This window comes from Callospermophilus lateralis, chromosome 11, assembly GCF_048772815.1.
Source record: "Callospermophilus lateralis isolate mCalLat2 chromosome 11, mCalLat2.hap1, whole genome shotgun sequence".
NCBI classification, from domain to species: domain Eukaryota; kingdom Metazoa; phylum Chordata; class Mammalia; order Rodentia; family Sciuridae; genus Callospermophilus; species Callospermophilus lateralis.
The window spans coordinates 57,560,283-57,704,461 of record NC_135315.1 but is presented as its reverse complement, the minus strand read 5'-3'; the positions used below and the strand labels follow the sequence as shown (position 1 = coordinate 57,704,461).

Here is a 144,179-nt window from a genome sequence, read left to right as displayed (position 1 = left end):
ATGATTACTCCAGGTACTCAAGCATCAAATTTCATTCAGGTCCTACTGTCCTTTAGCACAGTAGGTGTTACCTCACATGAGGCTTCTGCACAGTCTTCAGGCGAAATGGATTGGAGAGAAAGCATTATCCCTTAACAAAGAAGAATAGTCCCAGACATTTGAAAGTTCTCCGAGATGATCTATCCAGATCCAAAGTCTCAGTATCTGTTTCTTTCCCTATCAAATTCTTAACTCCAGTGTAGAAAACTTGCTGGCATAATTTGGCGTGAACATACCTTATATACAGAGATATGAAAAATTGTGCTGTGAATGGATAATTATGATCGTAACGCATTCCACTATTGTCATGTATGTAAGAAACAAAAATAAATTAAAAAAAAAAAGAAAACGTGCTGGGGCTGAGAGTTGAACCTTTTGAGAAGTTCTGCTATTCTTAGAAACAGATTGGAGCTTGGTCCTCAGAAAGATTAGTCCTCCATTCACAAAAGACATTCTCTTTAAATGATGCCAAACGGTCCTTTGTCTTTTATATTTTGCTTTGAATTGTTGATGATCAGCCTAAGCCTCTCATTTTCTTTCTTCAAAGCTTCCGTGTTGTTCAGTCCTAGCCACCCAATTCCACAGTCCTTCTAATTACCATTTCTCCTGCACTGCTCAACTGTTAAAGAGACTGGGCACAAGTAGAGACAGATCCTTCTACCGGTATCCCAACCAAGAGGTTGAGCAATGCTGCTCTAGCATTGCTGAGCAGCGACAGGAAGTCTGACCTCCCACCCAGTGTCTTGGCTTTCCAACAGTCTGGCTAAGAAAGTCAACACTCCCTATCTGTGGACTCTGCAGCCATGGTTCAACCAATCTCAAAAGAAAATAAAATTAAAAAGCATCTATACTGAACATGTACAGACCTTTTTTTGTCACCATTTCCTACACAATACTGCCTAAACAATATTTGCATAGCCTTTCCCTTGTGATAGTATTATAAGTAATCTAGAGATGATTTACTAAAGTGCACAGGAAGAGGTGCCTAGCTCAAATGCAAATACTTTGCCACTTCATATATGGGAATAGACCATCTATGGGTTTTTGTCTCCATGGGGTTCCTGGTACTCATCCCCTGAACATACAGATGGATGACTGTATGTGTCCTGTATCCCTCTGGGGGTGGATGGTGGTGGAGGTGGGGGAGGCTACACATTTTAGTCTTAGAGAAGTTTACATTCAATTTATGCACAAAGGTCTATTCAATTCTAGGTTAATGTTGTCCATAAAAAAAAAGGATACCCACAGTTTACCTAGTTGAAAAGAACCTTTAATATTGCTGAGTCAGAGGTACCCATATTTAGATCAATTCACAAATTCTAGGAGATATCTGTGCTGCTAGAAGAATTTGTCACCAAAGACAATCTGTATGGTAGCTTGTAGTCTTCCTTGAGCAATTTCTGGACAATGAGAAGGTATGGCTTTTCCTAAGTATGTATTCCATCTACACAAACTTATATATACAAATAAACACTACCCACACTTAATTACTCCTAACACGTTGATGTTTCTTATAGATCATTTTTTATAGAAGTTTAAATGGACTTTTTTAAATCTCAAAGAAGTAATATGTAATAACCTCTTTGTATTAGTAATATTTTATAATAGCCATAAAATTAGTTTTTGTCCATAAGTTATTTGGATGAATAATTTCAAAATGTCTACATCTATAATTTAATATTTTAATCATTCACTTTTAGTTTTATTTTACTCTGGGAGAGAAGGATGCACTGCTTATTTTATAGAATTTGAGAAGTGAGAAAGAGACCCAAAGATTCTAGTTGGAAAAAAAAAGTGTGTTCTATGAAAATTGAATATTAAAGCATATTGTTTATTCATAAAGGGCATCAATATTATCTTCTTGAATAAATCTTGGTTTTTCATTATATGCATTTGATTTTCTTGCTTGATCTGCCACAAACAGCAAAGCATCTTAATATCTCCAACTATTATCACGTGCCCATTTTTTAAAGGTCTTGTTAAATTGCCTCATTATTCAAATCATCTCATAAAAGTTTGCACTATTTGTCCAAAAAAGTTAATTCTTGCTGCTCTCAGTAATTTTGTCCTGAATTTGGTGTTTGATATTTGTGCGTACAACTCTCTTTTCCTTTGTTTGATTTTGACTAACATTTTACTTTTAACATTATGAAAATTTGTTTCAGCTATTGTCTTACAATTGGCTGTATTTGGGGGAACAACTTGAGATTCTTTGGCATCTAATAAAGGTGCTTAACATTGGCATTTATTAACACAAAAGGCTGATTTCATGTTCTAACATAGAGTTTTATGCTTTTTAAATACTGTTTTGTGCTGCTTCATGTATGACTCCTGTTTGCTCCGGGGCCATGTTTTCTTAGCTTTGACTTTCTTTGAAATCTATATTTTAATGTTTCAAAAGCTCTCTTTGGCTTCACATGGATTCTCAGGATCAAGATGGAAACCATCTCTTAAGTACACAATCCTCCACTTCTCTTCTCTCATTTCTCAGTCTTTGTTAATATTAGCTGACATTTTCAACTCAACTTCTTTTTTTTCATGAAATCATGAATTTTACATTATTGTTAAAGGGACAGATGTTTTGATTTTAGATTCATTTTTACAACCAGTTTTATATTTATCCTGGAGAGAGCTAGATAAATATGGGCCTTGACTACTTAGGTTTAGTGTCAAATTCATTCGTATTTAATGTAGCAACTTCCACATTTTTTAGATTATCATACTTTGGTATCCCCCAGGTAGTTGAAGACACTTTTCAAATAATTGTTTTCCATGGATCTTTTTTGAGTTCACGCTTCATAGAAATATCTTTTTATTGCCTCTGTTTGTTAGAGACAACTTGTATCTCAATCATTTTTGCTCAAAACTGTGTGCATTGCTGGGTTGTGTCATTAATGTTAATGAAGAGAAGTGCTTTGGTTAGCCATGTGGATGTGTTGGAAACTTAATCTTCCACACACTAATTTTAGGATATGGGTCCTAATAAAAGGTGATTAGGTTGTAAGGAATGGATTATCTTGTGAGTGGGTTGGTTCCCAGAGTGGGCTTCTTATAAAAGTGACTTTGACCTCCTCTTGTTTGTTTACTCTGATCTGCTCTTCTGCTTTCCTACTTTCTGTCATGAGATTACACAGTGAGAAAGCCAGCACCCTGACATTGGACTTCCCAGCACCTTGACATTGGACTTCTCAACTTTCAGAACCCAATCAGAGCTTTTCTGTTATGACAACACACAATGAATTAAGGCAAGAAATCAGAAGTTATCTTGCTGCACTTTCATACCTAAAACCTTTTATTTTTGCTACAGTGCTTTCAAAGTATATTAATTGTTTTTAATTTAAACATCATTTCACAACTAAATAACAGCATGGGAACCTAAAATCTGTAAGTGGAGATTTTTTTTTTTTTTAACTTTGGAGAATTGGGGACTGATGTATATTTTTCCTCTGGTAATTACTTATGCTTCATTTATTCCAGCCCTCTCTCCCCTTGATCTTCGCTCCTGCCCTTTCATATCTGTCATTGCCTTTCTCATCATTTCCTTTTGGACCTTCCCTCTGCATCCTGAAGCATGGATCCAATTTCTTTTGCAGCATCAATTACGTGTCTTCTCCATCACCCCCCACCCCACTCCTTTTTTTTTTTTTTTTACTTTCTGACAGTAATTTCTAACAGGTTTCATCCATAGCAGATCCATTTCAACATGGAATATCTTTTCCCTCTGTTTTCACTCAGGCTTCATGTAGGCTCTTACCCTTCAAATGCATGGTGCCAAGACTGGTTGTCCTCGCTACTTTATGCCCAATGTTTATAAAGTTTGAACCTCCAAACAGGTTTTAAAAAGACAAGAGGTAAGGCAGAGAGGAACAGCTGATGACAATTGCACTCCTAATATCTCAGTTGTCTCTCTGGTTCCATCCATGTGGCTGCTCAGGGCTTTGGTGTGCATGAGTGCTGGATGCTGATGACATATCTCCCGACCTTTGCAGGTCACTTCCTTGCCAGGTGACGCCTTTTCTCAATTGATCTCCACCTGCCTTATAATTCAACGATTCCCTCCAGAACCAAGTAGTACATGAGATTATCTGCTAGTCACAGGAAAGGTCACAATTTAAGCCCATCCACTGTGCCAACCCAGGTATACCCTGGGAACTTAGCACATATTAATTACATAAATTGATAGGCTTCATGGGGACATTTCCTTACATGCACATAATGGGCTTTAAGCATACAGCAGGGTCTGCTAGTCAGATGCCATTTTAGGTTGGGAGTGCGTCCCTGTTCTTCCCAGAAAAGTAAACAAACAAACCATCTCAGACTAGCTGTGGAAAAAACGTAGAAAGGGCGTAGAAGGCATCCCCCGTGAAATAAAACTGAGCATCCAAACTATTGTAAAGGCAAGTGGGAAGATGGTCTTTAGGCATAAATGGAACCAGGGACTCCAACATTGCTAGGATCCTTTTGCTCTTTGTGTGATGTATTTTCTCTCCCCTCTCTCTCTCTCTTCTGCCCCTCTCTCTCCATCATCTCCTTTCATTCAAAATCGGGGCCAATCATTTGCATCCAGGAAGCAAAGTTATTTAAGAAAATTTAATCTTCTATAGGAACCGTAGATGTGAAGTAAAGGAATGAAATGTTCTGAGAAAAAAATGAGGTTACATCCCTAAAAAGGTCATAGGGAGAAGTTAGACTGGCAAAAACCAATCTAGCAACCAATGATGAACCAACTGAATGAATTGACATATCATATCACCTCTCCTATATAATCAAAAAAACTTTTAATGGAATATATGTCTATGCCTTAAATATTATACAGCATTGGTCATAATAAAATCAACAGTCCCAAGTCCTACTTTTTCCCATAGCCCGGCCCCCAAAGATGATCACTTTGAGTTTTTCATGGAATTTTCAGATCTAATTTTCCTTATTACCAAATATTCTATTTAAAATTGTCATTTTTATTTGTATCATAATTTTAGGCATCTGACAATTTTTATCGAAAGCAAACATTCAATTCTCTTCTGCACTCACAATTATTGTCCTTCTACACATGTTAGTTAATTCCGTGCCTATGCTACACTGATAATGCAAGTATTATTCATAACTGAGCCCAAATAATGTATCATGAACAAATTTTCCTTCTTCTATAATATTTTCCTCCTGCAAGTTCACAAGTGCCTTATTTTTCTTCTTTTAAAAAAATATCATTCTTATTAATATTCCCAACTATGGAATAAAACGATTAAACCAGTTTTTTTTCCTGGTGGCCAAGCACTGGTGCAAGAGCAAGTTTAGAAGTCATAGGAACAGCATAATGCTGGAAGAAAAGCTTTTCCTGATTCCTCAGAACCGGCAATCATTTTTCGCTTTTGAGAATTCCCATTAACGGTACCCGTCTCTCATCACTGACATGTTTCTGCCTTAGTGTGCGTGCATGTGTGTTTTATCCTTTCCCCTAGACTCTGCTCTTGGAGGGCAGGCTCAGTGTCTGGTTCTTTGTTCTCAGGACTCATTCCAGTGTCCTGAAGAGAGGCTACTCTATAAACACAGCGAGGAATACAGAGATAAGTTCTGTTAGTCGCTCTAATACTTTTCATAGGTCTTCTGTATTCGTGGAATGGCATAATGATAATGATGGAGGGGATTGCATTGAGTGGACTTAATCTCTAGGCTGTGTTGAAAAGGTCATCGAAACGGAAGTGGGGGACTTTAATAACTTCTCCAGTAAGTGGCAGAACTGGGATTCAAAGCCAGTTCTCATTCTAACTCTTGTGCCCTTACCCACCACCCAATATCATCTTCCAGGCTCAATTCAAAAAAAAAAAAAAAAAACAACAGGTGGCAAGGAAGGTCTCAACCACATTGTTTCCTAAGGTCACCAGAATGGTTTCCATTTTTGTCATGGGAATGCCAATCTTCTTCCATGCCACCCTAAAGTCCATAATTTTAAAAAATAAATATTCTTAAATGCTAATGGGATTTCATTTTTCTTTAAAGGTCGTTAGCATTCCATCTGAAAAGCTTCTGAAAACAACCTTTTCCATCCCCGAGTCCAGGGTGAGCTCTATGCTTACCTCTGTTCCAAATTGTGTAAAATACCATCCAAGATTTGTAAAGGCATGAAAATATTTCTCTTGAATGGGGTATGACCTTGTTTGAACTTGTTTTCCATCTGAAAATCCCTGAAGACAAACACCTGCATTCTAGGTGACCTTAGGAAGTAAGCGTCCCAGAATTAAAAAAAAAAAAAAATGCCTATTAACTTTTGGTGATTGCAGTTGAGTCTACCAGTAGAGGGCACCTAACCCTCAGCAATAGTCTGAGAAACATCTCTCATGGGTTCAGGCACTTTATTACCTTGTACTCTTTCAGGCTGCCAATTAACAGAATGTGCACGATCATTTTCTCTTCAATTTGCAATTGTCTTGCGTTGTGGAAATGAGAGTGCCTTCCTGCCGGACTTAAAGATGGTGGTGGTTTTGGTGGGATAGGGGGAGCCATGTCTAAGAGGGGAAATTTAGGCTTTCCCTCCACACAGAAGATTGGCATGAATTCTATACAGGACACTGTTAAACCTGGCAGGGTGTTTACCCGGATGATCCATCACAATTTAGTGACCAGAATGAGGATTTCTCAGCTATTTGTGAATCTGTGTATGTGAGGATATCAAATACGTCTGATTTTCTTTAACACATACGTACAAACTTGCTCCAGGTGTAAAGGAATCATACAACTCCCAATTGTTATTAGGGACAAATTGTACTCAGATGAGAAAGATGGATGGTCAAGGAGGTAAAGGCCTCAGACAAGATCCCTCAGCTGTTAAGAGAAGCAGGGGTTCCAAAACCCAGCTGCTGACCCTCTCTTTTCAAGCCACCCATGTTACACATCTGACCAGGAAAATCAGCATAACCAGTGCCTGAGGGAATCCAGATCGTAACAAAAAATCCACTGGGCAATGAGATTAATTTATGAATTTTTTTCAGAGGCTTTAGTAACACTAAAATGCATAGATCTGGATTCAACCCAGAAACAGGGTGTAGATTGGTTCTAACTTCGGTAGCCCGTTTTGCCCTTGATTCTCATATGTGCCTTTGTCCCCTGTATTATTCCATTGTTCGTTACCATAACAAAATAACCAGAGGCAGACTAACTTTACAAAGAAAAGGGGGTTATTTAGTTCACTGTCTGGATGCTGGAAATCCAAACAGCATGGCACAGGCTTTTACAAGTGTCCTCTTCTTGCCCAGGCTGGGTGGCCTCATGGCAGATATCCATGGAAGGGGCCTGTATGAGGTCACATTGCAAAACTGGGAGGCAGAGAGGTCTGAAGTCACTTCCCAGGACATGCCCAATTGATGTAAGGATCTCCCACTGGGACTACCTTTTAAAGGTTTCACACCACCGCTGCAGCCCCCTGCCTGCTATGTCTACAAAACATGAACCCTCCAGGGACAAACCACACCCAAACCATAGCATCCTCTTCCTGAGCTAACATTTTCCACTCTTTGCTGCCCCAGGTCATGACTGGGAGCTTTGATTTTAAAAAGAAAATCCACACCCCTTCCTTATCATGTTTCTCACAATCCTGCATGCTCTGGCCCCTCCTGCTGACATCTGCTGCCACCTTTCTCTATCACTGTACCTGCAGAGTGCTGCTGGTATTTCACACTCATACCTATCACAGACTTTCCACCATCTATTCCCTTTGCAGACAATTCTCTTTCCTCTGGTCTTCAGGTGCCTCAATCTTTCTCCTCCAAATCTCAGCTCTCATCGGTGGATCTAAGTGGTCACCCAATTACATTTTACCCCATCAGCTTGTGTTAATTCTATGTATTACCCTTATAATCCACTGATTTTTTTGTTTTGTTTGTGGAATTTTTTTTTTTTTTTTTGGTACTGGGGATTGACAGGACCTCTAGCATGCTTGGCAAGCACTCTGTATCCTCAGTCCCTTTTAGTTTACTTTTTTTTTAATCCTTAAATTGCTGAGGATGTTCTTGAACTTCTGATCCTCCTGCCTCAGCTTCCTGAGTAGCTGGCATTACGGATGTGTGACACTGTCCCTGCAGGTACTTGTGATTTTTTGATTTTATATTTACTTTCATGTCTTCTCCTACCACCGCAACAGTATTATTTTATGGCAGTAAGGACTTCATCTTCCATATTCATTATTTCTATCCCCAACCCTTTGAACAGCCTCTGACTCCTAATAGACACTCAAGAAAAAAATGACAGGAAATTATCAGTCTGAGCTCTATATAGAAATCTTTCCTTAAATCCATCATGCAGCATCTAAGAGCCTCTTCTCTTTCAGAGGAAATTCAAGGTCTTCGTGGTCTTTGGAGGTTTCCTACCTTTAAGCAAGCTTCAGGTTGCACATTAGCGATGATCATAAGACCTGAGGACCATGAGCAGCACCAGCCCTTCTCCTCCACCTGGAGAGAGTCTGGTCTGGCTGCTTCATGAGCAAGAATCACCTGCTGTGGCTGACTCTCCCTCAGGACTCAATGACTCCCTCGCCAAGTTTGACACTGACATACACTTCTTTAAGGGACAGACTGACAAAAAGAGCATATACAAATTGTGGATGTGAGTTGATATATTGGACTTGGGAGATATTGGAATCTGGAAATTAATCTTAAAGGTTGAAAGAAGGCAATGTAGTGAATCAGTCTCATGAGACTGTGAACATTTGGGGCACCCAAGGCGTGTGAAGAAGTCTGCCCACTCATGGAAGTTGTTGAATCCTTTGGGAGAACAAGTTTCATAAATCCCCTCCCTGTCTCTTAAAACCTAATATCATTTCATTTGAAAGAATGAGCAGTTCTCTCTTTCTCTCTGCTTTGCATCTTAAACTTATGGGTACAATTGATGTGATGAGGAGCAGTTTGGGAGTGTGATGGTTTCAACGTAAGATGTCACCAATAACTTTTTTAAGTAAGATTACCACAAGAAAGTTTAGCAGCCAAATGATTGGGTTGTGAGAGGTTTGATCTAGTCAGTAAATGAATCCCCTGAAAGGGAGGAACTGAATGGTAACTTAAGGCAGGTGGAGTATGGCTAGAGGAGATAGGTCATTGAACTCATGCCTTTGGGGCATACATTTTGTCCCTGGCAAGTGGAGTCTCTCTCTCCTTCCAGGTTTCAATGTCCTGAGCCTCTTTCCTCTGCCACATCCTTCTGCCATGATATTCTGCTTCACCTTGAGCCCCAGGGAATGGAGTCAGCTATATATGAACTGTGACCTCAGAAACTATAAGCCTCCAAATACCATTCCTCCTTAAAATTGTTCTTGTCGGGTCTTTTGGTCACAATGATGAAAAAAAAAAAAAACGTCTAAAGCATAAATTGGTGCTGAGAAGGGGAATCTTTGCTGTGACTAACCTGGCTGTGTGGTTCAGAAGCTTTTAGAGCTCTTTGGAATTTGCGGAAGGAATTTTGCAAAGTTTAGAGACAAAAACCGGAAGAGCTTTCAATTTTTGTAAACGGAGCTTAATAGGCAATTCTGGTGGGAGCTCAGTGGACCAGAATGCTGATATAAGCATTGGACAGTCAAGACATGGCTCAAGAGGTTTCAGAGGAAAAGGAGGACACCATCAGTAAATAGACTAGGTGCCACTGTGTTACGTTTTGGCTTAGAAGTTGTCTGCATTTTGCCCATACCCTGAGACTTTCTGAGAAGCTGATTTTAAAAGTGATGGATTCCTTAATCCGATGGAAGAAATACCTGAGCAACATAATATTCAGGTGGTGGCAAGGATATTGCAGGTGTCTTTTAACCAGGTTTATTGTGATATACAGAACAAAAAGCAGAGCAGGAAGATTTGAAAAACTTGGACTTGAAAAGTGGGAGTAAAACTGAGGCCAAGGACTTGTTAAAGACATCAGTGTCACTAAAGAAAAGCTAAAGACTTTGCCCAGAGACAATAAGAAAGATGGCTTGAGAGCATCTTAAGAATTGGCAAGACCACATTCATCTCAGGCTCAAGGGAGTAAAAGTCCCTTTAAGAAGAGACCAGTGGGGGCACCCCATCTGCACAGGGAAGCCTAGAAAATGGTTTCACCATGATCTGTCACCCTGGCATTCATAGACTGATGCAACCACGGTCCCGGGAGGTTTGGCTACTGCTCCAGATGACAGCAGACCTTGGTAGCAACCACGTGGAGCTGAACAAGCCCTTTGGAGAGAACATCAGGATGCCACGTGCCTCCGATGCTGGATGTGGAACTACAGGACTTGTTTGCCCAGCTGGGCTTTCGGTCTTGCTTTGGTCCCATCTCTTCTTTCTATGCCCCTATTTCAATTTTTAAAATGGAAATATTAATTCTGTCCCTTTATATATTGGATACATGTAACTCGCTTTTGATTTCTACAGGCGCTCACATTGAGTTTACCTTGAGTCTCGTCGGAGAAGACTTAAACTTTTGGACAATCTTGGAACTGTTGAGAACATGGGGACATGTTGGCATGATCATGAGCTTTTGTGGGCCAGGGGTGGAATGTTATGGTTTAGATATTGAGTGTCCCCCAAAAGCTTATGTGTAAAACCATGCAAGAAAGTTGAGAAGAAATGATTGGGTTATAAAAGGTTTAACCCTAACCTTGATAGGGATTAACTGAGTGATAATTGAAGACAGGTGGGGTATGGCGGGAAGTAACTGAGGACATGACTTTGGGGTATGTATTTTGTCCCTGGTAAGCGGAGTCCCTTCCTCTGGTTCCATGTTTTCATGTCCTGAGCCTTTCTCCTCTGCCACATCCTTCCACCATAAGTCCCAGGGAGTGAAGTCAGCCGTCTGTGAACTGAGACCTCTGAAAATGTAAGCCCCCCCAATTAACATTTTCTTATTCAAATTGTTCTTATCAGCTCTTTTGGTCATAGTGATAAAAGCTGACTAAAACAGGGAGGGTCAGGTGGGAAGAAATTTGTGTTACCTAATTCTCCAGTCACCAAGATTACTGCCCACCTCTGTCCACTGCACGGTCAGGGGCAGAGAGAGCACTGGGGGGGGGGGGGGCTCTGAGTAAGGTGAGATGACATAAATGGATACTTCAAGTCCACCAATAATAATGGACACTGTGGACTGAATGCCTGTTTTGTTTGGGTTGTGTTTATTTTGGCCATGAGCTATTCTAAATATTTCCTGTAACTTTTTCTTCCTAATTCTTGTAACATCAGCACTATGAGGTATCAGTTTATGATTTTTTTTTTCAGTTAAGAAAAACCAAAGCTCAGAGAAGTTTAAGGTGCACGTTCATGGTCACTTAGATGGTAAAGCCACGATGCAAATGTGGACTTGGTGCACTTTAATGCTTTGGCCGCTTACACCACACTGCACTCTCATGAGCCAATAGAATGTCCCTCCTATAAGAACTGACTCCTTTGGGACTTTATGAAGCCAAATAATCTTCAAGGGCCACTATTCCTCTCACCATTACTTAATCAAAAATACTGAGTTATTCAGACTAAACTGTATGTGCTGGTTAAAATGTTGTCAATGCAGTCTTCATGGAGATAGGAGATACTACATTTAAAAAATTTTTCTAACTGGATCATCTATTAATCCAATTTATTATTTCTGTTTATTCATTCAGCAAATATTCGTTGTTGAGGCTGGGAGTTTAGACCCATGCTAGACACAGGCAATAGGGTAGTAGACAAGGTCAGCATCACAATATTGCTTAGTTCTCTTGGAGAACTTGCTGTTAAAATTAGAGGAAAAGAAATTACTTTATAATTCCTGTTGTCTGTGTTTCTTTCAACTTGCCAGAAAATGATATCATCCTTAGAAAAGTTTCTAAAAAATGACTTCTGTTCTCATTTCTGACATTGCTGACATCATCAGTCTGGCCCTTCCGTTCTTTGGTTGTTTTTGGTGTTAGTCACCAAATGCCGATTCATAGTAAGAGTCCACTGTAGGGCAGCGTCTAACAGGGAGGAGGCAAATGGATTACTTACCCTTCCCTGCAGTGCACCCTTTACCAAAGTCTGGGATGGTAAGTCTCCCCTCTTGATGCTATTTTTCTTGAAGCCCCATGGCTGAAAGGAGCCATTGGAATTTTTGAAGACCCAAGTAACAGAACAGAAAATATATGTAAAAAATAAAATAAATGGAAATTCATTAAATAAAGAACTGAATCTTTGAATTAAAAATCATTTTTATGAAAAAATGGGCATATGCAATCATCAGTGTACCTATTCAGGTCATGTTAATGAAACAATACTAAAGGAAGAAGATATCTAGAAAAAAAAATGTACCTAGGGAAAAAAAATATCATGTGTTCTATGTAGAAAGCAGAAAAATATGCAGGATTCAGGTTTCTCCAGAAATAGCATTCAACATTATAAGAAAATGATCAATGTCTACAAGTCTAAGAGAGAGAAGTATGATCCAACAATATTATACCCAGCTAAACTGTTTGAGAATAAAGGCAATAAAAAGTCATTCTCAATATGATAGAATATAGGAAGTATTATATATATAACTCTTCTTGGGGACCAAAACAAAACAAAACTTGCTTGATAAAATTCAACTTCTGGGACTCGGGATATAGCTCAGTGGTAGAGTGCTTGCTTTGCATGCACAAAGCCTTGAGTTCAATTCCCAGCACTGGAAAAAAAAAATAATAATAATGACCAATGATGTATAGAGAAGTTGAGCTTTACCCATGCCACTAAGGAGTTTCTATACTTAGAAAGTGGGATCTGTTGCTTGGATACAAGATCTTGTTGAGCTTTATAAAAATTGTGCTGTGTGTAGTGGGGAGAGCCCTGGATTCAGTTCTGGCTCTGCGACCCACTTGCCTATGTTCCAGAACAAGTTCCTTATAATCCGGACCTTAGTTTTCTGTATCTAAACAATCAGACCACTCTAGCTATATACTTTTCATATATCATGAAAGAAATGATCTCCAACATCTTCAAATGATGATGTCATTTCTCTGTCACCAAATTGGTCTTTAACCCACAACCCTGAATTGGTGTTCTTTTTCGGATATTTTTTATTGTCGCTCCACGTCAGGGATATTTGAGATGCTACACATTGGCACATTGAGTTTTCAGGTTAGTCAAGGTTTTTTGTAAAAGTCCAGGCTCATAGAGCTGAGGTCTCCTCTTGCTTGCAATGCCATCATTAATCATGGACTTGGCTGGGCAGCCACGCTGAGAGTTGGCTGCGCCCCATCCGTTGTATTGTTAGCAGAAGGTTTACCCTGCAAATTGTGATGCTGATTTTCTTCCTGGGTTTGCAGCACAGGCTTTATTTTCTGGCAAGATTTTAGAGAGGTCATCCAGAGAGAGAGAGAGCTTTGCAGCACGGTGGTTCTTTGCATTCACCTCTCCTCAGATGGGACACTTGTCAGTTTCCCTGTCTCTACACTGACAGAATAGACATCACCACCAAATCAACAGCAACAGGCTCCTAAGAGGAGGGAAGAGAGACACGGTGAGTGGCATAATGGCCTTTTCCAAGGGTGTCCATGACATCCTATGACTCTTTAGATCTCAGTGCTTAATGCATTGCCTACCTACATGCATGTGCCTCTCAACAGGCATCACTAACACCACATTCTTGGCCTATAGGAATACAACCAATGTTGGCTAAATAGCTGAACAAATTGCTGCAAGGAAAGGGAACTGTAGGGGGAGAGTTCAAGGTGAACAACATAGGTGATAGACGCCTTATGTATTCTTTGACAATGGTAATCACTTGTTGACTCAGCCTTCTGGTCATGCTTAGGTGCCTACAAAGGACATTCTCAAGAGCAGCCCCAGGGGGCCTTCTGTCTTATGCTTTCTTACTATCCTGTCCTACCTGGGCCCCACCAGCCAAAAGAATGAGTATAGCCATTCTCCATAGTCCTCCAGACTAGGAATCATTTTCGCTTGATTCTGGGTTCTTCTTTAGTCACATTATCATTTGGCATAACTACATCAGTTGCCCCAGCGGCAGCCTGACAGCACGGTTCCTTTTTCCATTGTTCATTTTGGGGTCAGTTCTGAAATTCAAATTTCTACGCACCCATTTAATGAGCACTTTTTATGTATGCAAGGTGAGATGCAATATGATGTAAAACCAGGAGGTGTTCAACCTCACCTCTGTCGTAGGCTCTTTTGTAGAGTTTAAAATTCCTCATAGTATAGACTTTGGGCTAATTTATTTAACCTCTGTTCTAGGTATTTTTGTTGATATATATATATATATATATATATATATATATATATATATATATACTTTTTTTTTTGCACTGTAGGTGTGACATCGGATAAGTCAGTAGGGATGCAAAAAGTATGTGAGTTTACTACTTAGTGTGATGATAACCAAAAACCACAGAAAATATAGCAAGTCGGTCCACCCCATCATATATCTGAACAAGAACAAGCAGAACCATTTATTTCCTTCTATACACAAAATTAAAATTATCTTCCTCATAATATTCCCTTTAGGACACATTATATTTCTCTTCTCTGAGTTCCCAAATCTTCCTGCAAAGTAGAATAAGCAGGACTCGTTGCTCTCATGATTCCTTATCTCATCTGCATGTGCGTATTCCTAACATCATAAAGAGGAGACCCTAACCACTCCCGCTCTCCCCCCCAAAAAATCCAGAATATTGCAGTCATGGTGGATCATTGTCAGAAAACTCAGGGTTAAGTACTTAACTTCAACTCTATTCTTGGGACATTTCACTTCTAAGATCATAATAATGGAAACATTTTTATTTTGCTTTCTCCAAGAGGTTTTATTGATAACTCATATTATCCTTCCTATATTGATCAATCATTCATTTTATCCCCACCACCATATTTTCCCTCCTGCAATACAACAGATTAGTCCCCTCTGTCATGTGTTTTCTTGAACTTTCATTGAGGTCAGCCTCTTTCTTTGACACTCCTTGAATTTCTCTAGTCCACCAGCAGACATGCTATGCTATTACCATATCCTGCGCGTGGATTACAGCCCTAGGTTTTCCGCTGATCTCTATTTCAACACATTCTTCAGATGCCAAACCGTTCCATACTCTACTCCTAAATTCAGCTTCCTGAAATCCTGATTTTTCAAACTCAGAGTCAACAGTCTAAATCTACCATAGCCTGACCTCATGATGGCCCCTGTCACAGTCTCCCTCCTCTCAGGTCCTACTTCCTGATCATCCCAATACTAATTTCTCCTTTCATTAATCCCATTCATTAAACATCAACAGGTTTTTTTTTTGTTTGTTTGTTTGTTTTATTTTACTCTTCGCTGTTCTGAAACGGTTTTCATGGATTCATTTTGTCTGTCCCCAAATTCTGGAAATCTATGAAACGAAATTTAGCCATTACATTCTTCAATATTTCATGTATCTGGGTTTTATTGCCCTGAGCCAGATCTAGGCAAATTCTTGTGGCTTTTTAAAAATTCAGAAAGGAGAGGCTTACAGGCGAATTCATTCCTTATTTTCATCTTTTGAGCTACTCTGCTGTAACTCTGATTTTTTTTTTTTTTTTTTTTGGAAGCACCCCCTCTCTACCTTTCAACTGCTTGAAGGATGACAGCTTTGCTGGTGACCTCAGCCACCCCCTCCCCTTCCCCTCTTATCTGATTTCCATCTTAGGCTGGGGCAGTCTCTTCTTGAATCCTTCTGTCTGTCTTCCTGACCTCTTCATGACTGAGCACTATAAGAGCAATACATACCAACAACAATTAATATTTATTTAGCTCTAACTATGTGCTCAGACTATGTGAAGCACTTTCTCTCATTTAATTCTCACACACACACACACACACAAAAAAAAAAAAAAAAAAAAAAAAACCCTCCGAGGTAGGTAAATGTTTTCTGGAAGGAAACCACAGAGGGCCTGTGCTACTTCCATGGAAACAAAGACTGTTTTCAAACACGGTTAAGAAACTGTTTCTATCTTAGGCTTTCTCAATGACCTGGATTGTCCATGTGTGGAGAGGGGGAAAAAAAAGTGAGAGAGACAGAGAGAGAGAGAGAGAGAGAGAGAGGAGAGAAAAAAAAATGCTACGGGAAACTCTTCTTTTAATGCATTGGTTAATTAATCAATTAATTTTGGGTTATGCACAGGCACTTTCTTCTCTGTAATTAGAAAAAAAAAAAAGCCGGGCTTTGTGCTTCCCGGGAATGTTCTGATACTGGAAGGTACAGGCCTTTGCTGCCGAAGTTTCTCTTTTCTCCCCAAGACCCGTCCTTAGGTATTTCAGTGTTGAATAAACAGGCCTGAGAGTTGTGTGCCCAGCTCAGGACACCCCGCTGAGTGCATGTCCTTAATACCAACAATGCCACACATTTATTCTAAACTGACCCCCCGACCCCCAAAAGTTTGTTCCCTCAACTGGGTCTCCTTGGCCCTTTCATTCGCCTGAATTCCCTACACAAAGCCCTTGTCACATCTACAATCCTCTTGAAACTAGACTGGGATGGGAAGAGAGGGGGAGTTGGAAAAGAAGTTGAAAATAGCCAAACCTTGATCCTCCACCTAAAAGAAAAGTGAGGACATTTGCATGTTAAACCATCTGCACACATTTCAGCTTCCTCTCATCCCCCCACTCCTCCCCATTTTAACGCATTCTTTTCTAAAATCCTGAGAATTGGGGCCCACATCCCCATCTGAAGGAGCTACAGGTCAGTGCCGATAAGAAACCCTACTGCGAAATAAAGCTCGTCTTTACATTCGTAATTATAGAAAGTTTTTTTTTTTTCTTTAAATTTATATTCTAAATGGAAGGCTCTGGCTTTTAGAGGGAAGAGAAAAAAAGAATACTGTTGGCTTTCAGGAGTGCATTTGATTTCATCCCTCCCTATCCCTCAGCCCCTCTCGGTTGTTTGTTTATCTTTGATCTGCAGAGGAGGCCTTATTTCAAGGAAGGATGACATCACTGGCTATGAAAAAATATTTTCTTTTATGCTTTTCCTCATCTTTTAATTATCCCATTCTTCTCTGCCACTCTCCCACCAGGAATGGAAATTGCCTAAGACTCTGAGATGGATTGACTTACTTCAATTTAAAAAAAAAAAAAAATGTCTATATTTCTTCTTTTTTTAAAATATTTATTTATTTATTTTTTTAGTTTTCGGAGGACACAACATCTTTGTCTGTATGTGGTGCTGAGGATGGAACCTGGGCCACACGCATGCCAGGTGAGCACGCTACCGCTTGAGCCACATCCCCAGCCCTATATTTCTTCTTATTTTTCTTCCTGTCGTTAGTTTTTCAAACCCAATGTGATAAGAATGTTCCCCCTGAGTATACAAAAAGCAGATAAGGAATTCTGAGGGTACATTTGTGTTTCCCTCATGTCTCAAGGAGGAGAAAAACCAGCTCAAGGAATGCTTATTAGCATTCATACTTGAGCCCTGGTAGGTTGATTGTAACCACCCATCACGTATTTAGCCCCCGTGGCCCTTCAACCCTGGGAATCTCCTCTGAAGATAATGTTAACAGCAGAGGTTAGGAAACTTCGCAGAGATTGAGAAATCATTCATGGAAGATATAAATCACAGATCGAAGACATCCTGACGGACAGAATTTGGTTGCTATTGCCTAATTAGGGGAAATTCACACGAGTTTGACAATTTTAAAGAGAGCAAGCCAGTGACAGTTAGTTCATTCACAATACTGTGTAGGTGTCCTGTTTACCTAGTTCCCAAATAATTTCATCTCCCCAGAATAAAATCTCACAGCCATTGAACAGTTATTCCCCTGTGCTGCCTCCACACTAAGATTCTGACAATCACCAAACTGATTTATACTGGTGACATAGAACACTCTGATGTAGAATTACCTATAGGAATATTTCTGGATGTATGGAATCATGCAATCCATGACCTGTTATATCTGGGTTCTTTCACATAGACATTGTTTTCAAGGTTCATCCACGTTGTAGAGATTTCAGTATTTCATTCCTTGACACAGTGGAGGAACATTATTTCCTGAGTAATGTATTACAACAAAAATTTATCTAGAATCTACATCGTATTACGTATTGTAAATAATGTGCTGTGACTTAAAGGGGATGTATTTAGGTTACAAGCAAGTATTCTGCCATTTTATGGAAGGCACTTGAACATCTTTCTCTTTTTATTAGTGAAGACAATCTTTCTGGGTCCCCAAGAGTGTTTACTTCAAGTCAAACTGGATCATAATTCACTCCTCAACATTCAAAGGCCTGAAATTCTATTTTGTGTGCCATTAGGATTTCTAATTTAGATATTTTTTTCATTTATGGATTTTCTTGTATCAGCTTGTGTTCAAGCTGAGCCTTTTTTAAAAAAATCTTTATTTCACATAATATGTTTGTTTTAAAAATGAGATGATTTCATTAGTTTAATTAAAATATTCAGAAAAGAAACATGGTTGTGGCAAACTGGGACTGGGCTGGGAGTGGGAAGTGACTGAAAAATGTGCCCAAAATATCTTGTAGGGATGAAGCAAATGTTCTAAAATTGTAAAACTCTGTTAATTAATTAATTAATTAATTAATTTTTGGGACTAGAGATTGAACATAGGGGGACTTAACCACTGAGCTACCTCCCTAACCCTTTTTATGTTTTACTTTGAGATAGGTTCTCACTATGTTGCATAGGGCCTTGCTAAATCACTGAGACTGGATTTGAACTTGGGATCCTCCTGCCTCAGCCTCCTGAGCCACCATGCCCAACAAAAGTCTGTACATTTCTAAAAATCTTTGCATTGTAAATTTAGGTAAATTATACCTCCAGCTGTTTTTTAAGGTGTTTAACTAGTTTGTTGCAGCAGATTTTTAAGCACCTTTTTTCTCTGGTTGGGAGTACTTGTTATGCTTCTTCTTTGAAGTAGTTTTCACTACCTTTGCTATATTGATAGAATTTATCTCACGTTGTTCCTTAGTGATCTTAGAATTTTACACCATGATTTTATTGTATTGACCTTAGTAACAATGTCTGTTTTCTCCTACATGCTATTATAAAGACAGAAAAGAGCTAATTACTTGATTTTGCATAAGATGAGATGTAGAATATTCTCACTCACTATCCCTAGGCTTCCTGGCTTAAGTGAATAATCTGGTAATTTACAGATCAAGAATATGTTTCAAATCATAAAATCAGCATCCCCTCACACCTAGACATGTATCATTTTGTAATCATATTTCACCCCATTTTGAAGAGTTAGTTTTTCACTGATTTTGAAGATTTTAATTATTATACTTCTTTTATACATGTTTTATATTTCCTAATTCCAATATATTTCTCAGTATTTTTAATTATTTGCTATTTAATTAGGTAAATACATACTGAGCATTTAATATGAGCCAATTATTTTAGTAGGCACTGAGGATGTAGTAATAGTGAGGATCCAAATCCATAGCATGATGATTATTGAATTTGGTTGGGTGGATAATGAAAGCTAGCATTATTATGGGGCAGAATTTCTAGGAAAAATAATAACTATGTAGTATAAGTTCTGAGTGTTAAAAATATTTTTTAATTGTGAGGTCACTATGCTGGGACAGAGACCATGCCTATGAGACCAAGCTGAATCCCAACATAAATAGCAAGATGAAACTAAAGAATTTACCAATCAGAGCCCACCAACTAACCCCTCTTTTTACTCTAAACAATTAAACAGACCTTCTTTGTCTTACTTATCCAGGAGCCCATGAAATCTCACCACCCATACAGCTGCCACTGAGCCTTTCCACTCTCTTCTATTCTGTGTTCCTTACTCAAATAAAAGTTTTTAAAGGTATTTTGTCTAAGGTTTTTATTTTAATGTGTGTTCTAAGTCTGAGACTTTTTCTTTGATTCTTGTACAGATTGTAGCTAGACTGTGCATAAAGTTTCCAAGCATACTTTCCTCCTCAAAACTCTGGAAATTATTCTACTTAGTGTTCCAGAAGAGAACTCCTAAGTCAAATCACTCTTCCCCTTCTAGGCAATCTATTTTTGTTTGGATAAGTTTTTGCTTTTTCCTCCTTTCCATCTGTTTTATCTTTGAAATTAGAAAAAAATGACTAAACAAGATGTGACTAACTATCTTATTACTTCTACATTAGAATTAATGAACCATCTGACATAAAAAACAAAGGTTTTTTTTTTTTTAAAGAGAGAGAATTTTTTAATATTTATTTTTTAGTTATCGGTGGACACAACATCTTTGTTTGTATGCAATGCCGAGGATCGAACCCGGGGCCGCACGCATGCCAGGCGAGCGCGCTACTGCTTGAACCACATCCCCAGCCCAACAAAATTTTTTTTAATTCTTTCTGTTATGGTCTCTTGGTTAAAAAAAAAAATCTTTCTCTCTCTCTCTCTCTCTATCTGTATACACACACACATACACACACATACTGTTATGGTCTCTATTTGATATATATACACATATATGATATATAATATATATAATATATAATATTCTATACAAAATATAATAATTATATGTGTAAAATATAATTATTATATTATATGTTTATAATATTTATATACTATATACTATTTATATACTATGTATTATATAATCATTACATAATCTTATATATTATATGTAATAATTATATATTGTATAATATACATATAATTAATGTAAGATAATTATATACATTATATATTACATGTTAATATATAATGTATATAATTATATATACATTATATATAGTATATATATCATATATTATTATATATATAATATATATATCATATATTATTATATCACATATATAATATATGATATATATTATACACAGATAATATATAATATACTATATAATTATTATATAATGTATAAGTATGTTATATATAATTGTTAATCATATGTAATAGATATTATATGTATGATGTACTTGTTACACAATTAATAAATATATGTATAATATACATATTATATGTGTAATAAATATCTTGTACCTGTTTTATTGTCATAACTAAACTATGCTGCAGTTACACAGACTTTAAAATTTCAGTGGCTAAAGTTTTATTTCTTGCTCAAGAGTCGCCTGGCATTTTTAGGAGATAGTTTGGATTTTCACACATTGCTTCAATTTTGTGGTTTTACTGTCTTAACATGTGACAATCAGAAGTGAAGTGAGAATCCATAAGACCCCCTGGTCCTCCAGGACTTCAGCATAGCACTTCTGCTCACTGTCTAGAGCTGGCCATGAGCCCCAATCTGGAAGAAGCATGGAATATTTGAAGAGCATCACATGAGTTTATTTCCATATCAAGATGACGAATCTTTGAGATGAAGCATTCTTTTGACAAATTATTAGAGATTATTTCAAGAGATCTGATCAGATGTTTTATATTTGTCTCTGATTCAGTAGCTTTCTTCTGTCTAGTGACTTCTCTGCTCAGATTTGGAGAGGGGAGACTATGCGTGTCCAATAATGCAGGTTGGGAATGGGTTCTATCGTACACCATATAGTATTTATTTGAGCATTTGTGGTCAGAATAAAGCAAAGAGTGAAGGATTCAGAAGGGCTTTTTTGTTTTCCTTAACTTGCCTAGAGCTACTGCAGTTTTCCAGGAGTGAGGATATAGCCCAAATATGGGATATGGCAGTTTCCAAGCTAACTCCAAAGGGAGATTTAATTCTCTGCAGGTATTTCACAGAAGTGCCCATGATCAATAAAAACATGTAAAAACTTTTCTATCTCATCATCATCAGGGTGGCTCTGTCTGTGTAACTGGCCATGTTGTCCAGCAGGGCAGTCTGAACTAAATAGCAGAAGGTAGTTGGCACATCAGAATGTATGGGTTACAGGGCCTGGCTTATGATCCGGGATGCTGTTTCCTACTGTCTGCCTGCCCCAGGGCCTTACCACTAGCCCCTGCTGTGGCCTTAGGAAATGCTCAGAAGGTCTTTCCTAATTTTTCTCCCTCATTTCCCAAGAGAGCATTTTCTTCTTGTGTGGTGAATTGCCATTTGGCCAAATCTTTCCTTGGCTGGGTTTTTGGTAATAATGGTAAAACTCTTTTGTAGTCTTTAATTATGATTTAAATTTTACTGATGATTATATTTCTGGATGACTTGTTATTTTTAATTTTGGGGGGATAAATTTTTCTTGATGATCAGAAAAATGAGAATAAAATACAAAATGGTGGATGCAAACAATCTAAACATTTCTAGAATGTATAACTTAGGAAGTGAATGTAGGTACAAAAGGGTGGGAGGTAAAGAAAAACCTACATGTTTTCTTTTATGACCTTTCATTGCTTAAATTTTATTAAACATTCACATATTACTTGTGAAACAGAAAATATGTTTATGTATATAAAAGTCTGTGTATAAATTACATATGAAATGTAAATGAATTTTATGTTTAGACTTGGATCTCATACCCAAGATAATTTATTATGCACATGCAAATATTCCAAAATATGAAAAAAAATTGAAATCCAGACATAGGAGAAATTTTTTTAATGAAAATCTCAAATTCCAATGGGATTATTCTCTGTGAGTGAGTGTATGGGTGTGTTTACTCTATACATATACAGATTGAAATTCCCTAATCCAAATATCTAAAACCTGAAATGCTCCAAAATTCAAACACAAACTTGATGCCACAAGTAGAAAATTCCACACCTGACCTGCATGGCAGCATATGGTCCCTTTTCAACATTTCATCAAATGTCTAGGTTGGGGAGGAAATAAAAATATGTGCTCAGTTACTATTTTTCCTAGAAATCTGTACCCTTTGGATTCACAGTTATGACTCTTTGGATTCACAGTTATCTTCTTACTCTTTTTAGTTGTAGAAGTTGATAGATTAGAAATTTCCAGGGTGCATGCTTTTATATCATTTGTGGCAGTTTTGTTCTCATAAGGAGTACCGAACCCTTGTTCTTTTAGTAATGAGTCCTCACCTCTTGTTAATTCAATTGTTTCAAAAATCAGTTCAGTGTTTATATCCTGTATATATATGGAAGCAGAGGAGTTAATGAAAAATAAACACATTCATTTAAGGCCAAAGGTGAAATTCAGTTCATGCAATTAAAGTACCCACGTACGACAGACATGCTATTTGCTGAGGAAATGTTTTGGTGAATCTTCTTTTACTTTTCTTTGGCCGTGAGTCTGACAGCAATCAGAGTTTGTCTTTCTCAAAAATGTGCCACAGATAAAAAGCATTTGTTCTCACACAGCAAAATCAGGGACAGTGCAGGTATTTATAATCAGAATGTAATCTTGCTCTTATGACAGTGACTTCAGGGAACTTTCTAAAGGGGCCACCCTCCCCTGAACTTGATGTCTTCATGTTACCCCCGTGTTAAGCCCACTGCCCGATGAGACCTGACTGGACTACTTTCTTCAGCTTATTTATGTGTCTAACGTTTCCATTCTCATCCTCAATGCATTTTAAATACAGCTCTGTCATGTTATTGGTCTTCAGGTAAAATGTCTGATCTGACCACCTAACCCATATTGGTCAGCAAGATCTCCATAGTTTTTGATGCAAAACTCAAGACATAAAAAGAGGAATTTTTTTTTAGAGCGTGGAATAATGACCCAGATTGTCACACTCTTGAAAACCTCTTTAGTCATCCATTTCATCCTTTGTTCACCCTTTGGAGTGCACAGACTTCTTTAACTAATATTGCTTCTCAATTGTACAAGTTGATAGATTAGCTCTCTATAATCTAGTCATTTTCTGTCAGCTCTTTGTCCTTCAAAGGCAAAAATGAGAAATGTATGGACTTAGGTAGACTGGGCTGATTTTAAAAATGAGTTCTTTGAAGCCATCAGGACCCCAATTCCTCCAGATTTTCTCACTTTGGATCTCTTGATCTTTTGTGGAAATTTAACCTTTCTGAGCTCTACCACAGACACCAGGTTAGTTCTTCTCTGGAATTCTTTCCTCTTTCTGCCCTCTCCCCTCCTGGCTCAGATTTTATAAGCCTCTCTTCTTCAGGTACTTCTTTCCCATCTTCTTGATGTTGCTCTTGACTCTTCTTTCTCCTCCAATATCTCTACGTATGCTTTGCCCTGGATCTAATCCAGAGTATGCATGATTCCTCAGCATCTTTATTTCCCATCTCTAGGATGACTCAGTATAAATGGATGTTTCAAATAACACAACGTTTCTCTGTTATTCACAGGAATATCAGCCTATGTTTCCCTTGATGATTGCTGGTATATAAATGGCAGAACACAGGGAGCAAGACCTTCCTTCTCTTTTCAGTTCATGAAAAACCAAACCATAGAAATATAATGAAAAAAATAGAGCAAAAGAGGAATATTTCAGTCGCCTATCATTGCATTATGTAAATGTGGCCCTCCATCTCTGTGTAGAGAGAAGTTTGACTTAGTATTCAGAAAATACCAATGACTATTTTTTTTTCAAATGAAATAGACTGTTTGGCTTTCTGTTGCTGTTAAAGGTCAATAATGAAGAAAAACCAACATCCTTGATTTAGACCAAGTCAAACAGTATCAATGCCTACTATGTGCAAAACACTGTATAGAGACCAAAAGCATATAAAAAGCTGTATAAAGTCAACTGCTTTTCTTTATGATATATTTTAAATATATATTTATAAGATATATTAAGTTTATATGTAATTAAATTTAATTTATGCATCAAATCTATGATTATGATGATATAATATTTGGAATATAAAGGATTAAATTTATTCTGAAATAACAGAATCAGCCCAAGAAAAATGTATGTAGTTCAATCTTTTTTAAAAGAAATAAACAAACAAAAATAGTTAACTTGAATTATTATTAAGATAAATACAGGGAAAAAATGAGGCCATGACCTCCAAAATTCAGCTCTTGAGGGCAGTGGGTGTCAGAACCACAAGTTAGATCATACGTGCATATGAAGTCTCCACATTGCATGAACTGACTTAGTTCTAAGATATTGTGCATTTGCTTCCCAGTTGGTAATAAGTAAAATGGATATGGTGAGGTTCACTTTTGGCTTGACTTTAGACAGAGTCCAAATTATGGGATGTCTGGTACTAGATGAGCTCATGATATTGATAGTGAAGTCAGAGAAAGAGATTTCAAGTTTTAAAGGTGGTGGGCATTAGCAAAGCTCACTCCTCTCTTAACTGCACCATGTCATAAGTAGATATAAAAACATGCAGCCAGTGCTGGGAAGTGTCAGCTGTTGAAGTCGTACATCAGGTAAGAGACAGGAACGTCTTGGGACAGACAGCACATCATCATCTTACTTAGAAAATCCCAGATGCCACAAAGCCAGACCAGCCTAGTATCTCTGGATCAAAGAGAGAATAGATATACATAACTATAATGTAGCAAATTCTGGGGGCAGAAAAGTATAGGTGGAAAAGTGAAGCTTCACGGCTTATACAGTCATAAAACAAATAAGAAAAAAAAATTGATTTTAGAGTGGCTTTTTATGGACAAGAAGAAGGTGCTTAAAAGTAATGAAAGGAAGGTTTATCAAATGAGAAAGTGAGGTAAGGGAGAGAAAAAGTTTGATAACAATAAGTTGTTTGTAAGTCAGGAGTATGAGGGAGCAGAAAAAGAATTCTGCTACACCCTGTCTCCAACCATCCAGGAATAAGTGAGAAAGAGGAGAGAAGAAGATGGAGAGAGAATGGACAGGGGCAGGGGAGGCCAACTCAGAGAGAAGATGACTTCTCTGAGGTCCTGCTGAGAATTTGAGGACAATTTAAATGCTTCATGCTAAGGGATGCTCACCCTAATTTGTGCTATGTGATACACAGGTTTTGGGAAAATACAAAAGGGTGATCCTGAATCAGATGACACAGTCAGACATACGTTTTGTGCTATAAACTTTTTCTCATTAAAAAAAACGAATCAGATTTCTTATCAAGAATCAATAGCATTAAGATATTTTGACAAAATTAAAAAAAAATCTTTTCCTGTGTAATATTAAGGAAAAATTTCTGCTATATCATTCTCCCCTATATAATGTTTGTTCATCAGTTTCACATCTGAAAGATTTACAACAAATTGATTCTCATCATAGCTGGAGGTGATACACATGATAAGGTTTTAAAACATTAACATTCAAAGAACTTTCCTTCTTAAAGACTTCTGAACCATGTAGTTTTATGAAATCTTGTATGTGTGTTTGTGTGTGTATGTGTGGTATCATCTCTCTAAATCCAAAGGTAAACGAAAAATAAACAAATTCGTAAATAAATAATAAAAGTAAAAAAGATTCCCTTCTTTTCTTTTATTGCATTTTAGAACTAAATTTCTTTTGTGATTTGGTCATGCAAGCTTCTTTACTCAGACAATGAGGCTTTTCTCTAAAGGAACAAAAACAATAAAAATAACTTTTAAAATGTTACATGCAAGACACAGAAAATGAGTTTTTTTTTTTTTTTTTTTTAAAGGAGAAAGGATCTGGGATACAGAGGACACAATTCCTCCCAGGGCCATTTGCATCATAAAATGTGATTCATCAGCCATTACATCTGCATGGTTCTCCAACTGATGGACATTGATTGCAATAACCCAGAGGACGTTGCTATTCACGGTGCGTAATGAGCAAGTCTCTGAGGCACACTGCCAGTCATGGGTCAGGCAGAGGGTTGGGACTGTTGAAAACTCAGACATCTAAACAACAACACCTTGCAAGGAAAAGGAAGCCCAAAACCAACCAAACAAAAAACACGCTCCTCTTTTTATATATATATATATATATATATATATATATATATATATATATATATATATATTTTTTTTTTTTTTTTTAGTTGTCAATGGATCTTTTATTTTACTTATTTATATGTGGTGCTGAGGATCGAACTCAGTGTCTCACACATGCCCGGCAAGTGCTCTACCACTGAGCCACAACTCCACCTCATTACATCTTCCTCTTTAATCCCACATTTATCTAAATTTAGGGAAAGCGATGATAGCCTTCCTCTCATTTCTCATGTGAAATGCATCATATGTATGCATTCATGTACTTCTTTTTTACCTAAGGAAAGAGAGAGGAAAAAGTAGAGTTTGAGCCAGAAAGACAGCCCTTGAAGAGTTAAGGGAATGGAGCTCAGTGTCTAGGAGACATTAAAACATAAATTCTCAAAATATTAACAGAAATGACTAGTTCATTCCAGACACTGGTTTGTCTGTATCCTCAATATTTGGGGGACCTCCAGACTCTTGAGATTACAGCAGAACTAGACTGAAGGTGCTCAAATTTTTGTTTGCCTGCACATCTATTCCAGGTTGGAATTTTGCAAACACGCTGACTTTGCAAAGGCTGTTGGTTATTTTTGTGGACTTCCATCAAAGTTTCACCACTTTAACCTTATTACAAAAAGTTGAATTGATAGCATGAGGCTGAAGGTCAAGAGGAAATGGTTCCCTGATGCCTTGCAGACAGACTCACTTCCATAAATTCATATTTCTACTCCTGGTCCTGGTGAACTACCTGAAGCAAAGAAAACTACAGTTTTCCAAAAACTTTAATTTCTTTGGGTGGAAAAATGTTCCATATATCTTTGCTAAAGTGAAAATCTGACATGAATAAAGTGAAGCTTCACTACTCGAAAAAATTAAAGGTTTACTGAATGTTAGAAAGGGAATCTGTAAACTTTTCAAGTCTTTGCAAACTCTCTTCAGAAGACTGATTTACAAATACATGCATTCAGGCTTACACACATTTACAAACAGAGTGAGATTGGGTTTGGTTGAATGCAACAACAGTCATCTTAGTTAAATGACAAGCCATTTCAAACAATAACTTGACTGATTTTGTATTTTGACTGATGAGTGGAAATTCTTAAATGCTTTAAGAAAAATAAGATGCTTTCTACTGCATTGCTGAAAGTTTTAGTGTTTCCATAGTCTTTTATTTCCCCCCTCAACATTTTTTTAAAGGTTCAATTGATTTTTTTCCCCTGCTTCCCACTTTTTGCATCTGTTCCTTAAAATATACATTATTTCCTTTTTCTAAAGTGCAAGGGTCTATTGCCTTTAAAATTTACCTATTTAGTCATTTACCCCCCAAGGCTGCTTCATGTAGAGAAAACAGCTCCAAATGCTCCTAGATTTGTTTTTGTGATTATGCAAAGGAAAACATAAAAGAGAAGAGAGTCCTTTGGGATATTTATTGATTTCAATAAGCCTTGCTGGAGGATGAGCTTCAAACAACAAGTTGTGCTCCGAAGGCAGAACTTTGTCGTGACTAGATGCTTTTGAACGTGTGACTTAATCCTGCCTCGCTGCATGGATGATTGATGTTTTTCCTCTGAAAGCTCTGGGGCCCCTGTGAAATTTCTAAGGTCCAAGGATAGGGAGACAATGATAACCTTGGCACCATTGATTTTGCTGTGAATTGGGTTCATGTTGCAATATGTGCCATGTCAAAGATGTGGACTCCAACAATACCCTTTACTCTTTCAGAAAAATGAACAAGATTCTTCACCCTGTAGGCAATGAAAGCTCAACCTGTGAACAGAGGAAACACTCCAGAGATGAATTTTATTCTTCGGTGTATGCCACCTATGTCTTTGGCATACAAATCAGAGCGCTAAGCTTCATCACTGGGAGGATATTTGGTCAGTATTTATTTTTGTAGAGAAATTATGTTAAAATTTCTGTATCAATTAAGGTGAAGGGAAAAATCCAAATGAAGCTTGTTTGAGCATGTAGAATTGATTGGGTTGGTAAAAAGTAAGCACAGAGATGCAGCGAGCTTCAGACAAGACTGGAAACAGGGCTCCAGTGGTTGTTGTAGGATAGCTTTTGTTGCTCTGATCTTTGTTGACTTTCTTCATCAGACAAGGTATCCCAAGGTGGTCACAAAATGACAACAAGCAGCTTTGGTTTAGACAATTCTAGTGGAAAGAAAATGTTCTTTTCCCATATTTTTCAGCAAGAGTTCCATAATTGATGGACACTGTTTGGGCCTGTGTCACCCTAGAAAAGAGAAAGGTGAGTAAAGGGGAGAATGTGTAAAGGTTTGTGATTCACTTGAATCTCATGGGCAAAATATTTCCCCCATAGACAGCCTACGGGAGGAAAAAAGTCCTTAAACAAATCTCTCATGGAAGGGAATTTTTGCACCATATCACAGTTTATTCTTGCTCAGTTTTTAATGAAATAATTAGAAAACATGAGTACACCTTAATCTGCTCATTTCTAAATAATAAAATTTGTCTACACCACATTTCCTGACAAGAGTATAACATAATTCAAAAGGAGTAAAATTGGTTGCATTTTAAATGTGTATAAATTTGTCTTTAAGCTTCAAATCACTTGAGGGGAAAACACACACATATCTCTCAAGTTAATTCTGGATAAAAGGGAGTCCAATTAAAAATTATGAGCTGCTCAGAAAATAATAGCCATGAACCCTACTTTACAAATGGACAGTGATACAACCAAAGATTTAGTCAGAGGAAAATTCATCGTCTTATAATTTTATTAACATATAGTGAATGAAGTAAATTTATTCGTTGTCAGAAATAGATGAAGTAAAAAAGAAAAGTGAAGGAAAATGGACTATAATGAAATAGAACAGAGAGTAAAAGAATTGATTAAGTTCAAGAAATTATTCTTAGCTGGGCGCAGTGGGTGCTCGCCCATAATCCCAGCAGTTTGGGAAGTTGAGACAGGAGAATTGTGAGTTCAAAGCAACTGTGAGGCACTAAGCAACTCAGTGAGACCCTGCCTCTAAATAAAATACAAAATAGGGCTGGGGATGTGGCTCAGTGGTTGAGATCAATCTTCTGAGTTCAATCACAGTTTACCGTACCCTCCCCAAAAGAAATTATTCTTTGAAAAATCATGAAAAAAAAAAGACAAATATTTGTTTTCTTTAACCAAAAATTATGATAAAAATATATATGTGAGAATGAGGTAAGAATGCAACACCTACTCTATATTACTATATAATACACTTATGTTATTACATATTGATATATAACACGATCATTATGTATTAATGCTTTCTGCATAAAAATATATGATATAAAGAAAATTGGTGTGTAGTGTCAAGTTTTGAAAAATCCAAGAATATTACTGTATAAAGTCAAAATCAAAATTTCATTTGAAATAGACATTTTACAGATGAATATCTGAACTTGAGTCAAAAAGTGAAAAACAGTGACGTCTTACTCGATTTCTTCTAAAGAAATGTCTCCAAATGAGAACCCTGTCCTAAATCAATTTATGGGTAAAACTTTATGCCTAAATAAGTTCCACACCACATATTTTTTTTTCATGTATATAGGAAGTTATTTGAGATTCTCGTCTTGCTAAAGATGAGAAACCTGAGAGAGATCCAACAAGAAAGAACAGAACATCCATATTGAGGAAATTATAATGATCCTCAAAAGGTACAATCAATATTGTATTCAAAAGAATATCATGTCAAGGCTAAGAAAGACTTATTCTACAGATGCAAAGATGTTTCACTATCTGGAAAACTATATGATTAATCATGTCAGCAGATAAATGGATGAGAAAAAATGATTTCATAAAAATTTTACAAGCATGTTTTTTTGTAAACTGTCCCATTAGTAAATAATCCCTGGATGCATCCTTCACCTAAGGAGGATATTTCCTTCAATACCTGCTGCTCCCCTTCTGGTGCTCATAAAGTCCAGATAAAATTTCTGGTTTTATCTTTTCAATATGTTAGTTGCCTGTATGCTCTGATCTGAGTATATTACCTTTAAATATACTCAGCTACATTTATAATGAAATATATATATATATATATATATATATATGTATATATGTATGATGTTGAAGATAGTAAAAGACCATACACAAACTTTTAATCTTTCATTATATTTCCAGATAAAACATATACTATGAAGAAAACTTTTTATAGCTACTTGTAAATTACTTATGAAGTAATTTCTGAGAGCTGATATAAGAGCTTTTCAAGGTAATTTTTATGAAAATGCCCTGCTTTCTATATATTTTTCTGTCTGTATGTCTCTCCCTCTCTCTCTCTCTCTCTCTCTCTCTTACACACACACACACACACACACACACACACACATACACAAATATATTAGTTCAAAACACAAGAGCTCAGAGAGAAAGTTCAGTGGAATACTAAGTTAGTTATATATCTATACTCTCCGAGTTTCAGATAGTAAGAAGTGAATTAAGGAGACTTTCTAAAACAATTTAGTCCTGAGTTCTGATGGAGTGAGTCATATGTGTGGGTAAATATGTGTGTATTTATATAGATATGATGAGTATAGCTGATATTTTATCCTTAGAAGGATATAACTATGTATCAGCCAGATTTCTTCTGATTGCAAGTAACAGGAGGTTCAACCCAAATTTGCAGCCACAGAATTCATTATCTAATGTAAACTGAAAAACTTAGAAATGAACAGGTATAACTGGACGGGTCTCTAAACTATATGATCAGACTGAGATTTTCCCCATATCTTTGCTCTACATTGTTGGAGTTATTCTTGGGCTCTACATGGTGTGGTCTCCATCAACTGTAGATGATATTACTTGACAGTACCAAGTATCTCTTTGCATGAGATAAAAAAAAATCCCTAAAATTGAGTTTCAGGTGGCCTTACTTCCTCTGTGTCCATTCTCTATGAAATTTCTGTGAGTATGGAAACATAGTAACTCAAGGATTGAAGTCAGATCTACACAAATGGTAAGAACTGAGGTAAGAAGGAATGGCTTCTGCAAAGCAAAACTACTAAAGACACTGGCAACAAAAACCCAGTTGTCCACTACAGATGCCAAACAACAACAATGACAAATATTGACTGTGATGACTTTGGTGGTGGAGAGATGGACCTGTGAATGGAAGGAAGGGTTGTTTTTCTTTCTGTGTCTCATTTATACTTTTCTCCCAATGTGCATACATTACTTTTTCAATAGGAAAAACAAATTTGAAGATATTCATGGAAAGTGAAAGAATGGTAGAATATACTACCATATACCACCAATGAACTCTAGATAGAGTAACAATCTAAACATAAGTCATCATTTAAAAATGTGCTGAAGAATATACAGGTAAACATTTATAAAATTCTATACTCAGGAAGAACTTCAGAGTGAACCACGAAGTTCATAACAGAAAAAAAAATGATTCTTTTCACATAATTTTATTGTAAAATAAAATACAAAGAATAACAAATATTTTTGATGAGTCATTATAATCACCACCTGAGTAAAGAAGTAGAACTCTGCACCCTGGCCCAAAGCCCCACTATGTGCCCCCTTCTAAATCTAGAGCCCTATTTTTTGGTCTGTAGGAATGTCTTCAAATTGACTTCTGGGTCTTTTTAAAGGAAATTAACAGTTTTTCATAGTATCTGCATTACTGGGTATGAAGATATTCCAGAGCTATCTTATTATTTCCTATGCTAGGAATACATAGTAAATAACAATATAGGCAAAGACAACAAAGAAATCTGATTTCTTTTAGTAGGAAAAAGTATTTCAATACCACTATCTGGATAATAGGGATGCTCTCTGTTACTACATTGACCATTGTTTCTCGATCTCTTCAATAGACAGAATTAGAAGATATGCATTCATATAATTTTGTATATACATCATTTTATGCATAATAAAATATCTTATGAGTTCATACTAAAATCTAAACTTCAAATTTGAGGGGATTATGATTATTTTAAAAAATCTCACTTGCATTGCATGGTACCTTCTTTTGCAAGAATCATGGTTCTTAAGGACACTGGGAATGACAGAAGTGGAATATCCCATTGTGAGAAATTTACTGCACTACACATTTCATAGACAGTAGACTCAGAGAACAATATAGTACACCTGTTAGTTATGAACTTTTAAAAATTAGCTTATTGCCTTGGTTATAATCTCTACCTTCTCCTCCAAGTTTTAAAATAATTAAATCTGGAAACAATAGAAATATTTCATAAATGTCTAAACATAATTTTCATTCTAAAATAATGTACAAATTGGTTATAGGTGGTGCTTTCTCTAATGAGACCTCGTTTATTCTCGGTCCCACTAGCAATTACATCTGCTCCTCCCCTCCCCCAGTCCTGGTGCTGATGTACTTGACATCCCTTTTGTCACTTTTACTCTTTTGATTTTGTAAGGTAGTTGGTGTATGTATCATTCATTGAAAACATCATCCAAAGATGCTATGAATTGTTAATTATAATTAAAATGCTTTAAAGAACTCAAGAGGAAAAGCCTATTTACTGAGATATCTACTCTTTATTTATTTTTTTGATGTTTAGAAATGTCCTTCTTTTCACCTTCTAGTACTCTTAGGGAACTATTTCTTTTGTTTATTTTCTCTATGTTCCTAGAAGCTTAAGGTTGTTTTTTTTTTTTTAAATTACATTCAAGTTTATCATTGTGACATAGATTTGCAACTTCTTTATTTGTAAATCTTTTCTGAGTTTTGGCATCTCATTTCTGCATATTTTTAATTCTATGCTTATTTAGGTTGTTCTTTCATGTTATTGTATAGTATACTTCATGTCTTTAATCTTGTTTTGAAATGTTCTGGTTTTGATATGTCCTAAGGCTTGTCTTTGGGTATGTTTTCATTGTCTGTAGGGATATTATTTGACTCTTTATTATCTTTCATCTTATAATAGATTTTTGTGGGAGGTTTTCTGTTCCCAGACATGATTTAGAAACTTGCATTGAACTAGTCCTCCACCATTAAACAACTACCAAATTATTACAAAATATATGAGGAAACTATTTCCAGGCAGTATAAAAGCTGAGGGCAATTTTCACCAAGAAAAGGGAAACCTACTAGAAACCCTATTATCACTTTGCACTTTTCCCTGTGTTAGGGGACAGACAGATGTGCGTGGTGGAAACACAAGGACAAGATAGTAGTTCTATAAACTGCGCCCAGTGTGCTGACCCCACATGCTTTCTTTTCTAAGAAGCAACTTACCTGCAGCCCTGTCCAGCCCAAGTGGACAGGTTATATCACATTTCTCAGCAAATGACCTGTTAAATGCAAGAGAAATGCAGTCCCAGGATAATGTCAATGGGAGGAACTCAGGAAACCTTTGTGACCAGATCTTGAAACTCTGAGGGAAAAGGATAATTCCCCCTAACCATAAAATCTATAAGAATGTATGCTTATGAATCCAATTAGAGCAGGTCAGCATGGACCAAGGTGACCTAGAGTTGCCATGGCAGTGGGTACCTGAAAGGGTGAGGCCATGTTGCTATTAGTCAAAAGTCAAGACATGGACCAGGGCAGGACTCTTTGGAAACTTCTCTGGGATCCCCAATAAAACTGAAGGGCAAGAGAGTCATATTGTCCCTCCCCTCTCTGAAAGGACCCACTTTCTCCCTTGAGTGTCCCCTTTCCCTTTATTTCATTCCATAAACTCATTCCTGTTACTCGGAGCAACAAGTCTGCAGTCTTTCTGACTTGGTCACAGGAATTGAGGTTTGAAGGGGGTATTCTTGTTGCCTCGGTTTATGAGAAGGCCCCAGCTCTGTAACACTCGGGGCAATTTCTAAGCACAGAGAGCTGGAATCTGAGCAGAACCTAGTAGTTTTTTACTGAGCTGAGGAGGAAGAAGTAAGAATCCAAAGAAGCTGACATATTTGGAATCTGTGCATCATCGCAAGAAAGAGGAAAGGGCTCTATAGAGAGGGAAAGCCCAAAGTCTGTGTAGAAGAATTTTCTGCAAGTCTGTGTTCAGGAACATGTGGCACATGGGAGGGTGAGTCCATCCAGGGCTAACGGAGAGCAGCTGACTGTGGGCTGAGCTAGAACAGACACTGGCAGTCATGAGGGAAGAAGATGGCCAAGGGACCCGAGAGCTGTCGCCTCAATAATTCATTAACATCTTGGCATCCAGCTGAATCACCATAAAAAGTGTGACTTCGGAGTAAAAGACATTCTTCGGATAAAACTTAATCTAGAGCCAACCTAATAAGCAAGCCCTAACAGAATCTGGTGGCTCATCCTGCCAAATTGGAGGTTGTTTGGGAGCCTATGAATGTACAGTGATCGGCTGAGGATTTACCTGTTAAGTGGGGCCAAAATGAATACTCTCTAGAGGGTACAAATAGGATCCACAATCTCTATTATATATTTTCAGTAGTTGTTTTGTACATAATGCCAATCATTTCATTAAAAATCAGATTCATACAAAAAGAAAAACAAGGGAATTTTTTCAAAGTAATAAAGAGAAGAACTGTCTTCGTTTTTTCTTATTTAAAGTATAGGAAATCCCAGCAGGGAGAAAAAAAAATGTAAAAAGAAACACATGGGAATTCTGTAACGGCTGCAAAGTATAAAGAAAAAATTACTGGATGTAGTTAATACCACATGACAGATGGTAAAATATACAGTAAATGCTAAGGCAGAGCAATAGAAATTATCCAATCTGGAAACCAGAGAGAAGAAACTAATGAAAAATGGGCAAGTCTCCGCAAAGGGAGCTTTGTATAATGGTTTCATTTAAATATGACTAGAGATTCTGATGAAGAGAGCTGAATCGTGCCAGAAAACAAAATTGAATAACATTGAAGGAAATATTTGAAGGTAAGGTGACTTAGAATTTATGAATTTGATCAAAACACCAATCTACAGATCCGAGAAATTTTGCAAAGTCCATGTGTGATAACTAGAAAAAGTATAACATCTAGAATGACTCCTGGTCAAACTGCTGAGAACCAAATTAAGAGAAACATCTTGAAAGTCATAGATGAGGAATGGAAGGGGTGACCACAGGAAAAATCATAGACTTCTCACTAAGAACAACAAAGACTAAGAGAAAATGATTTGTCATATTAAAAGAAAATCATTATTGACTTTGGATTATGTGTCCAGAAAAAACAGTGCCCTTCAAAAAAAAAGAGAGAGCAAAGAGGATGACCATATGGTTCAGCAGTCCAGCATATGATTAGCATGTAGGAGACCTGGGTTCAGTCCTTATTACCAAAATGGAGAGAGAGAAAGAGAGAGGTTAGGGGAGAGAGAGAAAGAGAGAGGTTAGGGGAGGGAGAGAAAGAGGAAAGAGGGGAGGGAGGGAGAGAGAGAGAAAGAAGAGGGGGAGAGAGAGAGAATAGAGAGAGAGAGAGAAAGGGTGCAAAAAGAAGGCTTTGTATATTAATACGTGAAACAAGTTATTGTAAGAGGACTTGCTCTATAAGAAATATTACACTTTATCTTTTGGGGTGAAGGGAAATTATACTGGATTAAAACTTAGCATTGAAAGTACTGGAAAATATACATAAGTATGAGAATATAAAATATCATGTTCCCTTTCATTTTCTTATATAACCAACTGATTATATTAAAAACTAATACATTCCACAAAAGATGAAGGATGAACAGATAGAATCATACTGTCATAAATATATATTTTATTTGTGAAGTAAGAATTAGAATCAAACTTTCACAAGTGGCTGGTGTGAACTGATGGGTAAAAAAGTTATAAAGCTGAAGGTGTGAAGTATCAGAAGTGTGAAGATACAATGTTCATCCTATGTAGACTCTTAAGATAACAGAGCCTGGCTAAAAGATAACAATGGGGTGTATCCAAGAAAGTGATGAGGGAAGAGGAATTAACCAAAAGGAGGCAAGGAAAAAACAAACAAAAAAGTATAAACAGAAAGTACAAATGCAAAATGAGTAGCAAGACTTAACTCCAGCAACATCCATTGCTACCTTAAATATCAATGTATTAAGTGCTCATAATTATACTGCAGATATTGATTACATGGATGAAGAAGGGAGATCACACAGGAATATGTCAACAAAAGGCAAATTTCAAATATAGAAAAGGGATTAAATTGAAAGGAAAAGACAGGTAGAAGACATGCTATGGAATCTTAAAGCTGGTAGAGCCACTTTTACATTAGACTTTGGGCCAGAGAGAGAGAGAGAGAGAGAGAGAGAGAGGAAAATTACATAACAATAAAAGGAGAAATTCATTAGGTGGTCTTAACATATAAGTAGCTAATAATAAGGGGAAAATCCAGGAAGCAAAAAAGTGACATAACTGAAAGGAAAACAATCATATCCATAGTCAGAGATTTTAATATCCTTTTCTCAGTAACTGATAGCACAAGTAATAAGAACTGTTGACATTTGAGAACACACATGGAATATCCACCAATTATGCCATATCTCTCAATAAATATCAAGATATTACAATATTTTAGATTATATTATCTGATTCTAATTGAATTAAATTAGAAATCAATAATAAAATATTTCAAACATCTTCAATATTGGGAATTGAATGTGTCTTCTAAATAACTCATGGGTTATAATAGTAGGAAAAAAAACTAGGAAACACTTTTTACTGAATGATAATCAGAATGCAGCATATCAAAATTTGTGGCATGAAATTAAGCAATGCTAAACAGGAAATATGTAGCTTTAAATTTCTACATTAGAAAATTTTAAAAAGCTTGGCTGATCCAAGATGTTGGAATAGATGTTGGAATGTTCTGGCTGCTGTGTGGAATTAAACCAAGAAAATAGTCAGGTGGGTCTCTGCAAGGTCTCACCTAGACCGAGTACAATATCTCAGAGCATAGGACAGGACCTCTAGACAGCAGATTTGCACAGAAACCATCAGAGCTGCTACCACCTGCGCAGAAATCAGAGCCTCTGTGTTCCAGTGAGACTCTGGACTCCGGGCCCAAAGCCCATAGAGCTAGCGCACATGGTTCTCAAGTGCATACCAGAGTCACCTAATCAGCTGCGCTCTGCTCCCAAGCAGGCCACACGGCTGCAATCTAGCCACAGCACAAGGCCATCCCAGCTCCCCTCACCTCACTGGACACCCCAGCGCTGGAAGCAGACGGACACCATCTTGGAAAACCTCTCTGGCCATATTTGGTGGGCATGGCTATCAGCATGGACCTCTGTTTGAACAGGTACCTGGTTTCCAACTTCCTCCCTCTCCCTTCTCCCCCACCTGCAATTAATCTGCACAGTGACTACCCAGTGCAAAAACCACTCTCAGCTGAATGGGAGTGCAGTGCGACCAGGGCAGCACCCACCTGGCATGAGCCTGAGGGTGAGAGGTCCCCAGTTGGAACCTGATAAGCAAAGGATGGGAGGGGTCTAATGGCGAAAGAGCAAAAAACCTGAAGCAAATCAGAGACCAGGATTGGGAAGCTCCAGGCAGGAGAAGGAGAGAATACCAGGGGGCTCAAGTCCTCTCACCCTGGTTAAGACAACTCCACCTACTGGAAGAGAAGAGAAGCAGAAAGAAAATGGAATTCTAAGAGTTTCTTTTCTTTTTTGTTGTTGTTTTTTGTTTTGGCTTTCTTATCTTTATTCTTCCTCCTCTACCCTTCTATCCCCAGGCCCTCACAACCCCAACATATATAAAACTAAGAACTTTACATGAAATAAAAGTATAAGAACTGAGTCACATGAATAATATAATATAGAGGAATTGCATAAGGCCCCCCATTTTTCATTATTCTCTTTTTTTCTTTCTTCTTTCTCTTTTTTCTTTCCCTTTTTTTCTTTTTTCTTTTTCTTGTACCCTCCAAATTTTACTATTTTAACATCCTGTAATTTTCTAAATACATATGTGTGTCTGTTTTTATGTACTCTACTGTCCTCCCATGTACTTGTCTACTCTAATTACCTCCTGTCTATTCCCCTACTACTAACCCTCTTCATTAGAGTTTTCCTTCAAATTTTCTAAGTTATATTAACCCCATACCCTCACATCTTCCCCCCTTAGCATATCATCCAGTGCTCAACCCCTAATTCACTGTCTGCCACCAGAAACTCTACACCTTTTATGAAACTACTGATTGTATTTTAAATAATAATTGAATCCAACATTTCTGGACATTGAGACTAATTATAAATGTTTTAATAACAACAATTTGTTCATAGGTGATGTATTGTTGATATTAGGATGTATTAACATTGTTTTTCCCCACAATGGAGGGATCTTGGAACCATACAAGAGCACTACAAATCTATAGGATAAAAAACAATAACACACCAGTCACATATAGCTGGAAAAAAGAAATGCAAGCAACATGAAAAGATAGGGAAGAAAGTACCACAAACAATTCAAGACAACACATCATTAGAAGAATTAACAGCTATAGCAGAAAAAAGTACAGATAAAGATTTCAGAATATACATGAATAAAATGTTTTGGGATCTCAAAGAAAACATTATACAACAAATATAGGCAGCAAAAAATCACTGTGACAATGAGTACTTAAACAAATCCAAGAAGCCAAAGATAAACTCAACAGGGAGATAGAGGTTTTATATATATATAAAATATATATATCAATCAGAAATCCTTGAAATTAAAGAAATAATAAACCAAATTAAAAACTCAAATGAGAGCATCACCAATACAGTAGACCACTTAGAAGATATGACATCAGACAATGAAGATAAATTATATTATCTTGAAAAGAACAAAGACAGAACAGTGAAAATTATAAGAAATCACAAGCAGAACATCCAAGAAATATGGGATAGCATAAAAGACCAAATGTAAGAGTTGTTGGGATAGGGGAAGGCATAGAGGTCCAAACCAAAGGAATGAGTAATCTATCCAATGAAATAATATCAGAAAACTTTTCAGACATGAAAAATGAAACAGAAATCCATATCAAAGAAGCCTACAGGACACCGAATGTGCAAAATTACAACAGACCCACACCAAGACACATTATAATGAAAATGTCCAACATACAGAATAAGGAGAGAATTTTAAAAGCCACAAGAGAAAGGAATCAGATTATATATAAGGGAAAACCAATTAGAATAACTGCAGATTTTTCAACTCAGACCCTGAAAGTTAGAAGATTATGGAACAAAATATTTCAAGCTTTGAGATGGGTGCCAACCAAGAACCTTGTATCCAGAAAAATTAAGCTTCAAATTTGAAGATGGAATAAAAACCTTCCATGATAAACAAAAGTTAAAAGAATTTATAGCTAGAAAAGTGGCACTACAAAACATCGTTGGCAAAATATTTTATGAAGAAGAAACAAAAAACAAGAATGAAAATCAGCAGAGGGAGGTAGAGCCCTAAAGGAAAAACTAATCAAAGAGGAAAACTAAGTCAAGTTAAATAACAAAAATAAACAAATATGGCTGGAAAACAAACATGTCTCAATAGAAAATTTTAAAAAGCTTAAAATCAAAATTTCTCTCAGATGAAAAAACTATACTTCAAGACAACAAAAGAAATAAAATAAAGCTAAAAATTGTTTTATTAATATATTGATAATATTTATAAATTTTTAGCAACAATAGTTCATGAAAAAAAATTGGAGTAATAGAAAGACAACTTTTTGGAACAAAATAAAGTCCAAAAATAAACCTTCACTTATATAGTCAAGCACCTTGATGCATGCTGCAATATAATTCTTTTCTTTAGTCATTGACATGAAAAAGAGCTTATTCTTGGATTTTTTAAACAACTTTATTCAGATATAATGCACATAATACAAAAACCATTCATTTGACATATACAAATCAATGTTTTCGTTGTGTTGTCAATTTTTTTTAATTATGGGAAATTATATCATAAATTCTGTCATTTTAATCATTCCTAAGTATAAAATTTAGTGGCGTTTATTACATCCATTGTTATGTTGTCATGGCCACTGTCTAGCCCAAAACTTCATGGTTCAAAAGAGTAACTCTGTAAACGTTATGCAATAACATGTCACTTCCTCTTCTCGCCCTTGAGAAACTCTAGTTTCCATCTCTATGAGTTTCCCAGTTCTTGCAGTTTCACATAAATGGAACCATACAGTTTTGTCCTTTTATGTTTGGCTTATTTCATTTAGCATATTTTAAAAGTTCATCCAGTTTGCAACGTGTTTCAGAACTTAATTTCCTTTTATGACTGGATGAGATTCAATTGTGTGCATAGACTGTATTTGGTCTATCCATTCATGTTTACTAAGGGTTGTTTCCACCTTTTAGCTATTAGGAACAATGCTGCAGTGAACATTGGTGTACAGGTATTCATTGCAAGTCTCTGTTTTCAAGAGAATTCAAATGATTTAGATATATACCTAGGAATGAGATTGCTAGGTCAGATGGCATTTTCTATTTAGGTTTTTGAAGAACTGCAAAAACCTAAAAAAAAGTGAGACTATTTGCACTATTTTCAACAGTGATTGGACCATTTCATATTCCTAGCAGCACGATATGAGTGTTTCAATTTCTTCACATGCTCTCCAACTCCTGGTATCATCTGACTTTTTGATTATGAGCAAGAAATTCTGAATTGTTATGGTTTTGATTTGCACTTCCCTGTTGAATAATAATGTTGAATACCTCTTCATGTCTTCATATGCCAATTATGTATCTTCCTGGGAGAAATTTCTATCCCAATAGGTTACCCGGTTTTAATTGGATTATTAAATCTTTTCATTTTTTAGTTCTCTGTGCCCTTTATATGTTCTAGATACAAAATACACATGATTTGAAAATGTTATTTCCCATGCTACTGATGGTCTTTTTGTAGACAGGGAATGTACAACTGTTTGATGTACAACTGTTCTTGACTTTGAAGAGGTCCATTTGGTACATTTTTTCACTTGTTGGTTGTGCCATTGGTGTTATGTCTAAGAATTAATAGCCCAATCCAGGTTTGAAGGTTTTACTTCTATGCTTTCACTGAGCAACCGTACAGCTTTAGCTCTTATACGTAAGTCATTGTCTCATTTTGAGTTAAATTCTGCAGATAGTACAGAGGTAAGGTCTGATTTCTTTTTCTTTTTCTTTCTTTCTTGTTTTTTTTTTGTTTTGCATATAGAAGTTAAATTGCTTCAGCACCATCTGTTAAATATAATACTCTTTTTTCATTGATACAAGGACCACCTGGTACCCTGTCAAAAATCACTTGACCATCAATGTGTGTACTTATCTGGACTCTTCAATTCTATTCTGTTTGTCTCTATATCTGATCTTAATCTGGTAATGCACTGTTTTGACCAATGTAGCTTTCCAGCAAGTTTTGATGTTAGAGAGTGTGAAGACTTCAGTTTCTTTCTTTTTCAAGAACGCTTGAGCTATAGAGGGCCCCTTTTAATTGCATATGGAATTGAGGATTGCTTTCGTTTCTGAAAAAAAAAATCTATTGAAATTTTGATAGTGATTGCATTTAATCTCTAATTGCTAGGGGTAGTTTTGACATCTTAAGAATGCTGTTTTCCTATCTGTGAATGTGGATGATTTTTCCATTTATTTATGTTTTCTTTAATTTCTTTCTACAGTTTTTAGGTCTCAATTGGCAAGTCTTTTACTTCCTCTGATAAATTTATTCTCAGACATTTTATTCTGTGTTATTCATTTTTGTCTTTTACGTGATATTAAAACAAGTGAACATTAATTTAGAAAAGAATGGCTCTAGTTCGCACCATGCAAAATTACTTGAATTGGACCTCAATGTAAAGGCCAAAATGATATGAAGCAAAGATAGAAGAAAATCTTTGCAAACTTGGGATAGAAAAGTATTCCCTAGAATACAGAATATTGATCATAAAAGAGAACACTTTTGTTCTTTAAATGACACACCCAAGAGAATGAAAAGGCAAGCATATTCTCAGAGAAAATATTCACCATTCATATATCTGCAACGGCTTTTGATCTAGAATTTATAGAGAAGTCATACGACTCAATAATGGGAAGGACAAAACTTTAAAAATGGTCATCGTTGGTGATGTCAAGGAAAATGGAAGAGCAAGAAAACTTGAAAATCATCTCACTGATAAAAGTAGTGAGAAAGTAGGAAAAATGGGCAGAATCAAATCCTTCAGAATTCTGGAAATTACTCAAAGGTTCACAGCAATCCAGAGCATGGTTCTTCAAGAAAAACAGCTTTTGTTAAGATCAATGAACTTTGTGTCATTTTTAACTCATTCTGGTCTCATTTTACCCTCTCTGGCTCCACATTAGGTCCACTAGGCTAAAAATGATGCTCCACAATTATGGCCCCCAGAAGGAGGAACTTTTTCTAAGTCCCAGTGCTTTTATTTGACCTGCCCAATAGTTCTCTGGAAGACTCTGTTCAAAAGGTTTATCTTTTTTTGCCTTAACCTCAAGGTCACCTAATGTGAATAGGCTTTTCCCATGGGCCATTTGTCAAAATCAATCAGAGGTAATTTTTTGACATCAGACCTTCCTAAAGAGATAGACAGCATTTGGGAAGCAAACAATAAACTAATCAAAATCTTAAGAAAGATAATCTGGTCAATAAGAAATTCATAGATGTTTTGAAAAGCTCCAACATTTTCCTGGTAATCTGAAAGTCCACATGTTTGTGTAAGATTGTGTGTAAACCCATGCATGGCAGTGTGCACACTCAGGAAAGAAAGGGCCCTAAATCCTTACCTCTGACTGATCTTGAGGCTCTGCACCAGCAGAAAGTGAAGGCTAAGTAGAGCTCCCCATTGCCCAGTGTGGTGTTAAAGGCACATCTCAACACATATACAGAGTTTCTTAGCAAAGCCAGGGAGATTTACTAGTACTAGTCATTTAAGAATGTGTCAAGCTAATCATTTCCTGACTGCTGAGAAACAAGCACAGATTTAAATGGCTACACACAACAAAGAACACCCACTTCACACATGGTCCCAGAATGGTCACTGAACAAACAACAAACAGCATGAAACCCAAGCTCTGGGGAAGGTGTAGATAATGGTTTAGAGAGTCTTCACATTATGTTATTGAAAATGTTGATTTTTAAGCAAACAAATTCTGAGACCTACAAAGAAAGAAGAAAAAGATCAGTCTCTCCACTTCATTATAATTAAGGCATAAATTCTACTTGTCCAAAAGGAGAAAGAAGCAATGTCTCTGAAAAATGGTGGAACATTTCTTTGTTTAAGAAACTGGAATTGCCTACACCACAAAGATATAAACAGCAATTCTATATTTGCACCAATTTACTGAAGAAGAGATACTATAAAAATATAGTGTTATCAAATCCTCCAGATCCACAGGTTTAATATTCTCAGCTATGTGTAAACATTCCTGGATCCGACCAACTGTTGATGGAAAATATTTTTAAAAAACTTGATTTTGTCCTAAACTTGTATAAACTTTTTTTCTCATCATTATTCCCCAAATAATGAAGAATAATAACTTTTACATAACTTTATATTGTATTAGTTACTACATATTATCTAGAGTCAATCTAAAATATACGGGAGGATGTGCATAGGTTGCATGCAAATATTGTGCCATTTCAAATACCACATGGACTTGATTCTACATGATTCTGGTATTTTGGATGGAAAACCAATCCCCTCCCCATTATTAAGGGATAACTGTAAAATAAAAATTGTTAGTTTTAGAATACTAATGCATCAACAGAATAATCTTATTTAAGTTACATTATTCTGTTTTCTTTTTTCCTCTTTAATCCAGAAGTGATGTTCTGGTAATAGTAATTCATAGACTCTAAATGTGATGTCCCATTTTTATCTGGATTGTTTTATGCTCACGCTTTTCCAGTGGCAGTATAGCAACACACCCTTTATGTCATTTTTCTATTATCCAGAAGGTCCTCATAGAGACCAAGAAAGTGACCCTTAGAGCTACTCACTCATAAAAGAAAAGTTGAAGGCAAGAAGCTCGGTTTGGTTTTTGACATTTAACAGTGAGGACTACGTATTTGAGGCTCAAGGATGAGATTCATGCTGTTCATACACAGTTCTGTTTGCACACTATGGTTTAAGCCCTTGACTCACATTTACTGCTACAAATGACCTAGCCATGTTATGGAAGACTTAGGACTTATTTCTCACTTAGAAAACCAACATCTCCTAATAGTAACGTGCTACTTGCTTCATCTTTTCCTGAAGACACAACTGATTTCAGAGTACAAGATTATGGAGAGAAAAGAATCCATAGGTTCTCCAGCTGGGCAACTTGAACCCGAAGTATCATATTTGCCTGCCCAGTTCTCTAAACTGACAGAACTACAAAGAGTATACTTTCTTCCATTAAAATTCCCCAGACCTTTAAAAGATTCAGCCAACTATTTAACTAGCCTGTTGTAAAATCTGATGTTAAAACCACCACCAAAAAGTTTGGATTACACAAGTTTCCATAAAAGCATTTTTCTCACCAAACATTCATTTTATTAGACTTTTTATTGGAGGACTGAAATAGTCAGATCTCAGGTCTTGCCTGCCATTTGGCCAGAAGAGCTAGCGACCGAGGTCAAGGTTTATGCTGACAATTGAACGTACTTGTTTGTTAAATAGCACTTCTCTCCAAGTTTACTTTAGGGTGATGTGTCTCTTAAAACTGTAGGTTAATATTTGATTGAGGGATGATTGATGAGAACATATTATTGCACCAAAATGCATCCTGTGGGTAGAATGAGGAAGTGAATCTCAGTGACAGGAAGGTACACCTGGGTCAGAATGTGGCTGGGGAGGGGCTGTGCACAGGTGTAAATCCGGGGAGGAAATCCATCTGTAGTTCTGGGTAAGAAGGTACATTTGCTTCAGCTCCCATCCTCAAAGAAGTACAGCAGTTCAGGATCAAACCAGAGTGCAGGTATGTGCCAGCACCTGCTGCATGCAGTCACATGCGTTTTCCTGTTTGTGGCTTAGTTTACAGTTTGCTCCCATCTAGTGGCGCTGGTTGGCATGTTGATGTTTATTGTCAAGCTGACAAAGAGGAAAACATCTTCCAATCAAATTTTTTCATAAAATCTCATGATGACTAGACTCTGAAAGAGGTTAAGTATCCAAAATGTGCTTGGACAAAACTAAAAACATAAAATTCTGCGTGTGGTGTATGTTAAATGGGATTTTTAAGAATCACCAATAAGGACTTTGGTTTCAATGTATGGATATTTTTCTTCTCTAAATGATCCTTTAAGTATTCTTTCTTTTTTCTTTTTTCACTTGGGTTTTACCAATAGAAAGTTTTGTTTCTGAGATGAAATACAGGCAATTAGTCTTTTAAGGTAGATAAGTATACATTTATAAAGAAGAACCTTAAAAATTTCTGGAAAGTTAAAGACAAAATGAAAAACTGAAATCTTTTACTATCTGCTGATATTCTTTAAAAACAATGGACTTTTGAAAAATAATAATTTAAATCAACAAGATATCATAATACCTGGTCAATGAGTAAAAGACTGATGGAAGAAAATAATCAGGAAGATATCTATAAATGTAAGGAAATAGTTCTTATGCCCGAGATTTATCTTTATATAAGCTAAAGCAATAAGGACAAAGTAAAATTCCAAGTGTCTAGATTAACTGAAAGTTACCTGATTTGTTTTATTGCCACAATTCCAGATGCCCAGATCTTTTAACTGTGAAGGATAGACTGGGCTTTTTGTATGCTGTGATGTGACCGACATTTACTTTCTTTCAATAGATACTGGAGAGTTAGGAATGCTTCTTGATCTCAGGGACACGGAATGGAGAGTGAACTAAACGCCTTCATGAAGCTGAGACTATGGTGGCAGAGATGGTGCTGATGGAGAGTGATCACAGAAATAAATAAGAGCTTGCCACTGGAATGAATGATCTGAAAAGGCAGAACAAGGTGTTGGGGGATCTAACTCTTAAGCCAGGAGCGGGGAACAGTTTCACTTACAGACACCTCAGGGTAGAGGGAAACAGCTGGGGAAAGGTTCAGGGGAGGTGGGTGAAGAGGTCCAAGCAGAAGGACCCTATGCACACACTGGGATTGCAGATGGAAAATGCTACACTCCACAACCCAAAGAGGACCCTGAGGCTAGACTGTCAAGACAGGGTGTAAGAAAGCCTGGATTGAAACAAGACAAGAAAGGTGAATTCAGTCTGATGAGGCTTTGTGAGCCACATGAGAATTTTCTGTCTTCATCCAAAAACCTAGGAAAGACTTTAACATGTTTAGAGAGGTTTCATGGGGAAAAAAAATTCCAGTTATAAATTTAATTTTAAATTTTCCCCAATTCAAAGCATCATGATACTTAACCCTAAACTATTAAGTCTACTCTAAGTTTTATGAATACCAGTTGGTAAGATAGCAAAGGGAAAACGATCTTAAAGTATATTGCATAAGCTATGAGTCATTCTTCTCTGAAATGGACAAATCATTACAATTTATATTTCATAGGATTCTTATTTGGAATTATCCCAATCTCTGTTAGCACATTCGGTCATGAATTTCAGTAATAGTTGACGAATCGGTATAGAATCTTGTAATTGGAGGGGAATTATATTATATCTGTTTCTTAGATTATCAAGAGCCTGGACCAAAATTTATACAAATTTGGTTAAGAAGAAAGGAGGGGGAGGGGAGAGAGAGAGAAGGGGGGGGAGAGAGACAGAGAGAGAGAGAGAGAGAGAGAGAGAGATAGATAGATATGCAGGAGGGAGAGAGGGAGGGAGGGTAAATATTTTAGGCAAGTCAGGTAAATCCTCATTGTGTCAACAATTCATGAAAAAGAGAATTGAGGTACAGGTTTTCTACTAAAGCCTGATAGAATCGAGAATACAGAAGAAGGAGGCAGGAGAGAGAAGGAGACAAGGAAATATAACAGATGCAAGAATTGTGTTGAGGAAGGCAATTTGGCATATGCTGTTGACTTGCATAAAATAGAAATAACATTGATTAAATTCTGAGAGAGTTTTACTGCTAAAGAAGACTGTAACTTCCAACGAGCTTAGGACCCCAGTGACCTGTGATTTGGAAATGGCTCCCAAGGAGGGCACTTGTTCGGATGCCTGATTAGAAGTGGCCAGAGTGGGAAAATAAATAGGGAGAACTTCCCAGAAGAAGAGAGTGGCTCCGAGGGATCTAAGGTTCTAAACCAGTGGAGAGATCAGGACTAAATTCAGAAACTCTCACTGCAGGGGAGACGTCTCCTCCATGTCTACCTGGGGGATTTCAGAATTGTTATAGACGGGGTGGGGATAACTCTTGGTCTTCCATTCTCCCTGTTTCCTATTTTTGTATTGAATGTGTGGAGACTTATTAGCCTTTCTACTTCACAGGGCACTGGAGCACGAGAAATTGCCTCTGGTCCTAATGGAGAGATGGTGCACGTCACTCACAGATCCCAGACACTAAGCTGTATGCAATGAACTTTGTTTCCTGGGAAGAGAATTTGTGGGCTGTGTTCTTCTTGTGAAAGCATATTTGATGGGATGAAGAAAAGATTAATAATAGGTTTTAGGGTGGTCCACCAAATATTTCTGGTTTTTCTTCCAGATATAGAGTAGTCTGCTCTTCCCTGCCTCCTTAAAGTTGAGTTTATGGGACTTCCTTTAGCCAATAAGACACAAGGAGATGTAATATGATTTTTATTGGGTAAACATCCAGATGTAGAATTGCTGGGTCAAATGGAAACCATGCTTAGTGGTTTAAAGAACTACTAGAAGTTTTGACAAAGCAGCTGCACCAATTGTCTGTTTCTACCAGTGAGATCTGTAAGGGCTTCAGTTTCTTCATATCTTCACCAACACTTGTTATTATCTTTTTATTGTAGTCATGCGAGTAGGTATAATGTAGAGTTTTTCTTTTGCATTTTTCCTGATGACTCTTGATACTGAGCATCTTTTTGTGTGCTTAGGGATTGCTTTTATATCTATTTTGAAGAAACGTGTATTCAGAATTTTTTTCTATTTTTTAATTGGGTTGTCTTTTGAGTTATAGGACTTACTTATATATGGTAGACAAAAGTTTCTTATCATATATATGAATTACAAATGTTTATCCCACGTGTGGGTTGTTTTTTTAGTTTCTACATGGAGTCCTTTGAAACACAAAAGTTCTTAATTTTGATTATATCCTTTTTATTTTTTTCTTTTGTTGCTTATGCTTTTGCTTCTAGCCTAAAACATAGAGCTTAATCCAAAGATATGAAGATTAACACCTATTTTTTATGCATTATAATTTCATCCTCTATGTATAGGTGCATTTTTTGATATGGTGTGAGGTAAGGGTCAGATTTTATACTTTTGTGGATATCTGCTTGTCCAAGCAGCATAGATTAAAGAGATTCTCCTTTCCCTATTGAATTGCCTTGAAACCCTTGTCAAATATCAATTGACCATAAATATAAGTGTTAGTTTCCGGACTCTCAATTTTATACCATTGATCTCTATCTTTAATATTGGCACCATACTGTTCTGAGTACTATATGGTTCTAGTAAGTGTTGAAGTTGGGAATGTGAGCAGCCCAACTTCACTGATTTTAAAAGACCCCTCAGCTGTTCTGGATCTTTTGAATTTCCCAGTGAATTTTAGAACCAAACTGTTAATTTCTAACAAGTAAGCCAACTGAGATTTTGATAGGTCATGTATTTTATCTGTAGGTAAGTTTGAGAAGTATTGCTCTCTGGACAATATTAAGTGTTCTAATCTATGAACATAGAAATCTATTTTTTTTATTTAAGTCTTCTTCAATGTTTTTCAACAACTTTTATGGTTCATCAGCATGCTTTTTTACTTCTTTTATTAAATTCATTCTGCATATTTTTATGCTTTCTGATACTGTGACAAACTGAATTATTTTCTAATTTCATTTTCAATTACTGTATAGAAACATTATTGGTTTTTATTTCATCTTATATCCTGCAACCTTGCTTTAGTTCATTTTCTTTTTAATTATAGCAAGTTTTCTCTTCTTTTTTTTAAGTTTCTCTGTCTAAGATCATTTCATCTGCAAATCAATAGCTTTACTTCCTCATTTTCAATCTGATGGCCTCTATGTCATTTTCTTGCCTAATTGCTTTGGCTAATGTATCCAATGCAATGCTGAATAGAAGTGGTGAAAATGGACAGTCTTGTGTGTTTCTGATTGTAGGAGACAGCCCTCCATCTTTTGCTATTAAATGTGATGCTTGCTATAGGTTTCTCATATAGTCTCATCATTAATTTGAAGAAGTTCCCTTGTATTCAGTTTACTGTTTTTTTTTTAAATCACTAGGAAGCACTGTGTCAAGTACTTTTATTGTGTCTATTGAGATATGAAGTTTTAACTTAATATTTGTCTTGATAAACCCAGTTTGAAGATTTGCTGAAATGACATGACCACTTGAGTCTAGAGTTATGCATCTTACTGTTAGGGTAAAAATTTGAGCCTGCATTAAACAAAATACAACAAACAAATTTGCTTATATCACAGTGTGAAAAAATAACCACAAAACATTTGGAAACTCCGTAATGTTTTAAAAGAATAGTACATCGTGTCTAGGAATGCTGAAAATTGACTAGTAGTATTTTTTACTTTTATAAGCAGAGGAAATTCTGACAACTTACAATCATCTGTTGATGATAAAAAGACATGCAGAAAAATTTTTCATTTATAATAATTAAGCACATTGCAGTGTCTAAAGCATTCCTACTGGTCTCTGCCCACAAATATTAGTAACATTTCTAAGATTGACACAGAAAATATAAAATAGACATTTTACTTAGCAATAGAGACATTCCAAAAAAAAAAAAAAAGAAGAAGGGTGTTTATTATTTTCCCTATTATAGCCATCATTCAGTATTGTGAAAATATAAACAAATGTAAATCCATCTGAAAACAGAAACTTGTAGATATCAGAAAAGGAGACAAATTTTTTTTTTTTTTTGGATGCTTTGTCTACTCAGGAAATCCAAACACTAACTGGGAAAGTAGTAAAGTAAGATTTCAGAGAATTTGCCTATTACAAAACAGAATGTCAATCCTTCCCCGACACACTTGCCGCATGTACAGGGAGAAAAACAATACAGGAAAGTGCATTTCTAAGAGAATACACAATGTAAACTAATATTCTTGGAAAGACAGGGGCATGAGAAGAGGTACTAATAACTATCCAAAATCATCACAGGTGAGTAGCACATCACAAAACCCCCATCAGCATTAGCACTAAAGACACAACATTCTGAGACCTTCCTCAAACTTTGAGGAATTCTCCATAGAACAGAGAGTAGGTGAAACCAGATATAATGCATGTATAAAAGCTATGTAATAATTCTTCCTGTGAGAAAGAAGCACAGTACCTAGGGAAATAAGTAGAGGTACTCCTGACACAAGGCCACGGATGCCTTCTAATTTGGAGGTGCTAGTCCTGGTAGGAAGTGGAGGAATAGGGATAACTGTCTAGAGACCACCTTCCTGAGGCAGATTAATACATTCAGAGACACCTGCTCCACAGACCTGAGAGCAAAGGTTGCCAGGCAGCCCTGTCAACTTCAGGACACTCCCCAAGTGACCAAGTGCTTCCTTGAACATTTGCCACGTCCTCCAGATAGGGTCTTTGGCCCTCAACAGACACAACCCATAAGAAGAAAGCCTTCATATGACAACATTAAAGCGGTGAGGACAACAATCATAACAATTCAAAACAACTCAAAGTGACATATTAAATATATTCAAAATGCAAATAAATGGGGAGCCAATGTCATTATTATGCAAAGGCCCTTGAAAATGAATTACAAGGTCACCCAGGAGAAATATCTAAGCAGTAAACTGTAAACCCATCTAACCCAGACACAAAAGGGCCTACCAATACGAGAAAAGACGCTCCCTATCAGTGTAATGAAAGATATTTAAATGTAAACACTGAGAATTTATTTAGTTGATCATTTGGTGGATATTTTGAATATTTTAATACAGTAAAGAGGGCCATACTCAGGAGTGAGATTGGTCAAATTATATTGTTATATTATATGCATGTATGAATATATAACAACAAATCCCATCATTGTATACAATTAAAATGCCCCAATTTAAAAAAAAATGGGAAAAGAGAGTGCACACATGCTTTGGTTGGGTAAAAACTGGAATAATTTATCTGAAGGGCAATTTGACAAATATCTCAAAAGCCTTTAACATGTCCTTCCCCCCACCCAGTAATTCCACTTCAGGAAATTTAACCATAAGGACATAACCATAGATTTAGTGATTGGAACATTCATTGCAGTATAGTGTGGTTTAAACGGCAAAATTTTGGGAATCTCTTGACATTCCTGATGATATGAACTGCTTGAAAAGGTTATAGAGCTTCCAAATAAATATGGAAGGTGTTCAAAGGTGAATGCTGGGTGTTCAAAGAATAGCTCCAGAGTAAGTTTAAAATCCATCTTAAAACATTTTTTTTTATATGTCCACGTGTCCACTGGCACACATATGAAAAACCAGAAGTTTTCTCTTGGTGACGTATTTTCATTTTCTGGGTGTTTGTTTTTCAGAGCCAAAGAAAACATCTGTAAAGAGATAAAAATGAACTTAGTGCTAGTTAGGAAAACGTGGGCCAGGTGGAAGGGAAACCAGATGTTTTCTTGGGACGTATCATGAGGACACTTCTTGCAGGTCTTGATCAAAGGCAGTGTCAGAGTCCAGTCCACGTTGAGGAAGCAATTTGTTTGGTTTGCACTTCATAAAATGTGTCAAGAGAAGGGCTTATTCTCTTTCTGAGTGGCCCTTCAAGCTGAAATCCAAAATAGGAAAGGCAGCCTATTGGCTAATGCTCTGCTTGCTCAAACTCTCAGAGACCTTGAATCTGCTGCTTTTGACTCTGGTGCCTGTTGTTTGAACAGCAAACAAATCAACCTTTAACAATGCATCTCACTAAACAAAAAACAAGGAGGTGGCAGCTCTTCCTGTGAAGAGGTTTCTTGAGTGATGGCTCTTCAAGGCAGCCAAGGACATCCATAAAGAACAGGGGTGAGAAGGCAGAGGAGGAAGAATTTAAGAATTTCAGGCAGACAGTGGGAATAAAATGTGGAAGACAGTCATCCCCTGATATCCACAGGGTGTCCAGAGCCCCTCATGGATATCAAACTCTGCAGGTATTCAACTCCCTTATTTGCATATAACCTGAGTACATCCTCCTGTGTACTTTAAATTATCTTTAGATTACTTATAATACCAAATACGATGTAAATGCCATGTAAAAAATTGTAATTCTGCAATGTTTAGGGAATAATGACAAAAAAAAAAAAAAGAGTCTGTACATGTTTACTATAGAAGCAGTTTCCCCTCTTCTGAATATTTGAAATCCACACTTTTTTGAATTCCCAAATGAACAGTCTATGGATACAGGGGATCGACCATATAGGGTCTTGCAGCAGATTTCACTGTTGATGCCAGCCCTAATGGATTTTTTTTTTTATTAACAAAATTACAGAAGTTCTATAAATAGATAGCTAGATGCCCTGGCAAGGTTGGTAACAGATCTAACCAGGGAAAAGGTACATAATAAATGGCACAAGTCCCTAAAGCCATTAAAATTCCTTGGGTTTGAAACCATGGGACATTTCACTTGTGTTACTTGAAAGACAATAGTAGAGTGAGGGGAGAAAAGAGGCAGAATTCTCCTTTCCTGGTGTTCTGATGTAGAAACTGAGGTTCAATTTTTTAAAGAGTTTGCTTAAGATCCCATGGAGCTTCTAAGGGTCAGAACTAAGTTTTCTAAATCCCAGAATAGGGCTGTTTACACCTATCACTTTGAATCGACCCATTTACAGTGAAAAAGAAGGAGCTTTGAAAGTTAGAAGAAATGTCTTGAAGGGAAGGAGTAGAGATAAAGCCAAGAGAAAGAAGTGTGTGTAGGCTGTGCACGGTTGGCTTGGTTGGCTTGACGTGGCTTCTCTCTGCTGTCTTGCTTTTCTCGACTACATATGTTAATCAACCTGTTTCATGCCACAAACTGGACAGAAGCTGTCAAGCTTTGTGCCTACGAGTCTGTCTGGAAGATGGAGGGACATTCAAAAATGATCTCAAAACATTACATTTCAATAATGTGAAATGAGAGCTCTTTCATGTGACCACTGACTGAAACCCTCTTCCTTATCCAGAGGCTTATTTGAGATGCTAAATGTCTCTTTGCTCGATACGAATTGAAAACCACTAGTGACTAGAAACATTTCTATTGAAAGAGATTTTCGCCTCGTGTTATAAACGAGAAAGGATCTTAGATGTAGAGTGTAGTTAAAGTAATGCCCCAGTGAGATTTATTGTTGAATGAGAACTCATAAATGGCTATATGACAGCTTCCAAATGTGGTTTCCACAAACAGAGATTCCTAGCAATCTCTCATGGATGTTACTATCACATAAAACGATTCTCACGCCGGGTTCTGGCATGCAGTCTACAGTAACAGTTACAATCATTTCTTCACATTGTGGGCAATAAATTCTTATTCCAGAAAAACTTAGAATATGTGGGGTTGAAAGGAAATGAACCTAGACATTATAATCTAATATAGACCTTTCTTATTTATACATATATACACCAATACATGAAACTACAGAGTTCTTTAAATTCTACTTTGAGATTAACATGTAGTTTAAAAAACAAAATTGCTGGGAATATTAGTACATGCCTATAATCCCAGTAATTCAGGAGGCTGAGGCAGGAGGATCACAAGTTCAAAGTCAGCCTCAGCAACTTAGCTAGGCTCTAAGAAACTTAGTGAGACCCTGACTCAAAATAAAAACTAAAAAGGGCTGGGCATGTGTCTCAGTGGTTAAGTGCCCATGGGTTCAATCACTGGTACAAATAATATACATCTCCTCCTTATTAAATCACTATGACTACAAATTTTCTATTGTACACACGTACCCTAATTTATCCATTGTTCTAAATTTATTAGCATAAATTCAGCACTGATGCTTTTGAGTCAAAATTTGCAAATATATAAAGGCTTTTTAAATACATGTTGCCAATTATCCTTCAAAAAGATATATTTCACATTCTCAATAGAAGTGTATATGAGAGTTTTGTTTACTCAAACCTTACTCTTAAGTGCACCTTTCAAATTTTCACCAGTCTTTATGGTCAAGGTGATATCCTTCATAGTCAAATTTTCATTTCTCTGATCACTGGCAAATGTCCTATTTATATCCTTTATATTATTAGAAGTTGAGGATCCCTTGTGCAAAATACTTAGGATCAGAAGTGTTTTAAATTTCGGATTTTGTTTCAGATTTTGAAATATTTGCATATACATAACAAAACATCCTGGGGATGGAACCCAAGTCTAAATACAAAATTCATTTATGTTTCATATATACCCTTTATACATAGAGCCTAAAGGTAATTTTATATAGTGTTTTTAATGATTTTTGTTCATGAAACAATGTTTAATGCTGTGGAATTTTCCATTTGTAGCACCAACCATGTTAACACTCAAAATGTTTCAGGTTCTGGAGCATCTCAGATTGCTAATTTTTTGTAGTGCTGTGACCTCTTTCTATATTAGTGAGTGAGTTCATCATATAAGCAATGTTTAATCCTTGTCACGTGCAGCCAATGCTATTTCCACGTCTGACATTTATGTGTTACTTATTTTTACCTTTTGTCATCACTCAGTTCTCTCCTCATGACTCTCAGTTCTTGTTTCAGAGAGGTCATCATGACTTCTTGGACTTTGAAACCTATAATACATCTTCATGGAAAGAATGTTGCTCAAAGACTGCCGGATGCTGCTTCATTTCCTTTCTGTGGTATTAATTTCTCTTTTCCTCATCTTTGTACACACTGTCATCTAAACTCTATCAACCAGCTAGGATTGAGTGACTTGTGTCTGGCCTTGTGACCTTCCTCTCCTCCACTTGTCCAATGATCGAATCTGATTTTCAAAGCTACTGGCATGAGGGGAGGTTGTGGTGCTTAGCTCCAAAGCCAGTTTCCAGTTTTTAATAATATCGAGTGTGTCTCTGTGTCTTCAAGAGGTCTCTGAGTCTGTTTTCGATTTTTATAACAAAATATCGGGGCTGAGTGATGTAACAAGAAAAAAACGGGTTTATATAACTCCAAATTTCGGAGGCTGAAAGTTCAAGATCAAGTGAACTCTGGTGAGGGCCCTGATGGCAGATGGTTTCACTGTGGGATCACAGGGTGAGGCCAGAAGCCAGAGAATGGGAGGGACAATTCGTACTCTTTTATAACAACCCTTTCTTGTGAGAATGGATTTGGATCCTATGAGAACTACACTAATCTCTTCTGAGGGCAGCACCCAATGATCTAATGATCAAACTTTCAACATATGAAACTTTGAGGCACACGCTCAAACTATATCCAAGCTACATCAGGAAGATATAGTGTTTTTTTTTTTTTTCCTCTCAACACTGGGTCCTCTTGTTCTCTGATCAGATACAGACCAATTGTCAGCAGCATCCTCACCCAAATTATTTCCCACATCTTTCCCTAGTTGACTGCAAGCTCTTCTTTTCTTAGGAGGCACTGGGAAACATCCATATTTTAAAATATTGAGTTGCAATATTTTAAAATATTTATATTTAGTTTCAGATGGACACAATGACTTTATTTTACTTGTTTATTTATTAATAATGTGGTGCCAAGGATCGAACCCAGTGCCTCACACATGCTAGGCAAGGGCTCTACCACTGAGCCACAACCCCAACCCAGAAACCGCCATTTTGATTTCCCTACTTTCTTCATAAATACTTCATGAGAATTCTCAAACTCTGTCTGAATGTAGAGATGCGTAAAGAAGAGGGGATAGAAGCAGCAGGTCAAGAGGAAAGAAGAAAGAGAGGCAGACACCATTATATCTTGATAGCCCTAGGGAGCAGCACCAGGAGACTGAGGAGAGTAGCCCCTCCCTCCACAGGGGGCAATATCACTCACCACCTAGTCCCTGATTCAAAGCACCTTCTATCATCTTCCATGGAGCAAAGTTCAACCACGTGCGGAAGACTGAGTAGGAATTTTCTCAGTCTGCATTTATCTGTCTTTAATTGACACCAATTGTCCAAAGCGCCAGACATCCTCGGTGGAGAATTCCATGTTGTTCTTAGGTATTTTTCGAGAAAAAGAAGAGTTGAAGTTCAACAACTGCTAACACGTATTTTAGATTCATAAATGGGCCCTGGAAGTTGTCTCTCTTTTTGTGAGGAATCACTTTGGTGGAAGATTTCCGCTGTGCACAGTAGTGACTAGAGCATGTCCCTTGCTGGCCACATGGAAGGCAGATACGGCAGAGGAAATAAGTGGCATTTGTGCCACATCCTTTAAGAGGATTGGCATGTAAGAGAAATCGTATCACACATTGCCATGAATAATTGCTTTTGACACTGTGTTGGGGGAGGAGGGTGATCCCGTGTAATAAATAACATGCTTTAAAAGGCACCTTCCAACTCATTAATTGAGGAGGAATGAACCAAACATCTAAGCATGTACCTTTATTGCTGCATAACAAATTACCCCAGAACTTAAGGACTTAAAAGAACAATAAATACTTAGTATTACAGTTTCCGTGGATTATGAGTTCAGGAACAGCTTGATTTGGTACTTACCGCTTGGGGTCTCTCTGCAGATTGCAGATGTCAGCCGGGGCTACAGACTGAATGCTAGAGTACCCTTTCCCAAGGAAACCTCACTTCACACAACTGGAAAAATGGAAAGAGATCTAGAAAGGAATTTCCAAGGTCCTCTGCACTTGGACTTTTCCATGGGGTTGCTTGAGTATCTGTGATCCAAGGGAACAATGCAGAATTTCAATGCCCCTTAGATCTATTCTCATCATCTTTTTTTGTGCTCTTTTGGTCACAGGGGAGTTACCCTGCTTCAATGTAGGAGGAGATTACACAAGAAAAATGAATACCAGGTGGTAAAAATCATTGGGGGCCATCTTAGAGGTTGGCTACCAAAATGTGGCTGATCCTCTATATTATTTGTCTTCATTCTCAGCCAACTATATGATAGCATTTGGGGAAAAAAAATAAGCTCAGAAACTTGTTAAGTGAGAGCCATAGGATTTAAACTCAGAACCCTGATACCAAAGTCCATGCTGTGCCCACTGCATTGTGAGCTTTGGGGCAGGCGGCTATCCTGTTCGCATCAACTTCCAGGGTATTGAGGCAGTCATCACCCCAATATAGTGCAGTTTTAGAGTATAACAAATGTCTGAGTGGGGGGATTACTACCAAGGCTAGTTTAGTTCCTCCTGTGGCCTGAGCTCACCTGGGATGTAGAAATGGGACCTTCTGATCATACTGGCTCTGGAATGAGTTGCATGTGGGATGCTCGGGAAAGGTCAGCAGGGAATAAGTGTGTTGTATCAAAATCCAGGGCAGTTCATTTGGTCACTGGTCACTTAAGGAAACACAGGGCCTGTGGTTATGGAAGTACGGGTGGAATCTCTTATCTGAAATGCTTACAACCAGAAGTGCTTCCGATTGGGGGCTTTTTTTTTTTTTTTTAAATTCTGGAATTTTTGCATATATGGAGTGAGATATCTTGAGGAGGGGACCCATTATCTAAACATAAACTCGCTTATGCTTCAGAGATACCTTATATCCATACCCAGAAGACAATCGTATACACTCTTCTTAGTGTGCCTGTGTTTGGACAGAGGCCCATCACGTGGGGGTCAGGTATGGAATTTTCCATTGGTGGCTTCAAGCAATTTCAGATTTCAGAGCATTCCACATTTTTGATTTTCTGATGAGGGCTACTCAGCCTGTAGAGGGGGATGAATGGCAATAACAACAGAGATCATGTCAATAACATGGCAAGTGAGAGCACAGTGAAACTAGGGCACGGATATCCCTATATCTGGGTATGTCCACTGGCCTGAATGACAGGGACTGTGCCTCCAAGGGCTCTTGTCACCCAAAGCTGGTGGCATAAAACTCACCCCTAACCTCTCTCTCACATCAGCGCTCTTCTGAAATCTGACTGATTCTGGAGAGCGCTCAACTCCTCTCCTCTGATGTTTCTCATTTGGAGAGCCGTGTGAATTTTAATTGTGACTTGTTTGATAATTATCTGCTTGGGAAAAAACAGCGTAAGCCTCTAGAAAGTTTCCGGGGGGAACCTCCCTACCCAGAGCTGTTTAACTGGTCAGGACATTGATTTTTTTTCTGGGGTAACCATGAAGTTGAGACTCTATTACCTGCTTTAACTTTTAGAGAAAAATTTTCTTCAAATGGGAACAGATTGAGAGGGCAAATGGTAAACCTGCTACCCTAGAGCTCTTCTTCCCCATTAACCAAGGCCAAAAGGCAGGCCTAAAAATCCCTTTTAAAGAGCTGCCAATGACAACTTCATTTTAATGGACAACAAGTCCTTACGGGCACATGCTTGATTTCATTTTTTTTTTTTTTTCCGTCTGAATTTCTGATGTAAAAGAACCCAGCACAACTTTTAACTTGGCCAACGCTCTGAAAAAAAAAAACCAGGCTGCTGGATTCTGAAGTGTACCATCAGTGGAATGTGTTCTTTTCCTCTTTGTTCTCTAAATCTACTTTTTATTTGCCTGCATAAAGGAAAGAGAGTCTCTTTAATGTTGTGTGGATAAAAGCCACAAGAAAGAGATAAAGTATGGAACAAGTTCTGGGCGCTTCAGGGTAGACAGAGCAAGGAGGTTTTGGATGGCTCTTTTCACCAAAGAAAGGCGCTTTGCTAGTTTAGACAATTACAGACAAGACAACTGTGGTTTCATTTGCATTAATTGAGGGCGATCGCATTGTGTAGAAGGAGATTTTGGCAAGGACAGATTAAGAATGATGTATAGCTATTACCCACAGTCAAACAGATGATGATTACGTTGATTGGAAAACAAATCGCTTAAATGTCATTTTGAAACTTTTTTTTTTTTCTCTCGGCCAGAGAAATTTACCAGAATCCTCAAACATGGCTTCAAGAATCTTTGCCTATCTTCATGCTTTCTCCAAATTATTTATCAAAGCCTAAGAATGCAGTGCTCTCTGCATGATGGGTTATTGTTAATACACACATTCCTCCCTGGCCCCTGCTCTGGTGTTGGTAGCAAGTGGATATTCCCGCTCCATCCATCCTCCCTTGTTGGATGATACTCATTCCATTTGTTGCTTTTAAGACCAGCAGAAGGCATAACTCATCGCTCTTGTGAAGTTTAGGAATGTGTTCTTTTCTTTTTTCTTTTTTTCTTTCCTTTTTCTGTCACATTATATCCACAGTAAGCCCAGATGAGAATTTTATTAGGGTGGAAAAATCCCTCCCTTTACTTCAAGTTCAAGTAGAGTGAGGTCATTTTCCACAGGGAGGAATCAATGAGTCTTTATATATATATATATATATATATATTTTTTTTTTTTCAGCTATCTTGTTTTGCCACTGATCTTTCAACATCTACCCATTGCTCTAGATGGGCAAATAGAGACTTGTGAGCCATGCATAGCAAGGCAACCCAAGGGGAAGTTCTTGGTAATAAAATCCAGCAGAATTTTCTAACACCTTATTAATGAGCTGCAAGCCTGAGGCTAAATGGAAACCAAGCCCCACTAACTTTTACCTTTCATTTGAATTTAGGAGAAGCTATTTTGACATTTGTATTGCCCCAGAGAGATCTCATGCCCCTGAGCTGAGCTTTAAAGTATGATTGGACATGCTCCATTGAGTCTAAAGGTTTGGGCAGCGTGTATCCAAAATGCAGAGCATTTGACACATTTCTCTGAAAATCACCTTAGCAAACTCCAGTACCTTTTCCTGCTTTCTCTCCAGCTTTATTCATATGATCAATTAAGAAGGCCATGCTGAAGGACTAAGATCTCAAACAAAAGTCAAGGGGGAGGCCCCCAAGAACTGCCAAGACGTTCCCACATTTCCATATTTCCAGATTTGGGGTTCTGTGCTCAGAGCATGAACTCCCTCCAATGTTCTGCTCCCATCCCGACGCCTTTTTAAACAGCGAGATTTGTTGCTGGATAAGTCTAAATGACCATCGCATCCTAACAAAGCCATCCTATTTAGACGTGGGCAGATGAGATAGAAAATGGGTGGTTCAGGCAGATTTCATGAGGTCTAATAAATCTTCAGTAAATTAAAGCTCATCCCCCACCCCTCCCCGGGTCGACTCTTTGTCTTGCTAATACACATTAGGCCCCGCCTGGCTTCCCACTTTCAGGCCCTTCAGAGGTGAGGCCTGGACAAAGCTGCAGATGTGGAAGCCCAAGAGACCTTTGCCCCAAATGTTGCCCATTAACATCAGCGTGGCCCACGGAAGAATTTAACTATGGTTCTCTGGCCTCAAAAGAACTCCCAAAGAGCAACTGAAAGCAACAAGAGGAGAGAGGTGGGGAAGAAATGGAGGAGGCCACTATCTCTGTTTCAAAACTGTACGTTCTCTGTTCATGGGTTTAAAAAATTCAGACCAACAGAGAAAAGGACCTGGCCTTTAAAAAAAGCCAGATAGGTATTTCACAATCAGAGTACAAAATGGTATAAAGTGAAAAGTTGATTATCTACTCTTCAAACACTCTGATGAAGGATGGTAGAAAGAAAATCTAGACCCTATGAAATGAATCTCTATGACTATCTAAACATGTGGATATCAGAATGTTCATGGGGCATTTGTAAATTGGTAACAGAAAATAATGTTGACTTGTTTCTACAGATTCCCTTGCAGCAGATACCTGCCTCAATAAAATGGTGTTACATTTTATATATATATTATAGTGACTTCAGTGACAGAGTGACAGTTACAAGGGTCTTCTTCAATACGGCAGTAAGCAGAGCTGACCCTGAAGTTCGACTCCTTGGGTCAGAAGCTCAGGCCTACCATTTTCTCTGTGTGTGAATTTGGGCAAAGTGCTTAAGTTCTCTAAGTCTTAAAAAAAAAAAAAAATCCACAAAAATGACAATATCTTCCTTGTAGACATGTGAGTATAAAACGGTGCCTGTAAAGTGCCAGATGCAAGGCCTTCCAGAAAGCTCAATAAATGTGAATAGCTAGTCTGCTGTGTCCTGGGTTTAGGAAAGGCTCCTGGCAGGAATGTGCCTGCCATAACTGATAACAGAGGAGATGATGCACCTGAAAAAATCATATAATTTGGGAGTAGATAATTATGTGTCAAAGAAACATCTGATGATTCATCAAATGCCAGGAGATCCGAAGAGAGATAGAGTCCTATGAGTAGGGGATGATTTAGAAAACCTTTCTTAAGAGGGGCAAGAACAAGAATGGGTTACCTGATGGTTAAGATGTGGCCAGGCAAGATGGGGGTGGGAGAGTGGTGGGGAATGGGGGACGGAATGCAAAGAACTTGGCTGAGAACAAGAATGGCTTATTCTGGGGTTCAGAGAAGAAGAGTCCGAATGGAGACTTAGGAAATGAAGTAGGCACTTATGCCTCATATTCCTGCTCTTCCATTTTTGTATCCAGTCCATTTCAAGCCACTCTAGAGACCACAATTCATGTCAGGAAAGTTGCCTGTGCTCATGAAATATGGCTCCTGAAGACTCCCCACCCTTTGACAATTCTCAGAGACTTAGCCCCATCTAGTGTCATGGCTGTGCAATCCAGAGGGAGGATTTGAGGCACCAGCAATTAGGGCCTATGGTGACAATCTGTTTCACAGATTCACAACAACTAATTGAGCATCTGCTAGAGCCAAGCAGCACGTTTAATCTAATACAGATGCCACAGAGTCCTGCTCTCACAGAAACTGGGTGTGTTTTCTTACTAACTTCAGAATCGCCTGGGTACTAAAGATTTTGATCTGGTGATTTTGATTATCCAATAGTTTTTTTTCTGTACCTACCTCTTCACCTGCAAATTAAACTTCTTGATCCTCAGATGGCTTCCAAAAATGCCAGAAACACACACACACACACACACATTATGGCCAGATGAATTCTTAACTCTGAAGGGGATTACACTTCAATTCCCTGAGCGAACTCATCTTCATCCTTGGCTGTTTCTTCTCTGTCAACTCCCACCACATCATTTCCTACCAGGTATTTCCTCTGGGTCCTCTGTGACTTTACCACCCACTTTTTTCTTTATCTTTTCACAGAATATTTTCTCAAACTTCCCTACCTGGCCATAGCTCAGGAGGGCACTTCAGCATCATTTCATCAAATCTTGCATAGTTCAGCATATTTCATGCGTTTTCTTGTTCCTCTGTTCTTCCTTTACATCCAACCAAGATACTCCCGGGGGATGGCAGAGTCTGACAAACCTTGGCAGGGCAGCAATGAGGAGCTGAGTCCTCGTTGGCAGAGAGATTCATTGAGGAAATGGATAGGCAAGGGATTAAAGTGAATCTAACCCAAATCATTAATGCATTTCTTGGTGTGTCCTGCTTTCTGCAGTGTGTGTTTTATAACTTTGTCATGCCCTCACACCTTTGACTTCCACACAGTCCTGGTTTGAATGTGTCCTCAAAGGTTTATGTGTAAGAAACTTAATCCCGGCTGGGCTTGTGGCTCAGTGGTAGAGTGCTTGCCTCACATGTGTGAGTCACTGGGTTCAATTCTCAGCACCGCATATAAATAAATGAATAAAATACAGGTCCATCAACACTAAAAAAAAAAAAAAAAAAAAAAAAAAAAAAAAAAAAAAGAAACTTAATCCCCAATGCAATAGCCTTGAGGGGTGGCAAGATCACAAGAGCCCTGCTAAAAATGGACTGAAACATCCCCAACAAGCAAACAAACAAACACCAACTCCGTCACCAGAACTGCGACCTTCCTGCCTTTGTATGTCTTCTCTCCTAGTTGCACTGTATTTTCTTCTCCAAATTAAGGTCAACTCTACCCAGACTGTTTTCACAGTGACCTTGCAATCACCTTGGGTAAGACCAACAGTGCTTCCCTGTGACTGAATCAGAGATCTCCATCTCTGCCCTCTTAATTGACTCCTTCTAGAATCTTCTCTTCCATTTGCTTTTGTTCTCTGTTTATCTGGTATCTATTTCCCAATGGCTCATCATCTTCTACTCAATCCTTAGAAATTGGGGACTTGCCATTCTTCTTGCTCTATGCTCTCCTTGGGAAAGTTTATCAGTCTTTGCATTTTAATATTCTTTCTATAAAAATATGGCTACTATTAATAATAAAGCTAATAAGATGCACCAGTGTCTCTGCACGTATTAATTTATCAGTGGAATCCTATGCCAGTGCTCTCTCCATTACATTAAAAAAGAAACAGGGACTGGAGCTATAGTCCGTGGTAGAATGTGTACTTAGTATGTGCACAGCTCTGGGTTCAATACCCAGTACCCTAAACAAAATGAAAATAAAGGGAACAGGAACAGAAGGGTAAAGCAATTGGCCCAAGGCTGCACAATAAGTTTCAGAGCTAGGATTCAAACCCAGACTATGTGACTCCAAAATATTATCCTTTAATGATGGTGTAATATTGCTAGGAATTCCCAAGTCATATCTCAAGCCCTCGTTCATATCTCCAATCCAGACCTCTCTTGTGACCTTCATAATCCCACAATAAGTTGCTAATGTGCCATCTGCTTCCCGGGACCATCTCTGTCCCAACCTACTGGGAACTGAACTCTGACTTCATCCTCTTCCAAACCTGCTTTGGCCTCAAATTCCCCATCTTGGATGATAACCCCCCACTCCTTCCATCTGATCAAGTCTGGATTCATTGATAGTATCTTCTATCATCATTTATCAAGTGAACAGCCTAGAAATACATATGTGCATAAAGGGGAGCTTCTCTTCAAACAATGCAAATCAATTGCCACACCCCCTCTCAAGCTCTCCCAATAGCTCCACAATTATTTAATGATCATGTCCACAGTTATTTCCATGACCACTTCCGCTCCCCATGATTTTGCTTCTGTTCTCTCTCTAGCCTCATCTTCTAGACACCTCGACCTTCGTTCCTTCTCCCAGGTACTTTATCTACCTTAAGTCTTTCTATGGGTAATTTTTCTACCAGATACCTCGTCCTCCCGTCATCCCACTTCACATCCCTCTTCTCAATGTTGTTCCCAGATTAAACTTCTCATTTGGTTTCTTGTGCCTTCGATTTTTCCTTCATGCCTCTTTTCATAATTCTAAAATCATGCATTCACATAATCATGGTTGATATTTGTCTTTGCCACTAGACTAAATGCCATGGAAGAGCAAGGATTGGAGCTCTTAATGACTCCCACATCTTGAACTTCACATGGTACCTGAAATTCAGTTGAAAGTCAGTCACTATTTGTTGAATGAATAAATCAAGGACTGGTACCATGCACCAGTACTGAAGACGTAAGCAAAGTCTAAATCAATGGTTCTCCAACTGGGGGTCTCTGGGCCAATTTATGCTGCTGTTCTGAGTGCAGGTAGGCAATAGTTTCATCCCTAAAATGGAAATAATTTCTACCAGAGAGGGTTATTGAAAGAATTAGAGCAATACATACGGAAAAAAAGCCCAGTGCCCTGTAAACAATTGGTACTCAATAAATATTAGTATCCTTTGTCAGTCTCTATTGCTCCCCAGAGACTACTTAAAAGGCAGTATAATAAAAAGACTGTTTCAGAAGCTATTATTTATGCTGACACACTTAGAAGCAGGAGGTGGAATTAAAGACCTTCCCTGAACCAAAATGGATACCAGAGTCATTTAGGACTCCTCCACCCAGCTTCTTTGTTAAGAACAAACAAACTTTCTTTGTTCTCTTTTCAACCGAATCTTAAGCTTAAAAGTAACCTAGGACATCTAAGTTAGCATTAAACCTTGGTAAGCAGATAATGGTTCCCAGAAACTGTCAGTATTTCTATAAGAGGAAAAGATCAAAAACTAAGGATTTTCTCCACTAAAGCTCTCATGCATGGTCTCTTCTTATGTTGCATCCTGTTGGGTTGTTAGGAGACAGCCTAGCATCTGTTTCTTCAAGATAAACCTCAGATAGCGGGATTGAGAGTGAGTTTTTCTCCCGCCTCTGTCAGTGTTGTCGGGCTCCAGTTTCCAGATTTATGAGGAGGAAATACTGATATCTAATAGCTTTAGGAAATGTTGGTTAGAAACATGACCTCCTGGACCTCCTCTGGGCAGGGCTGGCCTTTGGTTCTCAACCAATTCAAGATTCAGCCCAGAGAAATCAATTCAAATCTCAGTGACAAAAATCGCCCTCGGGGTCTTTCATCTTTGTTGTTGGTGCTAATGGCTAATAAGGGGTGCAGAATCCTTAACCTGACTCTGTCATTTTTATGGCAAAGGGCAAATGGAACACCCTGGAGTTTTAAAGCCTATCCACTCCAGTGATCATTTGCTGCTTTCTAGTCTCACGCTTTAGTGTCCCTTCATTCCCACATCTCTGCTGATCTCGTTTCTCATCGGATCCTTTGGTGCTCAATTCTCCTTCACACAAGGAAGGATCGCCGTCTGCTCATCCTGGTGAACATCATTCAGTGATAGTGAGTGAAGGATGCAGGTAGCATCTGGTATCTCCACTGCGACTGTGAGTTAGTGCAAACGAGATATTCAAACGATGGGGCTTAGATCTGTATGCCAATCCCAGGGGGCAGAAGTGACTTCTAGACTGCTCCTTGCAGAGAGGAGCCTGGACCAGATGTGAGGTTTTATCCATTACTGCTGTTCATCAGGGTTCTTCCTCATAAGGATCAAAATGGGCAATTATTCTTGTAACGGGAATAAAAATATGCAGATTCTAACATTAAGGGAGGTGTCACATAGAAATCCGAAAGGAGCTTTGACCATTTACTTTATTCCACAAATATTTGCACATGTGCTGTGTGCTAGACACATTTCTCTTTAGATACTTTTAGTATCTCATGATACTTTGGTGAGTGGAACAAAATCCTTTTTCTGCAGGTAGCTTGCAGATGAATGGGAGCATTTTTTTGCCAGTGGATGAGGGTGTATGTAGAGCAGAAATAAGACAATGAAAATGAAATACGTTACTTAAATAATTTCTTACATGGTGACAAATACCTATGGTAGAGGGAGAAAATTAGAACTAGATTCTGGGAATCAGGAGTTGAGCATTAGAGTTTTAATTAGGGTTAGGCTGTAGAGACATTCTAGAGAATACCTAAGGGGGATACAGCTACTCATACAAAGTTTCCAATCAGAAGAAACACACAGATCAAAGTAAGAATTTCACTTAAAAGGCAACTGAAGGATTATAGTTGTGGCTCAGTGGTAGAGAGCTTGCCTAGCACATGCGAGGCACTGGGTTCAATCCTCAGCACCACATAAAGATAAATAAAATGAAGGTATGTGTACATCTACTACTATAATTTTTTTTTAAAAAAAGGCAACTGAGTGGCACACACCTATAATCCCAGTGGCTCGGGAGGCTTAGACAGGAGGATCGCGAGTTCAAAGCCAGCCTCAGCAAAAAGCAAGGTGCTAAGCAACTCAGTGAGACCCTGTCTCTAAATAAAATACAAAATAGGGCTGGGGATATGGCTCAGTGGTGGTTGAGTCCTTGGGTTCAATCCCTGATACCTGCCCACCCCCCTCAAAAAAAAGCAACTGAGCTATATTAAGATCCCACAACTTTTCCATCTCCATCACCTTCATGGTGATGCCAAGGAACCATGCATTAAGAGAAAGACACATGAGGCCTTAACTAATCCTTCTAATAGGCCCCCACTCTTGTTAGCAGTTGTTTTAAGAGTTCATAGACTACCACCACGGCCTTTTACTGTTTTCCACATGCCAGGGATATAGAGATCTCGTTCAATCACACAACTCCAGGGTGGTAGTTCAGGTGCTATGTGCACATTACAGATGGTACGTTAGTCAACTTCTCGTCGCTGTTCCCAAAACATCTGGCAAGAACAACTTAGAGAAGGAAGGGTTTACTTTGGCTTTCGGAGTTTCGGAGGTCTCATTCCGTGTTTAGCTGACGACTCCATTGCTCTGGACCTGAGGTGGGGTAGAACATGATGGAGGAGGAAAGAAATTTGGATCATGCCAGCTGGGAATCAGAGTCAGGGAGAGAGGGGGCGAGGGACAGATATAGTCCCCACTGACCTACTTCCTCTAGCTGCACCCCACCTGCCTACAGTCACCATCTACTAGTCCATTCACATTACTGATCCATCATGTGGATTAATCCACTGATGAGGTCACAGCCTCTCATCACTGCCTAAAAGTCACATCTCTGCTCCTTGCTGCACTAGGGAATCCTGCTTTCAATGCATGAACTTTTTGGGGGAGGGGGGCATTTTTAGATCCAAACCATATTGATGGTAAGGTCAAGACTCAAAAAGTAGAAATCACCTATACCCAAAGAGACATTGCTCTATTTTCAAACCCTATAATGTTTTCTTCCCTAATAAACTTCTTTCTTTAAAAAAAAATTATAAATATAGGTACATGTTATATTATTATTACGGTAACTATTATGAGTTTATAGTCTAAAGAATAGGGGAAAGTATAAAATTCCTCTCTTCTAATTCCCAGGCCATTTCTCCAAATCAAAGTAATTGTTAGCTATTTGTTGTATATATTTCTGGAAAATTAGACATGCCAATTAACCCATGAATTTCCCTTCACAACATTTATATCATTTAAGGTATAACAAAAGGAAACAAAATTCAGAGCTTAATGACTTCCTTCACCTTTGTTTTAGGTTATAAAACTTGGCATTTTCTGAACTGGAGGCATCGTGTTGGTGGCAGGGATATTAAGTCTTGGTCGTGTTTGGGTTTTTTTTTCGCCATTCCCATGTTGTGTTGGGGTCTTGAGAGTCTTTTGCTGTCTAGAATATTGGAGGCAGGTGATCCTCCCATCTTCAATCCGTGATGGTCTCCCTGATGTGGTCACGGTCCAGGTGTGGTCACGGTCCAGGTGTGGTCACCGTCAGGTGTCCATGTTTTCTTGAAGATGAGAAAAACCATCAAGGATCAGTTAGACTCAAAGGTAGTGTCTGGGGTACTTGTCAGCCAGTCTCATCAGAGAAAGGACCTTGTTGGAGGAGAAGCTTTGAATCCTATTCATGGAAACTGCAAAATCTCACTCCCATGGCCCTTCTGTCTCTGGAGTGTTCTGTGGCCTCTGAATTTCTAGGATACCTCTCTGCTTCCAACTCCAAGCAGTGGGCTCCATTTGCCCCTACTTGGCCATCTACATGGGTCTCCTCCACCACCTTGATACTCACATGGATTTTTGAAGTCTTTTGAGAAGAATATATAGAAGCATCAACCTTTAAAGATAAAAAAATCATTTAGTTCTTTTTCCTTAATGACTTATATACATGCATAAATATACGTTAAAATTTTATGAATGAGTTCATTCTATATAAGAATCTTGTACCTTATTTGGTCTCACTCAAAATCATGAGTTCTTTTTATATCCATTCATGCATAACAATCCCATTATTTCTGAGAGATGCATCCCATCTTATTAATCACTTCCATGTTGACAGACAGGGTTGTTTCTCATTTGGTGATCAATTACTATCAATGCTGCAGGGATCAATCCTGTGTATATAATTTGGTGTGCTTTAGAGAACATATCCATATAGTTAAGACTCAGGAATAGAATTGCTGAGTCATTTTCAGGGCATGTTTAAAATATGGGTAGATAACAGTAATTGATTTCTGATTTATGTTTCCAACAAAACTGTGTATTTTTTATTCCACACCCTTTCATAATCTAACATTTATTTAGTGCATCCTATGTGTCGGCTTCTTTTCCAAGTATTTTTGGGTATTGTCTCATTGTATCTTCTTTATAACTTTGTGAGTTAGGTGCAATTATTTTTGTTTTATGGAAGAGGAAACAAGGATTTACCTGAGGTCACACAGTTGGTACGTACAATGAAGACTTGAGCACAGATGGTCTTATTTAAGAGGCTTTGTTATTTGTCTAATATTTACCATGGGAATAGATATCATTGGTTCAAGTTGATTGCTCTAAATATCTAAATATTTACTAACCTGATAGGTAAAAGCTGTCATTGCATGGTGGACATTTATTTATTTATGAAAGGCAGTTCATGTACTCATGTGCTACTGATATTTATTTCCATAAGTTGCTCATTCATGTCATTGCTTTGTTTCTCTTTTGAGTGATTTTTAATAGGTCTGTATGAGTTTTGATGTCACAAAAATTAGCCACTCATCACATCATCAAAAGCATATATATATATATATATATATATATATATATATATATACACTTGAAAAAATATTGCTATGAATTACACATGAATTTTAAATCATGTGGTTAAAATTATAAATTTTGGTTTGTAGGATTTCTATAATGCCTTAAAGGCTCTGCCATAACAAGATACATAAATAGTTTTCTTGAGTTATTGTCTAGAATAATTGTGGTATTTTCTCAACATATACCTTTCCAATAAATTTGGTGTAATAGATAAAGTGGTGCTCTATTTTTAAAAAAAATATTTATTTTTTAGTTTTAGGTGGACACAATATCTTTATTTTATTTTTATGTGGTGCTGAGGATCAAACCCAGCACCCCACACATGCCAGGTGAGCGTGCTACCGCTTGAGCCACATCCCTAGCCATTGCTCAGTTTTTATTCAAGAGCAATCTACTTAAACCAAAGATATCTATTCCCATGGTAAATTCATATTTATATATTTTTAATATCATTGCTAAGTTTTGCAACCATTACCACTAATTCCAAAACCCTAGATATGTTAAAGCTAATTTTGAACTCTACTCAATCAAACGTACCTGTGTCTATTGGTGCCATAGTGCCAAACTCTTAACCATTAGAATTTAGAATGCATTTAATAGATAATTCAATTAATTTACACTTATACTTCTTCCTTTTTGGAAGATAGGGAAGAATGGATTATCCTGCAAAACCTTAGTTATTGCTGGGATATAAGTAAGCCAAATATTTTTACTTCAGTTAAAAACTGAGATTTTTGAAGGTGCTTACTTAGTTCACTGTTTTGAATCCACACCTGTTAACACCAGCTGATTCAGATTCTAATTGAAGATCTGTGTCTCTGATGCTCTTTTATCCAATGAAAAGCATGCTTCTTCTTCTATAATTGGTATAGATAGTTGGACTTGTGTTTTCCTGTCCCCTGTGCATATATTTAACAAGCTAACTGTGTGTATTTTCTCTGTGCATTAAAGCCAGACCCTCCCTATGTGTCTTCTTTTCTGTTGTGAACATTATGTTGATCTATCCACCTCTCTCTTATGTGCCAAATATCCAATTTTTGCTGAGCACCGTATGGCAGGAGGTAGAAAGACAAACAAGACCTTGCTCCTAATTGGGGTCCAGAAAGTGTTTGATATAAGGGGGGACTTCTTTTACCAAAAAAAAAAAAAAAAAAAGTAGTCTGGGTGTCCAACTTTTGACCAGTTCAACAGTTCATTTCTGACTTCAGCCATCCATTTCTGGATATAAAGGATTTCTCCATTAATTGAGGCTCTATTAGCAGTTTCTTCTTTCTTTCCACCTTCATTCTATACCCTGTATTGAATGCAAGGATTATGACATCTACACAATTTAAATAGTTGGCCTCTGCAGGCCCGCATCTGTCTGCGTGTCAGAAGGGGCCTCACCCTGAGTGTGGGTTGGAACTGCCGATTTTAGATGTCACGTTCCTAGAGAACAAGCGAGGCACTGTTCCGCTCTTTGCTGGGACCTCAGGACAGCCCTGCACAGGTGGGTGCTGGCTCCCCGATGATAAAGTAGTAATGAGCACCTAATTATGGATAATTGCATAATGAAGGCCGCTCTTGCCTCTGCCAGTTCCCAGTCGCAGCTGGTACCTGAATGACTTCTGCTTGTGGCAACAGGTTACTTTCTTCTTCAATCATCTGAGGGGGAAAAGGCAGCAGGCCAGCTCTCCAGCACGGATTAAATTATCCTCAACAAGTCAGTGCCGGATTCCTGTTTCTCCAGGGCAGGATGGGAAACCTAACTAGTCATTCTCCTAATTATCCAGGGAGATTAGCTTGTGCACCCGGGCTATGAACTAATAATAATGTCTTCCATTCGGAGAGGGCCTTAAAAATATTTAGGCTATGCGTCCACACCCTCCTGAATTTCTGTAATGAGTTGCCCATGTGCTGATCTGTAATTGCAGCCCCAGTGAGCGGTGGGGGCTGTATCACATACAGTGTTCCCCAAATTGGCCTGCTTGTAACAATTGCCTTGTGCGCTAACTAAAAATCTGCATTTCCCAGCAGTCCTCCTTGGGTCCTATTGAATACAAATCTACCAGGGTATTTAAGTGGACCTCGTTTCTCTTCCCAGGGCTGCCACTCTGGCCTAGGAAAGTTTCAATTTTGGTGGACCTTAGCTTTCTCACCTGTAAGATGAGATGGGAATCTTCAAAACACACAGAGGTGGCTACGTGATACTTTGCCCCACTAAATAAGAAGTGTTACTTGACTAATTTCTTCAACCCATACCTTATTCATATGCTGCCTGTAGCAGATTGTGTTTTCTAAAATTACGACTGCCCCAAATCTCTCCCATTCTACAGGTTTTTTTTTCCTTTTTGTTTTTGTTGTTATTTGTTTTTGTTTTGCTTTGTTTTGCTTACCATGTGACCTGATAGTCCTCCCATTGAATGATAATGTCTATACTCTCTCCCCATGAATCTGGGTGCTCTTGTTATGACAGTGGCGTTGACCCAATTCGGCTTCTGAAGCTAGGTCCTAAGATGTGATCCAGCTTCCTCCTGGTCCTCAAGGAATGCTGACACTTGGAAACCAGCTTCCATGCAGTGAGGAATCCCAAGCATCCTGTGAATGGGAAAGGGCACCCATCTCACAGTCCTGACTGAGCCCTGGTTTTCTGGCTACGCTAGTGGACCATCTTCAAAGTGAATTTTCTAGCTGCCCTGCCATCAAGCTGCCTCACCTGACAACACAAGTAGACCACACTAGCTCGATCCACTTAGCCCATCTCAAACTGAAGTTTTGTGAGCAAAATAAATGACTATTGTTTCAAGCATGAAAATTTGGGATGGTTTGCTACTCTACAATGGACGACTGATAGACTACATGACAGGGGAATTAGGGTGTGTATTTAACCAATAAAAAAATAAGATGGGTGAATAGTAATGAGGCAGATTATGGGTGATTCTTATGACAGAGTTGGATGTGATCCAGTTGGCAGTGTTACCAGGAAGAGATAGACCAGATGGAGGAGGTTAGGGAGGGCATTAGGCAAAGGTCATGGTTAAGAGGCCACATGAATTCCAGCATCATTGTGAGTTGATGAAGAGCAGAATTAGGCCCATGATGGTGGTAGAAAAGGGAGATGAGACAGTCTAGGGGTTAAAACAAAGCCAACAAGACACATTTTCTGACTAAAAGTGAGCTATGAGGTTGAGATTAACACTGCAGAATCTTTGAGCTCAGCTTCTTGTACAGATCCTGGAACTCTTGACAGAAATGGGGGAAAAAATGGAAAACTGGCATAGGAAAATTTTTTTATTACTCACAGGTTGAGCCAAGTTCAAGTCAACTTGCATTTGCTAAGTGTTTCTGTAATGAAAGACATCTGACACAGAACAAATGTCAGGCATCTGTAGATGTTGGAAGGAGAAAATGTTAAGGTCAGAGCATTGTTTGGGGCAGGCAGGATCCAGGGGCTTTTTTTGTGTGTGTATGTGTGTGTGTATGTGAATTTACTATGGTCTAGGATTTGGTTACCTACTTTGTAGTTTCAGAAACTTGTTTCTGTAGTCTACTGGGTCTGAGGGAAATACACATCAATCAAACTCAGAAGACTGAGTTATAAAACCAGTGTTCTTAATGCAATCATTTATAATAAGAGATGTCACCTGCCTGGAACATGCCTCTCAGTATGACCAGCACATTCCTTCCTTATAGGCAAACCTATACAGGAAGCCAACTCAACTATTCACAAATCTTGTTGGGAATCAAATCAAAAGGAGAAGCCGTTAGAGTGACTGTTAATAAACAAACTAAGAATGGCTGATGCAGATGTTTCCAAAGATGAAAGTCCACTGGGCATGGAATAGGCCACATCCAACCAACCACCCAGTGTCTCCTCCCCACCCCACCCCCTTCGACTGTTCTGAAGGCCTTGAAGACTCTTTTCCCTCTGTCTACACTGAGGAACTACCAGGCATCCCTTGCAGAGTGATACATCTTACTTTAGACAGCTGGGTTCCAGTACAATGCTTGGGGGCCGTTCTTCTCCTACCTAGCATTTCTCTTCCTGCATTGTCTCTCAACTTCACAATACATACAAACTGAGACACATCTGATTTTCAGGTTCTTGTTGGTATAGTACTCTATAATTGTTTGGAGCATATTCAAGTAGCTCCATCTTAAAGACATCTGGACTAGAAAGATTGGGTGAGAGGGAAATGCAGGGGGTGATTGAAAGCGTCCAAGGAAACTCTACAGAGGTGAGTAAAAACCTAGAGACATTAGGAACTTTTAAGGTTTGAGAATGCATAAGGAACAGAAATACCAGGGTAATGGGCATGATGTGATAACAGAAATCCAAGGGGTGAGAAAAATCTCCATGAAACCAAGAATGGTGTGGGTTCTCCATGCAGCCACAAGAAAGATCCGACTATACTGTTTAAATTTCTCTAACTTCATTGAGGAGCTACACATATTTCTCACAAAGCAACTTGGTTTTCTTTAGACAGGTACAATGCAGTGCCTGGGGCCAACAGATTCACGTGTGCTTCGTCCTAGTCTCTGAACTATGGCAATACCAGCGGAACAGGTACCAGTTTCAACAACCAGGTCTGTGTGCTTTTCCACGTGGCTCCTCATAAAAAGCTCTTTTGAAGTAACAGGTTAGAATGTCAATTATAATTAGAGGTACATTTAAAGGCTTTTCTAGGGGGCAAGTGAAACACTTCACTATAATTTAGGTGTTTTGCATTTATCACCGTTTAATCTCACCTCTGTGTTCAGGCCTAGAGTTGATCTGAATGCTTCTCTTTCTGAATCCCCCTGAATCTGTATTTTGAAGCCCACTGGGTTAGAATAAAGATTTGGAAAAAAAAAAAAAAAAAACTTCTAATAAAGCTCATCTCAGCAGTTTTCTCTTAATGTCTAGAAGCTTATCTCAGCCTCAATCATTTATTACTTTAAGACTGTATAAGAGATTTTTCATTCCTTGTATTTTGGCATCTTGCTGTAATGCAACATGTCTTTTAATAATCAGAAGTTTTCCTGACAATTTTATTATGCCAAAACAACCTCCTTTCTCCTCTTCACATAGATCTTCTTTACTCAGTAATTTCATGATTTGACATGAAGGTAGCAATCTCCTTAAGAACCTACTTAAAAACTTACTTCTGATAAAAACTAGGTTTGTACCAGAATAAATAGGAGGAAGTGGGTCTTTTGGAACCCATACAAAAATTTCTATTTAAACACTAATTTAAGATACATTATTTTTAAATGACATGACTAAGCATCAGGGACATCTATAATTTGAAGAAGGATCCCAGTTTTACCCCAGAGTATGTGACAGTCTTTAATAAGCAGTATCAGTTAGTGGTCAAAAAAAAGACTAGAGAGAGAGAGTTTTGAAAGAAAATATTTTTTTAAAAAAATCCTGCCTTAGAAGAGACAGTCTTTCTAAATTATCTTTAGATAATGGTCTGTTGCCACTTCGACTGAATTTCTTCCTCCCTGTTTTAGTGCATTTAAGCTACTATAACAAAATGCTGGTTGGCTTATAAGCAGCAGAAAATTATTTCTCACAGTTCTGAAGCTGCAAGTCATGAGTTAGAGTTGCATGATGGTGAAGGTCATTTTCTGGGTTGTAATTCACTCACTTCTCACTGTGTCTTTACACAGTGAAAGGGACTCTATCCCGTCTCTTTTTAAATTAATTAATTAAAATTGAGAATACTGGTATATGTTTGTAGTGTGCAGCACAATGTTTGGAAATACGTATACATTGTAAAATGGCTACATCAAGCTGATTTAGGTAAATGCATTATCTCACATACTTATCATGTTCTGTGATAAGAACATTGAAGTTGGATATGGTGGCCATGCATGCCTGTAATTCCAAGCGGCTCAGGAAGCTGAGACGGGAGGATCTCGAGTTCAAACCCAGCTCCAGCAAAAGGGAGGCACTAAACAACTCAGTGAGACCCTATCTCTAAATAAAATACAAAATATATAATAGGGCTGGGATGTGGATCAGTGGTTGAGTGCACCTGAGTTCAATTGCTAATACTCCAAAAATATTAAAAATCTACACTTGTAGCAATTTTTTAAAACACAGCATATTGTTATTAACTACAGTCACCTTGTCATACAATAGGTCTCTTGAACCTATGCTTCTGAGAACTGTGTATTCCTTCACTCACATCTTCTCAACATCTGGCATCTTTTGTAATAGGGCACCAACCTCATTTGTGAGAGTTTTACCCTTCTGACCTGGTCACCTCCCAGAGGCCCCAACTTCTAATACTCACATTGAGTGTTAGGATTTCAATGTATGCATTTGGGGGTGGGAGACAAATATTCTGACTGTATTAACCTTAGCAAGCACTCCCTAATTTGAAATAATCTAGTTTGAAAATATCCAATAATGAAGCAAAGTGCAATCTTCAAGCCCTGATTTAGATAATGAATTCAACATTCTTTCATTTAGTGACCAATAATAAAAAGTAGAATTCATTGCTGGTAACAAGAAATAGCTTGGGATAGAGAGCAGAGAAGAAGGTGGTAAAGACCTGAATCCCATGAGAAAAAAAAAAATTGACCATGCTCTCTCTAAGTATTTTATTTCAGAATTTTAAGCACTATTATCCCAGGTGTCATGTGATCATCAGGTCCTTTGCTAACAGGAAAGGACCTTATCTGTAGAGACGTAAAAAATTTAGCCAAAAATAATAAATTGTTTTGAAAAATTTTTTTAAATATTATTTTAAAAAGCCAAACTTTTGAAAAACACTGAGTCTGTGAAACATTTGAGAAGATACAAGAAATTATCCAACTCAAGGGATTTGCTGTTCATACTCAAAGTTTCTTCTCTTCTTTTAAAATTGTTTTTAAAAACAATGTTTCATTTCATGTTTTGGCATGCCATGAAACGCAGATATTTCCTAGTTTTACACATATTCATTTTAGGGCTAAGGGTAACTGCATGGATGGTCAGAAAAAGGAGTGCCCAAAGAGTCCTGGTTCCTGGGGTAAAATCTATCTTCCATCCATCTATCTGTCTGTCTGTCTACCTATCTATCTATCTATCTATCTATCTATCTTCCTACTGTGATAGTAGTATGCCTGGTAATTTTACATGGTCACGAGATTCCCACAAACATCCATGAGATAGGGACTGTTTACCAAGGGACAACCAGGCATCTTTTATTCTGGATTTCTGGAAAAATCCATTGTGGCTGTCCCCTCCCTTCATTCCCCAGTCCCTGAACCTCATGAGACTCTCTTCCACATGGCTAGGCTCACTCTGGCTCACATTGTCCAGCACATTCTTCCTGCTCTTAGCAGACAATGACTTAGAAAAGAAAGTGGCAGACCTCCTGGCAACTAGATGCCCAGCAAATCATGCCCCTTCCCATTGATCCCTATTTTTCCTTCACCACCCCCCTCCCAAATCTGTCTTCTCCCTGGGGCTCCTCCATGTGTTCTGGGTTCTGACTCTTCCTCCAGAGGTCTTAGAGAAGGTTTCTCCTCATTCTGCCCACAATCCCATGCAAATACAGTCTCTTGCATACAGAGGTTTCTATTGAACACAAAGGTGACCAGTGGTCAGCTGGGCTGGGATCAGCACAGCCCTATAGCTTTCCATCTTCTTAGAGCAGAGCCAAGTCTGTGAACAGGCTCCAAGACCCAAAGAATGGAGACTTGTTGTTAAGGGGATGCACCTTTCCTCTGAACTCACTTAGCCAGCCTACAGTGAGTGCCTGCTCACAAAATGTCTTCAGCCACTGGAAAAAAAAGGCAGACGTGTTCAAAGAGGAGAAACTATTCAAAGAGGTTCCATCAGCAGCTGTTTTATAGCAGCTTGCCTGCATGGCAGGTACAAATGATTGCATTCAGAACAAGATCTGAAGCCAGACGTTATAACTGTTTCAATCACTAATTATTAACTCAAGGTACAAGAAGTTGCGTCACCCACTGTCCTTGTGAAAATGGCCTGAGTGGCTGGGCACACTTGGAAACTCCAAAGCAACAATCATCTGCCCCTGCACAGGGCTTAGGCATGGTCTGTCATAGGAGGTGAAGTGCTGGGTGGTAAAACCTATTGCAGTGCCTTTTAGGCATCCCATTAACATATCATGAAGTATGTATAGTCCCAGGAATGAGACAGAACAGACACAGCAAAGGGCTTCTTGCTTTATGACAAGAGGTGCCTGGCAGGACAACCCAGTAGCAGGAGACATATATTGCTACATCACTGAACAATGCCTCAGGCTCCAGGCTCCATAGGAATCCCAATATTGATGATGGAGTGGGCACGATGGGTCCCAGAGTATGATAGTTCAATTGTCCCAATTGTCACCCAAAGAACAAACAAAATTCAGAATCCTTTTTGGTATAGTCTGAATGTCTGTATGTTAAACAAATGGTAAGGCTGACTTTGCTATTTTATCATTTTCCACGGGGATCATTCCATTCTACAGATGTAGAAACTAAGTGAGGTGAAATGATAAAATAGCAAAGTCAGCATTAAGACCCCAAAGGGAGAATGAATATCAAAGGCACCCAAGAATACCAAGTACCTACTAGTTCACATCCCTGTGGAAAGACCTCTGGTGTGAAAAGTCCGTGCTAGATTTTTGGAGATAACCTCTTAACTGTTAGTAGAGGATTTCCCACCTACACCATTCATCTCTTGAATGGGTCATCATCTCAGTTAGGGGTTGGCTCCAATCTAAAATTACTTGGAAGATTTGTTTAAAATACAGATATCCAGACTACTACAAAAAGGATTCTGAATTTTGTTTGTTTGTTTGTTTATAGCGGGGTATTTTCAAGTATTCCAAGAGATTTTAAAAATTCCACCAGGATCTAGGTGCTCCTTAAATGGATGGGGCCACTCCCAGGAGTTGAATATTACCTGCACTCTTGGTCCCATCAACCTGTGGACTGTCCCTTTCACCAGAAATCAGAACTAAGGAGAAGGAGTGTCCTTAAAGAGATTCTGGGAAATTTGTAAAGGAAGTGAATAATTTCCACTTGTCCTTGAATGAGACTGTGGAACTGGGGAGAGTCTGTGAAGTGAGGAAGAGAGGAAGACCTTTGAATTAGAACAGGCAGGAAGCAGAAGGGAAGGAAGACTTGGATTTGGAGGACATGTGGCTTTGTGGACATTGTTCTCCTTTGACACTGCCTCCGGTGGCTTCATAACTGATGAGGTGGAATTTTTAAATTATTACAGTCTTCTCTATTAATAATTCTAGTAGTGGGGCAAAACATTCACTCACTGGAACACGTTTTGAGGGGATCATGTGAGCATCCTCTCTCAGGCATGTAATGAGCACCTATTGCTCTTGGAGATGTGTATTGAAAGATCTGGTAACTTCCCGACAAATTCCCTTCCTCAGATCTCACTGATCTACTGGACTGATTGCCTCAGTTCAGAAGTACAGATGCATTTATTTGCATAGGAGCTATATTTTCTATTGTGGCTTTAACAGAGTTAGTAACAAAGCAACACAGATTTTCTTACTCTGGAGGTCAAAAGTCTAAAATGGGTTATCAGATCAGAGGATCCTTCTGGCTTTCCTTTCTCGGCTTCTAAAGGTTGCCCATATTCCTTGGTTCATGGCCGTATTAACTCAACCTCCACTTCCTTCTTTACTCCTTCTCTGCTGGGCCTGCCTACTTTCCTCTCTATGAGGACACTTATGATTACAATACAGGACAACCTCTCCATCTTGAGGTCTTTAATTGATTTATATCTTCAAAATCCCTTTTGCCATATTGTGTAACATAATCACAGCTTTTGGGGCTCAGGACATGGACATCTTTGGAAGCCATTATTCTGCCTGTCCAGGGAGGAAATGGATCCAGATAACGAACTTTGGAGATTCAGTGATATCAGAATTGTGCTCATGGATTGTGGTGGTCCAAAATAATCCCATGGGAATCATACCCAAGGACCCCATAGATCACTATTTGATGGAAAAAGAGGTATCTGCAAGGGGGCCTTAGCAGTATATGTTAGGCAAGGGTAGATCAGGAGCCTGCAATCCCCAAAACACCAGCGTAAGATCCTGCTTTGGGAATAACATTCTGGGCTCTAAGCAGAAACAAAAAGAGCTACTTAGATGAGCCTCACTTGGGGATTTATTATTGATCTGCAGCAGCAAGAGCAGTGGGCCTGTCTGCCTCTGTAGCTCTCCGGGGGCAACCACCAAATCTGCACCAGTGGAGAATGGTCAGTGGGGAGGAAGAAGGACTTACCTAGTGGGGACAGGAGACTTCCTTCTCATGGTGCTAATGAAAGCATGCGGTTATGTGCAGAAAGAAAAAAAGTGAACATATTTGCATCCTGAAGTGGTGATGGATGTAATATTAGTGCAGTGAAAAAAATCCATTAAATGGAGGCAAATCCAAGGTGAGAGGGTGCAAATGTCAATGTGCTACTCCTCCCAGTTCAATTTGTACACAAATACCTGGTCTACTGGTCTACTGGACTGATTGCCTCAGTTCAGAAGTACAGATGCAAGAAGTAGACTCTGATCAGTAGGTTTGGAGTGGGGCCTTAGATTCTGCCTGTTTTTTCTTTCTTTCTTTCTTTCCTTCCTTCCTTCTTCTTCAGATTGTGTTCAGTAGATGTTTATTGAATAAAGCAATTATTGCTTATTCTTCTCCCCAATTATCCAGAACAATGCTTTGCCCGTGATAAGGACTCAATAAATATTTGCTGAGTATACTGACTATGAAAGGTGAGAAGAGATGGGCCCTGTCAGATGGATGTCAAGGATAATTGGAATTCTACCTGGCCAAGGGAGAGAGTGGTTAAAGAAGATGTAAACTGCATGTGGTTTACAAGTAAATAAACTCAGATGTCAACAAATCAAACAAGCAGACAGTGCTGGCACCAGAATAAACAAGGCCAAGACATGCCCATAAAGGCCCGTAAATAAAACTGACTTTTAAGAGATAACCAAACAAGAGTTTATATTAGACCTTTTATACCTTTTCCCAACCAATTCCATTTGAGACGGACCAATAGAGGCATTGTAAGAGAATATGACGGTCTTCCTTGATGTTCAGATATCTAGTTTCCAACAATCTATTATGGACCTGTTATCCATGAATCAATAGAAGCCAGTTCACATTTAGGGATGAGTTTCCACACGTCCAAAGTTGAATTTCCTTTTGTTTGTCCTAAAATGCTTACTTTCAAACTCAAAGGAACTTCCATTGTTCCATGTAGTTTTGGATAATTCCTTTCTCTTTTCAGACTAGAGTCAAAATAGTCATACAGTATTCATACTGCAGAACCGTTCACTCACCCTTTAGCCTTTCTTTGGTCCTTTTTCCACTCTCAGATTTTTCTTGAAGTGCAGTAAGCAGAACTGTACTGGGTATGCCAGCTGCAGTTTGGTCTATTATTGTCGGAATGGCTTTTGCTATGGCTGTAGACTTCCAGTCAAGTCTTCTGCTCCTAGGGCTATAAGATCTATACTCGTAATCAAAGACCAATTTCTTAATCTCCTCTTTTCCCAACTTCAGCTTCTAGAAGATCTGTGTCTGTCATCATCATAGCATCCACATTCCCCGCTTTAGGCTTTCATTTGATTTGGTATCTTTCAATCCCCCTGTGCAAACTGTTATTTCGATTTGACATCCTCAAATCCATTTTCTGACCAAATTATGTCAAGCATCTTCAGCATCACCAACATCCTCAAACTGAACATAAGCAAATCCTCTTGGGTGTCAAGTGTAGAAATCCAGTGGAACATACCCATCGACTATAGGACCCTAAGGACCAAATTCACGCCGTAAATCTTCAGAGCCGGTGTGGTAGGCTGTGTTCCCAACAACAGAGACATGTTGGGGGATGCTCAAGTAGCAGAACGTGAGTCTTCACCAGGGTCTCCAACGGTGGCTTCTCAGAGATTCTGCATGTCTAATTAGCTTTCAGGGGATGCTCAGGCTGTAGACTCTGAACTGCACTTTAAGCAGCCGGGATTTTGAGCAGAGCAGGCTTTGTGAACCTGTGGCCTGCACATTAACTCAGAGCTCCATGCTGAAAAAGGGTCTCTGTTTGGTTTCATGCTCTGTGGTTGCTATTTCAAAATTTCAAGTAACTTTTGAGCAAAGACCCCTCACCTTTTCATTTTGTATTGGGCTCTGCAAGCTGTACCTGATCCTGGCTTAGTGTCAGAGCTGGGTTCAAGTCTTGGTTCTGCCCCCCACAAATAGGATGTGCTAGAGAAAAGGTCCTTAGTTCCCATGTACCTCATTTCCTTTGATCATAAATACGGCAAATTGTTCCTGCGGAAGTCTACATGAGATGACAAGCAGCCACTGATATCACCCCAGCAGATTCTGTCCTCATTTCCAGCAATTACTACCGACTGCTAATTTGTGCCAATACTACACTATTATCATTACTATTTTTTTCTACTTAATTCTTAATAATAATTTCCTCTTTAATCTCATTTAATTGGTATTAAAGCCTTGCGGTTACTTTTGTTTTAACGATGGTCTGGCGCCATTGGACTCTTAACGGACATGGGAGGGACTTTTCAAAGAGAAACTATGTGTACCCTGAGGCCCAGCCATTTCCTTAGAACAGTATTCATCCTCTGTTCTTTCTAGATGTGTGTCTCAAATCTGTGCCAGACTGGCCACACCATCAGATGTCATAAATTTCCCTTGAAATATGCTGCCTGCAGATTGAGCCTTCTCTGGCTAGGTAAATACAGAAGGTCCCAGAGTCTAAGCGAGAGGGTATAAGTCAGAACCTAGAAACTCCAAATGAATGAATAAATAAAATTGGGTGTGATAAATTATTTTTTCTTTTACAAAACAAAAATGAACACGAAATAAAGCATACATCAGATGTGGTGGGGCACACCTGTAATTGCAGAGACTCATGAAATTGGGACAGGAAGATCACAAGTAAGGCCAGACTTATCAACTTAGGAAGACTTGGTCTCAAAGTAAAATAAATAATTGAGTATATAAATACAGCTTAAGAAGAGTGAAGTCAAAAGTGCAAAGAACTTTTGTCAACAATATGCTGAGGAACCATGCATGGATTAACTTGATGTCTGGCTATAATTTCACCTAATTCTTTTTTGATTCTGATGTTTTTGGAGCGATTCTCCTGTGGAAAAGCACCCATTCTTCTCAAGTGCTGCCCTCCGTGTAGTGAATAGGATGGCCTCTAGTGATTCTGTCATCTCAATCGCTTTCATAAAGAACAGCAAATCTGGAGGGAAGCAGAGTTGTTCACAATCTTGGCTGTATCTTGGAATCCCTTGGGGGCACTTATGAAATATACCCCTGACTGGAGTATACCTAAAGATTTTCATTGATTGGGAAAGATTCGATATTATCCCTCTTTAGAATCTTCTCTGCTGGGTACAAAGTACAGCCAAGTTTTTAACTAACAAAAGTATAATAACCTGAGCCAATATGTAATCTTCAGAGCCTGGTTACAAAGTTGCTTCGGTTCAAATCCCCAGATAGTCCTTTACTGCCTGTGTGACTGTCAGTTTACTTAACTTCTCTGTGCTACAGAGTTTCTTCCTTATTTAAAAGGGGAGAAAAAGATTGCCACCTTCATAGGGCAATTGAGAGAATTAAATGAGTTTTTATCTTTAAAACACCTCAGACAACGTCTGGCACATAGTAAGCACTGGTAAGCTTTTGATGGTTAAATATGCTTTACACACAGTAAAACATAATATGTGATTTATAAGGAAGACATACAATTATCTTAAGATATTTTGCTAATTATTTAGATTAAATGATTTAAGCAATTTGTGCAGTTTAGCTTATTTTCTGATTCTAATTTTAATGACTTTCTTTGAGCTAGTTTTCCTCCTCTCTCTGATTCCCAAATTGCCTGTATGGGGGGGGAGGGGAGACAGAGAGAGAGAGAGAGAGAGAGAGAGAGAGAGAGAGAGAGAGAATGAGAAATGTCAAATGTTCTTTGAACCTCCTGGCAGATTTTATTGCTAACAAGTCCGTCCAATTAGAGCTAATTAGCAAATGTATATTTTTCTTTTGCACAGTAGTGTATAGAAGAGCTCCTCTTCATTAGCAAGGCTTAAGTTGCAAAGTACTGAGATCCTTGCAGACAAACCCATAGCAGTGGGAGCCACAGGATGATGCAGTTGGAATGTAGTTCCTGCATCTGGATGGGGCTCTGGGGGGAGCCTGTAAACACTGGGATCAAGTTAGTTAACTTCAGAGCAGCAGTTCTCAAAGTGTGGTCTCTGGACTAGCAGCATCAGCATTCCCTAGGAATTTGTTAGTAATGCATACATGGGGCCCCGCCCCAGGCCTACTGAATCAGAAAGTTTTGAGGTAGGGCTCAGAATTCTGTTTGACAAACTACACTCTAGAATATTTTCTTCAAATCTAAAAGTAATCACTTCTGTTTTTCAAGTAAGCTTTTAAAAATTGTGGCATAAACCAGAACTATTTTAACTTCAATTAAAAATATCAGTTGATGATTCATTTGACATATTTTGGAAATTTCTATTTACTTTATCATCAAGGCTTCTTTAAAATCTGCCAATAGAACTTAATTATAATTAATGTACATTATTATAATTTTATCATATCCTAAGTCTTCCTTCCTAATGATAAAATCCTGTTTTATTTACTTCTCTTTCCCCACTTTTAGCTGTTTTTATTAATTTTGAGTGATTTATGAGTCATCAACATAATTTTGCTATGTTTTGTTGATTTGTTTCATTTATGTTCCAGGTAAGAGATTTTTTTAAATATTCTTTAGTTGTTGATGGACCTTTATTTTATTTATTTATATGTAGTGTCGAGAATTGAACCCAGTGCCTCATTCAAGCTAGGCAAGCGCTCTACCACCGAGCCACAACCCCCGCCCCCTCCCCAAGAGATTTTAAATAGCCTATAAATAACCTTTTACCAATTTGATTGACACTTAGAAATCATTAATAGCTTAAAAAACACCAGAACAGTGTGAGACGGATTGGTCTATTATGAGCTATGCAATGATACATATTTTATGATTTTTACCCAATATTAAGAAGAATTTAAATAAGTAGTCATGAGACAATACAATTATGCAAAATAGGTTAGTAATAAAAATATTGAATCTTACACAATGAGTTTTCCATTATAATATTGTTTTTCCTTTTTTAGCAAAAACAACATAAAATACATCTTTTTTAAAGGACAAATCTCAGAATAAATGTCCAGAAGTAATAACTGTACTTTTTATAATTCCAGTCCTGACTGAAATGTTTTGCTGTTAAGTTTGTTTCCTTTTAAAGAAAATTAAAGAGTATTATATGATTAATGGATGTTTATACATCGATATCTTAATGACTTTTGAGATTTAAATAAAAATAATCCATCTTTAAAAACTTCATCATGATTTTACATGATTGACATAAGTTGCAATTTTTGACTTTTATGGTTTCCAGCAATGAATTTCTTTATAATGCCTCAATATATGCATATAGACAGGCCTAGACATTTTAATATATAGGATATCTTCCACATATCATGAAACTGACCTCTCTGGAGTTCTGGGAAGAATTATATGCCCAGAAATTTAGTTTGATTGTTTCCAAAGGATTCTGTGACTTTTGGCAAATTCATTCATTCCTTCAGTTGGTGGTCTTCTGTGATGGATGTAACCACTTTCTGTTTCTATAATGTTTGATAGTTTTCTAAGCGCTTTCAGATAGATCCACTGAACAATCTCAAGAGACTAGCAGGGCAGGTATTACTCTTCCTTCTTGCCATTTGAAAAGACTGAGATGGAAAAATTGGATCTTTTCTTTGGAGCTGGGACTGTAACAGGAGCATCTGGTGCAGAAAAGATTTTCTCTTTCCCACAACTCTGGCTGTACCATGACATTCCCTCCAAATCAGAAGCAGCTCCCTAATGCTTCAGGAAACATAATTTCATAGGACAGAAGGCAGCAAATCCACTGCAAAAGTTTTCCATTAATTGAGAGGCAAGAGTGAGAAATAGAAGCATTTTTTTTTTTTTGGAAGTAGTTACAAACTTCTGTTTTCAATCTCTATTTTTTTATAACCTCTCCTTCCCATCTAAGAACATTAATCAAATGATCTTTGACTCACTGATAAATAATATTAAAGAAAACAGAATCTTCTCAACTTGGTTAGAGGTCCCAGATATGAGAACATTTTTTCATGTGAGAGGAGAAGAGAATTCTAGACAAACAGAAACACAGAAAATCAGTCAAGGTGTTAGGTAGGAGTTCAGGGATGGCAAGATGGCAGAGGCAGGATATAAGAAAGATGTAACTGGAGGACAAGACAGAGAGAGCAATCATCACGTCACCGTTTATGAAAAGTCCTATAACCGTAGCAACTCCCACCCCAGATTCAGTATTCTAAAAACGACCAATTTTGTTAAAGTGGGTAAGTATTCTAATTAGTTTTTTTTTTTTTTTTTTAAGAAACCAATGGGGGAACATTGGACAATATTCTAATCAGGTATCATAAGGTAACCCATAGGAGCAAATGGGTAAAGTCTTCAATCTGGTCCATACAGGAAAGAGAATGCCTCATGGCTCACACTAATTTCCAGACTCTGGGGCCTTAAGCTTCTCTTTCTCGCTTGGCCCAGGTGCTCTACCTTATGGAATGCTATTTCCACCTTTATCTTCAATAAATCTGTACTTTGTCTTTTACTTGTGTGTTTACTTGCTCGATTCTTTGCTCCGGACCTGGATCTCAACTGGACACCCTGATGACAACAGAGGTAGGGATTGGAATGGAAGATGGGAGGTCCTGGGGACTGCAAGTTCTGTCTTATACCCAGAGTCTGTAGACTCTGAGAACAAATTGATAAAATCATAGACTTAGAATGGAACTTCATACAGACTGAGTGGAGGAAGTATCTTGATTAAGAGTCCAAGTTTTGCCAGGTGCAATGGCAAATGCCTGTAATCCCAGTAACTTGCAAATTCAAGGCCAGCCTGGGCAACTTAGTGAGACATGCTGTCTAAAAATTAAAATAAATAAATAAATAAGAACAAAATAAAAATGGCTGAAGTTTTTGTTCAGTGGTAGAGCTCCCCTGGATTCAATCCCTAGTGCCATACATATACACATACAAAAGAGCTCAACTTTGGGGGGCAGACTACCTGGGTATGAAATCTGTCTGAAGCACATCCTTGCTTGCATCTTACTTAAGTTACTCTCTTTGGACCTCTAGGTCTTCATCTTTAATGTGGGCATAAGAACCAGGGATGCTATGGAATCAATATTCACCCGTTCCTGAAGATCAACCATGTTCCTGAAGATCAACCATGTCCTATCTGGACACTCAATGCTATAACACTGTCAGCTTGAAACGGGCCATAGGGTGAGTATTTTCACGAGGGAAGTTAGCAAAAACCGCAGAGCAGGGCTGTTTTTCTCTTTACATATTTCTACACATTCACTTACGGAAATCTGAAATTCTGCATTGAGAATAACTATTTCTCCACGTTTGTTGATAGCATAAATTAAAATGACTAGTGTCACTATGTCATTGACTGGAACATAAGAGGAGGAGTTAAATCAATGGTGCCACACATACACACACACATTAAAAAAAAAAGCCCAACTTTTGGGGGCAGACTGCCTGGGTATGAAATCTGGCTCTAGCACATCATTGCTTGCATCTTACTAAATCAATGGAAGATGCTGATTTTAATAGTAGAAGTAGTCACAGCCATAGTCCCATAGTCTTTTATATATATATATACAATTTTGGGGGATTGAACTCAGGGCCCTGAAATGCTAGACAATTGCTCTATCACTGAGTTATACCCCAGCCCTCTTTCTCTTTACTCAGACTTTAGAGTCAGGTTCTAACTTCACTTCTGTGGACTTCTGGCCAGTTTACTTACCCTTCTTTACCTGGACTTCAACTTTTTACAGAGGGATGTGCAGTGACAATTCCCTGTTCTTCTTTGCTCCCTGCAGAATCCACTTAGCCTCCCTGGATATTCCGACATTTTTTCCTATGGCAATTTCAATAAGAACATCCATGAGCACACACACAAAACTTCCAAACAAAACCATCCTATAATTTTACTTGGGCCTATTTGGATCTGACATCATAACTTCTAGTTCTTAGCTCTTGAGCCCATGGTTCACATTAAGGCAGACCTCATCTGACAGCTGGGAGCTCCCCTCCACTCCCAGGGCCCCCCTAGAGTCATTTTCTGGACTTTTGTTCTCATTTCTGTTCAAGTGACTTCTGTTTCAAAGTAACTGAGGTAAACCAGAAGTCGAAAAGAGGAGAAATTCTCTTTCCCTTCAAATTAAGTAAAGGAAAACCATAGACTCTAAAATTAAAAAAAAAAAAAAAACTTGGCCAAATTATAAACTACAAAGACCTGTATATGTTCCCCAAATATCCAGAAGTCAAAGAGAATTTCCAGGCATGTCGGAGTTGGAAGGGACCTTCAATGTGATCTCATATAATACTATCCTTTAGCAGATGAGGAAAGGGATGCCTGAGACCCTTTAAGTCACCTGCCCAAGGGCACACAGCTGGCTGGAGTCTCCAGTAGAAGCCAGGCTTGGGTGTTTTTCCATTGCACTACAGTGTGGAGGATGCTAATCCATTTTTCAAACCCCAGGGTATCAGCATCAAAGCAAATCCAATCTGACCTCAGGGGTTATCTTTTGTAAACATCTACTAATTGGTTTTGCCAGCCCGAGACCTTTATGGTCTTTCTGTCTAATTTCCCTTGTTCAGTGCATTTCTTCCTCTATAAAAATATCCATCTTTCCTCCCTGTCACATAGATGCACTCTCAGGACACTTCCTTTCGGCTCCTCCCTCCACAGAGGACATAAAGCTGTCAGCTCCACCGGTGACAAGAGCCAGGCACACAGCTAGTCTTTTGTCTCTTCCAAAGAGGAACTTCTGTGGGTGTGCCACAGGATGGCTCTCACTGGAAGTTCAGAACCCACAGCAGGGACATGGTGCTGACTCTGTTGGTCTTATAGGGGTGGGATCCTTCTCAGAATGGACCGCAACTCCCTCTGCTGCTTATTCTTATATCTAGGTCTGTGTTCCAGAAGGCAATTGGTGACAAATTCTCAGGCCCTTCCAACAATTTTTGAAATAAGCCGGAACAGTAATTTGCCATTCTGGGACGACTTTATGACTGTATAAAACTGTTCACCTCCCAAGAAATTAACACTGGGCTAAGATGGCCTCCTATTAGTGTGAGTGGATTCCCCTTCCTTTGGGTGAATGAAAATTATTATATTTTTTAAATTAAAGCAATGTGGTGTTGACGTGTACACCATAATAGAAAACAGCATTTGAATAACCAAGTGCTATTGCAAAATATTCAAAACCAATCAATAGTTGTCCAACTTGAGCAAGTTTCAGATTCACATGGAGCCCTTAGTAAAACTCAGATTTGCTGGGTTTCAACCCCTAGAATGTCTGATTAGCAGGTCTGGGTTAGAATCCAAGAATCTAACTGCATGAGTTCCCAGAAATGTTGATGCTATTGGTCTGGGGACCACACTTGGAGAACCACTGTTCTAAAACTTAGGGGCCAGTTTTCCTCATGGCACTAATTTGCCTTCCCAGGTATTGAATCTATGTATTTGGTCTCCTTTGTCCATGAGCTTCCATGATTGAGCTAATTGGTCCATACAGAGGACATAAAGCACAGCTGCACCTAATTTCTGGGCAGGCAATGTGCTTCTGAATTTGGACAGGGCTGAGGGTGGGAGTGAATTCTAGAGAGCACTTTTCAGCTCAGCCTTGGCCTGAGGATAGGCAGCATGGTCTGCAGGGGTCAGACTCATGGGTCAGAGAAGGGCCTTCATCTGTGAAGATTCCACAGCAAGAGCCATGTTTTACTGTGGATCGTTTAGTTTCTACTTGAAGGCGTGTTCCCCAAGGAAGAAAACGCTGGCTCTGAACTCGCCAGGGAATCTGAGCTACCAGATATCACAGCATAGAAGAACAAAAATCAGTGCTACTTAAATGATGGGCAACGTATTATAGTGGAAAGTTTGTGGTTTTTCAAAATCCAAAGACCAGAGTTTCTCTATTAGTTCCACAGCTCACCATCCATATGACTCAAAGGAATCAATTTATGTCTTTTCAGTCTCATTGTGGAAAAAAGGCAAAACTTATAATCCAACAACAGGGTGGATGAAAAGGTCAGCAATTATATATATACAAATGTCACACCAAAGGTGAGGATCTGGTATGGACTTCCGGAGGTCAGTTTGCAAGCTAAGATAAAGGGCAGGAAGGCAAGTAATCATAGGTGTGCAGCCTTAATCCAGTCTCAGCATTTCTGCTCTATTTGGGGCCTTGGGGGCACTGCTTAGCCAGGGGACTATAATTGTGCTCTACATAAAAACAGGACTGATAAAATATATACGAGGGGATTTACTAGATTAGCTCACACAATCTCTGAGGCTGAAAAATTCAACAGTGGCCGGCTGTAATCTGATAGAGTGGTTCAGTCCAAGAAGTTGGGAGCCTCAGGAGTCTGTAGCCTGAGGTTTGCAGCCCTTAGTCCAAGGTTGAAGGCCTGGGAGCCCCGGGAGGGTCACTGGTACAAGTTCTAGAGTCAAAATGTCAAAGAATTTAGAGTCTGATGTTCAAGATGGCAAAAGAAGGAACAGAGAGAGGTAAGGGTTTGGGGGGAGAGATTGATTCTCCTTCCTTTTTCCTTTCTGTTTCATTCAGGTTCCTAGACAACTGGATGGTACCTGACCATCCAAGTGGCTCTTCCCCATGCCATTATTTTTTTCTGGAAACATCCTCACAGACACATTCATAATGAATGATTTCATATAACATAATCCAATCCAGCCCAAATTAATCATGATAGGGACTTACATAATATGTGGATTGCCAAGTGGATGACGAGAAAGATCATATATCATACACCTTGAAACATCCTTATAATTCAACGACAAGCACATACTCTTGAGAAAGATAAATCAACAAAAAACACACACGCACACCCCTCAAGACAAAACAAAAATCTCCAAACCTACTGCTGTTAATTTTCACAAATTACCCCATCATTCCTTCTTCAATAAGTTAATAATTATGAATGATCATCCGTTGGTTCTCTTTTTATGATAAATGGGTCAGGTCCACAACTTTGTCGACATAACTTTTCATCATCTCTCAGGCAACTCAGTCCTTGTAAATTTCTTACACTGGAAATTTGTAAACATTCAATAAATAGTAATTTTTAAATTTTTATTTTGAGAATATATATTTTTAAAAAAACAGACCATGACTATTATCCTTCTCTCTTCTCTAGGGGGCTTCTCTTAAAACAATTCATACCTAGTATACTAACTTTGCCTTCTCAAACTGGTACAAATAGTCCTATCTAAAAGTGTTGTGGTATTGGACACATTGAAAGAATAACTGTCAGAAGCCACAGGACTAAAAGACGTAGCAGAAAATGATCCAGATGAATTCATGATTGCTTTTTCTATTTCTATGAGGAATGCCATTGGGATTTTGATCGGAATTGCATTAAATCTGCTTTTGGTAGTATGGTCATTTTGATAATATTAATTCGGCCGATCCAAGAGCAAGGTAGATCTTTCCATCTTCTAAAGTCTTCTTTGATTTCTTTCTTTAGGGTTCTGTAGTTTTCATTGTATGGATTTTTCACCTCTTTCATTGATTCCCAAGTATCTTATTTTTTTGAGGTTATTGTAAATAGTTTTCCTCATTTCCTTTTCAGAGGATTTGTCACTGATATACAGAAATGCCTTTGATTTATGGGTGTTGATTTTATATCCTGCTACTTTGCATATCCCTACTAGTTCTAGAAGTTTTCTGGTGGAGCTTTTTGGGTCTTCTAGGTATAGAATCATATCATCAGCAAATAGTGCTAATTTAAGTTTTTCTTTTTCTATACATATCCCTTTAATTTCTTTCGTCTGCCTAGTTGCTCTGGCCAGTGTTTCAAGAGCCATGTTGAATAGAAGTGGTGAAAGAGGGCATCCCTACCTTGTTCCAGTTTTTAGAGGGAATGCCTTTAATTTTTCTCTATTTAGAATGATGTTGGCCTGATTTTTAGCATAGATAGCCTTTATGATGTTGAGATATGTTCCCGTTATCCCTAGTTTTTCTAGTGTTTTGAACATGTAAAGGTGCTGTATTTAGTCAAATGCCTTTTCTCCATTTATTGAAATGATCCATTACTGAAACTGTTGAAAATGAAAAGGAAAAAAGCAAACCTTAAAGGGAGCTGGAGTGGAACAGAATTATACACAGAAAAATAAAGATAAACTTAACAGTAGACTTCTCATCAGGACGTATGACAACAAGAGGCTGATGGAACACCATCTTTACTGAAAAACAGCAACAAAATCAACCAACCTTTAAAAATAAAGATGAAATAGAGATTCATTTTTTTTTCTTTTTGACACTCAAATGCTAACAAACCATGTTATACTGCAAAGACCATTAAAGAAAGTACTTTAGGCAAAAAGGAGCATCATGGATGGAAATTTGAATCTATTTAAATAAGAGTGTTGAAGTCCTATTGTCCTATTGTCACAGGAGTGTGAGGAGCTGAAGCTCCAAACCTCAGTTCTTGTGTCCTGATAGAAGAAAGTTTAAGGTCAGGCACAAAATGTCAAGCAAGAGAATTTCATTATGAGTGTAAGTAAAGTAAGGATCAAGCAAAGACCACTCTCAAGAGAAAAAGAGAGGATCATCTCTGAGCAAAGAATGTCAAACAAAATGATGCCACTTCCTGATTTATTAATATCTGATGTTTACCAGGAGATCTCAGTGACACTTTCTGCTGTCTTTATCAATCAGATGTTTAACTCCTTCTTCATGTCTGTCAGGGGAGTTTTGACCCTAGTCGGTCCTCCCCAGAACATTCATGATGACCATCTTATTCCAGAGGGGCTTCATTACAAATCAATCCTATGTTAATGCAAGTGCTGGCTTCAGTGACCTGGCAGACTTCATCTTAGTGTGCACCTGGGCTAGTAATGAAATATCCCTTTCAAAATACATTTAGAAATCCTAGGGCCATTATTCTGAACTTCACCGTGACCTCAGCAGACCCTGTCAGGAGTTAGCACCATTGATCTTTCTTTCTTGATATATTTCTTAATTAGTCACCTTTGTTTCCACATGTTTGTTCTCAGGGTTAGTATACCTGTTATTCTACAGTTATTTGATGGCTCATTAAAGGCAATTCAAAGAAACCCTGTGACCTTGCCGTGTTATTGGTTCACATTTCACTTCTCATTGCTAACTACTACCTACCCCTATGGTTTGAATGTCCCCTCTGAAACTCAGGGTGAAATTTCATTGACATTTGGACAGTATGAAGAAGTGGGATCTTTAAGAAGTGATTAGGGGCTGGGGATGAGGCTCAAGAGGTAGCGCGCTCTCCTAGCATGCGCAGGGGGGCTGGGTTTGATCCTCAGCACCACATAAAAATAAAATAAAGATGTTGTGTCCACAGCAAACTGACAAATAAACATTAAAAAATTCTCTCTCTCTCTCTCTCTCTAAAAAAAAAAAAAATGATTAGTCTTCAGGGCTCAGTCCCCAGGAATGGATTAATGCCTTTATCTCTGAAGTGGGTTCCTCAAGAAAGGATGAGTTTGACCTGATCTCCTCTTTGCACCACATGTGATAGGTCACATTACAAAGACCCACAGCTTTTGACTCCCCCAACCTCCAGAACTCTCAGCCAAATAAACCTCTAGTGTTTGTAATTTACTTAGACTGTGGAATTCTTTCAAAGCAGGTAATTATGAGTCATTTATTCTTATATTTGATCGTTCTCAAAGATAATTAATGTGAAATGACCAAAAAAAATGAAGTCCATAAAGTGCAAATGAGGCAAAAATTGAAAAGAGCCAAAAGATAAGCAGTCTTCAATGTATTCACAACCTTAAAGATGCACTTATGAATAATTCAGGAACCAAGAAGTCTTAAGAAAATTAAAATTAGGGAATACATTTAGACTTGAATATACTTAAGCTTGAGGAATACCGATAAAATGATACTTGACAGGGAAGTGAACAGGTTGATGCATAGAAAATATTACTGGAAGTTTGTGAGCAGAGGATATAGCTCAAATTCCCAAGTAAAACAAAAACACAAAAAGAAAGACTAAACTCATAGACTAGAAGCACAATAATAAACATAGTATAAATTATGGAAATATAAAATAACAAAAACCGAAAAGGATCAATTAAAACAAACCAAAAATAAACAACAACAAAAAAATAAACTCATTTCTGGAAAAAATGTTTTGGAAGAGTGAATGTGTACTGTTTCCTTGTAATATATACTGAAGTCAGGGAATGTGACACTTCCAACTTTGTTTTTCTCAACATCAGTTGGGTTATTAGGGGCCCTTTATGGTTCCATATGAATTTTAGGATTATTTTTTCCATTTCTATAAAAAACATCTTTGGAATTTTGAAAGGAATTACACTGGATCTGGGTATGTCTTTGGGTAGTATGGTCATTTTTACAGTATTAATTTTTCCAGTCTATGAACAAAAAATGTTTTTTCATTTGTTATGTTTCATTTAACTTATTTAGTGCTTATTGCTTTTTGATGAAAAAGTTTGTACCTCCTTGGGTAAGTTCCTAAGCATTTTGATGTTATTTATAAGTAGAATTGTTTTTCTTAATTTCCCTTTCAGTTGTGGTTGGTACTTAGAATGCAATTAATTTTGGTATCTGTCTTTTACATCCTTCAACTTTACTGAATTCATAAGTCATTTCTTACATTTTTTTAATGGAATCCTTAGGGTTTTCTACATATAAGATCATGTTGTCTATAAAGGAATAATTTTATTTCTTTAAGTTTATTATTATTATTATTACCTAATTATCTTTTTCTTGCCTAATTGTTCTAGCTAGAAATTACAGTATTAAATGGAATAGAAGTGATATCACAACCTTGTTGTAGATCTTAGATCTTCAAGTTTTCCACTACGGAGCCTGATGTTGGCTGTGGTGCTTTCCTATATGGCTTATATTATGTTAATTTGCTTTTTTTTCTATTTATTTATTTTTATTATAAAAGAAAGTTGGATTTTTGTCCAATGCTTTTCTGCCTCTATTGAGGCAATTATGTGAGGTTGATCCTGATTCATTTGATGCAATATATTATACATGTTGATGTATACATACTGAAATGCCCTTGCATCCCAACAGTATAAAGTTTTCTGTAAAAATGAAAAATAGAACCACCATAGAATTTATCAATAACACTTCAACATATAATATATATATATATATATATGTATATTTATATATATACACATATGTATATAATATACATATGTGTATATTGAAATTAGGATCTTGAGATATTTGTACTCCCATTCTTTAGGGGGAATCATTATTCACTAATAGTTTACAATAGAGAACTATTTCAAATACTGTCTGAACTGTTTCAAATATAGATGTTGTTATGGTTTTAAATTGGGGCGTGGCTTTGGGGTGTATATTTGTATCTGGCAAGTGGAGACCTCTCTCTCTCTCTCTGCTTGCTGATCATCATGTGAGCTGCTTCCCTCTGCCACACTCTTCCACCATGAGGTTTTGCCTCATGTCGAGCCCTGAGGAATGGAGCCGGCCTTCCATCGACTAAGACCTCTGAAACCGTGAGCCTTCCTATAAACTGTTCCTCCTCCATAGTAGTTCTGGTCAGGTCCCTTTGTCACAGAAGCAAAAAAAAAGATGACTAAAACAGAGTATTGAAAGGAATATAATACCTAGAGAGTATTATATAGATTTAGAGAATGTGAACATTTTATCATTTTGCTTCGGATCTCTTTTAAAATAAATAGAATAAAGATAAACATTAAATCCCTACTGAGCTCCCTCCATCCCTCCCCACCACACACCTTGAGATTGTCACCCTTCCAGTTGATGGACATTAGTTTCCTACCTAATGAACCCCGCTTCAGAGGCTCATATCCTGATTCCTGCTCGTGTTCCTGTATATATGTAATATATCATATATGCACAATTTCCATGCATATGCTGCTAACTTACAAGGTAAAAGAGACTTGATCCTTGGTAAACAGATATGGTCAAATTAAAGAATCTTGAGTTGAGGAAATATTTTGGATTATTCAGAGGGACTCACTGTATTTACAGAGGTCCTTATAAAGGAAAGAAGGCAGCAAGGGAATCCGAGTGAGAAGAGGATGTGTGGGGATGGAAATCAGAGGTAGGAACACTGCGGCTGCAAGTCAAGGTGTGTGGATAGCCTCTAGAAGCTAGAACATGCAAGGGAATGGGTTCTACTCTAGAAACTCCAGAAGGAACCCAGGGCTCATAACCCATTCTAGACATCTGACTTCTAGAACTGTAAGAGGATAAGTCTGCTTTGCTTTAAGCCATCAAATAGAGTCATTAAAATGGCTTTTTATCAGTGGTTAAAAGATGAATAGCTTCCAATAATGTTGAAGTATATGCTAGCCATATAGAAAAAATAAATCTAAATCATCACCTCATTCTTTAAACCAAATTCAGATGTATTAAAAATTAAGGTGATTTAAAAAAAAAAAAAAACTATAGCCACAGAAGAAAAAAAAAATGAGAAATTTAAAAATAACCCTGATGCCACAAAGACTTTTTTGTAACCCAAAAGAGGCCCATTAGCTGATAACATAAATAAAAAAGATTTGTGAAGTTGTATACATAGTAAACAATGTTCACAAATGAAAAGTTTCCACAGGCAAAGTAATAAGGCAATCAACTCTTAAAACAAACAAATGAACAAACAAACAAACAAAAAACTATTGTAGCAAATTATCCTAATTTTTAAAGAATTTTTAAGAAACAATGAAAAATTGTCAACCTTTCAAAAATAGAACATATGAACAAACATTCACAAAGAAATTAAGAGTGATAAACAGACGAAAGACAGTGGACATCACTCTTAATTAGATATACTTTTAAGATTCATCTTTGAACATGAAAAACTAGTTTGCCCGAAAGATATTAGCAAACATTGAGAATGCTTCCGGATACAGGGTTATATGAGCTGGTGTAAAGGAGAGGCCATTCTCTCACAGGGATGGTAAATTGTAAGTAGTTTGGAGACCCATTTGTCAGTATACACAAATGGAAAATGGGCATACTTGTTGACCTAGTAATTCTTCATCTCACAATTTAGCCTGTTAGGTTGTTCACCGTTATGTAGCTCATCATAGTAAAATATGGATCCAAAATATGAGTCTCATATGAGTTCACTGTTAGGGCACAAGGCAAATAAGTAGTTATACTTGTATCTGGCCATGCAAGAAAAGGAGATTGATATTTATGAAGTGATATTTTTAAATCTACAAAGGTAGTAATCAAGGTAGTATACAACATATACAACATCCTTCCATTTGTAAAAAGTAGAAAGACAGAAAAGATTATCAAAAGCACTAACATATATCCACATAGTAAATGGATAATAATATATGTAGGGTTGTCACTGGATAATTATTCATAGTTGTTCTATTATGTGGTGAAAACATTTTGGAGAGTTGGCCACAGTGGTCACTTGTGAGGAAAGGGACTAAAAAAGTCTATACACAAGAGAGATTTGCTTTTTTCTGCATACACTTTGATACATTTTGTGCTGTGATTTTTTTTTCTAAATGCAATATTGATTTTTAATTAAAAGCCGTTAATCAAAGAAACCCATTTGGAATAATGAGTCATTGAGAATTTTTTTAATTGGAAATGAGTCTGAAACCTCCCAAAGGCAGATATTATCTGTTATTAAAGCATTTTTTATATGTCTTCTGTCTAGGAACTACAACTGCTCCTGTTAATGCATAGAAATTAGCATATGCAACTCTATTCTTCTAACAAACAAGGTATACACACACACACACACACACACACACACACACACACACCACACACTTTCCAAAAAGAGACTGCACATGAATATTTAAAAAAACATCACTTAGATGTTTATCTTTTTTTGGCAGATGAATGAATGAATTTCATTTGGTTTTTGCATTTTTATTTTTTTATATTTTGACAATTAACTTGTATTACCTTCATAAAGAAAAAAATGGAGGTTTTAAATGACCAGAATTATGAATGCTTATGAATATATATATATATATATATATATATATGCATAAGTATACATATAAAATGGGCAATGTTATATTAGAAAAACATACTAATATGAAAGAAAATGCACCAAAATATTAACACTGCAAAACTCTTTCTATTGAAGATTTTTTACTTCATTTTGCTATATTTAAGGTTTTATGTGAGGAGAATTATTGTAGTTTAAGAGGCAAAATTATTTTTAATGCTAGACATAAAATATCTTCAGAACCTTTGTATCGTTGTAGGCTTCCTATGATTAAAGCAAATGAAAACTTTTCTTTTTGGGAGAATATTTTTTTTTTCCAGAAAGGACAAGAAAAATACATTGTGCAATTAAATAGCTGTTTAAAATTCCTAATTGGAAAGCGGCCATTAGAAATAGAATCTGGAAGGTAACTCTACTTTCTACTTTGGAGCACCTTTCTACTTTGAACGGGGGGGAGGTAAGCAAAACTAGAGTTTTCTGCACCTTGCCTTCATATTGGTTGCAAATAAATACATGATTTGGTATACACTCAAAGGAGAGAGCAAAGTTCCAGCTATTCCTAAGCCTTCTTGATTCTCACTGAAAGTGATCTCAAAGAAAGGTTTGCAAGGGGCCCCTTCTTCAGCAGAGGTAAGGAATAAATGAGAGAGAGAGAGAGAGAGAGAGAGAGAGAGAACTATAGTTCAACAAAGCACACCCAATGAAAGAATGAAAGACGATGTCAATTTATACTTCATGTTTTCATTCCTTAACCTTTGTTTTGCATATTTACAAATGAACACAATGATTAAAGTACTTCAGAGGAGACTTTCTGGAAGGTGCCTGTTAATACAGCACCACTGCAGGTTTTTTTCATAACCACATTAACATTTGTCGATTTCCCCAATTGACTCACTTGGCCACCATGGAGTACGGCATTCTAATGAGAACAGACAAGAAGGGATGAAGCACAGACAAAGAGGAGGTTCTAGAAGTATTTTAAATGCTATGAAGAGATAAGAATTAGATTGAAATGCTTCAGGGGGAAATGGAAAATAATGATACCATTTTGTGGTAAGTATATTTTTTATTATGCAATATGGGAAAGAAAGAACAAAGACTGAGTGTAATCAACACATATAGATCCAACTCCCAAAATTAAGGAGTGTCAACATTTTGTCACATATTTCATGTTATTACTTTTAAGAAACAAATGTTACAAATACAATTGAAGCCCTCATTGTACTTCTCTTCTATACCATCCCTTCTCCACCTGATATAACCATTCTCATTTGTTACTATGTATGTAAATATCCATAAACAATATACACAGTTGTGTGTGAATTTTCAGTACCTATAAAAGTGTCATCTTGTATCCATTTTCCCACAAATTGCTTTCTTCATCCCACATTATGTTTATGGGATTTAATTATGTCCCTATATGAATGTTTAGTTCATTCATTTCAGTAGCTTTAAAGCATGCTGTCTGTATGACACAATCTATCAAGTCTTCCATTGGTGTGTATTTAGGTCTTTTTTGCTTTTCTGTTTAACAAGCAACACTGTCTGGATGTTCTTGTACACATCGCCACTTGTGCTTGCACTAGAGGTTTTTAGTTAGTGAAACTAGGGGTTAGGCAGTATCAGTCTTAATAGACAGTGCCAAATTATTCTTCAAATAGTTTTACAAACTTATGAAGCACTTCCATCAGCAAGGAATAAGGTTTTTCAACTTTCCCATGTCCTTGTCAATGTAAAATTTCAAACTTTTAACATTGCTCTTCTATTGGTAGTGAGTGTCCAATCTGTAAATATTTTTGTTCACATTAAATTTCTTTTGTCTATTATCATAGGGAAATAGTTAATGTAAATGTCATTCGATTTATAAAAATGTTTCTTTCTGTTGTTTTATTTTCTCTCAGTTAATAAATATTGCCCTATCTTAATTCATAATGATACTTTTATATTTCTTTCTAAATGATTTATAGTTTAGAATTTTTTTTACATTCTATTCACCTATTCAATTGGAACTAAACTTTGTTCATGGTATGAAGTAGGGAACTAATTTCATTTTCCACTTACGAAAGACTTTTTAAAAAATTTTTGATGCACTGCCAATTGAATAGTGAAACATTTCTTTATCAATTTGTTAGACTCACCTGTTAGCTCTACCACATTTTCATATGTACATTGGTTTATTTCTATCTCACTATTTTATCTATTCCTAGATTATTACCATAATTTTATTAATATGGTATAATAATTAGTCTTGCTATATGGAAGGACACATTATATCTCCCACATCTTCTAAATGATTTGCTGGTTCATCCTCTTTATTCTTCTTTGTGAATCTTAATATCAGCTTCTTAAATTCATTGAAAGACTACATTTGAAACTTGACTTAAACTGTGTTCAAATCATGGATTAATTTGGAAACCTAATCACCACCACCCACCATGCACCTAAAAATGTACATCCATCTCGATTCATTTATTTAACAATTATTACTGAGTGTTTGCAGTAGACAGGCAACGGTCTGGGCATTAGCTCTACAGAAGCAAAAAAAAAAAAAATTAAAAGGGACCAAACCGTGCTTTTGTGAAGCATACATAAATAAATGTCCTAGTAAGTATATAAATAAGTGAGCTACAAATTGGTTAAGTGCTAGGTTGAAAACAGAGCAGAGAAGGGGGATGGAGAGGACAGAGAACAAATTTTTAATTTCTCTGTTCACTTAATAGGGTTGAGTCAAGAAAACAAATCATTCTCTATGTTTCAGTAAAGAAAATACATTCACTGAATTCTATGGGAGACGGAGGAGTCCTTTAAGATTGTAAGGCAACACAGTTGAAACTTTAAACCAGAGGAGTTCTGATTTTCAAGTATAACAAACAAAATAATTGTGAGTGGGTTATTAGGTTTAATCATGACCTTAGCCTCTTGGTTCCTGGACTTGTTATTCTGACCATGGGAAAAAAATTACACCAGATCTAGGTTGCTATTTGAAAAAAAAAAAAAAAAACATGAAACCAGAGATAGAAAAATATCTATCTCTTGCACATTGTGAGGGAGAAAAGAATAAAAAGGCAGAGCACAGAGGATTTTTAGGGCAGCCAAAAATACTAAAATACTATGTATGCTATTCTAATGGTGAATATGTATTAGTCATGTGTCCAAACCATAGACTGCACAACATCAGAGTGAACCCCACTATAAACCTTAGACTCTGGGGGGCGATGATGGGTTGGTCTAGGCTTTGTGGGAGATGTTGATAATGCAGGAGACCCTGCTATCTGTGGGCATTAGTGTTTGTCCCTAGAAGGCAGGAACCTCATCTCGATAGAATTTAGATCCCCAGAAATTCATACAGTGTCTGTTATATGTAGCTTAATGTAAGGTAACGAAACATTCTAAATTAATAAAAGTTACAGAGAGAGGAAAAGGAAACTCTATCAGCTATGAAAGCAAAGTGGGATCAAAGGAAGGAAATTCAAATAAGAGGAAAAGCAGGAGGCAGGAATGCACACTACATGAAGAAAATATAAATAGATTCAATTTTCCAAAGAGTTCTGTTCATTCTAATCATTCTGCCAAAAAAATCTATCACAGGAGGTAAGTTTTAGAAATATGGCCACTGGTTGGGCTATTGGACATTGCCATTCCAGAAAAGAGGTGATGGTTGCATTGGTGAATTTTACATGACTGTAATGAGGCAAGCGAACTTTATAAAGAAAATTAGTTTATTTAGCTCACAGTTTTGGAGGCTCAAAGCCTTCACAAGTATACCATAGACTCTGGCAAGGGACTCCCTTGACTATATCTTCCCCCTAGTAAATGACAATGGCAGAAACATGTGTGGGAAGAAGAGATCGAATGGCCAAATAGGAAGTCAAAGAGGGACTAGGACCTCATAATCCCTTATGAGGAGATACCCCAATGACCTAATGACTTCCTCTAGGCTCCACCTTTTAAAGGTCCCAACATCTCTCACATGATTGCAATAAGGACTACCTTCCAACACATTAAATACTGGGGGGACACACTCAAGCTATAATCAAATCAGAGAAACAGTGTTTAGTCAGTATGTGGCCTTGGAGGTGTGTGTGTGTATGTGTGTGTGTGTGTGTGTGTGTGTGTGTGTGTGTGTGTGTATAATAGTCATCAAGAACCTCACCATTCATTAGACAAATAGTGGGTAGAAGACAGCAAATGCAGTCCACAAAAGCTCAGGCACAGCTCAGGCACAGGCTTTATTTACTTCAGTTCAAATCTTTCATTGATCTGACCTTTCATGGTCCCCACAGATATCATGGTGCATGCATGTGAATCCTTCCCCATGGGACAAGAAAAGTAGGGTCATTCCTGTCTTAATAACATTCAGGTTTACCCATAGATATAACTGCAGCCTTTTCTTTTTCCACTAAAAGTTTTTTTTTTTTTTTTAATCCTTTGGCTACTGAATGCAAGAGACCCTGGAACTGTCTCTGTATGCACCAACACAACAAATTATATTACTTGTGGGCATATAATATCTCTCTATAAAATCACGTATATGATACGATCTGTTATGTCTATTTTATACATAAGGCAATTAATCAGTAGTTTAGTATTTACTCTACTAAAAATTAATTGATTGGCATCCCTCAAGGTGATTGATTTTGATTTTAGAGACAAAAACACATTTTTTGGTGACATTGCTCATTGCAAAATTTTTTTTTAAATAACATTTTTATTCTGTACTCATAGCCCCTTTGGAAAAAAAAAAAAACATTGCAAGAGAATACATGCTTGGGTCTCTGTGGGATGCTTTGCTATAAGCATCTTTGAATTGTTATTTGATCCCAGAACCTCAGGTATGTGAAGCCAACCCTGTCTCTAGGAGCAGCTTTCCATGCTTCAGGTCTCCCACCAACTGGTACTTTCTCCATATTTAGTTTAAATATTTCTTCATTAAGTTCCTTCTGAAAACTTGGAATTAGACCCATGATAGCACCCACAGATGTTTTCCTCCTTCGGTATTTTTTCTATCAGCAGTTACTCCCTTGTCAATGCCCCTCATTCACTTGGTATTCAGGAAGGAAATGTGGCTTGTGTTAATATCTTCAATCGCCCTTCATAAGTCAATACTCAGAGTCACTTAATGGTCTTCATTACTTTTCTTTTCACTCTCTTCAATTTACTATAGTTGTTGCATGCTTCTCCAAACAAACACTTTTAAGATTCTTGGATGTGTCCAGTCAAGCAGTTACTGGCATGTCATGGGGTTCTCTAGCAAATAATTTTACCCATGAAGTTGACAATGTTGGGGAAAAAATAGGTGAAAGATTTCACCAAATCTAGGAACTGAGTTAGAGGGCACCCAAGTGAACTTGAATGAGAACTCCACGCTCTTGCCCTAACTTGGTAAAAGAATGTGAGTGCTATCAAAAGCAGAAGACAATTTAAGTAAAAGTACTTTCCTATTTTTCCCTATCTTGACCAAAAGGACATTTAAAAAACTGGTAGTTAGGAATGAGGTCAAGGTGCTAACTGTATGCCAAGGATGTTCTCTGCCTGTTACTATAAAAACTCAACCAAAGCTAAGGAAGATGATAGCAGATGAATAGAAATTTTGGATTATGATAAAGTTAAATTCACCATTATATTCTTTTGTGGACACTATTGTTGGTGTTCTGTCCAAGAAGTTTTGAGTCCATCAAGCTCACACAGGTATTCTCCTATTTTTTTTTTTTTTAGAAGTTTTAAATGTCTGACTTTTACGTTTGTGTTCAGGTGACAATGATTCATCTCAAATTTATTTGTGAATGTGGGATGATAAAGGGATTAAGCTTTAATTTTTCTTCACAGTCACATATAGGTGCTTCCGCATGGTTTGTTTTAAAAAAAATTCTCCTTTTATCACTGAATGGGCCTGGCATCCTAGCAGAAAAAGGAGCTGACCATAGGTCAAGGTCTGGACTTAATATGTTTTATTACTCCATTTGTCTATCTTCATGCCAACACTGCACTATCTTGATTACTGAAACTTTGTGGTAAGTTTTGAAATCACGTATTACATATACATCCTCCAGCTTCTCTTTCACTTGAAAGATTGTGCATACTACTCTAGACCCATCAAATTTCCATATAAAATTTGAAGTCCTAGGAATTTGATAGAGGTTCTTCCAATTTAGGAAGTTAATACCATGACATTATTGTCTTCCAGTCTGTGAACAAGACCCATTCATGTATATCTGTGATGTGTATTTGTAAAGATAGCATATACTGATTTCATATATCATCAATTTTTATTTTCAACAATGCTTCATAATTTTGTGATAAGTCTGTCTACCTATTCAAACATAGATTGATTGATAGCTCACATCTCTTTGGTAAGATTTATTCCCATATATTTTCTGGGTTTAGTGATGCCTAAATGGGATTTTTAAATTAATTGTTGTTAGAATAAAGATACATCATATATTTTTCATCCATTGATTCTTACCAATTGACCTATTTGTTTTAGCATACTTATTTGTAGATTTCATAGATTGCATCATCACAATAATGTTACCTGGTTATAAAGATGTTTATTTTTTTTTATTCTTATTGCCTACTCTACTGACTAGAACATCCATAATAGTCATGAAATAATAATAGTGAAATGTACAACCTTGCCTTCTTTTTTAGGAGAACAGAGCTTAATAATTCAACCTTAAGTATGATGTTAACTATAAGTTTTTAGAATTGTTCCATTTTATCCATATTTTGCTCAGATTATTTTTCCGTATCATTAATGAGAGTTGAATCCTGTCACTTGCAATTTGTCTCTAAAGAGTTAATAATATGGTTTTATTCTCCTATTTTGTTAATGTAAGCTATGTTGATTGATTTCAAACTTTTTAAATAATGATTCCTGAGATAGTCTCTATCTGTACATAACGTGTTATTATTTTGATATGCTGCTCAATTATATTTGCTAATATTTTGTTAAGACATGTGTAATCTATGTTTATGAAGGATATAGTCTCTAATTGCCTTTTCTTATTCTATCTTTGTTAGGTTTTCATGAGTCTAATGCTACCCAAGTGAAATAAATGTTGAAGTTACTCTCCTCCTTTATTTTCTAAAACTGTTTATGTTTACACACAATTGGTGTTATTTCTTTCTTTTCTTTTCTTTTTTTTTTTTTTTTTGGTACTGGGATTGAACCCAGCGGTACTTAACCTTTGAGCCACAATTCCAGCCTTTTTTTGTATTCTGTTTACAGACAGGCTCTCACTGAGTTGTTTAGGGCCTCACTAAATAGCTCATTCTGGCTTTGAGCTCACGATCCTCTGGCCTCAGCCTCCCAAACTGCTGGGATTACAGGTGTGTGCCCCCACACCTGGTTTATTTCTTGAATTTTTGAGATTAGTCAATGAATCCATTTAAACCTATGATTCTTTGGTAGCGGTTTTACAAATTCAATTTCTTTAATAGATTTCATGTTATTTGAACTTTCTATTTCATTGTGTGTTGCTTTTAGGTGTTTTATCAAGGAACTTGTCAATTTCTTTAGTTATTCAATTTATTTATATACTATATATATAATGTCCCATTTTTTATTTTTAGTGTCTGTAGGATTTGTAGTAGTATTCCCACATTCTTTCCTTTAATTTTTATCAACATAGTTGAAGATTTGTACTTTCCATTATTTAAAAAAACCTTTTTTTTAACATTAGTTTCTATATTATTTATTTTCTGTCTCTTTCTGGTTCTTATTTCAATTTTAATCATTTCATTTCTTCTATCTTAATTTTCTTTGTCTAGATCCCAAAACAAAAACTTAGGTTTCTTTCTTAAAATGAATATTTAATGCAATTAAATTTTCTTCTCAATAATATATTGGTTACAGTTCATGAATCGGATGTTGTGTTTTGTTTATCATCCACTTGAAAATGGTTTCTCTCTTGTAGTTTCTTCTAAGATTCTTCAGCCAAAGTATGTTAATTAATTTCTAAATATTTTGGAATGAGAACTATTTTATTCTAGTGGTTCTTTATTTAATATCACTGTGATCAGCTAATACATGTTATATGAGACTTGTTTCATGTCTCAGCATGTGGAGTAAATTTGATCTCCAGGGACAGATATATTCTGTGGCTAGCACTCTGCAAAGTTTAAAGCTGTCATGCTGGCCACATACTACTTTTATGAGAGTTCTTATAGCTGGATTCTCCTTACTCTGTTCTGTGGAACCTTCTCCTCTCACTGCTGATAGGTATAAGAACAACCATGGTCTGATTTTCTGAAATTTAATTTGCATAGTTTACTTATTTTTCTTATCTCATTTATTTGTTCTGAAAAAACTCAGTAGTTAATAGTTTATTAGCTGAGACACAGACTCTTGGAGCCTTACACATCCTGAGTAAAATTGGAACTCCAACTCAGTGTATTTTGATGTTATTGTTTTTTGTCTCAGGGGTATTCTTTGTCTATTTTTTATTTATTTATTTTTACCTATTAACACAAAATTTAGACAGTTTTTTAGACCATTTTAGTTCGGCAGCATTAAGTACATCTTTATTATTGTGCAACCATCCCCAGAACATGTTCATCTTCCCAAGCTGAAGCCCAGTGAGCCATAGCTCCTCATTCCCTCTTCGCCTTTCCCAGAAACCACCATCTGCTTTTTGTCACCTGCATTTGACTACTCCATGTACTTCATGTAGGTGGAACCACATAGAATCTGTCATATTATAACTGGCATATTTCGCGTGGCCTAATATCCTCCAGGTTCATCCATGTTGTAACATGTATCATAATTTCTTTCCTTTTTAAGGTTGAATAATATTTCCTTGTATGTCTATACCACGTGCTATCTATCTATTCATTCGTCAATGGGCGCTTGGGTTGCTTCCACATTTTTGCTATTGCAATTAACGCTGCCATGAAGAAAGGGTTGGAAACATCCGCTCGGATTCCTGCTTTCAGTTCTTTTCAGTTTAAATCTAGAAGTTGAATTGCTGGATTGTATGGTAATTATATTTTTTAATTTTTGAGAAGCTTCCATATTATTTTTCCTATAAGCCATGTGTCAGGGTCTTTGTAAAAACAATTGAGAGTTTAATTTAGTTTGAAAGCCTTTGGATTATATAACAATACCAACTTTACTTTCCTGGAGACCAGCAGACTCAAAAGCAAGAGACAAAGATCTGACTGCATTTTCTAAATAATGTGTTGCTAATTAGCTTTCTGTTAATCCATAAGCAATGAATTTCTGTCATTTCAAACAAGATGACCAGACTGGGTTAATAGAAACAAACTCTCAAAGGGAGGACTTGGCAGAGACAGTATCTCATGACATGGTTACATAAAATATAGAGGACAATGTGGTCCGTGGCAGAGTTCCCTAGCTTCCACTACCCCGTCCCACCTCCAGGCTGCTGAAATTCTGGATAATATAGGCAGAAATCAGCCTTCCCTCTCTGTTCTCTAGGTAGGGTATATTTTCCTGGAGCCCAGGTGGACAGGTCAGGAACCCAAAGGAAACCTACTTATACTGCTTTGGTATAAAGAGCGGGACTGGGTAGATGAGTATATTGGTTCAAGAATAAGCACACCAAATGAAAATTACACACACACACACACACACACACACACCACATACACAAATGCAGGCTGTACAAAATCCCCCAAAATATAAGGGGAAAATAAACATAAGTAATTAGAGTTTGGAGGTGTACTTTTGTGGTAGAGCACCTGCCTGGCCCTGAATTTGATCCTTGGTACTCCTGTAAAATGAAAATAAGTGGTTAAACAAATCAAAACAAACCAAAAAAGAACAAAGAAAGAAAGAATTGAAGGAAGAAAAGGGGAGAAAAAAAAGAAGGCTATACTTCTAAAGAGTTATTTCAAGAACGATGAGAAAGGTTGGAAAAGTAAGAGCTTTACTTTTCAATATAATTAAAACCAATGACTTGCCCATTAGTATGGTGGCGCATGCCTGTAATCCCAGCGGCTTGGATGGCTGAAGCAGGAGGATGGTGAGTTCAAAGCCAGCCTCAGCAACTGGCTTTGAGTTGCTGTGAGATCCTTTCTCTAAATAAAATACAAAAAATAGGACTCTGTATGTGGCTCAGTGGTTAAACGCCCCTGGGTTCCATTAGGTACAAAAAAAATTAAAAATTAAAAAAACAAAAAAAGATAAAATCAATGGCTCCGTGAAACAAAGAATAAAAGATGAAAAGACAAGCACTCAACCGAGGTGAAGAGAAACAGGGCTAAGAAAACAAGGGTGGGAAATAAATAGAGCCACTATGGAACATGAAAAAATAATAAAAAATTTAAATTAAGGCAGAAAAACAAATGGAATGATACGAAGGATATTAGCCAGAATTCAGAGGAAAATAAGACACACAGAAGCAATCAGTAAGGTTTTTTTTTTTTTTCTGAATAATCACTGATACGCCTTAGCATACCAAAGGTGAATTATTGAAAATAATTAAGACCAAGACATGATTTGGTCGACTTAACTGATTTTTTTAAGAATGAATTCTCCAGGAATTTAGATCAGAGTTTCTTAGCCTCAGCACCATGGACATTTGAATCAGATAGTTCTTAGATTTGGAGGAATTGTCCTTGTATTATGTTTAGCAGCATCCCTGGAGGTCCACTCCCTAGATTCTGGTGGCTTTCCCCTTTCCCCAGGTTGTGACAGCCCAAACTGTCCCCTGCATGGCACAATCAGCCCTGGGTAAAGCCACTGAAGAAAACACATCACCAAAGAGATCCACAGTAGGCTATTACAATATTCACAACCGGATGCACCAAAGGCCTGCAAAGTAAGGTTGGTTCACAGAATTTTAAAGGCGATGAGAGGTGTCCTAGGATTTACTCTTCAGTCAAGTTGTTATCAGCTTTTATGGAGACCTTAAAAGTCAGAATGAAAATACAAGCTCCCCAGCATTAAAAGGGACAAAGAATCTAATGGAAAATTCGCCCAAAAGGCAAAATACAAATGCTAATAAATATGGAAAAGTCCAGCCTCATAAAATGGATGTAAAAAGGCATGTTATTTTTCAAAGATAGAATTAACCAATTGAATGCTCCAGAGGACTCTCAGCTCTGTGAAGGTGTGCAAAAATTTCCTGTAAACTACCAATTGAATGCCCCAGAGAACTCTCAGCTCTGAGAAGGTGTGTAAAAATTTCCTATACTGGGGGCTGGTGATGTGGCTCAAGCGGTAGCGCACTCTCCTGGCATGCGTGCGGCCCGGGTTCAATTCTCAGCACCACGTACAAACAAAGATGTTGTGTCCACCGAAAACTAAAAAATAAATATTAAAATTCTCTCTCTCTCTCTCTTTGAAAAAAAAAATTTCTATACTACCTGATGGGTGCTTTGGCTTTGTATTTTCTTTTTTAAAAAAACTTAAAGTCTGCATTTCATTAGCTCAGACACTGAGGGTTTGTCTTAAAGTAATCCTAAATAAATGGAAAGATTCATCTAAAAAATGTGTAATGTGCTGGTTATAGGAGAAAGCTGCATTTAACCTAAATGTATTATAATAAAGGATTGGTCAGTACATCTATATGGCAGGCCTAAAAGGTCATTTTGAATAAGAGTTCTTGCAGGCACTGGACAAAACTCTAATTGTATTTAAAAAGGAACTACATAAATGCACACATGCAATAGAGAGAAAGTAACTAATTTAAGGTACTTACATGAAAAAGCTGCACAGATTATTACTGGATAATAAAGTTTCAGGCTTTTTTCATTTTGGGGGGTGATTTATCTGTACTTATCATTTTTTAATATCCTGTGTTTATCATATTTAACATTAATTTTTTTAAAAAAAAAAGCTTTTTGGAAATAAAAATATAATGAGTGGCCTTTATGGAGCATTTGTTCTGAATTGGGGTGGGGGGTTGAAAATCAACCCATTCAAATAATCTTAGAACCCCATTAGGGTGAACAAATATATTCTGAGTAGATTCCTCTCTGCCTTCTTCCCTGTTCTCATTCGGGCCGAGACTGGGTATGCAATATTTAAACTTCACAGAATCATCTGTGTCCGGTTATCATAGTCGTCATGATAATCACAAACAGTATCCAAAGACACCAAAACATGCCAGGGAATTCAGCTAACAATTAGTCTTGCCTCTTTTTCAGAATAGAGGGCTGTGATCCCTGCTCTGGAATGCACCATTTGATTCAAAGATTCCCTTGGAAAAAAAAAAAAAATCTCTGTTATATATGGAAATCATCTAAAGTGCTGGAATATGATTTACAAAAATTAAATTGGCAAGGAATGTGGCAATAAAGTTGTCTAATGTGTTCCAGGGTGCTGGTGGGAAGATGATTTAAAATAGCCAAGGGCAAGAGCGATTTAAAATCGGCTGCCGAGCAGTGACCGTTTTTTTTTTTTTTTTTTTTTTTTCTGAGCCGTCTGAATCTTGGGTTGGGTGCACAGCATTTTAGTTCAAAGGCTGTAGTCCATTTCAGGGTTTGACAGGGAGAAGTAAGAGGCCAGCTGAATCCTTGCCAGAGGATATAACAAAGAATTCAGAATCCTATACCCAGCCCAGCTCACACTCACACACAAAACAATGGTCCTTTTTTCCCTTGTTTGAAATGCAAACCAGTCACTTTCTGTCTTCCTACCCTTGTCACTAATGAAATCATCTTTGCAGAGCTCTTACAATGGCTTCTCTCTCTGTCTTGGGGGCACCCTTTTCCTATTATCCTTGCTTCCTCTTTCTCCCAGAACTCAGGTTTCTAGAAGGTGGCAGTGGCTGGAGAGCAAATATCTTGCCCATCTTGCCTTGCTCTTGCCTGGAACCTGGAAGGAGCTAATAAAGATACGTAGCAGAACCAGGATGGGAATCACAAGCCAATAGGAAATCTTTGCATTTTAAGTCAGAGGTATTTGAACTTGTTTGTTATTGCAGCATGATCTAATCAAAGCTGACTGATACGTAGACCATATTTCTATAGTTGGCATTACGACCTATGAGGACAAATATGCTCTCAGTATAGTATTTAGTATGAAGTCGATATCTGATAAATGTTTGAAAAAAATCAAATGCAAGGAAAAGATCTAAAGTTTGCAGTGCCAGCTCTGTCATTTTCTAACTAAAGACCATCACTCGATTTTATCTATAAGTAAGGATGCAATTAGTCATTTGGTTTTCCAAAGTTGTTGCATTGCACAAAAATCACAAGTGTTTTTTGAAGCATGGGGTAAGCTATAAACCACCGTGCAATGAACTTACCTGTTCAAGTTTGTGAGAACAAGTGTTATTTCTACCTTGTTTATTTGAGAAGTTGTTCATTATTTATTTTTAGTTGAGGCACAAGTTGAAAAGGTTTGTCTTGCCTCTGAACAAGGCAGAAAGTAGAGATGTGGAAGGATCCAGGTCAAGTAGTCCATGTCTCAATGCACATGTAAGTCATCAAGTGGTCATGCGCCTTCAGCTGACTTATCCCTTCTCCAGATCTTGGTTTCCTATGTACAGAAGAGTTATGCTAGATGGCATATCAGCTCCTTTTCAACTCTAACATTCCAGGATGGATTTCGTGTGGTCATAGATGTCATAGGTTGGGCTCCACAAAGCTGTTCTACTGAATTGATCTGTGGCCTCTCACTGACTGGTTGGCGCTACCTTTGACAACATTTCTTGATGAAAAGTGAGCAATGGCTGACCACCCAGAGGCTTCCAAGTGTCCACCTGTTTGGCATGGAGGCCTAGCACATGAGTGCTTGACCAAATGATTTCATTTTTCACCCAGACATTTGGCCTGGTCTTGCTACAGCCTCTTTCTCCAGACCTGGAAGAAAATCCTAGGAAAGCATGAAGACTAAGAGCAAAGTGTGAACTCGGAGCTCTTTTTCATACACATTTGCTCAGTAGATAAGAAGGGCACTGATCTATTTCTGTCATTTCTTCAGACGCGCGTTGTGCTCTGATCTCTCAGAATAAGATATGTATATAACTCTGGATGCTTCAGATCCTAAAAAGATGAAGTGACAAATAAAAATGACATCGCAGTTTCACTTCTGCTGTGTAAGTTAAAGTAATAGAAAGCGGGGTGTTTGAAAGGAGTTTTTTGTTTCTCTTTCTGCTCTGTCTATACCTAGCTGTGGGCATATCTTGGGGTTCATTTCCTGATCTTTATCTCTCTTTTACGGTACTGGGAATTGAACCCAGGGGCACTTGACCACTGAGTCACATCCCCAGATCATTTTTATATTTTATTTAGAGACAGAATCTTGCTGAGTTGCTTAGGGGGCTCGCTAAGCTGCTGAAGCTGGCTTTGAACTTGCGATCCTCCTGCCTCAGCCTCCCCAGCCTCTGGGATTACAGATGTGCGCCAATGTACCTGGCTTCACCTCTTCTTATTGATCATCTTCAGAAAATATTTTTTTTCATAACTTCAGTAAAACCACTTACTTATAAGCATAGAGAATACAAATAAATCTGAACTAGTTCAGCACCCCAAAGCAATGTATTCACATCCAGTAGGGAGATACATGACCCGTACTGAAAATGTAACATAGCATCCAAATATCCATAAATGGTTACATATATTGTGAAGCATATGTCTATCTTCATTTGATGAAAAGAACTATTGCTAAATTATGTCAAGATAGGAAGTAAAGAAAGGCCTTTTACTTATTTTAACAGATATTCTTTGATCAATGTGTCAGTGTTCCATATTATCAATCTAATTCCATAGTGAGGAAGAACAACTTATTCCCAAAGCGTTTTAAAGTTGTAGTATTTATTTGGCACATGATTATGAGGTCGAGCAGTTTCAGCTGGGCTCAGCAGAAGCAGTTCTCCCAGTCTCGCCTGGTTTGCTTATGCAAGGGCAGGCAGTTGTGTGAGCTGGGGACTGGCTAGTCCATGACGGCCTTCAATGGGACAGTTTATTTCTATTCCACAAAGTCTCCCATCTTCTCACCAACTACCAAGGCTAGTTCTCAAAGTGATAAGCAGTGTTCCCAAGAGAGCATACTAGAAAGTATAATATCACCATCTATCCTAACTGGCGACTTAATGCTGGGTTCACAGAATCTGACTATCCCAATAACTAAAGAAAACAGCGAAGAAAGCATGCAACTACACAGAAGTACCTTTTCAAAATCCATGATGGCTCTCCGACCTTAAGGGTCTGTGGAAAGAGAGCAAGCCACTGGAATTCTTTTTTTCTTTTTCTTTATTTTTAACAAATTAACAGCAATATAAATAAATATATATATATATATAAAGAACTTGACTTTTCATATTGACAGTTGCTATCACAACAAGTAGAAAAAGACCTAGAAACCATGGACAAACAGAATTTTCCTCTGGGAGAGAGGAAATGACACATACAAAGGATCAGAAGTTAGAATGGTATATCTATTTATTCCTATTTCCTATTTTATTATAAAATTTGATCAGGAAATGAGTGCAGATAATTATCAAATACTTTTTCTCCTGAAATTGATTATTATGATTGCTTTTTCTATTTCTATGAGGAATGTTGTTGGGATTTTAATTGGAATTGCATTAAATCTGTATAATGCTTTTGGTAATATGACCATTTTGACAATATCAGTTCATCCTATCCAAGAACATGGAAGATCTTTCCATCTTCTAAGGTTTTCTTCAATGTGTTTCTTTATTGTTCTGTAGTTTTTATTGTATAGGTCTTTCACCTTTTTTGTTAGATTGATTCTCAAGTATTTAATTAATTAATTTATTTTTTGAGGCTATTATGAAGGGGCTAGATTTCCTAATTTCTCTTTCTGAGGGTTCATCACTGACGTATAGAAATGCATTTGATTTATTGGTGTTGATTGTATATCCTGCTACTTTGCTGAATTCATTTATTAATTCTAGAAATTTTCTGGTGGAGTTCTTCGGATCCTCGAAGTATAGAATCATGTGGTTGGCAAATAGTGATAATTTGAGTTCTTCCTTTTCCATTCTTATTCCTTTAACTTCTTTTGTCTTGTTTAATTGCTCTGGCTAGCATTTCAAGGACTATGTTGAATAGTAGTGGTGAGAGAGGGCATTTTTGACCTGTTCCACTTCTTTTTTTTTTTTTAATTGCTTTTATTTTTTAAATACATGATGGTGGAATGCATCACAATTCTTATTACACATATAGGACACACTTTTTCATATCTTTGTATGTATATAAAGTATGTTCACCCCAAGACATGTCTTCATACATGTACTTTAGATAATGATGTTGGAATTCTTTATTCTTATATAGGGGGCACACAAGGGGAGCTTCCATGGAACATTCTATCCCCAAAAGAGCAAAGGAGTAGGATTACAAAGGAACAGGTGAGTATAACTCAAACCCAGTGGGTGATGCCTACTCCTGGAACCACGCTTTGTTATCTGAGCTGGACTAATGCCCAAGTGACTGCGACCTGGCACTACCATGCCAGACTGAAGTCAATAATTGTTCAGAACCTTGGCACATCAGGACGTCTGCATCCAGGGCAGCTCCCTACAGAATGAGGTCTGCAGTAGTTGGGGTTTCCTTGCTGTGACCAAAATACCTGACAAGCACAATTTAGATAAGGAAATCTTTATATTGGCTCGCCATTACAGAGGTCTCAGTCAGTGGTTGGCTGGCTCCAAGACAGAAATAGCATGGCAGAAAGGTATGGCAGTGGAAAGAAGAGAGAGAGAGAGAGAGAGAGAGAGAGAGAGAGAGAGAGAGAGAAGAAGAAGAAGGAGGAGGAGGAGGAGGAGGAGGAGGAGGAGGAGGAGGAGGAGAAGGTGCCAGGGATAGTCACTAAGGTCATGTCCCCAGTGACCTACTTCCTCCATTTGGTGGTAACCACAGTTACTGCCCAGTAGTCCATTCACATTATTTATCCATCAAATGTGTCAACCCACTAAGAAGGTCAGAGCCTTCATGATTCAACCATCTCTCAAAGCCCCACCTCTGGACACTGCTGCATTGCCTAACATGTGAGTTGTGGGGTGGAGGGGTATATTCCAGATCTAACCTATAAAAAGGTCTCTTCAGGTTTGGGTTTGAAAATGTCACATGACTGCCATCACATTCTATTGATCATTTCAGGTCAACATCAGTCCAGATTCAAGGAATAAGGAAATTGACTCCTTTTTTTTGATGGGAGGAGATGCAGCATCAACTTGCTAGTATTATGACTGTAGAAGGAATGAAGAATTGGAACCATTCTTATAAGAAATCTATCATTTCCCTGCAGATTTATTCTCTACTCTCTACACTCCAATTCCTGCCCGTGGGACTGACCTATGTGGGCTACATGGATGGAGGCCCATTCCCATGGTCATCTGGATGGATATAAATGGAAATTGGAAAGACGGTTACAAGAAGGAAGTTTGTGAACTTTTTCCCTGGTTTCTTCCTACTGGTTTTCCCAGTATTCCTGTTAAGGGGGCCATGAGATACGAAGTGAGGTCTGAGGCAGTGGGGAAATGTGGGATTGGGGTGTGGTATTCTGGTTGGTCTGGTTGAGATGATCTTTCTAAGGAGAGTTTTTAACATCAATCTAAATACTGTGAAAGAATGAGCTCTGCGGGAAAACAAACCCAAAAGGTACAATGATCCAGGCACTGAGGGCAGCCTGGGGATTCTGTGCTAGAGACCAGACTCTTTCAAGATCACTAGCTGCCAATTCACGACTGCTGGTAGGACATCCGGTGAGTGTCTTTCCACCCCCCAACTGAATCTATGTCCAGATAAAATGATCATATTTTTTTTTAAAAGAGAGAGAGAGAGAGAGAGGGAATTTTTTTAATATTTATTTTTCAGTTTTCGATGGACACATCTTTATTTTATTTTATGTGGTGCTGAGGATGGAACCCAGCTCCCTGCGCATGCCAGGAGAGCGCGTTACCGCTTGAGCCACATCCCCAGCTCATGATCATATTTTTATTCTTCTATAATTCCTTTTTTAAAATATTTGTGTTTTAGTTGTAGATGGACACAATATCTTTATTTTGTTTTTATGTGGTGCTGAGGTTTGAACCCAGTGCCTCCCATGTGCTAGGCGAGCACTCTACCACTAAGCCACAAGCCCAGCCCTCTCCTATAATTTTTATTGTCTTATTTTCATCAATCTTATGATTTTTCTGCATTAGAAACCTTAGAATCCAGGGGCTGGGGTTGTGGCTCAGTGGTAGCCTAGCATGTACAAGGCACTGCACTTGATCCTCAGAGCCATACAAAATAAATAAATAAAATAAAGGTATTGTGTCCAACTATATATATATATTTATATAAAGAAACCTTAGAATCATTCTCACCTCATTCCAATCTAATATTTGCTTATTTTTCTATGAGATGATTTAACTTGGAAACATAAGTTCCCTGTAATTCTTACAGATTCTATGAGCGGCCTTTATCCTATCTGAAAGAGACAGCAGTAGATACAACAAAGTTATTCTAGAAATTAAATGAGGCAATATGAATTAAACTGTTTAGCGTAGTTTCTGATATACAGTTGAATGTTGCTAATAAATATTCATTTCTTTTTGTGGATACAGAAGCTATTTTAAAATATACTTTCAACTTTATTTTAAAAGGTATTGTACTGTTTCACTTTATATACTTAAGGTAAACAGAACTGACATCTTCCTAATAGTTCTGCTAAATGTTATTCTGCCTAAGTAAAAAAAAAAATAAGTGATATCAATCTTAAAATCAATACTATAAAACATAGGGATCTGATTGCTTGGTGGAATAAATATTTGATTTTTACCTTATGTTTAAATTAATTGATTCTAATTTTTCTACTTGAGATAGAATAATTCTTTTTTTTTTCTTTTTTTATGGTTAGTTGTTCAAAACATTACAAAGCTCTTGACATATCGTATTTCATACATTTGATTCAAGTGGGTTATGAACTCCCATTTTTGCCCCGTATACAGATTGCAGAATCATATCGGTTACACATCCACGTTTTTACATACTGTCATACTAGTGTCTGTTGTATTCTGCTGTCCTTCCTATCCCCTTCCTATCCTCCCTCCCCTCCCCTCCCCTAAAAGGTATTTTTAATCAAAATAATATACACACACAGTGCCTGCTGCCAGTGTTCCATTCTACTTCCTGTATCCTCCCCAGTCCCCCATGGTCCTCACCACAGCCGAACGGCACTATCCACATCTCTGTGCCTCAAAGTTTATTCAAGAACCACAGCAGCCTGCTCTGCCCTCTACTGAACAGTGAGACCAAAGTGCTGAGAAATTAGCACCACTCTGTGAGTTAGGGATGGGTTTCTAAATACCCCTGGTTCCCCTGCTTCTCACATAGGATAAATATGAGACATGCATATTATATTATTCTCCAGTTTCCTCTTGAAATTAAATTTAGTTGCCTGCTGGCTTATTAACCTGGTTTTTGTTGGTTTCCTTAATTTCCTATACCATTCTCCCTGCTTCCGTGCAGATATTTCTTGCACCTCTGAATTATCTCAGTATGCCTCCAAATCCTAGCTCAAGGTCTACTTCTAGGTGAAGCCAGACTAAAATGATAGGAGTTAAATGGTGCAGAATATCCTGTGATAAAATGCTAAGGATCCCCTCCCTTCTCCTAAATCCTCCTCCCCAAGGACAAATTTTATTCATTCTTTCTGCTTTTAATTTGTCTTATGATATACCTTCATAACTGAAGATAAAATGCTTATATCTCTGTTTTCCAGTTTATAGATATTTTAGACAGTGTCTATGGATTCCCTTATATGAAACAAGAATATTTAGTTACTTAGGAGGCTTCAATTTTGACCTGGATAATTTAGTATGTGAATTTTGTCATTGATTAGATTTGAATAAAAATAACATCTTTAGACCTGCAGTGACTCATAAATCAACTTTAGACCGTACATGCTGAAACCCTATTTGGAAAAGACAGGGTAGCTCCACCCCATACTGTCCCTACCCACTCTGTCACCTGTACTCTCACTGTCACTGTGTCCGGTTGTTACATTTGCTTTTTCTCCTACAACCTCGACAAAGCCTTCTCTGCCTCCCCTGTCAGCATGTGGCAACTGTAGAAGAGAAGGTTAATCTTAACAACCTGGACACAGTCAAAGTGTAGTTGGCAGAAGCCAGGTAAATATATTAAATTATATGGGATTGTTTTCCATTTCTTTAAGTCTAACATCATAATACCTGGCCACTAGGAAAAGACTGTTCTTAAAAATTAAATGAGCTCTTGAATCATAGATTCTATCAACTGTTTATAATTGCACCCTGTTCTAATTTGGTTCACTGTTGAGCTAAAGCCTTCTAGCATTGTGTGTGTGTATGTGTGTGTGTGCGCGCGCGCGCGCACGCGCGCGCCTGCCTTTATTTCATTTTGTTTCTCTGGGGAAACTAATTACCTTTCCTTTTTCCTGATTTAATTGCCTTTATTTTGTCCTCATTAGTTTTCAATAGTTCAGTTCCAAAATTCCATTTCTTCCTGGAGACTTGTTCCTTCCGTTTCAATCTGCACTGTCAAAACGTATTTGTAAATTCTGAGAAGAGGGCCCTGGTGATGGCGGCCTAGATTGTAGACCTTCTAAAAACCCCCACATGGAGACACAGAGAACCGCTAGGTAACAAGATCAAAAACTCCTCAACAACCTTTACAAAAAAAAAAAAAAAACAAATAAACAAACAAATTCTAAATAACACGATATCCCATGAATTCCAAAATACAAATCTTTGGGAGGATCTCCAACAATTCCTAAATCTGCATGTGTTGGTGTTGGTGGGGAGAAAGCAAAGAAGAGCAAGAAACCTCAGACAGATTGAGAGCAGGAGCCATAAAAGAGCTGATCTTTATTTACTGTAAAGGTCAATGGGTCAATTTGAAAATATTGATTGCACCCAGGAGTACAAGCGACCCAAGGAAGACACAAAGTTTGGCGATGTCTGGTGCTGTGAACTTAATCCCACAGGTTAGATTTCCTTTCCAAGATAGGACCCTGCTAAGGTTTGAATGTGATTTGTCCCCATTGAAATTCACGTTTGAGTGTAATCCCCACTGAACCTGTCTATGGTATGCAGAGGTGAGGGATTTTGGAGATGATTACATAGGAGGAAATCATCAAGTTAGGACCCCATGATTGAATACTGGTGGCTTTATAAGAAGAGGAAGAGAGACTGGAGGATGTATAGGGGTACATTCTCTGTCTCTTGCATGAGATGCCCTGTGCTGCCTCAGGACTCAGCCAACCTGAAGTCCATCACCAGCTGTGGCCTCCGAACCTTGCACCAGAATTGTGAACCAAGATGGACCTCTTTTCTTTATCACTTCCTGTTGCAACGGGCAAAGGTGCGACTTATGCAGTCGAGGGGGAGAGATAAAGAATGTCCACACACTTCTGTCCTTTTCAATGCTTTATTCACTCAAATCACTCAGTACAATTTCACTCTATAGGTTCTTAATCAAGAAAATGACAATCCTTAATGCTAGGCAGTGCAATACACAAACAATACTAGATTAATCCTAAGCGCTGCAAACACACTTAATCATGACAGGCTCATGACAGACATTCCCTTTGCATCTAAGCTCAAGTGCCAGGTCTAAAGTCTCAAGTCTTAGGCTCTAAGGCCAGCAGATGCACATTCACTCAGACCCCGGCGATCAGGTCAGGGACCGAGGCAGGCTTCTCCTGGGGTGGAGCTGATGGTGGTTGAGGAGAGGGCCGTGGGGAGAAGTTGCAGTTCTTACCAGAGTCAAGATGTGGCTGTAGAGTTTGGGAGCCGTGAGGATCATGCAGAGGATCAGGCAAATGATGAGAAGAGTTAAGATGTCAGTCCAGGTCCTCATCAGGCTCTCCAGCATGAGGGCATCTCTGTTAGCTGGCTGAATGTCTGTTCATTTGCTCCATCGTTTATACTAAATCTTGGGCCTTCTGACCACCCTTTCAATCCCTATCAGCTGCCACCGAATTTCTCAGTGATGTCATTTGCCCTGGGGTTAAAGCATCTGGTCTGGTGGTCCCCACCCTGATTTTCTTGCCTCTCCCCTTTATGGGGGTGAGGGCAACATGATAGGGACTTCTTCGCTCTGAGCTTGTCAGGGTGGGGAGAAGTGACTATGTCAGGGCTATGCCTGATGATCATGTTGGAGGGCTCCTTAGGCGTGCCTGGTGGGGACTGCAGGTTTCAAACTGGAGTTTTAAAATGGACTTGCTTAGGCTAAGACCTAAGGCCCTCCTTACACTTACCCATCTCTGGTATTGTGTTATTAACAACAAGGAAACAGACTAACACAGACACCGAGGGAAACTGATGGAAGTTGAATCAAAAGTGAGCAATTAAGGGACAAGGGAGAGGAAGAAAAAAAATTCGATTTTTTAACACAACAACAGGAAAACAACCGAACAGAAAGCTCTGTAAAGTTGGAAAAATTCTTTGAACGAAAAGCTCCTTTACAATTTCCGAAAATTTTATTTATGTAAGTGAGCGATAATTCATAAAAATGAGCCATAGGAAAGTATCAAAATCAAATTTCACGAAAAGTAAAGACTTGAGAGGAAATAAAGCAGGATAAGGTTCCCGCAGACAATGACAATACTCTTAAAAAGAAAGACAAAAAAACTTGATAAAAATGTTCATCTTCTACCTCAGACAAGTGAGGTAGCTTTTCAAAAATGAGATTGAAACTGAAACAAATGAACAAACAAAAAAAAAATCCATAAATCACAGAGAAACCATAAACAAGTGGCAGAATTCATGACAAGATACAAAATTGAGGAGGCAGAAAAAAAAATGAAACCAGAATGAACACGAAAGCAAATAACACATTGCAGAAAATGCTGTGAGAAAAATAGAGGTTAAAAAGAGAATTTTCAGCCAGGCGCGGTGGGTGGCACATCACCTGTAATCCCAGGGGCTCAGGAGGCTGAGACTGGAGGATCGTGAATTCAAAGCCAGCCTCAGCAATGATGAGGTGCATAGCAACTCAGTGAGACCCTGTCTGTAAATAAAATACAGAATAGGGCTGGGGATGTGGCTCACTGGTTGGGTGCCCTTGGGTTTAATCCCTGGTTCCAAAAGAACAGAGAATTTTCAAAATAAAGATAATTGAGATACAGCAGTGAGAGAGAAGGTGGCAGATGTTAAAGGGAGGCAAAGAAGTGCCATCCTGCAGATAACATTATTTCATTTTGTAAATGATGACTAAATAACAGAATTAGACTCTATTTTGAAACCTCTGATGAATAAACAGAGCCAGTCTTGAATGGCAGCTGCCTTAATCGAATCATAAAATGCATGCAACCAGGTCTTGTGTGCTTCCTGATAGAGAACACGCCATCACCTGGAGCTTTGACCGAGGGACCAAACCTGAGCACCATCAAACCTCTGGATCCAGCTGAGAGGGGAACAGGTTGGACCACATCACAAGTGCACAGTTGGCAAAAGCAAACCTTGGGACATTCTGCAGGTCAAGTGGTTTCTTTAATAGATTCATTTTAAGAAAAGAAACTACCCAGTGATTTTGGATTTGTTTTTAATGGGCCAAACTAAATTCTAATGCAGATAAATACACGTTTGAAATAAGATGATGAAAAGAAGGTTGCATCGCGATAATCATTGCTTCTTCAGGGAGCGGGGTGACAGGTGCACATGGATAGCTTAGGAGGGCCACTGGAAAATCTGTTGTGACTTTGGTGAAGGGTATAAGAAAGTTCACTTTTTAATCATTCATTAAAGCATTTGTGTGTTTGTGTGTGTATGTGTGTGTGTGTGTGTGTGTGTGGTTTTCTGTATTTGTGTGTTTTATTGGATACAAATTGCTTTGAGAAAAAATAATGAATCTCCAAAAGAGGTCAGTGTGGGCAAAAATATATATATTAGGAGAAAGTGTAAAGAAACTTTAAGGCAAGGGATTTCATCACAGTGATAAATACGTAAAAGTTAGAATACAAATTACCTGTCTTATCAATAGTTCAGTGAATCTATCAACAAATATTTACTGTTTTTTAATACCCCTTTTCATTTCTGGAGGCTGAAGGTATAGGATATATTTTCTTTGCTGGGAGCTGATAGATACAAGAGAGAGAGTGTACACATTTGCTTTTAAATGGGATAAAGGGTAGAAAAAGAAGACACTGAGAAAGTTCTGGGAGTCTCTGTTTTGTGCTACTAGTTCATTGTGGGAAGGAGATCTGTTTATGAAATCTTTACTGGTCAGTACCTTGGACAAGATTTAAGAGACCCGTAGCACAGTAACACATTCATGTCTCAGCTCTGCCGCTAAAGCCAGAGATATTCTTGCTTGAATAATTTGACCTTTCTAACTCTTAATAGTCCCATTTGTAAAACAGAAATATTCCCCTGTCCCTAACCATCATTGGAAAGGAGGAAGTTCTTCACACAGTCTTTCTCAGATCTTTCTCAGAACCTGGATGGAAACTGATGTGCCCACAGGAGGGATGGGGGAGGTTTAGGGGTCAGGAAAGGGTGGGGTGGCACCAGGCAGGAAGAAGCTTGGGGAGCAACCCCTGGAGCTCAGGGCCATTCTCATCTCTCTGTGTTTGTTCCTAGTATAAAAGAGGAGGGGGCCTGTTTGCATAGAATGCTGTCACCCTTCGCCCCAACATTGTGCTTTGAATCCTTCTTCCCTGTTCTCACAAATTGTGTGTGTGTGTGCTTGGGTAAATACACTATGGCTAAAGTTACCCCCAAAGACTATAGGGATGGATATCTCACTCACATGGAGCCCTCTCCAAGGGCTACAGGTTAGAACTCTGTTCTAACACACAATAGAAACTATAGCGTATTCAAGGAATATGTTTGAAAAATGAGAATCCAATTCATTCAAAGAAATTCTCTGCTTCCCAATTTATGGGATAAGGTTTTCCAGAAACGGTGATATCTAGGGCCATCTTAGACCAACGCTAAAGAACCAAGTGTGTGCATTTCTTCCTGACTGGACATCACACTCAGGGCTTGAAATCAAATGCAGTAAGAATATTCAGAAATTGGGGCTCCCTCCTCCCTCCCTTCCTCCCTCCCTCTCTCCCCCCTTCCTCTCCCTTCACATCTTTTAAGGATAGCTCTTAACCATATGCCAGCAATACCAGAAACCAACACAGAAACCAATACAGTTACAGAACAATACTTGTATCACTTTACTTTGTGCAATTAAAAACCAGTTTAATCAATCAGGTTTTTAAGGACAACCCCTACTTCCAAATGTTATTTTCATTGTTTTTATAAATAATTATTAAAGTACTTCCTAGGTACCAGCTGCAGTTAGGTAATGAGAATACTGTGGTGAACAAAAGACGCCCGGTCCCTGGCTCCCAACAGTCAGAGAAGATCAAAGCAAGCAAATAGTATGACAAAAGGACCCGTTCTCTAAAAGCAGAGTGGAGGGTTCTTGGAGAGCTTATAATGGAGAAACCTGATTCACATAGAAAGGTCAGGCAAGGTCTCTTTAAAGAAGTGATCTGGACATGAAAGATGAGTGGGAATTAGTAACTAGCGTGATGCTTGTGTGTGAGAGGGTTTGGAGAGCCAGGGAAGAGCAGATCCCAAGGTCCCCAGGAGAGAGTTTGACATTATGAGCGGATCATGCTACTTTTGATACTGTAAGGAGGACTTGAGATTTTATAATGAGGACTTTGTGTCTTATTCTAATCACAGGGGAAATTACCCAAGAGATAGGTAATAGTAAGACTTTTTATCCTAAGACAAAAAAAAAAAAAAAAAAAGCTGATCCTCAGTGTTACTATTTATTTCTATAAAGGATGCCAGAAACTTGAGGAAGGGGATTTCAGATTTGCTGTAGGACCAACAAGGATGATCTGGTAGCTAATAAATGACAGCTTATATATACATCAACTTCTTATCATAGTATCGAGCGTAAAGAAAGTGTTCGATAAATACCAGGCATTATTATTATTGGTATACATATTTGGGAAGTGATTGCAATACCAAGTTTCCACAGCCTCGTTATTAAAATAGGGGTAGTATCCATTCCAAAATATACATACAAAACAGGAACCACAGAACAAACCAGAAAGCACATTTTTTTTTAATAAAGCACAATTTTTTGGGGGGTGGCAGGAAGAGGGATGAATATGACCGGTGAAGTGGCCTCATTTTTCTTTCACCTCCAGGACATTTTCATTGGTTTGGAAATTGCTCTTGGCTCCTAGAAAATAAACCAGTGTGAGCACACAGCTTAACTTTGGAAATGCAACTGGTTTCCTTTGCTTTGACACAAGGACTTTTCTTCCTTAACACTCACCAGATCTTGTGCGTAGGAGAAAAGGTGTCAGCCAGGAATGGCAGGGTAAGCATCCAGCCCCGGTGCATGTGCCCTGGCAGGATTCCACACCACGATTGCCAACACATTCAAACCTAAAACTAGTGGCCATGTGGGTTTAACGATCCACTGACAGAAGCTTTTAGAAACGTGTAGCTTCTAGGTGTGCCAAGGGCTGTTTTTCTTCTACTCCCCATTTTCTGCAGGTGGCCCATTTAAGATAACTTTCAGCCACTACCTTCTGCTTTGATTCAGGGAAGTTCCTTGTCATCCCCACACATTTCAAATTCCAGAATCCTTAACATTTCCTGTGTTTTCTCCTTCTCCCCTCGTCCCTGCTGCGCCCCACCCCTCCCCACCCCACTCCTAACTCCAGTGCTAAGGAGGAAAGGAAAACAGATTTCTAAAAAAAAAAAAAGATCCTAAAGAATGAAAACTTTCCCTGAGTCCAAACCAAATCTGGCATCATTTATACCTGGGCAGCTCTTTGATTCTGTGGCCGGAAACGGTTTGCTTCAACACCTGAGATTTTTTTTTTTTCTCTTTAATGACCTTATTTTAATGGTTTGATTTTGACAAATCCTGAGTTCCTGCTGAAAGGGCTACGTGAGACACCTCATTCCTCTAACTGGTGACAGGAGTTTATGAAGGTCTGGGCTAGTACAGTGAGAAGGAGTTAGAGGCAATTTTAAGAAATGAATAGCGTTCCCAGTTAGGGGTGAAGGCTGGGGCAGGCACATCACCCCGGTGATGAAGAGAGGAAAGCTCCCCAGAGGAGCTGATGCTTCAAGGCAGTGGACAGACTATGATGAGAAGACATGTGTCCGGGAGAAGTTTCCAGATGCAAAAGGAAACTCCAAGCTAGGGCTGCAACAATCAGACAAAGGAGGCTTTGGGTAGGTTGTTCTGAGAGGAAATGAGAAAGTGCCTAAGAAACAAGGGCATGGACAGTGCATTGAGGTTGACGTCTGGTGCAGAACTCAGAAACCAGCAAGAATTCATCCCCAAAGTCAACAGGTGGCACGTGCAGAAGCGTGCACACGGGTATGTACCTGCGTGCAGAGGCAGCTTCTGTCTCGTACCCCTGTGGTTTCTTTTTCAGAGATATAACAGGTGTTAGCCACGACTGTTTAATTATTCAATTTGGAGACCCGAAGGGCATAGCAGCTTTCTGGAGTTTGTTGGAAAGGAGAAAAGGGATTAATGACCTGCCCACTGAGGGAACCTCAGTTTTCCTGAGAAGCAGCATCCTGTAGTGACTGAGTCAGACAAGTTGTATGACTTGGAAGACGCATGCGCACACACATACACACACACACACACACACACATGCACGCACATGCACATGTGCACACATACCATCTCTGTGTCTCATTTTCAAAATGGATATTTGGGGGGGTGCCTTTTATCAGACTGAGGATTTCCTCAGTTTTTGACTCAAGTTTAAAGGGTGTGAATTCACGGTCATTTCAGGAATAAGCTAATTAAATGTCACTTTATCTGTTTGTGCTTGTCTAGTATTTGGGGTCACAGGGCAGAACCCCCTGACTTAGCATACCCCCCATTTCTGCTAATTGCCTAGAGATACAACATAATTGGAGAGATTCATTTGCTGAACTTCCATTGTTGACCACAAGAAGGTTACACCTGGAAAAGACCAGGACCCCGGTGTGTGTGACTGGGATTTCAGACAATCCAGGAGCTCATAGGAGACAAGTGAGTTGTCAAAAACCAAGACTAAGGTTCACTTCTGATGATGCTCTGTGTGTCGAAGGCATAGAAGATATACTATGCAAAACTGCTGGGGGAAGGTTTTCTCTTTTGTCTTTTTTTTTTTTTTCCCTTAGCTCATGAAAGTCACAGTTAACAATGTAAACTTTTGAGACAAATGAAGGTATCATATGGCTTATTATATTTTTTTGCATGACCCCAAAGCATCCCAGGAATAATAAAAGTTCAAGTGCAAAGTGAGTCAGCTAGGTGGTTCATTGTTTTCTTTCAATTATTCTCCCACCTCGAAGAGCCACTCCTTCTATGAGAAGCCTTGACATTGATAAGATGCTTGGATAACTGACCCCACGCGGGTGTTTGGGAGATTAAATTAAATGTGCTAGAACATGCAAAGTGCCTAAGCAAAGAAGACATTAATGAGAGTTGGAGTCTTTCTCCTGTGTCATCCCTGGTTTGAATCAGCCTCTTTCTTCCCAGAGCCCCACAGTTTGCTGCCTGAATTGCTAGTACAGCAACATCCTTCTGTTTTATTCTTACGTCAGCCTTCCAGCTGGTCCATATGCCCCTGGAGAGCTGGGGTCAGGTCTTATTTATTTTGATAACCTTCCTAACCAAATTGAACCAAAACATCTGGAAGGGAAGGGTCCCCTTCATTAGATCCGCCTCCCTGATGACTCTAGAATTTAACAATTCTTTGTTGCTTCCCTGGCTTTTGAAGCTTTACCTCATTTCTAACCTTCTTCTACATTCCTCCAAGTATTAGAAAGTATAGGCTTGTTACTTAATTGAAATTTAAATTAATTTGGCTGCGATAACACTGTGAATTCTTGTTAAGAAGGTCCAAAGAGAGAGGGGCTGTCCACGTGTCTTGAGAATCTTGGAAAAGGAGAGAGAAATACTTTTCAAGAGGGGACATTAGCTTCTCTTTTCTGATCACAAACAGGTTTGCCCTCTCAGTCACAGCCAATGTTTCACCCAGTGCTCTCTCTTGAGATGAGCTTCTCAAAGCACGGCAACCAGACCAGCAACATCAGCGTCATCTTGAAGCTTGTGAGAGATGCAAATCCTCCACCCTCAATCCAGATCTGAATCAGAAATCAGGGCACTGGAGCCCAGGAACCTGCATTTTAACAAGCAGTCAGCAGATTCTGAAGTGCTCCAGTGACTGAGAACCATTAATCTTTTAGCACAATTAGGGCAACAACCAGGTTGCCTGCACTGTAAATTTGCTCTTCTGGTATCCAGCCAAACCAGCTCCTGTTGAGGATGAAAAAAGGAAGTTTTCATTTGTTTTCCCCTAAATATTTATATCTACAAATCTCAGGGATATTTTAGCAGAACTAGAATTAGAGAAACAGCAATGCAAAACTGATGCATTCTGTATTTGAAAGGATGCTCATCTCCCACTGTTTGAACAAGAAAGAAAGACAGTTAGATCTTTTGTCCTTCCATCTAACACTCTGGCAGAGAGAACACTATGAGACCCCAAACCTACTTTCTTCCCAGTTTGTAAGAGTTTGGTGAACTTTAAGTGGTAGAAATGCCAGATAATGGGAGATGGGGGTGGGAAACATATAAAACTATAAGCATCCAAAGTCTAATGGGAATAGGTCTATGAAGACTAGTCCTTGTTTCTGTCTTTGAATATTCTTTTGTCCAAATTGAAGAACCTTGAATCTCAAGAGGTCCATCCACGATGCACTTATGTGCTCAGGCTGAAGGGAGCAGTAGCTCTAAGCATGAGCTGGGCATTCATTCCACAATCAGGCTGTGGAGGAGCTGGTTTGGCTGGACACCAGGCTGGATGTGGAGGTGCAACTCTGAGGAAGACATAGCCCCTGTCCTTATGGGAAGAGTAACCAACAACCACAGCGGCATGCTACATCTTGCCACAGGGCTATGTGAGGACGTTCAGATAACCATTCCAGTCTTTCTGGGGTCAGTGAATGTTTGCAGAGGAAGTGACTGTAATCTAAAGGAAAAATAAAAGTTAGCCAGTGACTATGTGATTGGGAGTGTTAAACTGAATTAAGTTTGGCCTAAAGTTACCACTGTACATATTTTAAATTTGGACTAAGGATTTCTCCTTACATTATACACTATAATTTAATTTGATGTATAAACAGACTATAACATAACCTAAGAATATACTCTTGCAACAAATAACTGATTATAAAGCAATCCCAGCAGCAGAAACTCCAGCCAATCAGAGGCTAAAAGCCGCCATAGCATAAGCACTTAAAGCCAAGGCTGACTGCAGCCTATGGGATTGGTTTCTGTGTGTCATTTCTTTTTCTCTGGCTACAAATATAATTTGCAAATGTGGTCAAATGGAACATTCTGAAGCATTTTTGTTCTGAATTAGTGCCTGATTCAGTTTCCTTGTTTAAATTAACTGCTACATTGAATTTGAAGTTTTTCTTTTGACAAGAGGTTGGAATGGACAGGACATGGTGGGTGACAGAGAATGTAGAGAAAACTAAAGGCACCCACCAGTGGAAGAAAGTCTAGTACATCTAGAGCAGAAGTGAGACGGAAACAGTTAAGACTAAGAAATGAGCCAGGTACAGTGGTGCACGCCTGTAATCCCAGTGGCTAAGGAGGCTGAGGCAGGAGGACTGTGAGTTCAAAGCCAGCCTCTGCAAAAGTGAGGCACTAAGCAACTAAGAGAGACCCTGCCTCTGAATAAAATACAAAATAGGGCTGGGGATGTGGATCAGTGGTTGAGTGCCCCTGAGTTCAATCTCCGGTACACACACACACGCACACAAACACACACACACAAGAATAAGAAATGAGATGGGAGCCCTGTGTAAAGAGACCATTGCTGTGGAGTTTTAAGCACATGGACACTGGAGACTTTGGAGGAGGCTTGGTTTGAGCATAGACATGACTGTATGACAGCAAGAAGATCCTCAGCTGACAAAAATCAACACAGAAAAAAATCACTAAAGGTAAACACAAAAAGAAATTTGCCAAACTATGTGAGATAATTTTTCTTTTTTAGGTGTTAATGGACCTTTTTATTTTTTATTTGTATGTGGTGTTGAGAATTGAACCCAGTGCCTCACACATGCTAGGCAAGCGCTCTACTTCTGAGCCACAACCCCAGCCCCTGAATTTTTCTAAAAGACATAAAAGCTGTCTTGGACATATAAAACTGGATCTTATGTTCTTAGTTAAGATGACTCTGCATTAGAAACATTCTGATTTTCCCCAAGTCAAAATATATTTTAAATGATTGCAATAAAAATACTAAAACATTTTCCACACACATGAAAACCTTCCCTGTCCACCCTCCATCTCCTACTGAGAGCTAAAGAAAATGATTGCAAAGAATTCCCCCTCTTGGAGATTAAACCCAGGAGCACTTTACCACCAAGCTACATCCCCAATTCATTTTTAATGTTTTTTAAAAAAATTTGAGATAGGGTCTGGTTAAGTTCCCGAGGGTCTCTCTAAAGATTGCAAAGATGCTTAAAACCATAAATAAGCAAGAGTAGCCAAGAAAACCCCGAGAAGAACAGCAAACTGATGGGGGTGGATAATTTTTATCAAATTTAAAAACATTACCATATAGAACAATCCTTACAGCATATTAGAAATGATCCAAGTTCTCATTGCTAGCAGACTGATTGAATAAACTATGTGTTTGCTACATGGATTACTCAGTAGTTATGAGAAAGAATAAGAGAATCTATATCTAAGGAAAGTTTGCCAGAATAGCTAGTAAGTGAAAAAGAATTGTGCAGAGTAGGAAATTTTGTGTAGTATAAGTGTGTGTGTGTGTGTGTGTGTGTGTGTGTGTGTAAGAGAATTGGGAAAATAAGAATAATAGACGCAAAGAAATGTTAAATCCCACTAAGAACCTTGATAGCATTATCAAAGGTTTATGTGTAGTGTGGGATAAAGCAAGTAAGTATAAATCTTAATGTTACTAAACACTAAGGTTTTTCCACGTAAGAAAAAAAAAAGATTCTAATATAAAATCAAAATTAAGGTAGAAAAAATTGTACGGTTAAATTAAATTGGCATGAACTAGTTCTGTAAAAAAAAAAAAAAAAAGTATATATTTTGTGTTGGTCCACAGAGAGCTCAGGAGCAATGGTACTTTTGTAACAATCAGCACCACTCACACCTAGATTTTGCCTTTTAAATACCATTCTTCAAGAAGAGGGCAAAAAGGATACTCTATGAAATTACTAATCCAGGGGTGTAGGAGGGAAAGTGAGACTAGGGTATGATATTCTAGAAAATAGAAAAGTTCCTAGAGATAATGGGGATATGTTAACACAGAAGCCAGTTTGAAGGTTCCCCCTGATCAAATTCAGTTCATAATATTTCTAAAAGAATAGTAGCTGAAATTAAATAAAACACTTTGAGTAAATAACATCAATGAAATTCATAGTGCTACAAAGAAAGAGAAAGAAGAATTAAAACTCATTTGCACTTCTAAAGGTGATTAATATACCAACAACTTCTTCTAAAAAATAACTAAAAGGTGGGGTATGGTGATGCACATCAGTCATCCCAGTGACTTGGGGAGGCTGAGGCAGGAGGATTGCAAGATCAAAGCCAGCCTCAGCAACATAGAGGTCCTAAGCAACTTCACGAGACCCTGAATCAAAATAAAATTTAAAAAATAACAAAATTTAAAAGGGCTGGGAATGTGGCTCAGTGTTAAACATAAAAGTCAAAGGGAAAAATGAAAAGCATTTACCTTGCTTTAAAAAGAAGAACCATAGTCTGTTAATTATGGAAATCTCTTTTTATTTTATTTTATTTTTTATTTTTTTTTGGAAATCTCTTCTTTATTGAAAAATACCAGCTAATAAACGTGCAAAAAAAAAATAATAAAATTTAGAAATCATCCTTTGGAAATCCCCAATGAAGTAATTAATTCAGGCACGTTATAAACAAGAGATAATAAAATAATTAGGTGACAAGCGGATGAGGAACAGGATATTCACATGTTTCAAAAATCCCAGTTAATTCCAAAGAAGGAATCATGTTATGGGGATTCTTCTAGATGAAGAGCAAAGAAGTCCAATATTGGAATGCATAGATGTTGACTGGGTCTTGAATCCATGAGAAAAAAATGTTGGGGAAGATTTGCATACGGACTGGTGTTAGGTAACATGGTAGGATTTGTGCTAATTTTCTTAAGTAGGGTAATTACATTGCAGGATGTAGGAAGATGTCTATTTTTAGGAAACTTCTGCTGAAGTACTTACGTGTGAAAGGGCATAGAGTCTGCAAGTTACTTTTAAAGGGTTGAGCTAAAATAAGAGGATAGATCAAGCAAATACTGCCAGCACTTAGCAATTCACCAAGAGAAAGAAAGCACAATAAATCCCAGGAAAGAAGATAAGATGGGTAGACTTAAGCAAGAGGGTCTGAATTGAGGAAGAAGGGTTTTCCTCTGCTTTCCAAATTATTCACTTTAAGTAAAATATATTGTCATCATGGAGGCACCTTGACCTCCCAGAGGCCAAGAAACTGAAGTACAACGAACAAACACATGAAACTCTCTCCAAGACAGGCCATCAGGCATTCGATTTTCTAAAACTGGAGGAGATTCTATTCTATAAGTGGAAATACAAGTTTGAAATGCAACTTCATTAGTCTTTCGGGAAACATAGATTAAAACTATATATACTTATAAGAATGGCAAAAATTAGTTATATCCATAAAATACAAAACTAGATTTGGACTAATTGGAACTTCCATATGTTGCTAATAGGAGGGCATCAGGGGTAGAGATGCTTGGGGAAAAGAGTTTTGTTTGGAAAGCAATTGGTTGTTGCTTTATAAAATTAAAACATACACTTACCACAGATGAGCAATTCACTCCTGGGCGTTTCTCCAAGAGAAATAAAAACATACTCACATAAAAACCGTAGTAAATATATACAGCAACTTTCGTTCAAAGATTTCCTAACACTTGAAACCACCCAAATGTCCTTCAGATGGTGAATGGGTAAACAAGATATGGTGCATCCACGCAACAGGATACTAGTCAGCAATAAAAAAGGAATGGGGTACCTATCGACACAACACCGGTGAATCTCAAAAGCATTGTGCAAAGAGAAAAAAAAAAAAAAAACCAACTCAAAAGGCCACATGCCGTATGATTCCATTTTTGTGACATTGGAGAAAAGGCAAAACGGTGGGGGCAGTGGGTAAGAGTGAGGTTGACTACAATGTGGCACCAAAGAGATTATTTATTTATTTTTTGCTGAGAGTGGGGGAGTGATGGATTATTCTATATCTTGATTATGACGGTGGTTATCAACTGTAGGCATTTGTCAAAACTCATCGAACTGTCCATTCTAAAAGGGTGAATTTACGGTGTATATTCAGTTATCATTCTTTTAAAAAAAATTAAAAATTCAAATGACTGTTGAGTGATCACACTGGGCTGATGCCTGGTGCTATTAAAAACAAAGTCAATTAGCCAATAACCACCAGGGGTTGTTGTCGTGACCCTTTCTGATGTTGGAGAGCAAATGTTAACAACTGTGGAGTGCTAAGGGCTTAGGGAAGGGAAAAAGACTGCAGAATGCAGGCCGGAGAACAGCTGGTGAGGCTTGCTCACGTGGTTTAGGTCAGCCCTGTTTTAGTTCAACGGGGCGCATGTCAATAAAACCATTCATTTGCTAATGTTTCTTAGGGTACCATTTATTAGCAGTGCTATTACCAAGCCAGGAGCCCTAGGCTCTGCATACCTCAGGTGGTTAATAAATTATTTTCTTGATTTGCCAATAAAATATTCCTAGATCAAGATTATTTGTCATAGGTATATTGAGCCCTTTAGCTAAGTACTGCTTAAGTGGAAAGCTTCAGGAAAACTTGCCGTAATATTCCTTCCTGTGGTATTCCTATACATGGGGTTCTACGATGGGGTGGTAGAACTTGGAACGTAAAGTCTGAGTCCTGGAATGCTTTCTCGGTCCTGGTGACTGTGGTCACTAATCCACGATGTCCCCTAGTGATTCTTTGGCAAGACTCAGTTTCCCTACCTATCAAAGTGGAAATATGTGTTGTCCTGATGGATCCAGCACATGTGAATGAGAAAGCAATCTGTAAAAGGAAAAATGTTACTTATCAAGTGAGGTCCCCAGGCATGAATCCCCTTCCAAGGACACTGGGCTCTCCCTCCACCCTCCTCTGGATGACTCCTATCCTTTGTTCTAAGTTTTTTTTTTTTTTTTTTTTTTTTTCACATCTGTGAAATGATACTGCTGCCTGCCTCCTCTTCAGCCTTGGCAGTTCCTACTAAAGCAGCCCCCCGGAACAATGACTTGGATGAAAGAGGTAAAGGAAGAGGCCAGAGGCCACTTAAGAAAAGCTTGTAGCTTTTCAAGTTCAATGAGGCTTAGGAGGTTGGAAGGCTCTCCAAATAAAGGCTTGTTTAAAAGAACGCCAAGGATTCAAAGCCCGCTCTTTTCCCAGACCTCTGACCACTTTCAGCCATCCCAGGGATGCGTGTGTGTTTACTCCCCGGTCTCTCTGGCTCCCTTCTGGAGTCATTATTCCACACTCAAGCCTAGATTCCCTGAATCTGTGATGACACAAATGGAATTACCTGGAAGGTCTGACAGTGGGGTCAGACCTTGGAACCCAGGGCAGCAGGTGCAGCCCAGCGCCTCCATTCCCAGCCCCAGGGACTTGATATATGCAAATGCAAGGGCCATCAGGCCAGGGACAATAGAGCATCTTAATCCCCCCAGGCAAGGGGAGGGGAGACCCCTCATCCACACCCCTCCCCCTTGCAAAAAGCCAAGCTCCAAGCACAGCATCTATAGAATGGAGATCTTCCTGTGCAAGACAGGCTTTCTTTTTCTGTGCACATCCCTGGGGAAGGAGCAGAGCTCAGAAGCCTGGGAGGAACCTTCCTGGGAACCTTAGCTCTCAAATGCTGGCAGGGAACTTTGAGGTGTTTCTGCTAATCAGGGAAAACAAGAGAAAATACCTCGGAGGCCAGGCCCACAGGGGTTACTAAGGTTTGATTTGACAGTGTAGTAGAAACACACTAGGATTTGGTTTCCAAGAGATATTTATTTATCATTTATTTGATCTGAGCAACAGCAAAATCCTGGTTCTATATTGTATTTGACTTTGATCTTAGGACAAGTCTCTGTCTCCTGAGTGAACAGGGAATGTGTCCCTGATCCCTCAGAGAGGGACATAAGTGACTTCTGTTTTCTGAAGGTCTGAAGTCTAGTCTCCGTCTCCATCATCCAGAGGGTTTGGCTGTCTGTCCCAAAAGTGGATTATAAAAACACCCCCCCCCCATTTTATATTCACTTTTTGCCTAGTGAACTCTGTGGACTCCGGCACTGTGCTAAGCACCGAGGGTATGGAGATAGAAAGTGCACATGACCAGGGTACTCCCCAAACATTTTGCCCCCTCTTCCAGCACAACCATTCAACCTTCAAAGGCATACATATTGCTCTCATGAGAAAAAAAAAAAAAAAGTGAAATGCCGTCTGCATACAAATTAGGAAAGTTTACAAACTACAATCTCACATTGTTCAGATTTTTTGTCTTTTTCCTCTCTCCAAACACTTTATGAGGCCAGTTTAGTCACTAAACTGCCATTATCCCATTTGGCCTCAGGTAAATATCACTCTCCTAGTAACCTCCTCGGATACTGCCAACAAAATTTTTCTAGGTTAAATTCCCCTCTCCCGGGACCCAACTCCCTTTATAATTGGAAGAAGTAGGCTTGGGTCAAGACTGAAGCTCCTTTCAGGTCTGAGATACTGTGATTCTGGGATAGTAGTACTAAGACCTTGTTAAATCTCAAACTGCATGTTTCAGGTATGTTCTGTGTCTCTTCTGCCCAGAGACAGAAGAGACAGAACCCTTTTTAATCTAGCAGAATTTGAGCTATGGCTTTTGAGCTATTTCCTCTCTTGGATTTTCCTTTCTCACCCCTGGAAAGATTTGTTTCTTAGACACTGTGGGTCTAATCTTGACCAGAGGGAGCTCTGGGGTTGCCTGGGCTGTGGTACTTCTGGACCACCCGATTGTGTCCCGGTTGGAGCCACAATCCAGCTCCTCCTGTGTGAGGTGCGAGACAGAGAGGGCTGTGGAAATGCATGAAAGTTCTCTTCCCTTCTCAGAATATTGCAAAGAGATGCCAAAGACCACAGCCCACTTGCCCGCCTGCTATTGGGAGAGTCGGGTTCATTATTTTCTAATGTTTTCAGATTCAAATTATCATGTAAATTAGAGTTAGGAAATCACCATTAGGTCATTTTTCCTATCCTCTCAGGGGCTGAAGTGGGATCAATGTATGTTCTCCAGTTCTTTGTTCTCCCTTGTGTTAAACAATGTAAGGAATGGGGCTTCTATTCTTGAGAGAGTATTACATATTCTAATAGATTTTCACAGTGAAGGCGGCCTTTCATCTTTGGCCCAAAGTTTCCTTTCTTTAAATTCATTTCATGACTTCATTCCTTGGATCTCTCTTTAACGGCAGCCTCTCCCTGTTGGGGTTTAGGCCCTAAAGATATATTTCTTAGAATTGGTTCTCCAAGTGAGACCCATGAGCCCAGCCTGCCTGAAATGGAAACCAAGTCCAACCCCAACCAGATCTTTTCCTCCTGGTGCAAATGGAAATTATTATAGAAACAGCAAAGAGAGACTCTGACCCAGCTTCCTGCCATGTTGTGGGTCAGAGATTTCATTCAAATCCTTCTCTAGATCTTTCACGATTCAAATTGTTCTGTTATATTGTTCTGAAGATCCCAACCCGCGGACTTCAGGAAAACTTCTTTTTCTTTCTTTTTTTTTAAAAATATTTTTATTAGTTATTGATGGACCTTTATTTATCTGTTCTCTTTATATGTGGTGCTGAGAATCGAACCCAGTGCCTCACACATGCTGGGCAAGCGCTCTACCCCTGAGCCAGACTATCTTGTGTTTTCTATCTTGTGTTTTCTCAGCCACAGACTCCTGCCCTAACACCACCACCCGTCTCCATCTGGGAATAAAGGTGGCAGTGGGGAGACCTGAAGGCTCGCAGAAGTTGTAGGCTTCAGCTGGAAGGGAAAGTTTTTTTTCAGGGAGGACTAAATCTGCAGCCTTGTCTGCCCCTGTGCTGAGAGGAGGGGTAGAAGGTAACAATTCTCATTGTGCCATTGATCCTAGGCTTTTACTTGCCAATCTATAGTTAAGCAGCAGTCAGGACCTAAAATAAACATAAAGACAAGACAAAAATATGTATGCATGCTCCTTGCCCTCTCTTGGGACTCTGTGAGCAAGCAGATTATCACTTTCAGGTATTAAATTCAGTTTAGGTTAAAGCTGCCTCTGTATATAGTTTAAATGTGGCCTCAAAAGTTTCTCTCTTTATAAAGCCATCAGAATTAAGTCACAGGGGGGCTCCACCATAATGACTTTATCTAGTCCTGATCATATCCCATTGACCCCATCTGGAAACATGAGTAGTTGGATTAAGTTTTGACTTTCTTTATGTCTCCCAGTGGAGATTAAATTTCAATACCTGAAGCCTTGGGGGAAATTCAAATCATGTCCACCTATCCTAGCAAGATAGGACCAGTTGTAAGTGATGATGAGTATGGACTTTATTTAGAAAGCTCATTCTTTGGCTTTATCCTTTGGAGTATATCACATAACCCCTTTGTGTGTTGTTTTAGTTGTTTATGATTACATTAACAAATTGCCCCCAAGACTTCGTGCCTGCGCGTAGTTTCTGTAGACCTGGAATTGCCTTAGCTGGGGCATCTGGCTGAAGGTCTTTTGTGAAATCCCAAAGTGCATTCATCTGAGGGTCTGACTGGGGTAGGATGATCTGCTTCCAAGCCGACTCCGTAAGTCTGCTTGAATATCCTCATACGTGATGCTTGCTTTCCTCCGGAGCTAGTGATCCAGGAGAGCAAGACGAAGCCATCCTAGCTTTTGTGAGTGAATCTCAGACAGCCCAAAACATGATTTCTACAATACCCTATTAGTTATAAAGTTCAGCCTTGTTTATGGTGGTTGGGCTAGACAGAGGGCAGGGATTCCAGAATGTAAGAATCATTGAGGGCCATCTTAGAGACTGCCAGTGACAGGTTTGTGTGCTTATCTGTGCTTAGAGACATAGAACTGGTCATTTCCAAGGGCTTTTGTAACCCTAGTTATTTTATGGTAAACATTTCCATGGATAACCATATTCTAATAGGAATTCTGGATTTAATTATGCCTTCACTCTGCCATGAGTTAAGGACATGATAAGACAGGTAAGAGGAGTAGGATTTATCTCCTGGCCCCTTTTAAATCAGATCATAAAAATTACTACCAGGCTTACCTATAAACTGACACAATCCCAACGGTGGGGGTGGGAGTGGGGGGGGAAGCTGTAGACCTTTATGATGGACTTTGCAAGATTGAATATTCTGACATACCAATGTTGTCTTCTCTATTGCTACTGGGACTTCTCCAAGCCACACACATACCAGTGTTATCAGCAGGAAAATGTCAGGAGGGATAGCCTGACAATGTGGCATTGTCCTGTGGGATTTATGATCGGGTTCCAACAAATGACCTTTTATCTCATTTGTTTTTCCCTAGGTGGGTGGATATGCCCCCCCCCCCCCACGCAGGTTCACAGGGAACGTGGGGAACACCTGCTTTCAGACTGCTTTTCTGTCTCGACTCCAAGATTTCCGTGCACTTCTTTCCACCCTTGATTGGCACGGCCTTGGCAGTGTCCTGCCGCAGGAATGTTATTTTAGGGAAGTCTTGGGGGTTAGGGAACTTGGCTGTGGAAGTCCTTGTGAGTGGCTGTGATTTGTGGCAAAGAATGTTTTATAGTTGAATTTTCCCCAGCACAACTCCTTCTGCAACTCAGCATGGGATGGAATAATGTTATTAAAGCCCAGAGAAAAGAGAAGAGGATATTATATGTCAGCCAGGGTTAAGAGAAAAAGATTTTTCAAAGTTACAAAAACATTCTTGATGAAATACATCATTGGCTCACATGTGATTTTTTCAGAGAACCTGGGTTCAAACCCTCATGTCTTATGCTCTGGGACTTAGTCAGGACACGAAATCTATGTTTTCCCATCTATTAAATGGCAATTAACATCTTTCTTTACATCCCGGAGTTACTATGAGAGTCAGATGAGAAGTTTTCCTCATTTCAAGGTACTTTTGATAGCAGATACAGGGTGGAGGCTATGTGGTGAGAGACGCAGTACTGTGATCAGCCAGCTCTAGATTCAAATCTAGAATCTGCGATTAGCTATGGTTTCATCACATGCTTCTCAGACATTAATGTATGCACAGATCACATAGAAATTGTGTCAGGATTCTGGCTCAGTATGTCTGGTGTGAGGCCTGAGAGGCAGGGTTTCCAGGTGACACCTGTGATCCAGACCCATAGTTTGAAGAATAAGAAGTTAAGCTTTTATTCAATAGTTCCCTACCCCATGGGTCATCACAGCCACCTGGGAACTCTGTTTTAAGGCCTCTGTGTTAGAGTCTGTAAACAAGTCAGGATGGTGCCTGGCATTTTGCAGAGGGAGGGGTTTGTGAAGTAAGGCCAGCGAGCCATTAAGGGTGGAGATTCCTTATTGGTTGACTGCTGCATCTAGTTTATGTTAATTAAGATAAGCTGTGTGGAATGTATATACACCCCTCCTGTCCTACAATAAACGGCTCCCACTCCTGCTGTATCAATCTACACAAGTTGCTCGTCACCCCCCCCCCCCCCCCCCCCCCCGGTTATTTTGCTGCAGCCGGACTGCAGCACCTCTGATGGATCTTAGATCAATCCAACCAAAATTTCTGGGGGTGGAATGCAGCATCAGTAGTTTAGTACTAAGACTTAGTTTATTCATCTGTAAAATAGGAAAAGAGAGTTGGTCCTCAGCATCTGTGAGTTCTGCATCTCTGGATTCAATGAGCTGCAAATTTAAAAAAATATCCAGAAAAGTATTTTGCACTGGTAGTGAACATGTACAGACTTTTTTCCATGTCATTATTCTCTAAATAATACAGTATAACATGTATTTACATTGTATTGGGAATTATAAGTAATCTAGAGATTATTTAAAGTATATGAAAGGATGTGTGCAGGGTCCATATAAATATTACACCATTTCCTGTAAGGGACTTGAACATCTGCAGACTTTGGTATCCACAGCAGGTCCTAGAACCACTTCCCTGTAGGTACCAAGGGATGACTGTAATCATCTTTCCCTCACAACCCTCTATTGGTATTCAAAATTTATAAGGCTCTTGATACAATGTCTCTGATTCATAGAAGAGCTGCCAAGCCTTTCATAGAGATACCATCATGCTTTTGAATTTACTGGGCACTTGTTCATGTATTATCTCACCTAATTCTCAAAAACAAAAACAAAAACAAAATCTGTGAAATAGTTGTATTTTGGTGAATAGCTTGAATCAATTCATGGCTAGGAGGCAGGGTAGGTGGGACGGGGAATATAAGTCTCCTCAGTCATTTCATAGAACAACTTTGTGGCCTCTGCAGATGTTTCCAATAATGTACGGTATGACCCATAAACTTCGTTCATGGGACGTAAAACCTGCCTGGACGTATCATCGCCACAGAGGGAGGCATCCACTGCTGGCATTCGTTCACTTGGAGTCACCCTCTCTGACATGTTGAAGTATGGGCCAGAGATGGGGTTGACTTCCTTCACCACCAAAGAGACTCTGAACAGAACAACAATGGACACAGTGTCTACCCTGCTAGTTCCAAGCCATGGATCTCATTTGATTTCAGAAGAAAGAGGCATTAGAGGGCTCAATGTAGGATGAAGAAAAGAGGAACGATGCTTTTTTTGCACGGTGGGAGGCTTTGCTGTTGCCCCTTGGTTTTTGTGTGGTACCAGGGATTGAACCCAGGGCTTTGTGCATGCTAGGTAAGCGCTCTATCATGGAATTACATCCCTACTCCTTTTCTAGAAATTTATTTTGACATAGGTCCTCCTGAGTTGTTCAGGTTGGCCTCAAATTTGCCATCCTCCTGCTTCAGTCTCCCGAGTCACTGGGATTACACATGTGCATCGTCACACTCGGCTGCTCCTCTGTTTTAGAGCAAGTCCACAGCCATTTGGGACCAACCAATCACCCTTCGATTCCCTCTGATTTGTTTCTTCCCTTTCTCCACCCATTTTCCCTTCAAGCAGGGGGTAGAGACAAACATCCAAGAAGCAAATGAAAAGTTTTCATCTTACCTGGATGGCGGTCATCCATCTTTACTGGACCTCTGAAAAGGACTTTCCTTTTCATTCCTAAAAGAGGATGTGATGTCCGTTGGTTCCAGAACTGAGGTTAGTCGTGGGATGAGTGACTAAGAAGGGCCCAGATTGTAAAACACCATGACAGCAGTCTAACCGGGATGGAAACAGAGCATTGCATGTAAAGATCTTGTTGGATCCCACCAAAGGCAGGCATGGCCCACTTTAAGAGGCTCTTAAGGGATTTAAGGATTTCTGCCCTGGAATGTTCCCCTTTCCTGTTTCCAGCCTGATGAGTGAGTGAGATGGCTCTGGGGAAGAAAAATCTTCCGTTTGGCAACTCTACCAAGTAATGGATAGAAAATAGTGTTTTTGGATGTAATTGATGCTTTTTAAGAATTAATAGAGACTAAGGGAGTTTCTTATTTATTTTGAAAAAAAAAAGGAATTATATGGAAATACCTTGGTTACTTAAGAAGCCATTGGAACACACAGTGGAATTTACCTTCTACTTGCTAACATCCTAATGTGTGTTTACTTTCCTGTCATAGGGCTTAGGATAATGAATCCAGAGCTGAAGAGGGCTGCTAATTTCTTCTTGGAGATCATCTTCATTATGAGAATAACATCTCCTTTTTCGAAGTGGGGAGAGCTATTAGGACGCTTTGGATGCTCTCTTTTGTTCTGGCGAGGTCACCAGAGTCCCTGTGTGATCAATGACCGAATACATGATTATATCAGGCGTAGATGCTAGTACTGTCCCTCTTCCCCTAGTAGCAAGAACTTCTAACAAGCAAGAGAGGAACACTTCACTCCTTTGATGTCTGGTTCAAAATTATCACAACCTCTGAAGTTCTGAGGTTACCCCACTGAGGACCATGGTCCACAAATGAGCTTATTGGTCCCTGAGAGGAATCTTTCTAAGAGTCAGGGTATACTTGCCTGCTGATACCTGGCTTCAGAGAAGGGATGCAAATCATCACACAGCCTGTTTTCTTTGAGAAAACATACGCCTTCTTTTCTTTCTCCCGTGTTTGCATTTGTGCCTATTTTATAGAAGAGCTGTAGAGTTGGTATCCCTGACATTTTATGAGCATCATCCACAGTGAGAACAGCCTCTCTTCAGTCTGAGCCTGGCAGCTGCTGTAGTTGAAATATCCCCTCCCAAAGCCGCGTGGAAGCCTAATGGTTGTCATAATAGGTGTTGAGGTCATGAGGACTCGGCCCTCATGAATGGACTGATTCTGTTTTTGTGAGATAGTGAGTGATAACCTCTTCTACTTTCTTACTTGCAATAATTTTCCTACATTCCCATGTTCTCTCACCATGTGTTGGCTTCTGCCATGTGATGATGCAGGAAGAAGGCCCTCACCAGAAGCAGTCCCTCGGTGATCTTTGACGTCTTAGCCCCCTAAAACTGTGAGAAATAAGTTCCTGTTCTTTACTTTCTAAGTTACCCAGTCTCAGGTAGTATGTCATAGCAGCAAGAAGATGGATGCAAGCATCTAAACACTAACTAAACACAAGACCCTTTTAGTGGACCTGCCAGGCTTTTACTGGGGAGGCAATTTTGAATGGCACAGATTCTTTTGTACTAAGCAGATTAGCTCATGGGTTTTGGACTTATTTGGGGAAGGAGAGAAAAAAAAAACAACACCATTCTTCCAATTTGTGGGATAAGGCCTGGGAGTCATGGTGTAAACATCTTAAGAAATATGATCTTCATTTGCTCCTTAAGCAAGTAAAAGGGGAGATATCAATTATCTTTCATTAGGGAGTAACCAGACATCCCAAAGGCAGCACATTTTCACACCAGTCCTCTGACATCTTTTTCTTTGCAAAATTTTCCAGCAGGGGTGAGTTTTCAAATATTTACCAATAAACAAATATTGTGTGCCAAGCATTCCACTGTTTGGGAGACTTCGGTGAATAACAAAAAAATCATAATTCCTGCCTTTGTGGAGCTAAGCATCTGCTGGAAAGAAACGGATAGTAAATAATTAACACAAAGTATCAGTAAATTTTATAAAGTAGTCTCCCCTTTTCTGAAGGGGCTGCATTCCAAAATCCACAGTGAGCAGATAACTGTAGATAACACTGAACCCTGTGCATGCTATGTTTTTTTTTTTTTTTTGTATAAATACATAGTTTGACAAAACTTAATTTAATAATTAGTCACAGCATGAGATTAACAATAGTTAAAATAAAATAGAACAATTGTAATGATTGTAATAAATATTAATTGAGTTGGATCTTTCTCTCTGAAAATAGCAAATTGTACTGTGCTTACCCTTCTTCTTGTGATCTGAGGTGATCTAATGCTTGCAGGATGAGGTGAATGGAAGTGAATGATATATGCACGGTGGCGTATTATAACAGTGATAGACTACTACATAAGAGTTGCTTGAATACAAGCATTTCAATAGCTCAACAGTCGATCTGACAACTGATATGGCTGCTGAGTGACTAAAAGGCACACACAAGGTTTCTTTCTAGATGATTCTGATGCACATTGAAGCACAAGACACATTGCATCATGTGGCGCCAGATCTGCAATAGATAGAATCCAGAAAAACGGAAATCAAGGAGTATAAAAAGAACGGCTCATCTCATCAATCCCCCCCCCACCACCATGACCCACTTTGGGAATTTGTACTATTGTCCCTGCAACTTTAGATTTTGTTGGATTACTGGCCCTAGTTCTCAAGGAAGGGATGACTCTACTAAGGGACCCAAGGAAGAATCCTTCTATAGATATAGGCACCACCTAATAATAATGGGCGTTTTCAATAAAGTTTTATTTTTGATGACATAGTAATTTTTACATATATAGGGAGCACCATGTGATATTTTGATACAGATATAAATTGCATGAGGATTAAATCAGGGTAATTAGCACACACACACATACACACACCATAGAATACTATTCAGCCATAAAAAGATGAAATCTCGTCCTTTGCAGAGTGGATGAACTGGAGGACATTAAGTTATAGTGAAATAATCCATGCACAGAAAGACAGATGCTGCATGATCTCACTCATAAGTAGATGTTCTCATAGGAGTTAAGAATAGAATAGTGGTTACAAGCATCTGGGGAGGGAAGGGTAGACTGGGCAGAGGTTTGTCAACATAAAAAGTTACAGTGTGATGGAGAATAGATTCTGGTGTTGTATTGCACAATAGGGTGACTATTGTTTACATAATGTTACAATAATGGTTCATGAGATTTCTCCATCCTGCTAATTTAATAATTTAACTCTAGATCATTTTTTCATTTTCTAGCTGTATCATCATACTATCTATGAAAAGTGCAATTTTTCTCTTCCTTTATAATCCTCGAGGTTTTTTTTTTTTTTTTTCCTTTTCCTTGCTCTTTCTTGTGTAAGGCAATAGTACATCCATGGTGGTGTTAGATACAAGTGGAAAGTATATCCCTATTTTACTCCCAAACTCAAAAAAAAAAAAAAAAAGAAAACTCTCATCACTTTGTTATTAAATATGATAATATCTAATCCTCCCTTGCTGTAGGCTTAAGGTGCTTCCTCTTTTCATATAATATATCATACCCCACTTTTGGTTTGCTAGGATTGTTCTCATCTTGGATGACTTGTTTTATCAAATGTTTATTCTGTCTCTTATTGAGATGATCATCTGATTTCTCTCTTTGGTTAATTTTCTCCCCGGGATTGTGCTACATACAAACCTCCCATAGGTATCTTGAAATACTCCTAGGATAGACTCTAGAAAGAGGTGCCTACTGCATACTGGAATCTTCCTGAAATTATCTGGAGTTTCTATCATTTGCCTGCTCTTCTTGTTGCAAGGTGAGCAATCTCACCTTGCCGCTCCTGATTCTTTATTTTCATGACCTTTGGGAGGGTGCTTAGTTCTTACACACATGGCTCTTCCTACCTCCAACCTGACAGCAGAAACTTTATGCTCTAAATTCTTCAGGCTCTTAGCTTTTGAGGATTTAGAAACTCTTTTTTCATTCAACAAAAGTCCTTGCATATAAACAGAATTTTAGATTAAGCAATTATCATATAATTTTAGTTTGTGAGTCATTTTTAGGATAAAAAGTGGAATGTTTGACTTTTCACTTTCAAAATGTGGTCCTTTAAAAAAATGGTTTTTTTAGGTATACGATATAGTAGAATGTATTTTTGATA

General features: G+C 38.2%; 1 pseudogene; it reads right to left on the bottom strand.

Annotated features, from left to right (window-relative positions):
- Nucleotides 1–81,066: 81,066 nt before the first annotated feature.
- Nucleotides 81,067–133,478, bottom strand: LOC143410548 (uncharacterized; annotated as a pseudogene).
- Nucleotides 133,479–144,179: the final 10,701 nt, after the last annotated feature.